Source organism: Salvelinus sp. IW2-2015, linkage group LG23 (genome assembly GCF_002910315.2).
Source record: "Salvelinus sp. IW2-2015 linkage group LG23, ASM291031v2, whole genome shotgun sequence".
NCBI classification, from domain to species: domain Eukaryota; kingdom Metazoa; phylum Chordata; class Actinopteri; order Salmoniformes; family Salmonidae; genus Salvelinus; species Salvelinus sp. IW2-2015.
The window spans coordinates 5,884,288-6,003,778 of record NC_036863.1 but is presented as its reverse complement, the minus strand read 5'-3'; the positions used below and the strand labels follow the sequence as shown (position 1 = coordinate 6,003,778).

At 42.8% G+C, this 119,491-nt stretch overlaps 3 protein-coding genes and 1 long non-coding RNA gene across 5 annotated transcripts in view; 1 reads left to right on the top strand and 3 right to left on the bottom strand.

The window, feature by feature from the left end:
* Nucleotides 1-5,641, top strand: part of slc22a21 (solute carrier family 22 member 21) — a 23,725-nt gene extending 18,084 nt beyond the window's left edge. The window contains exons 9-10 of the mRNA XM_023967838.2: nt 4,417-4,552; nt 5,048-5,641. Coding sequence (XP_023823606.1) covers nt 4,417-4,552; nt 5,048-5,117 — 206 coding nt within the window. The 3' untranslated portion in view covers nt 5,118-5,641. The remainder of the gene's footprint in view (nt 1-4,416; nt 4,553-5,047) is intronic.
* A 2,998-nt stretch (nt 5,642-8,639) lies between these two features.
* LOC111950339 (organic cation/carnitine transporter 2) lies at nt 8,640-19,520 on the bottom strand. Its single transcript, XM_023967839.2, has 10 exons — nt 19,021-19,520; nt 12,323-12,426; nt 11,886-12,040; nt 11,595-11,766; nt 11,235-11,361; nt 10,981-11,078; nt 10,041-10,255; nt 9,613-9,795; nt 9,325-9,460; nt 8,640-9,161 (listed from the first exon to the last, which is right to left on the bottom strand). Exons 1-10 carry the CDS (start codon nt 19,411-19,413, stop codon nt 9,101-9,103), a joined length of 1,644 nt encoding a protein of 547 aa, XP_023823607.1. The 5' UTR covers nt 19,414-19,520; the 3' UTR covers nt 8,640-9,100.
* A 5,722-nt stretch (nt 19,521-25,242) lies between these two features.
* LOC111950190 (uncharacterized) lies at nt 25,243-32,153 on the bottom strand. 2 transcript variants are annotated; one of them, XR_011473939.1, is made up of 4 exons: nt 32,078-32,153; nt 31,083-31,154; nt 25,999-26,096; nt 25,243-25,886 (listed from the first exon to the last, which is right to left on the bottom strand). It is a non-coding gene; the product is annotated as an uncharacterized lncRNA (long non-coding RNA). The 2 variants fall into 2 exon arrangements; XR_002875467.3 differs by having other exon boundaries at nt 31,083-31,139.
* Nucleotides 32,154-58,829: 26,676 nt separating this feature from the next.
* On the bottom strand, nt 58,830-94,729 carry LOC111950626 (PDZ and LIM domain protein 4). The gene is made up of 7 exons (XM_023968367.2): nt 94,535-94,729; nt 82,462-82,613; nt 69,826-69,913; nt 64,792-65,051; nt 64,309-64,484; nt 59,752-59,905; nt 58,830-59,038 (listed from the first exon to the last, which is right to left on the bottom strand). The coding sequence occupies exons 1-7, from the start codon at nt 94,625-94,627 to the stop codon at nt 58,834-58,836; spliced, it is 1,128 nt and encodes a 375-aa protein (XP_023824135.1). The 5' UTR covers nt 94,628-94,729; the 3' UTR covers nt 58,830-58,833.
* Between the last annotated feature and the right edge of the window lie 24,762 nt (nt 94,730-119,491).

Below are 119,491 nucleotides of genomic sequence, written 5' to 3'. Positions count from 1 at the left end.
GAGGAAGAGGAGAGAGCCTGAGGGAGGATGTGTGTCTACCAACAGACAGACGAGGAAGAGGACGAGAGGAAGGGCGAGAAAGAGGTTGTTTCTTTACCCAACAGACAGAAGAGGCCGAGGAGAGAGGAGGAGGAGGGGGTGTGTACTACCCAACAGAGCAGAGAGTGACCAAAGGAGAGAGGAGAGAGGGGGATGTGTGTCTACCCAACAGACAGAGAGGACAGAGGAGAGAGGAGGGAGGGATGTGTGTCTACCCAACAGAACAGAGAGACAGGGAGGAGGAGAGAAGGGGGATGTGTGTCTACCCAACAGACAGAGAGGACAGCAGAGAGAGAGAGAGGAGAGGGGGATGTGTGGTCTACCAACAGACAGAGAGGACAGAGGAGAGAGGAGAGAGGAAGGGGAGAGGATGGATGTTTCATCCCAACAGACAGAGAAGTAAAAAAGAGCAGAATGGTACTGAGAGGAAGAAGAAAGGAGATGGTGCTAACGCGTTTGTATCCAACCAGGACAGAGAGGATGTTGTGAAGATAGCAAACAGACGAAGACGAAGTGAGACAGAGCGGAGGAGAGGGAGATGTGTGTCTAACCCAACAGACGAGGAGGACAGAGGAGAGAGGGAGAGAGAGGGGATGTGTGTCTACCCAAACAGACAGAGGAGACAGAGTGAGAGACAGAACGGAGGGAGAGCGGGATGTGTGTCTACCCAACAGACAGAGAGGACGAGGAGAGAGAGGGCGAGGGGATGGGTTCTACACCAACAGACAGAGAAGGACCAGGAGAGAGGAAGGGGAGGGATGTGTGTCTACCAACAGACAGAGAGACAGAGGAGAGGGAGGAGGGGATGTGTGTCTACCCAACAGGACAGAGAGACAGATGAGAGCAGAAGAGGAATGTGGATGAGACGCAGGAGAGAGAGGAGGGGAGGGGATGTGTCTACCCAACAGACAGAAGAGAAGAGGAAGAGGAGAGGAAGAGGATGGAGTGATCACCGAGGAGAGGGAGAGAGAGGAGGGGGAGGATGTGTGTCTACCAACAGACAGAGAGACAGAGGAGGAGAAGAGGAGGGATATGTGTTACCCAACAGACAGAGAAGACAGAGAGAGAGGAAGGGCGAGGGGGATGTGTGTCTACCCAAACAGACAGAGAGGAAGAGGAGAGAGGGGAGGGGGATGTGTGTTACTACCCAAACAGAGAGAGACAAGAGGAGAAGAGAGCGGCAGACGCGAGGGAGATGCTGTCTACTCCAAAACAGACAATGAAAGAGAGGACAGAGGAGAGAGGAGGAAGGAGGGGAGATGTGTGTCTACCCCAACAGACAGAGAGACAGAGGAAGGAGAGAGAGGAGGGATGTTGTCAGAAGGAGAAGAGGAAGGGTAGGGGGATGTGTGTCTTACCCAACAGGACAGAAGAGGACGAGGGAGAGAAAGAGAGAGGAGGGATGTGTAGTCAGAGGAGGAAGAGGGAGAGGGGAGGGATGTGTGTCTACCAACAGACAGACGAGGACAGAGGAGAAGAGGAGTGGGAGGGGATGTGTATCAGAGAATGACAGAAAGAGAGAGGGGGAGGGGATGTGTGTCTACCCAACAGAACAAGAAAGAGACAGAAGAGAAGTGAGGGGGAGGAGGGATGTGGTTCTACCCAACAGACAGAAAGAGGACGAGGAGAGAGGAGGATGTGTGCTACGCGCAACGAAGAGAGAGACGGAGGAGGAGGGGGAGTGGTTGTGCTACCACAGACAGAGAGAGACGAGGAGGGGAAGAGGGATGTGTGAATAAGGTCTACCCAACAGACAGAGAGGACGGAGGAGAGAGGAGAGGGAATGTTGTAGTCTAAACGCCAAACAGACAAAAAAGAGCAGAAGACGGCAGCGGAGGAGGGGAGGTGTGTCAGGTGACGCAAACGAGCAAGGAGAGGAGAGAGGAGGGAGGGGGATGTCTAACCCAACGAGACAGAGAGGACGAGAGGAGAGAGTGAAGGGAGCGTGTGTCTAGCCCAAAGACAGAGAAGGAGGAGAGGATGGAATGGCGGAGGGAGGTGTGTCTACCAACAGACAGAGAGGAGACAGAGGGAGGGGATTGTCACAAAGGAGAGAGGAGAGGGAAGCGGCTGGTGTGTGCTCGAAACCCGAACACAGCAGAGAGAGGAAGAGGAGGGGAGGGGGAGTGTGTGTTCTAACCAAACATGATCAGAGAGGACAGAGAGAGAGAGGAGCAAGGGAGAGGGAGGTTGGTCTAGCCCAACAGACAGGATAAGGGGATGGAGAGGAGGCGGGAGTGGGGAGGGTTGTTACCCAAACAGAGAGCAAGAGGACGAGAGGAGGGCGGAGTGGAGTATGTGTTGTGTCTTACTCAACAGACGGAGCAGAAAAGAGAGAGGAGGAGAGGAGGGGCAACAGGATGTTGACTCTACTCTCAACAGACAGAGAGCGCTGTAGGAGGGAGGAGAGGGGAGTGTGGCTACCAACAACAGACGGGAAGGAGCGAGGAGTAGGAGGATGGTGTGTCTTACAACAGCGGAGTGAGTACGAACGAGAGGAGGGGAGGTGATCACCACACAGACAGATAAGGGAAGGGAGGGGGAGGGGATTGTGTGCTCTCATTTTCCCAACAGAGACAGAGAGGCAGATGCTGTAGAGTGAGGAGGGATGTGTGTCGCACCAACAGACAGGAGAAGAGAGAAGAGAGAGGTGAGTGGGAGATAGTTGTTGTCTACCCTCCAAACAGAGACAGAGGAGCAGAGAGGAGAGAGGGATAGGGGGATGTGTGAGCTATACGCCAACGAGCACAGAGAGGAACAGGAGAAGAGGAGGCCGAGGGGGATGTTTGTGTCTTACCGAACAGCAAGAGGACAGAGGAAGAGAGGAGGGGGAGGGAGGGGTATCGTGCTAGTCACCACAGACAGCAGAAGGAGAGAGGAGATGAAGGGAGGGGGATGGGTGTCTACCCAACAGACAGAGAGAGCAGAGGGAGAGAGAGGGAGGGGAGTGTGTCGACCCAACACAGAGAGACAGAGAGAGGAGGACGGGGATGTGATTGTCTACCCAACAGACAGAGAGACAGAGTGAGAGAGGAAGGGAGGGGGATGGGTGTCTACCCAACAGACAGAGAGGACGGAAACAGAGCACAGCGAAGGGAGACAGGGATGTGTGTCTACCCAACAGACAAGAGAGGACAGAGGAGAGAGAGAGGGAGGGGGAGTGTGCTACCCGAACAGACAGAGAGGACAGAGGAAGAGAGGAGAGAGGGGGGATGTTGTCTACCCAACAGACAGAGAGGACAGAGGAGAGAGAGGAGGGAGGGATGTGGTCTACCCAACAGACAGAGAGGACAGAGGAGAGAGGAGAGGAGGAGGGGATGTGTGTCTACCCAACAGACAAGGAGACAGAGGAGAGAGAGGGGGAGGGGATGTGTGTCTACCCAACAGACAGAGAGAGGACAGAAGGAAGAGGAGAGGAGGGATGGTGTCTACCCAACAGACAGAGAGGACAGAGAGAGAGGAGGGGATGTGGTCTACCCAACAGACAGAGGGACAGAGGAGAACAGAGAGGGAGGGGGATGTGTGTCTACCCAACAGACAGAGAGACAGGAGGAGAAGGAAGGGGAGGGGATGTGGTCTACCCAACAGACAAGAGGACAGAGGAGAAGGAGAGGAGGGGATGTGTGTGTCTACCCAACAGACAGAGAGGAACAAGAGGAGAGAGAGAGGTAGAGGTGTGTTCTACCCAACAGACAGAGAGGACAGAGGAGAGAGGGAGGGAGGGAGTGTGTCTACCCAACAACAGAGAGGACAGAGAGAGAGGAGGGGAGGGGATGTGGTCTACCCAACAGACAGAGAGGACAAGGAGAGAGGAGAGGGAGGGGATGTGTTGTCTAGCTTACCCAACAGACAAGAGAGAGGACAGATCCCTCGTTAGTCAGATGTGTGTGATGGCTCTGTCCACTCTGCCATCTCCTGTCCTGTCCAATCTGTATGAGTTTGGAACCCCTCCATCCCCCTCTCTCTCTGGCAACTGGGGCTTCCTTTTACCTTCTTACACTTACTCTTTACTGTATCCAGTCCTGGTCAAACTTGTTAAATGCAGTCAAACCTGGTGATTTATGCATCCAGACATCAGAGGAGGCTGGTGGGAGGAGCTATAGGAGGACGAGCTCATTGTAATGGCTGGAATGCAGTTAATGTAACGGAGTCAAACATGTTGTTTCCATATGTTTGATCTGTTTGATACCGTTATATTTATTACATTTCATTACAATGAGCACGTCCTCCTATAGCTCCTCCCACCAGCCTCCTCTGCCAGACATACAGGCAGAAGCAGAGCATAAAACACTCTTAAGTCTCTTCACCTTTTGTTCATAGCATTGTTCTGAGCTGATCTAATTGAAAAAAAATGTATTGCTGCTGTCTTTGACACAGGGGGCTGTTCCAAGTCGCTGCCATACATTCTAATGGGGAGTCTTACAGCTCTGTCTGGGTTGCTTAGCCTCCTGCTGCCTGAGAGCCATCGTATGCCTCTTCCAGACACCATCACTCACATGCAGACCTTCCCAGGGTAAGGCCATATAATACCAAGGCTGCTGTATGTGTGATGCTCTCTGCTGGCAGGGTATTGTAACAGTGCCACAGGGACAACAGGGTCATATTCCTTAGTGCACACCGTAGCAAAACCTTTTGCAATGGAAAACAAGAGTCTTAATTGACAAGTTCAGGTAGTCCCTCCATGTTTTGGTCCGTTTTCTTTTGTTGGTTTCTAGGGACACAACCCAGCTGGTCAAAAAGGCACGGGGCTTACAATACATGAGCTCTACAATTGTACAGGTKGAAATATTTCATGTTTCATATTTAACAGTTTATATTCAAGAAGTTTGAACCCAAAACTTTGTGAATGTGAAAAGCATTTTTATCAACTTAGTTTATCATTAACCAACCATTCTTTGAAGCTTACTTGAAAGCAGAATCACACACTTACAGAGAGGATGTTTCTGAGATGATGATGCATGTCTGATATGTCAATGGTCTATTTTTTGCCTTTTTGCCTTTCCCTTAGATGGAAAAAGAGACCAGTGTATAAACTGAGCCAAACTACAGGAGAGGAAGATGTGTCCGATACTTTGTGACAGCTACTGGACACTGCAGTTGTTCTTTCAACATGTATTTGTATTACCAAGTTGTGTAACTAACCAAGAAGCTTATAAAGCTTTTTCTATGCATTTTATATGTGCGAAGTATCAGTATTATTTAGCATATTTTGTACTTACAGTTGAAGTCGAAAGTTTACATACACCTTAGCCAAATACATTTAAACTCAGTTTTAATCCTTGTAAAAATGACCTGTCTTAGGTCAGTTAGGATCACAATTTTATTGTAAGAATGTGACATGTCAGAATAATAGTAGAGAGAATGATTTATTTCAGCTTTTATTTATTTCATCACATTCCCAGTGGGTCAGAAGTTTACATACACTCAATTAGTATTTGGTAGCATTGCCTTTTAAATTGTTTAACTTGGCTCAAACGTTTCRGGTAGCCTTCCACAAGCTTCCCACAATAAGTTGGGTGAATTTTGGCCCATTCCTCCTGACAGAGCTGGTGTAACTGAGTCAGGTTTGTAGGCCATCTTGCTCGCACACGCTTTTTCCAGTTATGCCCACCAATTTCTATAGATTGAAGTCTTTTGATTTTCCATGATGTCAAGCAAGAGGCACTGAGTTTAAGAGTAGGCTTGAAATACTCCACAAGTACACCCCAATTGACTCAAATGATGTCAATGAAGACTATCAGAAGCTTCTAGCCATGACATCTTTTCTGGAATTTTCCAAGCTGTTTAAAGGCACAATCAACTTAGTGTATGTATACTTCTGACCCACTGGAATTGTGATACAGTGAATTATAAAGTGAAATAATCTGTCTGTAACAATCGTTGGAAAAATGACTTGTGTCATGCAAAAGGTATAACCTAACCGACTTGCCAAACTATAGTTTTAACAAGAAATATGTGAGTGGTTGTAAAACAAGTTTTAATGACTCCAATCTAAGTGTATGTAAACTTCCGACTTCAACGGTACTTTATTTGTACTCACTGATTTTATTTCCTTCACCTCCCTTATCTCACCTCACTTGCTCACATTGTATATAGACTTATTTTTTCACTGTATTATTGACTATATGTTTGTTTTACTCCATGTGTAACTATGTTGTTGTATGTGCCGAACTGCTTGCTTTATCTTGGCCAGGTCGCAATTGTAAATGAGAACGTGTTCTCAAATTGCCTACCTGGTTAAATAAAGGTTAAATAAAAAATATATAAAAAAAAATAACTGCCACATGTTTTATTTTTATATAGACTCTTGCTAGGATTTTACCTCACAGAGCTAGAGGACAACAACGAATGTCCTACAAAATAATGAATTCATAGTCAAATGCAGATTAGCCCTTTCACAGCTTCTCATGAAAAATATCAACATAAAACATTGTAATATTAAGGTTGAACCAAAAGATTACATGTAACAAAATTGATATACAAAATTATTATGTGAAAATTGAATGAAACAATAATGTATGTTGATGCTAATATGATGTACAATATTCCATTAGTTTCTATATGATAACAATAGCATAATATATTAAATATGCCATTTACTATTTTTTAACAGTTTCATTAATTTTTATTAACTTAACCATTATGACACACCCCTCACTATTGTCATTGGTTACACTAATTGCCACTGTTTGTCTACATAACCTGGTTCAAGTATTCATGACATTACCCTGAGGAAGGCACAGTGATGCTGAAACGTTGGTAAATACCCATTAAATTGCTGGGAGATTACACCTGGAGTGTGGGACTTTCTTTATTTTGATAGTTTATAGTTTATTCGCCGTTASTCAGCACCTCCACACAAACTATTATTCTGGGTGTGTGCCAGCTCATGTTTTTTTGTTTTTTGATCAACATAAAGACAGCAAATATATATTTGTAATATATATATACAAGTACCAGTCAAAAGGTTGGACACACCTACTCATTCAAGGGTTTTTATTTATTTTCACTATTTTCTACATTGTAGAATAGTGAAAACATCAAAACTATGAAAGAACACACATGGAATCATGTAGTAACCAAAACAATAGTAAAAATAAAGAAAAACCCTTGAATGAGTAGGTTTGTCCAAACCTTTGACTGGTACTGTATATATTAGAGTTTGAACAGAGTTTTTGTTCTTACATTGAGAATTGGTATAAGTGTCTTAAAAAAAATTGTGGTATCCAATTGGTAGTTACAGTCTTGTCCCATCGCTGCAACTCCTGTACGTACTCGGGAGAGGCGAAGGTCGAGAGCCGTGCGTCCTCTGAAACACAACCCAGCCAAGCCGCACTGCTTCTTGATACAATGCCCGCTTAACCCGGAAGCCAGCCGCACCAATGTGTTGGAGGAAACACTGTACACCTGGCGACCGTGTCAGCGTGCATTGCGCCCGGCCCGCCACAGGAGTCGCTAGTGCGCGATGGGACAAGAACATCCCTGCCGGCCAAACCCTCATGAAGATGGGCCAATTATGCACCGCCCCATGGGTCTCCCAGTTGTGGCCAGCTGCGACAGAGCCTGGACTTAAACCAGTATCTCTAGTGGCACAGCTAGCACTGCGATGCAGTGTCTTAGACCACCACTCGGGAGGCCAGGAGTGTTTTCTTGGCTTCTTGATAACCAAATAACAAATTCAAAATTGCATTGGCAGGCTCTTGGTATCAAAGCCTCTCCTCGAAAGACGTCCTACATTTAATTTAAAATGACTCTTTTTCCTTCATCTAGGTTAAGCAAAGTGTCAACTTTTTCAATTAACACGCTATGAAGAAATTCATATGAAAGCCAACAATAAACACTTGTCTTATACAATCTATGGCATGATCAACGCAATACAAAATGTAAGAAAAATAATGTATATTTTCACTGGACAAAACACCAAATAAAATACACTGTATGGCCAAAAGTATGTGGACACCTGCTCATTGAACATCTCATTCCAAAATCATGGGCATTAATAGGGAGTTGGTCCCCCTTTGCAGGTATAACAGCCTCCACTCTTCTGKGRAGGCTTTCCACTAGATGTTGAAACATTGCTGCAGGGACTTGCTTCCATTCAGCCACAAGAGCATTAATGAGGTCGGGCACTGATGTTGGGCGATTAGGCCATGGTCGCAGTCGGCAGTCCAATTAATCTCAAAGGTGTTYGATGGGGTTGATGTCAGGGCTCTGTGCAGGCCAGTCAACACCGATCTCAACAAACCATTTCTGTATGGACCTTGCTTTGTGCACAGGGACATTGTCATGCTGAAACAGGAAAAGGCCTTCCCCAAACTGTTGACACAAAGTTGGAAGCACAGAATTGTCTAGAATGTCATTTTATGCTGTAGCGTTAAGATTTCCCTTCACTGGAACTAAGGGGCCTAGCCCAAACCATGAAAAACAGCCCCAGACCATTATTCCTCCTCCACCAAACTTTACAGTTGGCACTATGCATTGGGGTAGGTAGYGTTCTCCTGGCATCCGCCAAACCCAGATTCTTCTGTCGGACTGCCAGATGGTGAAGCGTGATTAATCACTCCAGAGAACGGGTTTACACTGCGCCAGTGTCCACTGGCGGCGAGCTTTACACCACTCCAGCCGACGTTTGGCATTAAACATGGTGATCTCAGGCTTGTGTAGAGCTGCTTGGCCATGGAAACCCATTTCATTAAGCTCCCGACGAACAGTTCTTGTGTGGCTTACCACTTCGCGGCTGAGCCGTTGTTGCTCCTAGACATTTCCACTTCACAATAACAGCACTTACAGTTGAACAGGGCAGCTCTAGCAGGGCAGAAATTTGACTAACTGACTTGTGGTATCCTGGGCGAAAGGTGGTACGTTGAAAGTAATTGAGCACTTCAGTAAGGGCCATTCTACTGCCAATGTAGGTTTATGGAGATTGCATGGATGTGTGCTCAGTTGTATACACGTGTCAGAAACCGGTGTGGCTGAAAAAGCCATATCCAGTCATTTGAAACGGTGTCCACATACTTTTAGTGTATTTTCAAAGCAGTTATAAAGTAATCACAATCTAGTGTCATTTGGCTTCATCATTGGGCTGTTCAGGTCTCATCCTCTTCAGAGATGGGCACTTTAGCCTGTAGGAAAGATTAACACACTATTAAAGGATTGTTTTCACTCATAATCAACATCAGCTGAGTCATTCAGTGTTTTTAATAACAACTGTTTCATAAATAACGTGTAATAATGCTGAAAGACCAATAAACTAAACTACAGTATGAGGTGATGCGTATTGCTCACCACTCTCGTTTGTGCATCTGCTTAATGGTCTCTGGTAGAGGATGGCCAAAGCTCTCTGGTAAAAGGGGAATGGCCATAGCTGACAGCACAAGAAGACTCCCCAGTACAATGTATGGCAAATACTTATAATAGGTACCTTCAGAGAGAGAGAAAGAGAACACAATTATTCATGTATTTCAAACATTGCAAGGGACTTGACATAATATATAGCCAGAAAAGCAGAATATGAATGTGGCTCTTTTAAGCACCACCGTGTGGTCAATTGTTGCATTTAAAATAAACACTCACTCAAGGTCATGATGTAGGGAGCGATGATACTGCCTACCCGAGAGATCATGGCACAGGAGCCTAACGCAGTGTTCCTGATCACTGTGGGATACAGCTCTCCAGTGTAGGCATACATCAGTGCAGTACCAATGGCCATGCCAAATTTACCCAACATCTCCAGGGCTATGGATAGGCTAGGTAGACCTGGGCCAGAGAGATACATATGGTATTGTTAATCAAAGCCTAAATCTTTTTTTGTGTGCCTTTTTGTTATTTGTGCACTATTGGTGATCTTTTTCAAGGTTATGATACTGTATTGTGGGACCAAGAACTGCGAGTCAGGCTAGTTTCTGGGTGCATCCCAAATGACACCCTATTCCCTTTATAGAGCACTCCTTTTGACCAGAGCCCTATGGGGAAATAGGGTGCCATTTGGTACACAGTCTTACTTGGCGGTACCAGCTGGATGAAGTAGAGCGCTCCCCCTCCTAGCAGCATGCTAGCAGAGGCAGATATCCTCCTGGGTAGGTAGCGCAAGAAGAGCCAGCTGATGGCGTAAGCAGGCACCTCGATGGCAGCAGAGATGAAACAGTTCACGTAGGGGTCTCCATGGAGACGGGATGTGTTCAGGGATATGGCGAAGTAGCCCATACTCAGGGTGAACCTGGATAGCACATTGAAAGTATGAAACATGAAAACAATGCAAATATCAGCCGTCTGAAGTGAGACTTTTCCCAATAGGTGAGGACAGCCAGGTAAAGCCACTGTAGGCCTACAGTACATAGTATTGTGGAGAGGCAGAGTGAAGTGGTATGGTCAAGGTTGCTTCGTTAACCAGGTTTTGCATAACGTTTTGGATAACATTCTTTTGTTTCTTAGTTGCCCCTTCAACCTGATCTTTCGAACTGTTGACACATTAACATTGTTACTATCTGTTAACCTCGTCAAACATTGACTTGTGTAGTTAAGTATCTCTCAACATATGCACTTCCACATGCAACCCCCCTGTTGTCAAACATCTGTCCTGGGATGAGCTGGTTGTGTAAAGTAAATACATAATGTTACAATCATGTTACTATCATGTATTATTGTAAGTTGGTGTACAATTCAGTCTATGACTGCGAGAAACCAAGAACAGCTTCTACTGTTACATCATGCTACCGTAACCATGGCTACTATGGCTGTGGTCAAAGATATTCACAGACTGAAGATCATGGCAATAGGCCAGTCAGTTAGAAGCGGATCCTAACTGTCGCTGCAGGTATAACTTCCCTGTAAATAATGCTTTACATATGTCTGAATGGCATGCCATGATCACAAGATAGGGTTCAAAAGAGTAGACTTCGGGAGTGTCCCCGTGTGATCGTGTGAACTTTCATGGATGCTCACCACACTAGAGCCAATATGAGGGTGATTTGACGAATGTTGCTAGTCTTCAGGAGGTCCAGAGGACTGTGATGTTCCTCAGGTTTAGGTTTCTCTTCACCCTGTAAATCATAGTGTTAGTAGCACACATTCATCTGCGTTGCCTTTCCAAATGTGAAGGATAAAATTAAATGCCACAAAATGAATCATTGATTCCATCTCATAGAGATTATGATGTCAGTCAGATGCACCTGCTTAGTACTTTAATAAGGGGGTACCTCTGACTCCTCAAAGATGACCTCTGGTGCTGTGACTCTGTTCCTCCTGGCAGCATCTCTCAGTATGGCCTCTGCCTCCTCCACTCTTCCCTGAGAGAGCAGCCACCTGGGGGACTCTGGGATGAACCTGTTGCACAATTACTTTTTGAAGTAAATGTTCAAAACAATACACTAGGTTTCATAAACATGATTAAAATAAGCCAAGAATGAGGAAGGATCTATAGCCTATTTCAGAACTATTTTCTCATGTACAGTTTATTTCTCATGTAAAAATGTCTATGCATTTTGTGACCGTTTATGAATGAAGACTGTTGCCTGTGACCTTTGGTTGATGTCTAAGGTGTGTTACCCATGACCTACCACCAGAGGGGGATGTATACCAGGCCAGGCACGGACATAACCAGAAGGAGCGACCTCCAGTCCCGGATGAAGAATGCCAGGAGAGGCAGCATCATGTAGCCGAAGGCAAAGAACAGACACACCCCCAGTGTAACGTATAGGACACGCACTTTGGCCGTCAAGATTTCTGTGCCTGAATAAAGCAATAAATAAACAAAGAAATCCAGACATGAGGCTTTATTACAGTTTTACTATATTTCACCCAAGATTGTAAGAATGGCATCACTTAAACCTGTGATTTGCATGACTCACCCAATACGAACGCTGCCACATAGTTGGATATTTGCCCCAGTCCCACAATGAAGAAGAGGACTGAGAACATTTCCCAGGACTGAGAAAAGACTTGAACAAAGGTAAAGAGTGTCTGGACTGCCATGGTCACAAAAAGGACAGGCTTTCGCCCAAACCTATTAAACACACAAGGGACTTAGAGATCAGAAGAGAGGGGACTTTCTTCAGTCAAACAGTTAGTATTCCAAAGATGTTATTGTGGATTTTATGAAGCTGCCAATAAGTCTAGTCAGTCCATCCATACAGATCAACAAAGATTAGGCTGCACCCCATCCCACTTTATTCCTTTATAGTGCACTATGAACTAGTGCACTATGAACTATAGTGCACTATAAAGGTAAAAGTGTTCCATTTGGGATGCGTCCTTACTGTTTAGTGATCATCATGAGGTGGAGTACCGGTCAGAGAGCTGTCCAGAGAAGAAGGAGCCACACAGCACCCCAAGGAAGTACACAGAGGAAGTGAATGGCTGCTTCCATTTGTCATTGCACACTAAGTCAAACTGAAACACAACAGCATTCAGGGAATAGTGAGAAAAAAAATATTGATTGTTATACATATTGGGTGAACAGTCAATGGTGCAAACTTCAGTGCATCAACATACAACAGAAAATTCCCATCAGACAAATCAAGTTCAGACATGCTGGTTCTATTAAAGGCTTCTATGGAGTGAGGGGGGGAGCATTCCATGTTGTCTGTCTAGGTGTTGTTACTCAGGCTTGCATTTCTCTTTGTCATGTGATGACCTAACTGACTTTGGTCTGTTGAGGAACCTCTTCACACCTCATGCTGATGTTATGGTCACATGGTTTTGAACATAGACAATCATTCTGTGAGTAGAATGAGATACTAGAGTAGTAAAGTCACTCATTTACCTGAGGTCATCCTGATCTTTTAAAGCATAATATATTGTATTTCCACATCCTCAAAGAATCGTAGGGGACAATTCCCACTTAGGAATTCACCCCTTTCGGTAACACTTCATTTTCATGGGTCCTTATTACAGTCAAAATCTCTACTCAATGTTGTTGCTAGCACTTGCCCCCAAAAAGTGAACTATCTGGTTTAACTTGGTTGAGTTTACAAAAACAGATCAGATATACAGTAGGTCAATCTCACTGACTGGGGTCTACCATACGGCTGTCATCCCAGATTATAATTTAAATAATAATTTATAATTAATGTGTACATTACCCATTATGACAACCTGAACCTCGTTACCATCCAAGTGAGAGGATAACCCCTCAAGTACAACACAGAGTACATGTAATATCTGCATAAGTACAATGTAATTACTATATGTTACACAGTATTTAGCTAGTTAAAATGAAGTGTATCTTGAGGGATACTTACTTGTAATTAATGTGTACTTACATAGTACATTACCCACCCTGATAACCTGGCCCTTATTTGAAGGATTCAGGAAGCACCATCCAAATGGGAGGAAAAACACACTAGTACACCACAGAGTACATGTAATACCTGCAAAATTACTAGGTGTTACACAGGATTTTTCTAGTTAAAATGAAGTGTATCTGGAAGTGTACTTACTTGTAATTATTGTGTACCAAAAAGTATGTTACCCATTCTGACAATCTAATCGTCAACTTCTGAAAGCACCATCCAAGTGAGAAAATAAACACACTAATACAGCACAGAGTACATATCTGTAATATCTGCATAAGTACAAGGTTGTCGCTAGTTGTTACAAAAAACCTATAGCAATTTCTATATATTTACTTATTACTCGTTATCAAGTGAAAATACCTGCAAACAAATTGATCAAATCAAACTTTATTTGTCACATGCGCCGAATACAACAAGAGTAGACCTTACCATGAAATTCTTACTTACAAACCCTTAACCAACAGTGCAGTTCAAGAAGAGTTAAGAAAATATTTACCAAATAAACTAAAGTGACTAAAGGGTGAAGTGACTATGCATAGATAATAAACAGCGAGTAGCAACAGTGTGCAAAACAAATGTATGGGTGGGGGGGTGGTCAATGTAATAGTCCGGTGGCCATTTGATAAATTGTTCAGCAGTCTTATGGCTTTGGGGTAGAATGGGAGCCTTTTGGTCCTAGATTTGGCGCTTTGATACCGCTTGCCGTGCAGTAGCAGAGAAAAAAGTCTATGACTTGGGTGACTGGAGTCTGACAATTTTATGGGCTTTCCTCTGACACCGCCTATTATATAGGTCCTGGATGTCAGGAAGCTTGGCCCCAGTGATGTACTGGGCAGTATGCACTACCCTCTGTAGCGTCTTGCGGTCAGATGCCGAGCAGTTGCCATACCAGGGGGTGATGCAACCGGTCAGGATGCTCTCGATGGTGCAGCTGTAGAACTTTTTGAGGATCTCGGGACCCATGCCAAATCTTTTCAGTCTCCTGAGGGGTAAAAGGTGTTGTCGTGCCCTCTTCATGACTGCCATGGTGTGTTTGGATCATGAAAGATCATTGGAGATGTGGACACCAAGGAACTTGAACTCTCAACCTGCTCCACTACAGCCCTGTTGATGTTAATGGGGCCTGTTTGGCCCGCTTTTTCCTGTAGTCCACGATCAGCTCCTTTGTCTTGCTCACATTGAGGGAGAGGTTGTTGTCCTGGCACCACACTGCCAGGTCTCTGACCTCCTCCCTATACGCTGTCTCATCGTTGCCGGTGATCAGGCCTACCACTGTTGTGTCGTCAGCAAACTTAATGATGGTGTTGGAGTCATGTTTGGCCAAGCAGTCGTGGGTGAACAGGGAGTACAGGAGTGGACTAAGTACACACCCCTGAGGATCCCCAGTGTTGAGGATCAGCGTGGCAGATGTGTTGTTGCCTACCCTTACCACCTGGGGGCGGCCCGTCAGGATGTCCAGGATCCAGTTGCAGAGGGAGGTGTTTAGTCCCAGGGTCCTTAGCCTAATGATGAGCTTTGTGGGCAATATGGTGTTGAATGCTGAGCTGTAGTCAATGAATAGCATTCTCACATAGGTGTTCCTTTTGTCCAGGTGGGAAAGGGCAGTGTGGAGTGCGATTGAGATTGCACAGGGACTATGGTGGTCTGCTTGAAACATGTAGGTATTACAGACTCAGTCAGGGAGAGGTTGAAAATGTCAGTGAAGACACTTGCCAGTTGGTCCGAGCATGCTTTGAGTACACGTCCTGGTAATCCATCTGGCCCCGCGACTTTGTGAATGTTGACCTGTTTAAAGGTCTTGCTCACATCGACTACCACACAGTCATCCAGAACAGCTGGTGCTCTCGTGCATGCTTCAGTTTTGCTTGCCTTGAAGCGAGCATTAAAGGTATTGAGCTCATCTGGTAAGCACTCGTCACTGGGCAGCTCGCGGGTTTCCCTTTGTAGTACGTAATCGTTTTCAAGCCGTGCCACATCCGAGTGTCAGAGCCGGAGCAGTAGGATTAAATCTTAATCCTGTATTGATGCTTTGCTTGTTTGATGGTTCGTCTGAGGGCATAGTGAGATTTCTTATAGGCGTCCGGATTAGTGTCCCTCTCCTTGAAAGCGGCAGCTCTAGCCTTTAGCTCGATGCGGATGTTGGCTTGTAAGCAGGAATCAGGAGGAAAGAATTATGGTCGGATTTGCCAAATGGAGGGCGGGGGAGAGCTTTGCATGCATCTCTGTGTGTGGAGTGAAGGTGGTCTAGAGTTTTTTTCCCTCCGGTTGCACATGTGACATGCTGGTAAAAATGTGGTAAAACTGATTTAAGTTTGCCTGCATTAACGTCCACGACCACTAGGAGCGCCGCTTCTGGATGAGCATTTTCTTGTTTGCTTATGTCCTTATAGAGTTGGTTGAGTGCGCTCTTAGTGCCAGCATCGGTCTGTGTTGGTAAATAGACGGCTATGAATATTATAGATGAGAACTCTCTTGGTAGACAGTGTGGTCTACAGTTTATCATAAGGTACTCTACCTCAGGCGAGCAATATCTCAAGACTTCTTTAATATTAGACATCGCGCACCAGCTGCTATTGACAAAAAGACACACACCCCCACCCCTCGTCTTACCAGACATAGCTTCTCTGTTCTGCAGGTGCATTGAAAATCCCTACAGCTCTATATTGTCCGTGTCGTCGTTCAGCCACGACTCGGTGAATCATAGGATATTACAGTTGTTAATGTCCCGTTGGTAGGATAATCGTAATCGAAGGTCATCCACTTTATTTTCCAATGATTGCATGTTAGCAAGTAGAATTCATGACAATGGGAGTTTACTCGCTCGCCTTACGGATTCTCAAAACGCAGCCTGATCTGTGTCCTCTTTTCCTCTGTCTTTTCTTCACACAAGTGACGGGGATCTGGGCCTGTTCCCGGGAGAGCAGTATATCTTTCTCGTTGGACTCGTTAAAGGAAAAGCTTCTTCCAGTTTGTGGTGAGTAATCGCTGTTCTGATGTCCAGAAGTTATTTTCAGTCATAAGAGACGGTAGCAGCAACAAAATAAGTGTACAAAATAAGTTGAAAAATAAGTTACAAACAACGCAAAAATACGAACAAAATAGCACAATTGATTACAGGCATGAAAACGTCAGCCATCCTCTTCGGCGCCATTTTCATTGAGCTTCTACTTTTGTCAACTTTATTGCAACATGTAAAAATACCTTACATTTCTTACAAAATAATAAGGATTTGTATTGTTAGATTAAACAAATCTTTCAGGCTACTCAAAAACATAAAAATAACTATTCTAAGGGATTACTCAAATCTGTAGCCTATAGTATGGTGAATAGCCTAGATTGCTAATTTAGAAAAATGGGATTGTCTTTATCGTCCATTTTTAACATTACAAGTAACAATGGAAATCGCCAACTTTCTTTGTCCGTTTCTTTCTTGTAAGCATTTTCCCATCCTGGAGTCTGAAACTTTGTGTGAATATGAGGTAGAGAAGAATAATAATATGACTCTTTAACATAAACACTCTACAAAGTTATCATCATCATCATGATTACTATAGTTCAGGCATATAGCTAGCTAGGCCTAGCTAGCTAACGTTACCTAGCTAGTTGTTGGGTTATCCAGATAGAAATAATATAGTTTGCTAACACTAATTAGTTAGCTACATTGAAAAAGACCTAACGTTACTCAAAGTGTGTTGACTGGCTAACGTTAACATGCTGGGTGTGTCTCAAGTAATGTTGACTCCATATTGACATTAAGGTTTTACGTTTTGGCTGACTTTTCTTAGTACCAAAACCTTTCTGCAGCATTGAAGGTCCCAAAGAACACAGTGGCCTCCATCATTCTTAAATCAAAGAAGTTTGGAACCACCAAAACTCTTCCATGAGCTAGCTGGCTGCCCAGCCAAATTGAGCACATTACAAAGGGCTCTATGTAAGGCCAGTAAAGTACTTCCACACTGATCCTCGACACCCTTTCTGTATGGACCTCGCTTTGTGCAAGGGGCCATTGTCATGCTGAAACAGGAAAGGGCCTTCCCCAAACTGTTGTCACACAGTTTGTCTAGAATGTCATTGTATGTTGTGGCGGTAAGATTTCCCTTCACTGGAACTAAGGGGCCTATCCCAATCCATGAAAAACAGCCCCAGTCTATCTTGAATCATTTTGTGTTATTTGTTTCCCAGATAAGTTGTCCTGATACAACCCATACCAGCTCACTGTCTGTCAACTGATTTAACTTGTAATATATGCTGGCTCCTGTCCTGTTTCAAATTTGTTATGGGGAACGTATATATTTCCCAAATTTACCTTCTCCTGTAACATACAGTATATATATGTAACACATGTAAGCCCTCGCACTTTTCATTGGGGCAGGTAGCGTTCTTCTGGCATCCGCCAAACCCAGATGCGTCCATTCGCCTGATGGTGAAGCGTGATTCATCACTTCGGTGATGAACTTTACACCACTCCGGCGACGCTTGGCATTGTGCATGGTGATCTGCGGCTATTCGGCTACGAAAACCAATTTCATGAAGTTCCCGACGAACCGTTCTTGTGCTGACTTTGCTTCCAGAGGCAGTTTGGAACTTGGTAGTGAGGACAGACGATTTTTACGTATTACGCGCTTCAGCACTCGGCGGTCCCGTTCTTTGAGCTTGTGTGGCCTACCACTTTGCGGATGAGCCGTTGTTGTTCCTAGCTGTTTCCACTTCACAATAACAGCACTTACAGTTGACCGGGGCAGCTGTAACAGGGCAGAAATTTGATGAACTGAGTTGTTGGAAAGGTGGCATCCTATGACGGTACCACGTTGAAAGTCACTGAGCTCTTCAGTAAGGCCATTCTMCTGCCAATGTTTGTCTATGGAGATTGCATGGCTGTGTGCTCGATTTTCTACACTTGTCAGCAACGGGTGTGGCTGAAATATCCGAATCCACTAATTTGAAGTGGTGTCCACATACTTTTGTATATATAATGTAGCAAATATGGGATAGGTCTACATTTTGTTATTTTGTTTCTGTAAGCCATTTAACAAACTATAATGGACTAACGTTGGAACTGTACTTGATTCCAATGCAATACATAAGACTGTAAATACACAACCTGAAGCAACTACATATTTCTCCATAGAGCACGTTCTGATTGGCCAAGTGAGGGGCCAAGCCTCGACACACCCACAAGTTGTTTATTCATCAAATCTCATCCATTTTGCACGAATGCCAGCAAGTGTGCCGATAATTGTGATAATGAAAATAGCAAAAATATTCCTGACCCACTCCTGAACCTATAGCGCTACCGCCTGCGCTTAGACTTACCATTGTGTTAGGTTTGTTAAAATATAACCTTTTTTTAAGCAAGAGTAGTGGCAACCAGGGACAGGGTTGCGAGAAAAAACTGTGGTTTCTGTGGGAAGTACAGGTAGGGGGCTTGTTACTTCCTTCAAACTGCACACAGAGACATAAAAATGGAATCCACAAGTTAATCTGACTCTGAGAAAGTAGATAAAGGGCTTGATTGCCAAAATCCCAAAGTATCCCTTTATGTTCATGGTCAGAATAGCATGGAGAGAAAAGTGCATAAAATGGGAATTACCTTCCATCTAAGCACTCTTCACTCGGGTCAGAATCAGCCACCAACTGCCCTGGGCATTTTCAGGAGCAGCTTATAGAGAGATAATGTGTGTATACTCACCTCAGTGACTATGGTGGACTGGTATATATCTTTGCTGTAGCTCCATCCATCCACACAGCCCTCCTGCTCCACCCCAGTGAGGTTGACGTCCAGGCCAGGGATGTAGCCCAGAGCAGACAGGTTTCTGACCACATCCAGCCTGTATCTGCTGCACTTKCTCTCCTCCTCCTGTCCGTTCACCACCTCTATGGGAATGATGGCCTTCCTCCATGCCTCGCTCAGGTTGCCCGAGTCTGGGACAAAACAGTGGTGCGGGGGGCTGTCCCCTAGAAAGATGACGGAGAAGGCACTGAATCCGTTGGGAATGGTGCTGGCACAGAGCAGAAAGAAGACAGTCTGTTGAAAGGGTCCCCACTCCCCCAGGAAGGCTGTGTTATCCTCATAGCCTCTCATGCTGAGCCACGGCCTCCTCTCATGGCTGGGTGTTGTAGCGTAGTAAAGCTGCAGCTGTAACCTGTAAACTTTAACCGCTGCCTGGCTTCCTCCCCTCAACACTGTTGATCTCTAGGATAATAATGAGTCAATGGCAGCCAGGAATCTAAGTCAGCTAGGGAACACTCTTTTCATTCTCTGCTCTGACCTTTGTCTACATAACCCCATCACACTAATGATTTACAGCCTCTAGCATCGACTTACTGTCCACATCTGTGTGACTGACTGGCACTCCCTCAGACACTATCAGACTGGGACCAAAACAGCCAACCTTAAACCAACCTGGCCTGTATCTAAAAACTTCCTCAACTAGAATGACCCATTTTTAGAAGTGTAAGCTGCGCCCAGATGTAAGATAGGTTGTTTAATATAGCCGAATCAGAGTCTTATTACTGTACCTAGCTGGCCTAGACCTTCCCACAGTGAGACTACAGTCAAGTGAGCCGACACTGTTCTTCAGTTTGCAGTGAATGTTTGTGCGTGAATACACAACACTTTACGGTACAGAGTGTTTTCTGTTTTGGAAACTGAGTCAGATGCACTCTCATGCACGATGGCTGTTAATCATTCCAAGCAAACAGTTTGAAGCACACTTATTCAATGTTCCTTAATCAAAATTATACCAAATACATTTTCACGCTTAATTAAAAATTCCTGTGATATCACGGGTAGAGTGAGGCAGTAGCCTAACGGGGTAATATTTTGCAAACACACACGCTCACAACACAGCAAGATCTAAGAGAGCTTGATATGATACTTTTTTTGGGGGGGGGGTATTTCATTAAAGAGAGATTACACATTTTAAAAAGTGTTAAATAACTATATTTTCTTGGTCCATCCCAATATTCGTTATTTTAAGTATTTATATTAGTGAACTTTGATGACCCCTGTGTGAGAAAATATCACTGTAAAAATGACTGGTATAGTTATTTTTATATGTGTGCCATTAGCAGATCAATAATCCATTGTCATTAACATTGAAAAACATAACATTTCCGTATTATGCCAGCTCCAACGTTGGAAAATAAATGTGTACTGTATATTAAAATGAAATGTTAGGAAACCTTATTCAATTTTAACACAGTAAAAATGTATGGTAAACATTGTCATGTTTGCTACTGGTGGATCACTAATCCATTTCATTAACATTGCAAAGCACAATATTGGAACAACTCTAGTTTATTGTATATTACACAGAAATGTTAGGGAACCTAATTCAATTTTAACACAGTAAAAATGAATGGTAAACATTTTGTCACTTGTGACACTAGTAGATCAATAATACAGTGTAATTAACATGGTACACAATTGCTTCCTTGTGAACGTGGGGGAGAAGTTGAAAAAGAGGAAAGGAGAGGGGGATGTACACCACTGAAGCCAACGAATAGAAAAGAAGAGACTCCAACCAGACTGCTGGAAGAGAAAACCAACTCGTGGGGACAGGACACACACACATTCTTTGTAGCCTCTTGCATGGTGTTCATTTCAATAATTGCCCCTTAGAATTGTCCCTAAGATTTTAACCTCTCATGTCTCTCTATTTCCCTCTCTCTTAAAAGTTTTCAAGCAGATGACAGGAGAAAAGAGAGGGAGGGGATAGAGGGGAGGACAAACAGAGATAAGGTGTTTCCCATATCCTTCTATCCTTCTGATTCCTGCTTACAAGCAAAAACTAAAGCAGGTAGTACCAGTGACCCGCTCAATACGGAAGTGGTCAGATGATGCGGATGCTACGCTACAGGACTGTTTTGCTAGCACAGACTGGAATATGTTCCGGGATTCATCCAATGGCATTGAGGAGAATACCACCTCAGTCACCGGTTTCATCAATAAGTGGACCGACGACGTTGTCCCCACAGTGACCGTACTTACATATTCCAACCAGAAGCCATGGATTACAGGCAACATCCGCAACGAGCTAAATGTTGGAACTGCTGCTTTCAAGGAGCGGGACTCTAAACCGGACGCTTAAAAGAAATCCCGCTATGCCCTCAGACGAACCATCAAACAGGCAAAGCGTCAATACAGGACTAAGATTGAATCCTACTACACCGGCTCTGATGCTCTTTGGATGTGACAGGGCTTGCAAACTATTACGGACTACAAAGGGAGACCCAGCCGCGAGCTGCCCAGTGACGCGAGCCTACCAGACGAGCTAAATGCATTTTATGCTCGCTTTGAGTCAAGTAACACTGAAACATGCTTGAGAGCCCAAGCTGTTCCGGATGACTGTGTGATCACGCTCTCCGTAGAAGATGTGAGCAAGACCATTAAACACGTCAACATTCACACCTGGATAGTAGAACAGAACTCTGCAGGCTATCTCTGCAGTAAATTGCAACACCGTTTTTTTGGTGGTCTTCCTAAGCCAGGATTCAGACACGGCTAGGACATCCGGGTTGGCAGAGTGTGCTAAAGCAGTGAATAAAACAAACTTAGGGATTTGGCTTCTAATGTTAACATACATGAAACCAAGACTTTTACGGTTACAGAAGTCAACAATTGAGAGCACCTGGGGAGTAGGAGTGGAGCTAGGCACTGCAGGGCCTGGATTAACCTCTACATCACCAGAGGAACAGAGGAGGAGTAGGATAAGGGTACGGCTAAAGGCTATCAGAGCTGGTCGTCAAGTACGTTCGGAACAGAGAGTAAAAGGAGCAGGTTTCTGGCCGCGGTAGAATAGATTCAAGGCATAATGTACAGACAAAGATATGGTAGGATGTGAGTACATTGGAGGTAAACCTAGGCATTGAGTAATGATGAGAGAAATATTGTCTCTAGAGACGTTTAAACCAGGTGATGTCACCACATATGTGGGAGGTGGAACTAAATGGTTGGTTAAGGCATATTGAGCARGGCTAGAGGCTCTACAGTGAAATAAGACAATAATCACTAACCAGGACAGTAATGGACGAGGCATATTGATATTAGRGAGAGGCATGCGTAGCCAAGTGAACATATGGGTCCAGTGAGTGGTTGGGCTGACTGGRGACACRGCGATTCAGACAGCTAGCAGGCCGGAGCTAGCAAGCTGGCAGAAGGGCCTTAAAAGGACGTCGCAATGGAGGAAAGTCTGTTTTAGCTTCCGCGTGCGGTGACGTCGATAGACCAGTCGTGATGGATTAGTAGGGTTCCGAGTAGCAGAGGGGTCCAAGTTCAATTGGCAAAATAGGTATAGTGGCCCAAGAAATGTGCATATGGATCTATTCAGCTAACAGTCCAATATGCTCTAGACAGCTAGCGGGCCGYAGCTAGCAGCTAGCTGGCCACGGCTAGCAGCTAGCTGGCCACGGCTAGCAGGCTAGCAGATGGACATTCAGGGGACGTCACGACATAGGGGCCAGTTGAGTACCCCCTCGAGCAGGTTACTTCGGTAGTCCAGTCGTGAAGGATCGGCGGGGTTCCGTGCCCCGTACCGGCAGTAGAAGGGGTCCGGGTATTGTAGCCCAGGAGTGGCTGATGGGCTTCTTCAGCTAGCCGGGAGAATGGGCCTAGCATGGGATAGCTCCAGGCTAATTGGTGCTTGCTTCGGGACAGATGTTAGCCAGGAGTAGTCACTCGGATTGCAGCTAGCTAGCTGCGATGATCCAGGTGAAAAGGTTCAGAGCTTGCGATAGTAATCCGGGGATATGGAGAGAAAATAGTTCCGGTGTGCTCTGGTTTGAGTCGCGTTGTACAAACTGGCGAGAGCTTTCTGAGCTAAAGGTTCACTGATGACCGCTAGCAGTGGTTAGCTGACTACTAGCTAGTAGCTAGTGAGCTGGCTAGCTTTTGTTGGGGGATTCCGGTTCCGAGGTAAATAAAAACACTTTAGAAAAAACAGATCCACACCACATTGGGTGAGGCGGTTTGTAGGAGAGTATTTTGAAGTTGAGGTTTAGAAAAATATAAAAAAGATATGCGAAGAAAAATATATAAAAAGATTTATACATGACAAGACGAAGGACAAAGACGTCTGACTGCTACGCCATCTTGGATGATGTATGCCATGTTGCTTCAATATATCCACATAATTTTCCTCTCTCATGGTGCCATCTATTTTGTGATGTGCACCAGTCCCTCCTGCAGCAAAGTACCCCCACAACATGATGCTGCCACCCCCGTGCTTCACGATTGGGATGGTGTTCTTTGGCTTGCAAGCAWCCCCCTTTTTCCTCCAAACATAATGATGGTCATTATGGCCAAACAGTTCTATAGTTCAAACAGTTCTTTGTCCCCATGTGCAGTTGCAAACCGTAGTCTGGCTTTTTTTATGGGGKTTTTGGAGCAATGACTTCTTCCTTGCTGCGCGGCCTTTCAGGTTATGTTGATATAGGACTCGTTTTACTGTGGATATAGATACGTTTGTACCTTTTTCCTCCAGCATTTTCACAAGGTCCTTTGCTGTTCTGGGATTGATTAGCACTTTTTGCACCAAAGTACRTTCAYCTCTAGGAGACAGAACGCATCTCCTTCCTGAGCGGTATGACGGCTGCGTGGTTCCATGGTGTTTATACTTACTATTATACTTACTATTGTTTGTACAGATGAACGTGGTACCTTCAGGCGTTTGGAAATTGCTCCCAAGGATGAACCAGACTTGTGGAGGTCTACAATTTTTTTCTGAGGTCTTGGCTGATTTATTTTGATTTTCCCACGATGTCAAGCAAAGAGGCACTGAGGTTGAAGGTAGGCCTTGAAATACATCCACAGGTACACCGCCAATTGAGTCAAATGATGTCAATTAGCCTATCAGAAGCTTCTAAAGCCATGACATTTTCTGGAATTTTCTGACCCACTGGAATTGTGATACAGTGAATTACAAGTGAAATAATCTGTCTGTAAACAATTGTTGGAATAATGACTTGTGTCATGCTCAAAGTAGATGTCCTAACCGACTTGCCAAAACCATAGTTTGTTAACAAGAAATTTGCGGAGTGGTTGAAAATAGAGTTTTAATGACTCCAACTTAAGTGTATGTAAACTTCCGACTTCAACTGTACGTACACATCCCAAAGGTATGTTAACATCACTATAATATAAAACATCATTATTATATGGCCTATTACATAGTCACAAACCCAGTGCACTTGACTTGGGTAATAAAAGATATGCCCAGTTCCAAACCAAACCTTAGTGTACTGTAGATWCTGTCACCTGAGAAATTATTGGCACCCTTGATAAAGAAGAGACTATTAAATAAATCATAAAAATACTGAGCTATGTTGTATTATATTATTTTATACTAATACATGTATTATTATTTTATCTATAAAAAGATATGGAGCAAAAGTATTGCCACCTGTTTTCAATACTCCGGCACCCTCCACTTGCAAGGATAACAGCACAGCTTTTTATAAAACGCTTTATCAGGTTGGAGAACATATTGGAAAGGATCTTAGACTATTTCCTCATACCGGATCTTTCCAGATCCTTAACATCCGTCATCCATTTGGAAAGGAGCAAGAATCATGGTTATAAGCACATATCCCACCCCTCCCTGCCCTTATCCAAGTACAAAGTWAAAATATATTTTTCAATGCAATATACTTACTTATACAAATATAGGCATAAAAACCTCAAGTCTTTTGAAATCACCTATACTCATTTCTGGTGGGAAAAACAGACATTTAGTTTTCACCTCCAATATTCCTACTGAACAGGGCTCCATTTTTTTCTAGCTATAACAAATGTATTACAATTCTTTAAAAAGACTGAAATTAAGTCAGTCAAAAAACACATCATATGATATAATATTCACACACTGTCACGATCGTCTTGATAAGAGAGAGAGGACCAAGGCGCAGCGCGTGAAAAATACATCTTCTTTTAATGAAGGAAAAAAACAAATACTTACAAAATGAACAAAACAACCGACAGACRAAYGTGAAGCTATAAGGACTAAGTGCACACATGCAACATAGAACATAGACAATTACCCACAAACRCATGATGCCTATGGCTGCCTTAAATATGGCTCCCAATCAGAGACAAATGAAAGACATCTGTCTCTGATTGAGAACCACTCAGGCAACCATAGACATACCTAGAAACATTCACTCAACACAAACCCATACACTAAACCCAACACCCCCTTTACCATATAACCACCCAAAACGAGACAAAACACAAACATTCCCCATGTCACACCCTGACCTAACTAAAATAATAAAGAAAACAAAGAATACTAAGGCCAGCGCGTGACACACACAGCAAACATGTATATCTTCTTTCTTACATGATTATGTATTTGGATAGAAAGCAAGCCTCTAATGTCACAGGAAGGGTATAGCTGGCTCTAGCATGTGTCCTCAGATCAGGAGTGCAGCTGGTTCCGGCGTGTGTCTTCAGCCCCTGGGCAACACTTCTTCTGTTTGTCCTCTCCCTCTATTTTCTCCTGYCATGTGCCTGATGCCTCACTCTTCTGTCTGTACCTCATAGTTCCCCAAGGAGACCTGTAAAAGGGAGATGGAAATAGAGAGACAGGAAAGGTTATAATCTTATGGACAATTCCAAAGGGGCAAGTAATTGAAACGAACACCATGCAAGAGGCTACAGTTTCCTCACCGAGTTGGTTCTCTCTTCCAGTAGTCAGGTTGGAGTCTCTTCTCCTCTTCTGTCTGTTGGCTTCAATGGTGTATATTCTCCACTCCTCTCATCTTCAACTTCTCCCCCGAGATCACAAAGGAGGAGTGTATTATTGATCTACTAGTGTCACACATGACAAAATGTTTACCATCCATTTTTACTGTGTTAAAATTGAATTATGTTACCTTAAAGTTCACAGTGATATACAGTAAACAAGTGTTTTTTTATTGTTGAAGCTCACATTATATGAGCATGTTATGCTTTGCAATGTTAATGAAATGGATAAGTGATCTACTAGTGGCACATGTGACAAAATGTTTACCATCCATTTTTACTGTGTTCAAACCTCTTAAAATTGAATTAGGTTCCCTAACATTTCTCTGTAATATACAGTAAACTAGTGTTTTTCCAATGTTGGAGCTGGCATAATACGGGAATGTTGTGTTTTGCAATGTTAATGACAATGGATTATTGATCTGCTAGTGGCACACATTAAAAAAAGTATACCAGCCATTTTAACAGTGATTATATACAGTCGTGGCCAAAAGTTTTGAGAATGACACAAATATACATTTTCACAAATTCTGCTGCCTTAGTTTGTATGATAGCAATTTGCATATACTCCAGAATGTTATGAAGAGTGATCAGATGAATTGCAATTAATTGCAAAGTCCCTCTTTGCCATGCAAATGAACTGAATCCCCAAAAAACATTTACACTGCATTTAAGCCCTGCCACAAAAGGACCAGCTGACATGTCAGTGATTCTCTCGTTAACACAGGTGTGAGTGTTGACGAGGACAAGGCTGGAGATCACTCTGTCATGCTGATTGAGTTCGAATAACAGACTGGAAGCTTCAAAAGGAGGCTGGTGCTTGGAATCATTGTTCTTCCTCTGTCAACCATGGTTACCTGCATTGCTTTGCACTAAAAGGGCTTCACAGGCAAGGATATTGCTGCCAGTAAGATTGCACCTAAATCAACCATTTATCGGATCATCAAGAACTTCAAGGAGAGCGGTTMAATTGTTGTGAAGAAGGCGCCCAAGAAAGTCCAGCAAGATCCAGGACCGTCTCCTAAAGTTGATTCAGCTGYGGGATCGGGGAACCACCAATACAGAGCTTGCTCAGGAATGGCAGCAAGCAGGTGTGAGTGCATCTGCACGCACAGTGAGGCAAAGACTTTTGAAGACTTTTGGCCTGGTGTCAAGAAGGGCAGCAAAGAAGCCACTTCTCTCCAGGAAAAACATCAGGGACAGACTGATATTCTGAAAAGGTACAGGGATTGGACTGCTGAGGACTGGGGTAAAGTCATTTTCTCTGATGAATCCCCTTTCTGATTGTTTGGGGCATCTGGAAAAAAGCTTGTCCGGAGAAGACAAGGTGAGTGCTACCATCAGTCCTGTGTCATGCCAACAGTAAAGCATCCTGAGACCATTCATGTGTGGGGTTGCTTCTCAGCCAAGGGAGTGGGCTCACTCACAATTTTTCCTAAGAACACAGCCATGAATAAAGAATGGTACCAACCCATCCTCCGAGAGCAATTTCTCCCAACCATCCAGGAACAGTTTGGTGACGAACAATGCCTTTTCCAGCATGATGGAGCAAAAGTGATAACTAAGTGGCTCGGGGAACAAAACATTGATATTTTGGGTCCATGGCCAGGAAACTCCCCAGACCTTAATCCCATTGAGAACTTGTGGTCAATCCTCAAGAGGCGGGTGGACAAACAAAAACCCACAAATTCTGACAAACTCCAAGCATTGATTATGCTAGAATGGGCTGCCATCAGTCAGGATGTGGCCCAGAAGTTAATTGACAGCATGCCAGGGCGGATTGCAGHGGTCTTGAAAAAGAAGGGTCAACACTGCAAATATTGACTCTTTGCATCAACTTCATGTAATTGTCAATAAAAGCCTTTGACACKTATGAAATGCTTGTAATTATACTTTAGTATTCCATAGTAACATCTGACAAAAATATCTAAAGACACTGAGGCAGCAGACTTTGTGGAAATTAATATGTGTGTCATTCTCAAAACTTTTGGCCACGACTGTATATATATTTGTTTTAACATAGGGGTCTGTAATATAACTACTTAAAAAATATATAAAGAATGTTGAGATAGACCAAGAGTATTTATTTAACACGTTTTAACATTTTAAATCTGTCTTTAATGAAATACAAACAAAAAAACACTTAGATGTTGTTGTGTGTGTTTGTGTACTGTTTGTATGTCATGACTGTACACACATCTTGATTTAATAATTTAACATTTGCTAAACAGCACCCCGGTTAGGCTACTGCAGCCTATGCAGCCTCACCCTAACCGTGATATCAAAGTATTTTTTTGATAAGGCGCGAAAATGAAATAAACGATTTGGTATAATTTGGTTATGAAAGATGAAATAAGTGTGCTTCAAACTGTTTGCTTGCAATGATTTGTAGCTATCGTTCGTCTATCTGTGCATGACAGTACATCCGACTGTTTCACAAACATAAAACACGCGATACCGTAAAGTGTTGAGCATTCACGCACACGAATTCAGGAGGAAATTGAAGAGTGTATGGCTTAACCGCGTTTTGGGTGTCGGCATAGGAGAGGGAACCAATTCTGCTGAAAATCTGTATCCCCCAGCAAGTGGTGTTTTTTTTCGTTGTTTCGCCCACCAAGCAATTCGTTTTTGTATGGAGGTCAATGAAAGAGTGTAGGGTTTGGTCAACAACAACAAAAAATGAATGGCTTAGTTGTTACGTGAGGTTTATTTGATCAAATAGAAGTTTCGTAACGCGTAAATTGTTACGAGTGTACTGATATAAGTAGAACWSGTGACATCCCGACAACTTTGAGAAAAAACAATATCACGTTGTTGTCTCGAGTGCCTATGCATATTCATGGYATGCGGCCAGTGAACGTAGCRTTTCTCTCCATTGAATACACGAGGTTGACGTCATCAAACCTCACAGAATATTTTAAAAAGATTACAATAATGAGAKGTATCCACCAACCCAAATGGTACACGGGAGCTAGACAGCCCTCCGTGCCGATTTGTGGACGACTGTTAGGGCGGAGAGACATGGATCCTGTCAGTATATCCATAATATTTGGTGTTGGCTCACTTGACTCTCCAAAAGCAGTTTTTGTTTTGTAAGAAAATAGGTAAAGTGAAGGTGATCGAACTACGTCGAGGGAGGAGCAGATTTTTTTTGTATATGACAATGAAATATTCTTATGATCAATGTAAATGTTTTTTACAGCTTCAATTATTACATATTCTCTCTGAAAAAGTACATTTTCAAAACTGTCTGCTCAGGCAAACTTGCGAACTGCTAAACTTGTAACCAATCGGAAATCTCGTACGTGTTCTGATTGGTTCCAGGTATATACCATGGCTGCTTCTATCTACCATGTAAACACAGCCTCTGATCTCCTGGCAGTGTGTTAATAGGAACTAACGTTAGCTCCCAACGACAGAAATAAGATATATATATATTTTTTTTAATTCAGTGTACTTGAAATATGCAGGATGCAATAGGAATGGTCTTGATCACGTAGCCTACTTGGTTAAATAAAGGTGGGGGGAAAAAACACGAAGAGGTAACTCCGTTGACCATTTAGCCAATTTATTGAAAGCTAGCCAAAGTTACAGTTGACAAGCTTAACGAGCTAGTTAATACTGTAAGTTAAACGTAATGTGCCTGCTCAGGAAACTAGTGTTTCATTAGTTATCTCTGTCAGTGAATTCAATGTTGAATCATGTTTTGGCATGATCGTCGTATTTCAAGTAACTAGCTGCAGGCTTAAAGTAACATTCAATCATATAATTTGCATAAAAACCCGAATAAAAGCATGTAGATGTAAAGGTGTGTGTGTCGTATGCTAGAATGGAGCTGCATATGCATATTAGCCAATATATATTGAATATCTTGCAATACGATCTTCTCTAAAAAATAATATGCTCTGCAATGAGAACCAGATGAGTTCTCAGAAAGCAGCTGCCCAATACCATGGTGGGCACGCATAATGTTGGAGTCATTGGAATATAAGGTATGGATAATGATAAAGAGCCTGTGGCATTATAGAAATAGCAGTTGGGAAATTATTGTTTGATTTTCAAATACTAAATGTTCAGTGAATGAGTATATTTAGGTGGTTTAAATGATTAACTTTCCTACTAACCTAAAAGTGGACGGTGCCAAAATCTTGCCAATTTATTTTGCTCTTATCCAGAGCAACTTACAGTAGCGAGTGCATACATTACATTATTTTTTAAATCTGAACTGGCCCCCCATGGGAATTGAACCCACAACCCTGGCGTTGCAAGCTCTATGCTCTACCAACTGAGCGACACATAACCTACTAACTACGGGATTTCTACTAAGTATGACTGAGTGTGAGACATGTTTTCCATAATGTACAGTCCATGCACATACATTCAAAAAAAGAACACCATCACAAATAGTGTTTCACCATTTGAGTACAGAGACAAATAGCAAAGGTGTCTCTCAGGCAGTATTTTTAGTATCTAAATATAGTTTAACCTAACAATCAATGTATATCAAGTGCAGTGGAGGGCACAATCTTACAATGCTGCAGTCCAGAAATGAGAGCTTTACCATCTATGTCAAAAGCCTGGGCCTCTGATGGAGACTGTAAAACTGTCAACACATGCTTCAGTATTCCTCCTCTTCTAGGAGTGTGTGTACCCTGGCCCCATAGTCGTACTGAAAGGATCCCACCCTGGTCACCAATGTAGCTGACCAATGTTGTGAGAGACAAGTGCCTTAGCAGAATGCTTGTGTGGTCCAGAGACAATAACTCTACCATCTATGGGAAAAGCCTGTGCTCCTGATGGGGACAATGTGTTTGTTTGTAGGTTTGTTACCTATTAAACTGATTCTACATTGAATAGTCTTTGAGATGCTCAAACAAGGATGTGTATCTGTAGTTGGTGTTCTTCAACTCTAAAATCCACTAGACTAAGACAATCCACACAAAAAAAGACAACAGGAAAATGCATATGTGGTCTCAATGTCTAAATAGGGACAGCAGGTCTAGTTCAACCTGCTGTAGGATGGTTCTCCTCACAGGTGAATGAATCAGCTCATGCTTGGTGGGGAGCTGGACACAGGAGAGCTGAAAAGAAAATGCAAGACAAAAGTGAGAGACAATKAATCAAATAAATCACAGCAAAACATGTAACTTAGTTTGAGCTAGAAAATGAACATCCTGACAGTCTGAGGCAGGGTGCTCTGCAATCATCCTACCCCAACTATTGACAGGAAATATGTAATTTCTTATTTGTTAGTATGAAGGAAATTACTGGTTCCTGCCTTGATGACTGTATTAGCTTTACACTACTTGTCCTATATATTTTTGTAGTCTTAAATTATTACTTGGAATAAACTGATAGCTAAAACGCTCCTTGTCCCGGGAATGACGACTTGTTTGCTAGTGATTAAATCCAGAGAGGAAGAGAGGCTCAACTCGGCGGGAAATCAGTCTCCCTCCAGCAGGTGCCATTGTTTTGGTTGTTTCGCCCAATGAGCAAGGAGTTTTGTACAGAGGTCAATAAAAACGATTGGCTTACTTTCTACTTGAGGTTCGGATATATGTTTTGTCGTGCTTAATTCGTTACATGTGTAATTATATAAGTAGAACACGTGACATCCCGGCAACTTTGAGAAAAAAACACTTTATATCGGAGATGGCTATGTGTATTCATGGTATGAGGCTAGTAGATGGGTTGGCTGACAACGTCACGAAAACGATGTATGTACTTCCATGGGAAAGCCTGTTGTGATTCTGGATGGTCCGATTTCTGGCAAGAAGGACAAGAAACTACAATGTGGCTCGTTTCATCTTGTTATTGATACCATGTCTTGTTTTGACCAATTTCATGTCAATGCTAATTGTAACTAACTACTCCTCGCTAGCTACATTACTATTGGTATTTTAATACTAAGGTTGCTGCGTTGGGATTCATGTTACAGCTTGCATTGATGGTATCACGTTTCTATAACTAAATAGTTAGATTACAAGTACAATAAATACTTTACCTGATAACGTTTGTCGGATGGAGAACCCTCTCCAGCTTTCAAAAACGGTGTGTGTTTAATACCTTGGATAAGGAGAACGTGAAAATGGCAGACTTGATCAGCAGAGATGGGTCGTCACCACAGCCACAAAGTCAAAGACAGGCTAAAAGCTTCCAATAGAAATCCCCAATCACGCTTGTAGGCGATGTCATGGCGACCTTGGCTATCTAAGCGCATACGTGGCAATACTGCCTCCCGCTGGATGCAATAATACATTCATAAGATAATTTATGAATAAGATAACCAACAACAAGATCTCTCTAGAGGGAAATTCTTCTGGAATGCATATATTATGAGGGGAAAAAACGACATTCTTACAACTCTATCATAGGTTTGTACAACTGTCACCTCTGGCCTATATTTTAGGTACTTTAACTTTTGAAAATCAATTCTTGTGTGTTTTTATTATTTTTACTTTTAATGTTATGTTATGTTTCTTCAGAGAATATATAACGTTACGTGTCGTAACGTCCTATATATTTTTGTTATTGTATTATAATTATACATTTTATATTAATAAAAATAAGAAAAAATATTGTGGTAATGGGTTGTCTTTTCGAACTTAGCTTGCAATCTTCTCATGATGTTTGCCCTTACTCATAGTTACTTGTCTTAACCCAAAATAGGTTTTACCAATAGCTGCATTGTTTTTAAAATGTAATGTAGACAAACACATTGAAACATCTTGAGATACATTTTTATTTCAAAATCCACAAGTAAAACATCACAGTTTCACAAAATGTTCACAGATATTTCACATTTTGAAATTGGCTGGACATTTCAGCCACACTCGTTGCTGACAGGTGTATAAAATCGAGCACACAGCCATGCAAACTCCATAGACAAACATTGGTAGTAGACTAGCCTTACTGAGGAGCTCAGTGACTTTCAACGTGGCATCGTCATAGAATGCCACCTTTCCAACAAGTCAGTCCGTCAAATTTCTGACCTGCTAGAGCTGCCCGTCAACTGTAAGTGCTGTTATTGTGAAGTGGAAACGTCTATTAGCACAATAACTGTTCGTCGGGAGCTTCATGAAATGGGTTTCCATGGCCGCAAGCCTAGTATCACCATGTGCAATGCCATGCGTCGGCTGGAGTGGTGTAAAGCTCGTCGCCGTTGGACTCTGGAGCAGTGGAAACGCATTTCCTGGAGTGAACTGGCAGTCTGACGGACGAATCTGGGTTTGGCGGATGCCAGGCGAACGCTACCTGCCCCAATGCATAGTGCCAACTGTAAAGCTTGGTGGAGGGGGAATAATTGTCTGGGGCTGTTTTTCATGGTTCAGACCCCTTAGTTCCAGTCAAGGGAAATCTTAACGCTATGGCATACAATGACATTCTAGAAGATTCTGTGCTTTCAACTTTGTGGCAACAGTTTGGGGAAGGCCCTTTCCTGTTTCAGCATGACAATGCCCCCGTGCAAAGCAAGGTCCATACAGAAATGGTTTGTCGAGATCGGTGTGGAAGAACTTGACTAGCCTGCACAGAGCCCTGACCTCAACCCCATCGAACACCTTTGGGATGAATTGGAATCACCAAACATCAGTGCCCGACCTCACTAATGCTCTTCTGGCTGAATGGAAGCAAGTCCCCGCAGCAATGTTCCAACATCTAGTGGAAAGTCTTACCAGAATAGTGGAGGCAGTTATAGCAGCAAACTCCATATTAGTGCCCATCATTTTGGAATGAGATGTTCRACGAGCATGTGTCCACATTCTTTTGATCATCTAGTGTAACTTCAACCCTGTTTCTTTATTTGGAACTTACTATAGCAATTTATTTATTTAACATCTTGAGGAAGAGACATGTTTTTATTAAGTTGAACTCTTTATGACAGAATGTTAAAATTAAGTTAAATAAATGTTACACGACTCAGTTGGTGGAATGACCTGCACTCATTCCTCTTCCCTTCTGCCCTAGGCTCCTTGCCATCTCAAGCCACACTCAGTTTGGCAAACATACAGTGCCTTCAGAAAGTATTCATACCCCTTATACTTATTCCACATTTTGTTGTGTTACAGCCGGAATTCAACATTTATTGAAAAAAAAATGTCTCACCCATCTATTCACAATAGCCCATAATTACAAAGTGAAAACATGTTTTTAGAAATGTTTGCACATTTATTAAACATGAAATACAGAAATATCTAATTTCTTATTTTTTATTTATTTCACCTTTATTTAACCAGGTAGGCTAGTTGAGAACAAGTTCTCATTTACAACTGCGACCTGGCCGAGATAAAGCACAGCAGTGCGACACAAACAACAACGCAGTTACACATGGAATAAACAAACATACAATCAAATCAAATTTTATTTGTCACATACACATGGTTAGCAGATGTTAATGCGAGTATAGCGAAATGCTTGTGCTTCTAGTTCCGACCATGCAGTAATATCTAACAAGTATTCTAACAATTTCACAACAACAAAGGAATGAATAAGAATATGTACATATAAATATATGGATGAGCGATGGCCGAACGGCATAGGCAAGATACAGTAGATGGTATACAGTATATACAGTGGGGCAAAAAAGTATTTAGTCAGCCACCAATTGTGCAAGTTCTCCCACTTAAAAAGATGAGAGAGGCCTGTCATTTTCATCATAGGTACACTTCAACTATGACAGACAAAATGAGAAAAAAAATCCAGAAAATCACATTGTAGGATTTTTAATGAATTTATTTGCAAATTATGGTGGAAAATAAATATTTGGTCAATAACAAAAGTTTCTCAATACTTTGTTATATACCCTTTGTTGGCAATGACAGAGGTCAAACGTTTTCTGTAAGTCTTCACAAGGTTTTCACACACTGTTGCTGGTATTTTGGACCATTCCTCCATGCAGATCTCCTCGAGAGCAGTGATTGTTTGGGGCTGTTGCTGGGCAACACGGACTTTCAACTCCCTCCAAAGATTTTCTATGGGTGAGATCTGGAGACTGGCTAGGCCACTCCAGGACCTTGAAATGCTTCTTACGAAGCCACTCCTTCGTTGCCCGGACGGTGTGTTTGGGATCATTGTCATGCTGAAAGACCCAGCCACGTTTCATCTTCAATGCCTTGCTGATGGAAGGGTTTTCACTCAAAATCTCACGATACATGGCCCCATTCATTCATTCCTTTACACGGATCAGTCGTCCTGGTCCCTTTGCAGAAAAACAGCCCCAAAGCATTGATCTTTCCACCCCCATGCTTCACAGTAGGTATGGTGTTCTTTGGATGCAACTCAGCATTCTTTGTCCTCCAAACACGCCGAGTTGGCTGGCCCTCGCTTCATATTCATTGCCAAACCCACTGGCTCCAGTCATCTACAAGTTTTTGCTAGGTAAAGCCCCGCCTTATATCAGCTTACTGGTCACCATAGCGCACCCACCCGTAGCACGCGCTCCAGCAGGTATGTTTCACTGGTCACCCCCAAAGCCAATTCCTACTTCGGCCGCCTTTCCTTACAGTTCTCTGCTGCCAATGACTGGAACGAACTGCAAAAATCACTGAAGCTGGAGACTCATATCTCCTGACTAGCTTTAAGCACCAGCTGTCAGAGCAGCTCACAGATCACTGCACCTGTACATAGCTCATCTGTAATAAACCACCCAACTACCTCATCCCCATACTGTTATTTATTTTGCTCCTTTGCACCCAGTATCTCTACTTGCACACTCATCTTCTGCACATTTATCATTCCAGTGTTTAATTGCTATATTGTAATTATTTCGCCACTATGGCCTATTTATTGCCTTACCTCCCTTATCCTACCTCATTTGCACACATTGTATATAGACTTTTTCTATTGCATTATTGACTGTATGTTTGTTTATTCCATATGTAACTCTGTTGTTGTTGTTTGTGTTCACACTGCTTTGCTTTATATTGGCCAGGTCGCAGTTGTAAATGAGAACTTGTTCTCAACTAGCCTACCTGGTTAATACATTTTAAAAATCTGTGAAAGAGAACAGTTAAAAATATACACTTGTTTTCCCCAACATATCATAAACACACCTATGGCCAGGGTGAATCCATGGACAAGACAACACTTACTGCCATGGTGACCTACTTTCCTTGTTTGGATATTTGCTGTTGAACCATGTCCATAGATAACAAGACAATTGGCTTCTTAGCGGGACTGATGAGTTAGATGACATGTGTAACAGCACACATTATCCACTAGAGGGTGCTCCTGATCCAGAAGTGATTAGGGAGGTGACTAGTAGCCTATGGCACCAGAACATGAGACAATGATCACAATCACAACATACTGTAAGAATGGATTCAAATCCGTTCCAACACCCGCACATCTCCTACACCATCTCCTGGTTACTGTTTATTTTCTTTTGAGATCACATTTGGAACAACTTGCCAAAATTACAGATAAAGATATCATGACACCCTTATTGTGAAACGAAGAGTATCTCAACAATACATCACTATTTCTCAACAGCGTCCCCCTGAGCAAGTACTAGTTAAACAGTTAGAATGAACCAGGATGGACTATATACTGACTTATCCAATGCCATCTATGCTCAGACATTTGACAGAGTGTTTCTGGCATGGTTAAATGGGAAGAGACTATGTTGTAGTGGTGGCAGGACTCCTAGGGAAGAAGGAAGGAGGGAGGTGGGATGAAGAAGGAGTGAAAAGGAAAAGGGGAGTATAGAGAGAGATATGATGACCTGTGTGTGTAGTTCTCTGTAATGTCTACTCAGCTTCACATCATTAATTGCCTCATCCCTGTACACTAACCACATCCCCCTGCTCCCTCCCCTGACCAACATCTCTCTATCTCCCTTCCTTTGTCTCTCTCCCTTTGTCTCTCTCCCTCTTTCTTTCTTTCTCTCCCTCTCTCTCTCTCCCTTTCTTTCTCTCTCTCTCTCTCCCTTTCACTCTCCCCCCGCTCTCTCTTTGTCTCATGAGAGGGACCTTGCAGAGTTTCTTGATGAAAGCCAGTCAGACGATTTTTATTCCACCTGGAGAAGCCAATGCTCAGCTCGTTGCTCAGTTCTTAAGAGAATTCCCGTTGCGTCTATTCTCAAACTTTAGTAATAACCCCCGTTTATGGGCTCCCTCATTCATGGTCCCTACATTTGGAGGCAACACTAGACATGAGTCATATGGAATAACACTTACAGGACCTTTTTTCTTMTTCTTTTATTAAAGACGACCGCTGCGGAGACCAGAAGGGCTTTCCCCCGGCGACGCCTCTGTTCTGAAAACATGTGGCCTGGGAATAATTGGGTTACAGCTCTAAATAATCAAATCAGTTGGGCTCCGTAAAGGCAATGACTCCATTTAGCTGCTCTCTCTTGTTCTCCTGCTGCTGCTGCTGCTTTTGCCCCGTCCATCTAGGGCTCAGCATCACAATAAGGCTCTGAAGGACATCCAGATGAGAAAGTGGAACGTGATAGGAGTGTTAACGTACTAACCCACATTCAGCAGCTACAAATAGAGTATGGCCCTCTCTTCGCCTGGCTGGGACTGTACTCCTGGAACCTTCTTAACAATGTCTGGCTAGCTAGAGTAATACTCATTTTATATACATTTGATGGAAAATGATATTCATTCTTTCCATTTTAGGATCATGGTTGAGAGAAATGACTAGGTCTGTGTTCTAAATGGCACCCTATTCCCTTTATAGTGCACCTCATTTTGACCAAGGCACGTAGAGTTCTTGTCAGAAGTAGTGCACTATATAGTGTATAATTAGCAATAAGGCCCAAGGATGTGTGGTACATGGCCAATATACCACGGCTAAGGGTTGTTCTTAGGAACGACACAACGCGGAGTATATTGGCCATATACCACAAACCCAGAGGTGCCTTATTGCTATTATAAACTTGTTACCAACATAATTAGAGCAGTAAAAATAACTGTTTTGTTATACCCGTGGTATACTGTCTGATATACTACAGCTGTCAGCCAATCAGCATTCAGCGCTCAAACCACCCAGAGTATAATAGAGAATAAAGTGCCATTTGGGTTCCATACTGGATGTCTGGCTACTTCTGGGTCGTCGCCACAGTTAAACCTGTCATTCATCTGGGTCGTCTCCACAGTTAAACCTGTCATTCTTCTGGGTCGTCTCCACAGTTAAACCTGTCATTCATCGGGTCGTCGCACAGTTAAACCTGTCATTCATCTGGGTCGTCTCCACAGTTAAACCTGTCATTCTTCTGGGTCGTCTCCACAGTTAAACCTGTCATTTTTCTGCGTCGTCTCCACAGTTAAACCTGTCATTCTTCTGGGTCGTCTCCACAGTTAAACCTGTTATTCTTCTGGGTCGTCTCCACAGTTAAACCTGTCATTCTTCTGGGTCGTCTCTGTTTTGTCTTCTTTATGGGAGCAGTCTGTCTCCTGATGGAGTTCATATTGACTTCAGTGTCAGAGGGCGGTGGTTGGTCAGCATATACCAGCCAATCCAATGCTTGTGTTCCATTCCAAGAACACGCCAAGAGGGCCTTCCTGTCATACGTCACAATCTCTCCATCAATTTAAACAGGCCTGCTGCCGGTCCCAGCCCTCCCTCCCTCGCCCTTCCCACTGGACATATTATTTGTTTGGAGTCTGTCTTGTTAGCTGTAAGTAGATAGTGGGTTCAAGGTCCAGAGGCATTGTAATGGACGTGGCCGTGCACATACTGAAGTAAGTAGCCAGTGGCCAGACTAACTCACCACTTCTCAGGGCCATTGAGACAACGAGGCCTCTTATCACCAACAAAGGGTAGTTGATCACTGAAGTCTTTACAGTTTCCCCACCACCCATCCATGGAGAGCAGGAGAGGCTTGGGGAAAATCATGTGGGGGAAAAAGGTTGACTTCACCAGACTGCCACATACAGTACGAGCAGCAGAACAACCTTACTTCACCTTTAAGTTAGTCTGCCTCCCAAATGGTATCATATTCCCTTTATAGTTCACTAACTTTGACCAGTACTATAAAGGGAATAGGGTGCCATTTGGGATGCAGTATTATGCTCCTGACATTTATATTTGTATTTATTATGGATCCTCATTAGCTGCTGCCTACTCTTCCTGGGGTCCGGCAAAATTAAGGCAGTTATACAATTTTAAAAACATTACAATTTCATTACAGATTTCACAACACACTAAGTGTGTGCACTCAGGCCCATACACAACTACCACATATCTACAACGCAAAACCCATGTGTACGTGTGTGTAAAGTGCGTATCTTATCATGTGTGTGTATGCATGTGTCTGTGCATATGTTTGTGTTACTTCACAGTCCCCGCTGTTCCATAAGGTGTATTTTTAACTGCTTTTAAAATCTGATTCTACTGCTGCATCAGTTACCTGATGTGGAATAGGGTTACATGTAGTCATGGCTCTATGTAGTACTGTACGCCTCCCACAGTCTATTCTGGACTTGGGGACTGTGAAGGGACTTCTGGTGGCATGTCTTGTGGGGTATGCATGGGTGCCTGAGCTTTGTGCTTCTTATTTAAAACATACAGTTCAGTACTTTCAGCTTGTCAACACCTTACAAAAACAAGTAATGAGGAAGTCACTCTCTCTTCCACTTTGAGCCATGAGAGATTGACATGTAAGTCATTAATGTTAGCTCTCCATGTACTTTTATGGGCCAGCCATGCTGCCCTGCTGAACTGTTATAATGGCGCCGAAGGAGATGGCTGCCGTTTTACGATCCCGTAACAATTGTGCTATTGTGTATGTTTTTCCGCGTTATTTGTAACTTATTTTGTACATAATGTTTCTTCTACCGTGTCTTATGACCTGAAAAGAGCTTCTTGATATCAGTGCAGTGATTACTCACCCCATACTGGAGGAATTCTTCTTCTTCAACGAGTCGGACGGGAAGGATTTACTTCGGACACCTGACAGGGTCCTCATCCCCGTCATTCGCAGGAGGAAATATTGTGGACGACGGTCCGGGTGCCTTGTAAGGATCCGTCGCCTAGAGGGTAATCTACATTTACCAACTCTCCTACTAGCCAATGCACAATCAATCGATAATAAAAATAGATTAACTACAAGCACATATGGGACATTAAAAACTGTAATGTCTTATGTTTCACCGAGTCATGGCTGAACGACGACATGATTAACATACCGTTGGAGGGTTTTAAGCTTTTTTGGCAGGATAGAACAGCAGCCTCTGGTAAGACAAGGGGCGGCGGCCTATGTATATTTGTAAACAACATCTGATGCACGAAATCTAAGGAAGTCTCAAGGTTTTGCTTGCCTGAGGTAGAGTATCTCATGATAAGCTGTAGACCACACTATTTACCAAGAGAGTTTACATCTATATTTTTCATAGCTGTCTATATACCACCGCAGACCGATGCTAGCACTAAGACCGCACTCGATGAGCTGTATACCGCCATAAGCAAACAGGAAAACACTCATCCAGAAGAGGAGCTCCTAGTGGCCGAGAACTTCAATGCTGGGAAACTCAAATCCGTTGTACCTAATCTCTACCAGCATGTTAAATGTGTAACCAGAGGGGGAAAAAACTCAAGACCACCTTTACTCCACACACAGAGACACGTACAAAGCTCTCCCTCGCCCTCCATTTGGCAAATCTGACCATAATTCTATCCTCCTGATTCCTGCTTACAAGCAAAATCTAAAGCAGGAAGCACCAGTGACTCATCAATAAGATCACTATCAATAAGATCAAGATCACAGATGAAGCAGATGCTAAGCTACAGGACTGTTTTGCTAGCACAGACTGGAATATTTTCCGGGATTCTTCCGATGTCATTGAGGAGTACACTGTCTTCATCAATAAGTGCATCGATGACAGCATCCCCGCAGTGAAGTATGTACATACCCCAACCAGAAGCCATGGATTACAGGCAGCATCCACTGAGCTAAAGGGTAGAGCTGACGCTTTCAAGGAGCAGGACTCTAACCCGGAAGCTTATAAGAAATCCCGCTATACCCTCCGACGAACCATCAAACAGGCAAAGCTACACCGGCTCCGACACTCGTCGGATGTGGCGGAGCTTGCAAACTATTACAGACTACAAAGGGAAACACAGCCGTGAGCTGGCCAGTGACACAAACCTACCAAACGAGCTAAATTACTTCTATGCTCGCTTCGAGGCAAGAATCACTGATACATGCATGAGAGCACCAGCTGTTCCGGACGACTGTGTGATCATGCTCTCCGAGCCAATGTGAGTAAGACCTTTAAACAGGTCAACATTCACAAGGCCGCAGAGCCAGACGGATTACCAGGACGTGTACTGTGAGCATGCACTGACCAACTGGCAAGTGTCTTCACTGACATTTTAAACCAGTCCCTGACTGAGGTTGTAATACCAACATGTTTCAAGCAGACCACCATAGTCCCTCTGCCCAAAAACACAAAGATAACCTGCCTAAATGAAGACCGACCCGTAGCACTCATGTCTGTAGCCATGAAGTGCTTTGAAAGGCTGGTCATGGCTCACATCAACACCATTATCCCAGAAACCCTAGACCCACTTAAATTTGCATACCGCCCCAACAGATCCACAGATGATGCAATCTATATTGCACCTAACACTGCCCTTTCCCACCTGGACAAAAGGAATACCTATGTGAGAATGCTATTCATTGACTACAGCTTAGCGTTCAACAACATAGTGCCCTCAAAGCTCATCACTAAGCTAAGGACCCTGGGACTAAACACCTCTCTCCGCAGCTGGATCCTGGACTTCCTGACGGGCCGCCCCCAGGTGGTAAGGGTAGGTAACAACACATCTGCCACGCTGATCCTCAACACAGGGGCCCCTCAGGGGTGCGTGCTCAGTCCCATCCTGTACTCCCTGTTCACTCATGACTGCATGGCCAGGCATGACTCCAACACCATCATCAAGTTTGCCGATGACACAACAGAGGTAGGCCTGATCACCGACAACGATGAGACAGCCTATAGGGAGGAGGTCAGAGACCTCGCAGTGTGCTGCCAGGACAACAACCTCTCCCTCAATGTGAGCAAGACAAAAGAGATGATTGTGGACTACAGGAAAAGGAGGACTGAGCATGCCCCCATTCGCATTGACAGGGCTGTAGTGGAACAGGTTGAGAGCTTCAAGTTCCTTGGTGTCCACATCACCAACAAACTATCTTGGTCCAAACACATTAAGACAGTCGTGAAGAGGGTATGACAAAGCATATTCCCCCTCAGGAGACTGAAAAGATTTGTCATGGGTCCTCAGATCCTCAAAAGGTTCTACAGCTGCACCATCGAGAGCATCCTGACTGGTTGCATCACTGCCTGGTATGGCAACTACTTGGCCTCTGACCTCAAGTCACTATAGAGGGTAGTGCGTACGGCCCAGTACATCACTGGGGCCAAGCTTCCTGCCATCCAGGACCTCTATACCAGGCGGTGTCAGAGGAAAGCCCTAAAAATTGAGACTCCAGCCACCCTAGTCATAGACTGTTCTCTCTGCTACAACACGGCAAGCGGTACCGGAGCACCAAGTCTAGCTCCAAAAGGCTTCTTAACAGCTTCTACCCCCAAGACATAAGACTCCTGAACAGCTAATCAAAAGGCTACCCAGACCCTTCTTTTACGCCGCTGCTACTCTCTGTTTATAATCTATGCATAGTCACTTTAACTCTACCTACATGTACATATAACCTCAATTACCTCGACTAACCGGTTCCCCCGCACATTGACTCTGTACCGGTACCCCGTGTACGTAGCCTCGCTTGTTATTTTACTGCTGCTGTTTAAATATTTGTTACTTTTATTTTCAATTTTTTTTTACTTATCTATTTTTTGCTTAACACTTTTTTATTTTATTTTCTTAATAAAATAAAATATTTTCTTTAGGGCTTGTAAGTAAGCATTCCCCTGTAAGGTCTACACCTGTTTTATTCGGCGCATGTGACAAATACAATTTGATTTGATTTGTTCTTAGCCAACTGCAATTTTCCCAAGTCCCTGTTTGTGGCACCTGACCACACAACTGAACAGTAGTCTAGGTGCGACAAAACCAGGGCCTGTAGGACCTGCCTTGTTGATTGTGTTGTTAAGAATGCAGAGCAGTGCTTTATTATGGACAGACTTCTACCCATCTTAGCTAATGATGTATCAATATGTTTTGACCATGACAGTTTACAATCCAGGGTTACTCCAAGCAGTTAAGTCACCTCAACTTGCTCAATTTCCACATTATTCATTACGAGATGTAGTTGAGGTTTAGGGTTTTAGTTTTGGAAATATTTAGGACTATTTAGGACTAACTTATTCCTTGCTACCAATTCCGAAACTAACTGCAGTTCTTTGTTAAGTGTTGTCATGCTCACTCATTTCACCACGGCCAGCAATGTGTTTCAAGTCACGTCTCCAAACGTGTCCCAGTCAATAACTTATTCACACAGCAGTGTCTGGGAAAACAGAGGAGCCAGTGTATAGTGGCCACCCAAATTGACCCCTTGAATGCATAATTAGACCTTAGAAGCAGTAGCATTACGTCACTAAGTCCCAAATGACACCCTATGTTCAAAAGTAGTGAACTAGGTAGAGAATAGGGAGCCATTTGTGACACAGCCTTTGTAGGAAAGGCCTTTGACTGAATCAACATCCAAATGGTCTTGTGTCACCATGGATACAGAGCTAATAGCCAACTGGCAGAGAGCAGTGGAGCTGCCTCTCTCCTCTGAAACCATGGAGTTGACTAGAAAACAAGTAGTGCCCACATTGGCAGGTTTCTTCTCTCTGGCATTGGCTTCTATGGTCTGCTGCTGTGTCAGTGTTCATGGTGAAAACACCAAAGTAACTTCAAACCGTTCATTAGAGCACAACGTTCAGATGACCAAAGACAAGTCGGGTATTAGACATTGGTGGATTCCTTTTTGGCTCACGGATGGTTATATTTTGAGGCAGGGAACTTCAATCAACATGGTTAAAGTGGGTGTGGGAGGGAGGTAGATAGGGTGTGGATGTTGGTTATCCACACATGCTTTATGAGAAACACACACACAAAGCTGAAATGCTTAGCACAGCCCTATGCCTTGTACTGCCATACAGTATTTAAGTGTGTCATGGTGTAATAAATCCAGTGGCAATTTTTTTGAAGGTGATGCATGCAAGCAAAGCCACTACACAACACTAAACAATACATTAATTGTACTATAACAGTGACAAACGGTGCCCACAAACTGTTAGGGCATAAATAAAGCTGTCCCAACAGCAGAGTCCCAACAGCAGTCCCAACACCTTACCACTGCTACACCTGCCTATCAGCGGAACCTTGTCTGGCAGAGAAACAGTTCCTTCAGCCTCATTTACTGCCTTCAAAAAAAACTAAGCTGATATGGCTGACTTGCTTAAACAAATGTCGTTTCTACTGACAATTGAGATGCACAAACTATGGCATAAGGGGACAACGAGCGGATAAAAAAAATGGCGCCGGAAGAAATGGCAGCAGTTTTACGGGCGCCCAACCAATGGTGCTATTATTTCGTTTTTTTGGTGTTATTTGTAACTTATTTTTTACATAATGTTTCTACCACCATATCTTACAGCAAAAAAGAGTTTCTGGATATCAGGACAGCGATCACTCACCTCGGATTAGACTGAGAGCTTCTGGATATCAGGACAGCGATCACTCACGAGATAGCTTATCTCGATTAGACTGAGAGCTTCTGGATATCAGGACAGCGATCACTCACCTCGGATTAGACTGAGAGCTTCTGGATATCAGGACAGCGATCACTCACCTGTGTGTTCAATAAAGACATGAAAATGTATAATTGTTTGTGTTATTAGTTTAAGCAGATTGCGTTTGTCTATTGTTGTGACCTAGATGAAGATCAGATCAAATTTGATGACCAATTTATGCAGAAATCCAGGTAATTCCAAAGGGTTCACATACTTTTTCTTGCCACTGTACATATCTCCCTGGCATATTACATAATTTATGCACCTTGTTGTGCTGTGCTCACTTGAACAGGAAGCTGGTCCTTCAAGGGCAATTTTTTAAATCAAACTTTATCATCAAARTCTGGCATTCTCTGGATTTATGGTGCTTTCAAGGCAGCTGGGAACTCACAAAAAAACTAGTTTGGGCCTCCCGSGTGGCGCAGTGGTCTAAGGCACTGCATCGCAGTRCTAGCTGTGCCACCAGAGACTTTGGGTTCGAGCCCAGGCTCTGTYRCRGCCGGCCGCGACCGGGAGGTCCATGGGGCGACGCACAATTGGCCTAGCGTCGTCCGGGTTAGGGAGGGTTTGGCCGGTAGGGATATCCTTGTCTCATCGTGCACTAGCGACTCCTGTGGCGGGCCGGGTGCAGTGCACGCTGACCAGGTTGCTAGGTGTACGGTGTTTCCTCCGACACATTGGTGCGGCTGGCTTCCGGGTTGGATGTGCGCTGTGTTAAGAAGCAGTGCGGCTTGGTTGGGTTGTGTTTCGGAGGACACATGGCTCTTGACCTTCGTCTCTCCCGAGCCCGTACGGGAGTTGTAGCATTGAGACAAGACAGTAACTACTAACAATTGGATACCACGAAATTGGGGAGAAAAAGGGGGTAAAAAAAAAACAAAAAAAACAAAACAAGTTTGAATCATGATGACGTCAGTGATCTTCAAGTCATAGCTCTAAAAAGAGGCCTGACTTACAATTCCGAGTTGGATGACCGTTCAAAACGTATTTTCCCAGTCTGAGCTAGTTCTCAGCTGTCTTGAACTCACTGAAGTCAGATTTCTCAGTTCTGAGTTAACAGTTGTTTTGAGCGTGACAGAAATCATACTGGATTGACAGCATGGCCAATGTTGAATGTTTAAAATTTTAAGCTTGGAAAAGAGAACCTTAAACCAAGAATTGGGACCACACACCCACTCCACTGAATAGCAGGCTCGTGATTGCTTTGCAATGCTTGCAGTTAAGTCACTGATTCCTTCCAAACCACTCATTGTTGAATTTCCAACTTGTTTATGTCCAATGGATGATGAGCACCGATAGGTTTAATCTATAATTACTCTTCATATGACAAGGATTAAAAAAGATTTACCAGTAGATTGTCGACTTGATTCATGATGATGACTGCTAGCTAAGATTTTGAAAGTATGATGTTGACATGATCAGTCCAATCAAAGCTACCGTAGATACAGTATAACGTGATTTTACATCATACTATCGGTGGCCAATGACCTTGAGCCTTCTTGGATGGGCACTTCTAATGTAACTCTATAGCAGTCCCCATGAGTGACAGAACACTGAGCCAATCACAGCGCAACTAGAGAACATTACCGACCCCTACGCTCCATATTTTCCGTTGGCTGCCCCACCACCACAGAAAGCACTGAGCTAGACTGAAAACCCTGCATGTTGGAGCTGCCTTACTCAAGAAAGCAAAAAAACAGACCATGAGACTTTATTAACTCAATGATAATTATTATTATTTCTACATTGTTTGCAAACTGATATGTGACACGTACTAATGCCAAAATAACATGCAAAAGAGACAACCCAAAAAAATCTATAAATATATACATGTACAGTACCAGTCAAAAGTTTGGACACATCTACTCATTCAATGGTTTTTCTTTATTTTTACTATTTTCTACATTGTAGAAAAATAGTGAAGACATCAAAACTAAGAAACAACACATATGGAATCATGTAGTAACTAAAAAAGTGTTAAATCGAAATATATTCTGGATTCTTCAAAGTAGCCACCCTTTGCCTTGATGACATCTTTGCACACTCTTGGCATTCTCTCAACCAGCTTCATGAGGAATCCTGGAGGTGTGTTTTGGGTCATTGTCCTGTTGAAAAACAAATTATAGTCCCACTAAGCGCTAACCAGATGGGATGGCGTATCGCTGCAGAATGCTGTGGTGGCCATGCTGGTTAAGTGTACCTTGAATTCTAAATAAATCACAGACAGTGTCACCAGCAAAGCACACCCACACCATCACACCTCCTCCTCCGTGCTTCACGGTGGGAACCACACATGCAGATATCATCCATTCACCTACTCTGCGTCTCACAAAGACACGGCGGTTGGAACCAAAAATCATTAATTTGGACTCATCAGACGAAACGACAGATTTCCACTGGTCTAATGTCCATTGCTTGTGTTTCTTGGCCCAAGTAAGTCTCTTCTCATTATTGGTGTCTTTTAGTAGTGGTTTCTTTGCAGCAATTCGACCATGAATGCCTGATTCACGCAGTCTCCTCTGAACAGTTGATGTTGAGATGTGTCTGTTACTTGAACTCTGTGAAGCATTTATTTGGGCTGCAATTTATGTGGCTGGTAACTGTAATTAACTTATCCTCTGCAGCAGAGGTAACTCTGGTTCTTCCTTTCCTGTGGCGGTCCTCATGAGAGCCAATTTCATCATAGCGCTTGATGGTTTTTGCGAATGCACCTGAAGAAACTTTCAAAGTTATTGACATTTTCTGCATTGACTGACCTTCATGTCTTAAAGGAATGATGGTCTGTCGTTTCTCTTTACTTGTGAGCTGTTCTTGCCATAATATGGACTTGGTCTTTTACCAAATAGGACTATCTTCTGTATACCACCCCCACCTTGTCACAACATAACTGATTGGCTCAAACGCATTAAGAAGGAAAGAAATTCCACTATTTAACTTTTAACAAGGCACACCTGTTAATTGAAATGCATTCCAGGTGACTACCTCATGAAGCTGGTTGAGAGAATGCCAAGAGTGTGCAAAGCTGTCATCAAGGCAAAGGGTGGCTAATTTGAAGAATCTAAAATCTAAAATAGATTTTGATTTGTTTAACACTTTTTTGGTTACGGCATGATTCATATGTGTTAATTCATAGTTGATGTCTTCACTATTTTTCTCCAATGTAGAAAATAGTCCCCACAAAAATGAACTTGAGTAGGTGTGTCCAAACGTTTGACTGGTACTTTTGCTCTGCCCCACCTGCCCTGAACGACGGGTCGCCAATGAATGAATCCCCCAGAAACTCTTGATCTATAATCCCTGTTCTGCTGTTCATTTACTATGCATTGTATGATTGCAACATGGACACAAAATATTTCCATGTCTTCCAACCATGATACAGTATGTCAATATGTGAAAGCATTCCGTTCACTGCTTAGAGCCTTAGGCCAGGCATCCCCTTAWTTAAAGCAGTTGTGTGGTATATGGGTTTGGCTGCAGTAGCAGCTGCTCGGGACTGTGAGTTCTACCACTGTTTACAGAACTACAGCTCTCCTCTCATGACTGCAGGAGCAGACCCCAGAGTCAGACCATATTGCTGGGTTGTCTGCCAGACAGGCCCAGACGAGGCAGGCTCACTGTGGGGAGATTGATGGGAGAGACCGGCTTTTTTATATACAACACACAAAATTTATTTTTAGATGTCCCCCCCACATCAAGACCCAAGGAAAACGTCCCCCCCCCCCTCTTGAAAATAGGATGTGTCCTGTGATCCTGCTGCCAGAGATGTCTGACTCAGCACAGTTGAAGTGGGGGGCTTTTCATAACGTGATCCATGAAAGAGAAGAGAAATGTATTCTGAATTCCGCTAAATACTTGTGTATAGAGCTGAGCAGCAGCTGTCTTTAGTGCAGATAGCACTATGTGATGACTAGATATTACTTTTTTCCATACTTGAAGATTCATCTCCACAAGCAAATTGTAGCCTAGCTAACACACTGCTTGACCATCCAAAGGGGAAACATCGGCAGGCCCTGATGTTGTTTTCATTTCATTGCACAGGACAACATGACAGAGATGAATGAAGTTTATTGATTTATGAACCATTTCTTWAAASGGGCAATCTGCCGTTGCTACATCCATTTTAGGACTTATAAATGAATGATACACCATTGATTCTTGAAGAATGTAACTTAGAAATGCTGCGTGATCTTAGTTCAACTATAACACTCCATCAGAACCCAAAGTTTGTGTTACTTCAATGTTTGTAAACATTGTAAATGTAAACAAACACAGTATAGCCCCAAAACATGGTTCCGATGATAATGTTGATATCATGGATGGTCAGTCCTTGCATCCACAACGCTGTCTATGAATTTGAGAGTGGTTACATTTCTGCAGGCCCATCCCTCAGCTTTTTACCAAAACAGAGGCAGGGTTCCTACTTTGTTATTGTTTCAATAGAAGCATATGTCTTTACCACTGTAAGCAGCAAGGCTACACAAACATCATTGGGAGGAGATGGGGCTGGAGGGGGGTGATGGTATAAGTAGCATATCATCATGTCTCTCAGCAATGCCCTTCCTGGGCAGGAAGTTGATTCGTAGCAGATATGAACATATGGCACCAGCATCATTGGCGTACCACACACCCCTACAGCCCCCACAAGGAGGAGGGGACCACGGGCTCTGGGGGCCCCAACCCACAAAATAAATAATGTCTATTAGCTGTAAAACTGTAACAATCTCTCAGCACCATGGCAATATATCTAGAATTGCAGGAAATTAGTTAAAAAATTCAAAATTCTCTCAGCATCATTTAAAAATGCGTAGAAAAAAGATCAAGAGCTATTAGAAGCTCCAGTGTATGGAACACCTGCAGTAACAGGTGGAGCTGGGCTGGGTGCTCCTCAAGGGTCTGTATTGGGTTCCATGCCAGGAGTGTGGAGCGGTAAGCACCTCAAGGACATCAATCAATAGAGACTGTCTGTGTTTGGATCCCAGCAGCATGTCTGGATCCCTGCCTCTATTCTCTGGTTCTGGTTCTATTCATCCAGCCACCTCATAATTACCCCTCAGAGGATCATGGCATCCTCTCAACTGGAGTGCCATGATTTGTGCATCTTCACAGTAACAACTCATTGTTTCAACACACTTTCCCTCTTGCTCAATGTTCAAACTTTCAGCCTCCTAGGGCTGCAAGTCTCATTTTGCCATTGGCTGGTAATGAGTTAATGCTTTCTAACGACATAATATACAGACTTGGTTTAACTCATGCTGTCTTTAGGAAACCTCGGCACATCTGCGGATGGCTTGGCCATTATGTCATATTAACTCAGCTATAATTACACCACCCATGTAATTTCAGAGAGTAGCACACTGGATGAGATGTATCGAGGGTTTTTGGTGTTCTGGATGTACGTCCAGGAAGTTATTTTCTTTTCATGATCTTCATATTGTGGTCAGTGTTTTAGTAGCTGCCAAAAGGGGAAGAGAAAGAAAAACGCAAGTCATACAAGAACGAATAATGATGTGTGCAAAATCATATGGAAGCTGTATACATTCCACATAAAAAGACTATGATCATTCTTACCAGTAGTGTGCAGAAGAAAATATGTTTGGAAATCTCATGAATATACATTTTTGGCAAGGCTAAATTAGATTTACTCTTCATGTATGCCTGATAAGTTGGAATTTGTCCAATTATTTGATGCTTGGAGGAACAACTTCACCTGGGTCTAAATGACAAAGGCAGACATTCTCTTTGTCTTCCCTCTCTCTTCAAGATCAAAAGGCACTCCCCTGTTGTATTTAGTCCAGACTTGACCCCTCAGATGATTGTATCACGGCTATCTAATATATGCCATTTAGGAGACGCTTTTATCCAAAGCAACTTACAGTCATGCGTGCATACRTTTTACGTATGGKTGGCCCCAGCTGGAATCGAACCCACAACCCTTGGAGTTGCAAGTGCTATGCTCTACCGACTGAGCCACACGGGACCATTTTATGAAGTTGAGACCAAGTTGTTGAGGAAAAGGAAGCCTYGTCTCTTTTCTCACAGTGGCAGAGGGGCACTCCCACGACTGACCTGTTTGTCTCACTGCCCGCTGGTGTGGCACTTTTCATGCGGTTGCTATGGACACTACTAAAACATGTTGCCAGCTGCTCTGAGAGAGAAAGGGAGAGGGAAAGAGAGAGAGGAGGAGTAGGGGCAGAGAGTATCAATGTGAAAGAAACAGAAARAGGGAGGAGAAGTAGAGCGAGCGAGAGAGCAGCTCCTGCGAGCAGCTCCTATTGTTCCTGAGAGGGGATCTCCGGCCATACAGCCTGCTCTGGCCTGATGTTTGGGACAGCTGAGCTGGTCTTTCCTGTTTCCTGTCTGCATCAGTCACTTATCCTCAGACACTCGGCAGGAATTTAGGGAAAACATCCTCTAACAATAATGACCAAAAAATACCAAAGAAAGTCTGCCCTGATAGCTGTGTTTTTGTTTTTCAGAGGTTAGTAGAAGTATGTATGCTATACTTTAATGTGCATGTTCAACCAGGGAATCAGGTTGCACAGTCACCGATAATGTACAACTTTGATATCAAATTATTACATTGCTCTAATTACAGTGAAATATATATATATATACACAGAGAGAGAGAGAGAGAGAGAGAGAGCGAGAGAGAGAGAAGCAGTCAAAAGTTGACACATCTACTCTTATTCAAGGGATTTTCTTTATTTTTACTATTTTCTACATTGTAGAATAATAGTGAAGACATCAAAACTATGAAATAACACATGGAACCATGTAGTAACCAAAAAGTTGTTAAACCAAAATATGTTTTATATTTTAGATTCTTCAAAAAAAGTGTTAACCAAATCAAAATAGATTTGAGATTCTTCAAAGTAGCCACCCTTTGCCCTGTCTCTTATACACATCTAGATGTGTATAAGAGACAGTAAAAGATCTCACCTCGTGGGGCATCAATGATCATGAGGAATGTGAGGGATCAGCCCAGAACTACACGGCAGGACCTGGTCAATGACCAGGACTGTCTCTTATACACATCTAGATGTGTATAAGAGACAGCATTAAAACTATGAAATAACACATGGAACCATGTAGTAACCAAAAAGTTGTTAAACCAAAATATGTTTTATATTTTAGATTCTTCAAAAAAAGTGTTAACCAAATCAAAATAGATTTGAGATTCTTCAAAGTAGCCACCCTTTGCCTTAATGACAGCTATGTGTGCCTTGAATTCTAAATAAGTCACAGACAGTGTCACCAGCAAAGCACCCCCTCCTCCTGCTTCACTGTGGCAACCAGACATGCAGAGATCATCCGTTCACCTACTCTACGACTCACAAAGACACAGCGTTTGGAACCAAATATCTCATCAGACCAAAGGACAGATGTCCACCTGTCTAATGTCCATTGCTCGTGTTTCTTGGCCCAAGCAAATCTCTTCTTTTTGGTGTCCTTTAGTAGTGGTTTCTTTGCAGCAATTCGACTATGAAGGCYTGATTCACACAGTCTCTTCTGAACAGTTGATGTTGAGATGTGTCTGTTACTTGAACTCTGTGAAGCATTTATTTGGGCTGCAATTTCTGAGGCTGGTAACTGTAATTACCTCTGCTGCAGAGTATAMGTTAACTCTGGGTCTTCCTTTCCTGTGGCTGTCCTCATGAGAGCCAGTTTCATCATAGCGCTTGATGGTTTTTGCGACTGCACTTGAAGAAACTTTCAATGTTCTTGAAATGTTCCAGATTGACTGACCTTCATATCTTAAAGTAATGATGGACTGTCGTTTCTCTTTGCTTATTTGAGCTGTTCTTGCCTTAATATGGACTTGGTATTTTACCAATGCCAAAAGTGTGCAAAGCTATCATCAAGGCAAAGGGTGGCTACTTTGAAGAATCTCAAATCTATTTTGATTTGGTTAACACTTTTTTTGGTTACTACATGATTCCATGTGTTATTTCATAGTTTTGATGTCTTCACTATTATTCTACAATGTAGAAAATAGTCAAAATAAAGAAAAACCCTTGAATGAGTAGGTGTGTCCAAACGTTTGATTGGAACTGTATATGTGAATATTTTGGATATACTGTATGTTTGAGGGCTCTTGGATGATGTTGTACTTTATCTAAGCAGTCAAATCACAGATTGGAAATGGAGTGGAATTAACTATTAGAATGGGATTTYTTTGGTGAAAGGTACTCCAAGGGAGAGGTTGTGTCCGGTGTCATCCCATTTGACTAATTTCCTCGTCTTTTAGCCATGTTTGGTGGGGCTGACATGTTTCTCAAACCTAAAGCCATCTGTTTGATTTTCATATCCAGTTTTATGTACACAACTCTAAGAAGGTAGAGATTTAGTGTATTGCATGGGTCTATAACCACATATCTCAAAGATGGATCTCAGCCACTATCAGACCTTGGCTGCTCATACTGGATGTAAACAAACTCCTAAGGATAGATTCCCTCTGTCATATTAACTACAGGGCAATGGACGCTCAATGTGTCCTCAACAATACCAAAATACCATATGCATTCGTGCTTTTTCCACTGATGGACAGCCTTTCTTTATATTCTTATTCAATAGTAATGTAGTTTCCTTTCCCAAGAGTTGGGGGGAGGTCAAGGTCACTCTTTATTCTCAATCTCATGAGTCTAAGAGCACAGCTCCTCCCAACAAGAACTAGCTAAACATTTGGATGATCATTATGGCTTTCTTTCCCAGAATCCTCCCAAACAAAACTGCTTCCAACTTTCAGGGTACAAATCTCTGTATAAACGGGGTTGAATAAACAAAACCAAACAAAACACACAAGATGGGGCATGATGCTCCTCTAGCCTTGCTATTCTTGCATTCTCACATTGCACAATAAAGGAATCTAAACTTAAGTCTTATTTGCAAATGGTGCAAGGATCAAAYAAGCCCAAAATCAAGTGTTGTCGTAGTGACAGGCATATCGGAATGGAATTTGGTTGCATCTCAGAAATGTCCTCTGATACTGAACATAGAAAGAGTTTCTCTATAACCTCTATCATTCAAACAATGTTTACACACAATTACATTATGTATTTCACCAGACATTTTGGAAATGGAACCATTTCAAAGATCATACATTGAGATACATATATATAGATTTTTTATTTTCTTCCATCTTTCAAGTTCAGCTGCATCTTTCAAGCTGCAATGTTCCAAAGGTGGATAGGGAATAACTGACATGCCAATTTTTAGTACCCTAGTATGTAGAGTGCTTAACCCCAGGTTTTACAGGCACCCATCCAATAAGACACTACAAATCACAGCTGTCAGAAACAACAGGTTGGTACCGTATGGAAGGGGAGGACAGGAATGCACTGAAGAAAGGAGAGATGGAATGAGTGAGTGAACAATTGAGTGAGGCCTGGTTTTAGAAACGAATTGGAACCAAGCCCAAATGACAGTGGGCTCCATAAGCACAATGGGGTGACAGGCATCCTCCACATCCAGTGAATGAGCTGCATTCCTATCTGATCCTGTTGATGAATTACACCATGGGAACGTGCATGTGGAGGGAGAGGAACCACACAGCCAATGCTTTCCAGATACAGCACTTTTATCTTCCTCTGAGCTTTACAAGTAAATATGGATTTGTTTAGACCTTAGAAGTTATAACTCTCAAGCTGAATGGATCTAAGGCCAATACGACCTGATTCAGTGACAATTAGATTTTATATATATATGCCTCACAGAAGCCCGGCATTTGTCATGTTTTGTGGGGTTTGAAGCTCTCCCAAAAGACTCCTCACATCGTGTTTATTCTGATGGACAGATAGCTAGCTGATGCCAAAGTAGGGACATTGGCCACATTACATAAGACAGACATGAAGTGTTTATCTTCAGCATAGCTCAGTGTTTACAGTAGAACTGAAATTAGTTGAAATACTGGAGCTCACAAGTCTTTCCATGGAGTTTCCAAGTACTCTCTTTGCGTCTCTCTCTCGCTCGCTCTCCCTCTGTTACGTCGAGTAACTTCAGTACTACATATGGTATTTGTGCCTCGTATCTACTGTATTATTAAACTACACTCCATTTTAATGTACAGTGACCTGAATTATTGGCAACCTAGGTAAATATGAAGAAAAAAAGGATGTTACACTCAACATAACCTCTAACGTCAATAAATTATTTTATTCAAAAACACGCATGTCAATTATTGGCACACCTAGACATTCCTATGAATAAAATCTTATTGATGTATATTCTGATTAAGATWAAAAAATACAAAGTTCATCTGAGTCTTTGGGAACTCTTAAGTGGTCATCCATGGCTTCCTGTTTCACTGGAGTATAAATATGAGGTGACACCAGGCTAAACTCAGTCATCCATCAACATGTGAAAGGCCAGAGAACACACAAAAGAAATGAGACAAATGGTTGTTGACCTTCACAAATCAGGTAATGGCTATAAAAAGTTAGCTAGCTACATCCCTGAAAATACCCATCACTATTAGGGTAATAATTAAGAAATGTAAAACCGGAGCTCTGATGAACCTGCCTGGAAGAGGACGCAACGGTATTTTGCACCCACGCAGTCAGGAGGGTTCAAGTGGCAAAAAAAAATCTCCAATGATCACAGTTGGAGAATTGCATAAGTCGGTCACATCTTGGGGTCAGAAAGTCTCCAAAACTACAATTAGACGCCACCTCCATGACAAGTTATTTGGAAGGGTTGCCAGATGAAAGCCTCTGCTGTCACTAAAACAAACTTTAGCACCTGGAATTTGCTAATGTCATTGGAACTTTGATTGGAACCAGGCTATGGTATGTTTTTTGCAACAAACACCAGAGGTGGGTTTGGCGTAAAAAGAGCCATGGTCATGCAGAAAATAACCTAGTCCCCACTGAAGTATGGTGGTGGATGTGATGTGGGGCTGTTTTACTTCCAATGGCCATGGGAACCTTGTCAGGATACATATCATGGACTCCCAAGTACCAGGAGATTTTAGGCCAAAATCTGTCTGCCTCTGCCAGGCGGCTAAAACTGGGTCGTCGTTAGATCTTCCAGCAGGACAATGATCCAAAGCATACCTTCAAATCCACACGAAGATGCTTCACTGACCATAGAATCAAGCTTTTGCAATGGACGTCCCAGTCCCCTGACCTAAACCCCATTAAAAACCTGTGGGATGAGCTGAAGAGGAGTCCACAAGCGAGGACCAAGGACTCTGAAGGATCTGGACAGATTCTGTATGGAGGAATGGTCTCAAATCCCTTCCTGTGTTCTCCCACTTCAAACATTCTAAGAGATGACTCAGAGCTGTTATCTTGGAAAAGGGAAGGTGTGTTCTCCCACCTCATCAAACATTCTAGGAGACGACACAGAGCGGTTATCTTGGCAAAGGGGTGTTCTCCCACCTCATCAAACATTCTAGGAGACGACTCAGAGCTGTTATCTTGGCAAAGGGAGGGTGCAAAGTACCACATGCAGGGGTGCCAATAAAAGACAAATTATTTTATTCAAAAACATGGATTACGATTTTTCTGTGAACAATCTTAACTTAAAAGGTTTGATTCACACAGTATGATATTGAGTAAGATCAAGCTGATAAACTGAACATTTTCAGACTTATTTACCTAGGATGCCAATAATTCATGAGGGCACTGTACATGCAAATATATTAATGAAGAGTAACGCATTCTAACCTAATGGTAAGAGATTTCAGCTGCTGTGAAAGCTCCCCACTTATACTGAGTCTAAAGTCTATCATGTTCTCCATGCATGATGAAAGTATGAGAGACAAGCTTCCTAGATGCCATGTTCCTTGCTGCTGCTGTTTGGTGATTGACTTGTGATTAACAGCATAACATGCCACCAATGTGGAAAATATTACACACTGCCTTTTAAGAGGAGTGTTCAAAGCCTTGGAATCAAGTCACTAACTGTTGGCCATGTTGCTAAACCACATCACTGTGCTATTAACAGACTTAATTAAAACCGACCAATTTCCCTCTTCCCTTCTCTGCCTCCTCGTGCATCTCTCTCCCTCTGTCTTACTCCCTCCCGCTCTCTGCAACCAGTGGTTGTTGAACGCGTTAATACGGCATGAAGACATATTTAATGGGGTATGAAGGGCTCCCCCGCCTTATGTTACAGATTATAGTAAACCACTGAATCTCAGCCATACATCTGTATGGTAAACTTGACATTTGTTTTTAAACAACCCTCAAGCTTCTCATGTTTTATCAAGTGACCCAAAATGTCCTCAAACATTTTGTGGGAGGAAAATCAAACATTCACCATACAATAAATGATTACTTTAATGTTGTGTAGGTTTTTGATCCCACCGTTTAGAACATTATTCAAAAAGGCAGCTGTGTTAAAAGTCTAGCACTAAAGTGTGCTTGTGACAAATTAAAAACCATTGAGTACTTGTTCTCACAACCCATAAACACATTGTAAGAGACAATGTTATGAAACCATGAAACCCGTTTTTGTGGCACCGGAATTTCAAACAAATACAAGGTCTCTAGGAAGTGGATGTCTCTGGATCAGTCAACTTCTGTGCATCCCAAATGGCACCAAAGCAGTGCACTATGTAGGGCATAGTGTGAAATTTGGTGGACAAGCCTAGACTCCAAGCTGGAGGTCAGAGTACATGCTGTTGGGTAAAGTGCCTTGTCAGGGACAGGATTATACCGCTCCACAAATTTGAACCCCTTGCTATTTTTATGCTGTGTGTCCACAGGCAAGTTAAACTACTATTCTCAACGTCACAATACATCATGCCTGTAAAAAAAATAATAGCTGAATCATGAGTATGATTTGACTTATTTCTTACTTTATTATATCTTAAAAAACAAATAGAAGAAACCAGAGTGAAATGTGTCTGCAAAACAATAAGTTAAACACGAAGGGATTCTGTGACTACACACGGTAAGCATTTAAAAAGGACACAGACGTGTGAAGGCAGAGTGACTAGTTATGTTTGTTAAACAGACATGAAACAAATATGTACAATTAGAACTTAAAACACCAAAATCATTTCACATAATTTACAAACTACTGTCCTAGTTGGCATTCCAGTAGCTAAACGTTAGGGTCATGGTGGATATTGAATAWCAAGCACTATGAGATCGAGTTAAAATACAATTAAAACTTGTTTTTTTAAAGAATCAAATATTTTACAAATAGCACTTTCATCCAACTACTGTTTGCCGTCCTTCAGGCTGCATGATTCTGTACAGGTCCACAAATGGAAGTGGTCATCCTAATTCATCCTACAATTTCAGGGGAAGAGACTTTGTTGCAAGCATGAATATTTCTGTCATTTCCAAAAGCACATAAATGCCCTCCCTGGACATGTAGAAATCTGATTAATTCATTGGACTTGGCTGTGATATATATATATATATATCAAACAAGAAAACAATATACACTTTCAAATTCCGTCTCTCAGCCAACAAGCACGGTCTGTCTCTACAAAATGTGACAAAGAACCTAAAATGATTGATTATTCCTGCATGTTCCTAGATTCGCAGGCTAGATCCTAGAGTCATTGTTTTCATGTCCTTGGGTCTCTACTCCCCACAGCTTTTTAAAAGCTGCAACAGTGGAGATACAAAATGCTTTTTCTTGTGGCACTGGAATGTACTAAAGCTGGGGTTCTTTAACTGTAGCAACCGTGTGAGAAGCAGTAAAAGCTAAATTCCATTCTCAGTCAGGTGCTTGACCCGAATTCCATTAACTGCATTTTAGTCAGCAGGGTTACAAATAGAAAACCACCCCCAGATGTGAGATGTCATTCTGTTGAATATTGCTTAAGTTTCAACAAGATCTAAAAGTCCTATTGACAAAGAAAAGCCCTCCGTTTTGTTGTACTCAGCAGGAGTAAAAATGTAAGGTCTGTCAGAAAAATGAATAGCATGCTGTACATTATGTGTGAAAGAGCTAGAGAGACTAGACACCTCTGGACACCACTCTCCCACTCTAAACTGACATGATCTTTTCCGGCGACAGCTTGGACATGTAGTGCACTGGATTGGAAAAACTTGCTACCTGCTGGGAGCTGTGGATAAGACTGAGGGGGGGTTGTGTTTAAAGTCTGACCAGCTCAGACCAGTTCAACCTTGGAGTTGGGGTAGACTGCAACCACGTCATATCCCTCAGGAGGCTGGACACGGGCCATGGCGTGGGTCTCACAGTACAGGTTCTCCTCAATGAAGAAGTAGCCCCTCTGCTTGAGGTTCAGGCCGCAGTCGTCACACATGAAGCACTCTATGTGGTACAGTTTGTCTCTGGCCTTCACGATGGTGCCCCTATACAGACCATGTTATTAGTCAAGCAATCAAATGCATTTCATAAAGCCCTTTTTACATCAGCAGTTGTCAAAGTGCATATGTTAGTAAAATGTTAAAGATAATTGCTTCTCAATAATTTTATAAATTAAGAGCTATTTGAATATCATACATTTTCTTAAGTACATCCCTGTTTATTCAAGTTACAAGTATGCCATTCATGGACGTGAGTATTTGCATAACCAATAAGGACTAAATCAGCTTCAAAAACAGCCATAACTCTGGTTGAATCTGAATGTCCCCTGTATCCAGCCCTTTATCCTACCCACTACTGCTATAAAAGTAGGTTCATTCTTTAGTGCCCTGCCTAAAACCCAGTGTAAACGCTCTATACAACAGATCCATTGTGCTAAGCCTCCACAACAGTCTTGTTCAAATGACATCACTGTTTATCCATGGTGCTTGAGCAGTGTGGGGATTACTAGCATATCTGGGTTCCTGAGGAGAGGGTGTGGTGCAGAGGTTGAATTATTTAAAAAAGTGATATATGAACATCTTATAAGCTTGGACCTGTTGGAGCATGACTAAACTGTGTCACAAATGGCACCCTATCCCCTATGCAGTCTCTGGTCAAACGTAGCACACCGTAGGCCTAGAGGGAAAAAGGTGCAATTTGTGGACGCACACCTAGTCTACAGTATAGTTGTCATCTTTTCGGTTTTATAATGACTCACACTATGCCGTTGCCACAGCGCGTGCACTGGGGGAGTTTCTGTAGACCAGGCATGGGGCCCATGGGGCCAGGAATGGGGCTGCCCAATTTAGGGACTGGGGATTGAACTGGGGACCTTAGGCTTCTCACTCCAGACCTGTCAGTGGGGGACACACCTGTGGACAAAGAAAAGACCTCGGTTAAGACCAGCAGAGTTCCAGGTACTGTACGAGGCTACGGGGTGAAGGTAACGAAGCTAATATTCCAGGTACTGTACGAGGCTACGGGGTGAAGGTAACGAAGCTAATATTCCAGGTAATGTATGAGGTTACGGGGTGAAGGTAATTAAGGTAATGTTCTAGTTAATGTATGAGGTTACAGGGTGAAGGTAATGCATGAGGCTATAGGGTGAAGGTAATGTTCCAGGTCATGTATAAGGCTACATGGTGAAGTTTCACCTAGGACCAGATCTAGGATCAGCTTCCCCTCCCTGATCCTAACCTTGACTATTAGTTGGGGAAAATTACAAATTTACCCAGGATCAGTCTAGGGGCAACTTCACCCTACACCAGTATGAGCTCAGAAAGCAGTGATCAGCTCTGAGTGAAAAGATGGCGAAGAATTAAGGGTGTTCACACTTGGCTCAGGGAGACACCAAGGTCAGCTCCCATCGACCACAGAGACATCACTCCTCAGCTACCACTTCCCTCCGTTTGTGTGTTACCCTCAGGGGGCATGGCAGGGGTGCAGGCAGAGGGCCAGAGCAGCACTCACACTGCTAGCCTCTACTTCTTTCTTCCCCCATCTCTTTGCTCTCTATACCTCTCTCCACCCATCTCTCTCTATACCTCTCTCCACCCATCTCTCTATACATCTCTCCCCACCCATACTCTCTTACCTCTTCTCACCCATCTCTCTATACCTCTCTCCACCCATCTCTCTCCACCCATCTCTCTATACCTCTCTCCACCCATCTCTACCTCCACATTAAGGAGCAGACCATCACACCAGAGTGCTACAATCACACTCTCCCTGAACCACGGAGTGATGAGGTGCCAACATGCCCCATTAACACAGCATGGCCCTGGCATGGCCTACCCACCATACTGGTGAAGTACCTGGTACTTGACAAAGAAGTTTCGTCACTCCACTAATGCTCTGTGACTATTTGAGGTTTGAGTAATAACAGGATCTATTTTTGCCGTAATAATTGGTCTATTACGCATCTAGTCATCATTGCACTCAAATTCTAGTCAGAAGTTCTCATGGGATGCTCACAAGTGAGAGGGAGGTTTAATCAGAGGACTTGTACAGAACCACTAAGCAGCGCTAGCGTCATTTGACAGATACACTTCATATCTCAGACAACCGTCTTATCAAGCAGACGGAGAGCTGCCTCCGTGACACTCCCATTCATAAACTCCATAGGAGATGATGTAACATACATACACATACAGGAAATTCAGATGAGCGTTGTGATTTACATAAATTCACTGAAAACCCACACTAACAGTGTTATATTAACAGTATGGCACTTTACATAGGTTATTAGCTGGCCAAAAGTAGGCTAGCCACTGATCAAGCAACATTATGGACTAAACGTTTAAATCCTGTTGCAGCAGGATTATTTTGCTGTGACAATATAGGTCAAATTAAGATACTATATCTGTAGGAATGACATCTACTAAGAAATCTTTATGAATAAAGTTCATAGCCTGTGATCCCCCAACTTGTAGATCTGGTGCCTGGAGTTCCCACCTAGTTATTAGAGCAGCTTTTCATAAACCAGATGGTGGCTAATGGGAGTACCATTCCTAGATAAACAAACTATTTTAAACATTATGTAACCCAGTCTATATTTCTTATTTTTAACAACCTCAAAAGGGTTACACTCCTACACAGGGGGTTGGCAGAGACTTCAGAGTTGACTTGCTTATTTTTCAGCTACAGGCGGTACATTGTGTCACATCTGCATCCTCAAAAGTAAAGTAAATATATGATCGCTTCCCTTCTATGTCTGTCTGCCTATTATATGTCACTATAAAGTGGTGGATTTTTCAGTGATTGGTATAGCCAGGGAGTTCACTCTAATAATAAACAGAATCTCCCATGCCATCGTCTCCACCCACCACCCTGTCTGACACCACAGATGTAAGATCAGAGCCTGTTGGGCTCAAGCATAACAGACCAACTCGTTTGCTCTCCCTTGAAAACCCAGGGATGCCGACATTTTCAAAACCGGAACGTTTTATTTTAAAAAGGATGAGGATGACAATATCACACACAGTCAAACGCTCCTCTCTCTCTTAACATCAGCGCTGAGCTGGAAAAGAGTATAAAATCCTTCAGAACAAAGCAAGGATTTCCAGACTGAGAGCAACAAACAGAGCTTTAAGGTGTGTCAGCATCTTACCAGAAGCTTAACCCAGTGTCAATGACGCCTTTGTGGTTGTGAAAAATGTTTTTTTTTTTTTTTGTGTTTTTTTTAAACCCTGCTGCAGGTGAATTGTCCTGGTGCCATTTAATCGAATTCTGTTGAAACCATTGACTTCTCTCTTCCCTAATCTCCTGTAACACCTGCAAGTGATTAGCGACAAATTCAAAGAATAACAAGGCCTGCAGTTCATCCAAAACCTTCCCAGGGAGCTCCGATAGACCGCATGCCAGGTTCCTAGGGATTATCTAGTCTGTTTGGGTTCTCCTTGAGGAGCTAGGGCCTGGCCATGATAGAAGAGTCTGATCCTAAAACATCACATCACYCCTAAGGACTTCAGAGAGCCTAGGCCTACTTCTTGGAATGTGAACAGTTCAAAAGACACACCAGGAAGTCATATTTCTCAGGTTGTTTTGCAATAAACTTCACACAGTCCTGTGTCTGGAAATAAATCACGCTACACTTCCAACAGAAACTATTTAGCTCAAATATACAAACATATCTAAATRTACATAAACAATCATGAGTATACAGAATATGCACACATACAGTACCAGTCAAAAGTCTGGATACACCTACTCAAAGGTTTTTCTTTATTTTTACTATTTTCTACATTGTAGAATAGTGAAGACATCAAAACTATGAAATAACACATATGGAATCATGTAGTAACCACAAAAGTGTTAAACAAAATCATAATTGTATATTTGAGTAGCCACCCTTTGCCTTGATGATAGCTTTGCACAATTGGTATTCCATCAACCAGCTTCATGAGGTGGTCACCTGGAATGCATTTCAATTAACAGGTGTGCCTTGTTAAAAGTTAAATAGTGGAATTTCTTTCCTTCTTAATGCATTTGAGCCAATCAGTTGTGACAAGGTTGGGGTGGTATACAGAAGATAGTCCTATTTGGCAAAATACCAAGTCCATATTATGGCAAGAACAACTCAAATAAGCAATGAGAAATGACAGCCCACTTTAAGACATGAATGTCAGCCAATGCAGAAAATGTCAGGAACTTTGAAAGTTTCTTCAAGTGCAGTCTCAAAAAAACACCAAGCGCTATGATGAAACTGTCTCTCATGAGGACCGCCACAGGAAAGGAAGACCCAGAGACACCTCTGCTTCAGAGGATAAGTTCATTAGAGTTAACTGCACCTCAGATTGTAGCCCAAATAAATGCTTCAGAGTTCAAGTAACAGACACATCCAACAGTTCAGAGGAGACTGTGTGAATCAGGCCTTCATGGTCAAATTGCTGCAAAGAAACCACTACTAAAAGACACCAAAAATAATTAGACATTTGCTTGGGCCAAGAAACACGAGCAACAGTAGACCGGTGGAAATCTGTCCTTTGGTCTGATCAGATATTTGATCAGTAGACCAGTGGAAATCTGTCCTTTGGTCTGATCAGATATTTGGTTCCAAACGCTCTGTCTTTGAGACGCAGAGTAGGTGAACGGATGATCTCCGCATGTGTGGTTCCCATAGTGAAGCATGGAGGAGGAGGTGTGATGGTGTGTGGGTGCTTTGCTGGTGACACTGATTTATTTAGAATTCAAGGCACACTTAACCAGCATGGCTACCACAGCATTCTGCAGCGATACGCCATCCCATCGGGTGTGCGCTTAGTCCCACTATCATTTGTTTTTCAACACACCACCAGGCTGTGTAAAGGCTATTTGACCAAGAAGGAGAGTTATGGAGTGCTGCATCAGATGACCTGGCCTCCACAATCAGCCAACCTCAACCCAATTGAGATGGTTTGGGATGAGTTGGACCGCAGAGTGAAGGAAAAGCAGCCAACAAATGCTCAGCATTTGTGGGAACTCCTTCAAGACTGTTGGAAAAGCATTCCAGGTAAAGCTRGTTGAGAGAATGTCAAGAGGGTGCAAAGCTGTCATCAAGGCAAAGGGTGACTACTTTGAAAAATCTCACATTTATTTTGATTTGTTTGACACTTTGGTTACTACATGATTCCGTCACTATTATTCTACAATGTAGAAAATAGTACAAATAAAGAAGGCATTCGAGGGAGAGAGACCCATATACACACACATTTATAAATAAATAAACTGTAGGGTGAATGACATATACAATCCGCTAAATAAATTGACAGTCATATAGAGCCACAAATGAGGGTACCTCCATCCTCTGCCTCCAGTATGCCCTGTAGGTATTTGAAGGAGCCGGACTGTTTGGGTGCAGAGACTGGCTCCTCTGGGTCCTGCAGCATCTTGTACACGTCTGACTCTGTGGTGACTTCAAAACAAGGACCGTTCCCATTACGTCCCAGAGGAGAATGCGTCGGAGGCTCAGGGCTGAAAGAGATAACAAATTAAGTAGTTTTTAGTCTGAATTCAGTGTGATCAACAATTTCTATGACTGAAATGTCTCCACCAAATGTTGCATTGTCTTTAGATTTAATTCATAAATGCTGTGACATGACTTATTTTTAGGGTAAAAAGAAAATGCAGTTTTACAAAGTAAAAATCCCAGAAGATACTGTAACATTAACAAGTTATACAACACTTCATACGTGGTCCTCACATTGACATGGTGAATATACCAGGATATCTTGAAACTACCGCAGAGGTTTTCCACTCCTCCATGGCCACCATGCCTCACCTGTGTGGGGAGCTCAGGCTCAGGCTGCCCATTTGTTTTGGCAAGACCCTGTCTCTGTCTCCATTGCTGCCATTGTTGTGTGCGTACAGGCCGGCTGGGTTGTTGTACTGCATGTTGTTGAGCTGCTTGGAGGTGCCGTTGTTGAGGTGCGGCGGCTCGGAGATGTAGGAGGGTTTTCTGTATCCACTGCCGTTGTGACCGCTGCTGTAGCCACTGATGTATCCACCTGTGATTGGTCCAGTGCTGATTGGTCGGAAATTCTGGAGAAGGAAAGAGCAGAGGAGCCATTAAGAAAAGTATGATTGTTTCCAATGCACTTCTATATCCGTCATAGTCTGCTTGTTCGTTACCTAACATTATTTACGGGAACATGAATTACATCATCTCCAAGGAATGAAGGTGACTGTTGGCACAGAGGACCTGCACAAACTACACAATGACGTAACCAAATACTTCAACGTTTACTTCTGCAGACAGACTTCTACAAACTGCACTGATAATCTACAGTGTAGTGGGTGCTACATGTGTGTTCATCTCTCCGAGCTACAGATTGCAATCTTTTGTTGATGTTATCACTTTTCAAACGGTTGATTTTAGTGGCATGACTGTCTGTCAAACAAAAGACAGTGACTTAATGGCTGTTGTAGGGGGCACACAATCACAAATCCTCTGTAAATATGTCAAATGCAGTGATTTGTTTAAATGGTTGTGCAAGACATAGTTGTCATCCCACACAGCCAGCCAGACCGTTGATTAACGCATGTGCGTGTGTTGAGTGGTGGGTGAATTCACTGGTTGGCCCCAGGAAACAGAGGTTCAAACTCTCCAGGCAGGCAGCAGGATCCCCGTCTCATCTCAGCAGATGTGGCCTGGTCCTTGTTCCCTGGCTGGCCCGGACCACCCACGCATGGGCCATTTCTAAATCGCCTCTCTGCTGAGCACTGGACACCATACCCAACCACAAGCTGTGTTTCAAACCCTGGGCTTGGGCCATATAGCCAGCCCTCCCCCCAGCCCAGACAAGTAGCTCCTAGAGGGGGTGACAAGGAGAGGACTACCAGAGCAGCTCCTAGAGGGGGTGACAAGGAGAGGACCATCAGAGCAGAGGGTGAGTATAGCTGTATCTGAGCCAGCAGTCCAACCCCTCCCCCGTCCTCCAACCACTCCGCCACCACCCCCGTCCGCCAACCCCTCCCTCCAACCCCTCCCATTCCAATGATAACCGTCAGTAATTGTACCAGGAAGCCTTTCATTTTCTTGTCTTGGCAACAAAGTACACGAGAGGGGGAGGAAAAATAAGAGTGCATTGTATTACGAAGTGTTCCTGCAGTGACATGACAGTAAACTTGGCCTTTTACAACTTCTTTAATCTGTGTAAACATGAAGTGTGGATGGATTCCAGCGCCTCCCTCAGACAGTTACAATAGAAGCCACAGGGCCCTGAGCGAGCTCACCAAGAGGGAAAAGCGACAGGGCTGCTGAAATGCTTGGCAAACACTTTGGCTACACCAAACCCTCATGAGAGTGAGTGCAGATAACTTCAGTGATTTACTGTATTCAAGCATGGTAAATGAACAAACATGTTTGGATGTTGCCCGTTTAGTGGCAATTTTCACATTAACTGATGGAGCTAGGGAGACCGAGAGAGTAAAGTCTGCTTCAAATCGCTGGCACACGCGTTTATGTCTGCTGAATGCCGAGACCACTCTAGTTGGAAGACTTCACTTTTTTCTGCATAATATGCAGTTCTATGGCCTTGTGTCTGCAGCAAAAAGATATGAGTGGATGGCAGATTTATAAAAAGGCAGCACATCTGGTGCATAGCTTTTAAAAGTGCCAGGTTGGTAACATTTAGGACCTGTAAGTGCTTTTAAGTTGCTCTTAGGTATGGAAGTTACCATTACTTTCATTAAATAAATCACAGTACGCAGACTGTCCCATTAAACTGATTTATCGTACCTATGCCGGTCTGTAATGGGGATTTTAAAACGGCACATCAAATAGTTAATGAGATCGCGCCAACTGGTGACACTCCTTCCACAGAGTGTGTGCTTTGTTAAATCATATCTAAAATCACCAGATAAAATCACCTAGTAACCTTATCTTGTTATTTAAACCAACGCAATCAAAACTAATGTTGCTATAGTACTACCAGGCACTCTTTCAGTCTCTCACATAAAGTTCAGTTCCTACATGGGAAAAACTGAAATCCCCCTTTCTTCAATCCTTGACTCCAGCCCAGAAACACTGGAGAGAGAAAGCAGCAAGTATTTATGAGAAGCAGTTCTGTCTGCTCAGAAATTCTGACAGTCATCAGATTTCACTGACCTGTTTTACAAAAGTGACTAAGCATGGCCCTTGGTTCTGGGTGACTGGCTACTGAGCCTGTGTGACTAGGGGGGGGGGGGGGGGGGGGGGGGTTGGGGACCGTTTAGACAGAACCACAGGACTCCTGGGAGAGAAAAAAAAACTGCCTAATTTAACGCTACATGTATTATAGTAATAAGGGCTCAGAAAGAAGGGGGACGAGATATTTACTGCTGTTATCCAAGTCGACACACTGCAGAGTTTGGTCAGGGAGAGGAGGCAGGCAGCCTGTTAGACAAGCGGGGGGGGTGGGGGGGGGGGGGGGGGCGTTTGGGGACCGTTTAGACAGAACCACAGGACTCCTGGGAGAGAAAAAAAAACTGCCTAATTTAACGCTACATGTATTATAGTAATAAGGGCTCAGAAAGAAGGGGGACGAGATATTTACTGCTGTTATCCAAGTCGACACACTGCAGAGTTTGGTCAGGGAGAGGAGGCAGGCAGCCTGTTAGACAAGCAACGGGCTAGCTAGCGCTCCRTTCTCTGCTCTCCATGACCCCATCCGCTCCCCAGCGCGCTGACAGGGGGAGAGGGGCCTCTTGGTCAACCCAAATACAGATTGACATTTCTGGGGATTACCAGCTGATTAGTTATTACTTCACCCATTACTGGAAACAAACAACTAAATATGTGGGGTCACAAGTTTACGATCTGAAGGCCTGGATGAATGTGAACTCTCAATGGCACTGTGTTGATTGGATATTTTGGCAGAGGAAAACTGTCATAATTGAACATGTTTGAAAGAGAGAGTATGTGTGGAACAGCGCAATAAAGCCCTATAGAAAGATCCTATAAGTACATCACAATTAGAAAGTATTGTCAGATCCCAAATGCTAGGAGGGAGAATTCTGTCCCTCTTGCCAATGCGGCTTGAGAATGGACCCATCGTGATGCGAGTTCCATCGTTTCTGCATTCTAAAAGGTCCATACTTTCCAAGCCCACTGCAAAAGCCACAATTGTGATTCCAATGAGTCTGAGGGAATAATGCAGAGCAATACAGAGGCATGTGGTGGCCACCTGTAGACCTACTTCATCACRCTGTAGACCACAGGCCTAAGTCTCCATTTATTCTAGCAATACTGTCAAAATGAGTCATACTTTCTGGTAATCTTACAAAACTCTTGTCTGTTGATGAGTAAGACGAGTTCATGGAAATACTCAATTTTCCTCCTGTTTCCCCACAAATAGCTTTCGTTTCAAAGCTGTTCAGGCTCAGATCCAAAAATGCAGTCATTCAATTTTGAGAATCTCCCATGTTCTCCTTGTTCAAGGAAACACCACCGTGTCACTTCCTGCTAGCTAGAATTCCCAGATGCTAGTTTGGAATTTCCAATGACATCAGCTGCTGGTAGGGAGTTCACGTGTGGTGTCTAATATGTCTGGAAAACAATCAGCATTGTTCGATGCCGGTAACCTCTTTCAAGGTATATTACACTAGCCTGGAGCAGGAAATAACCAGGGTCATTCATTTAGCCTAACTCAAGGGACCAACCAACCAACCATTTCCCTACCCCTGAAGCAAATGAGCCAAAATGGTACTCACTTTGCTGTTTCTAGTTCAACTTTAACTCCATTAAAAGGAGACCAGAGTCCTTCAGTAGAGAGTGGATACAAGGTTTCCAAACCTCCCTTTCCAGGAGATAGAGAGAGCAGCCTTCTCTGATTACAAACACAGAGGTACTGCTAGCATGCATGTCTGTTTATATACAGAGTTTGAGTTGATCGCTCCCCCTCGTTCAGGTCTGGTATTTCCTCACATTAATCAGGACAAGACTTTTGCTCGTGTTGAGAAGGTGAAATCAAAAAGAGGTCCTAAACCCCAGGACCCCTTCTCAGGAAAACTGCCAGTCTCCTTGGATTGCCTCGAGGCTGGAATGGGGTGGTCCTTCACCGTGTTTATCACTAGGCAGATTCATATCTTATTGCTACCATGCTTGCAAAAATAGTATATCAACCATGTACCCCAAGACCATTTGAAATATTTAGAGTTAGGATCAGTGGCTTTGACTTAGTAATGGATGTCACACATATTAAATCAATACATTTCAGTATTTCTGAAGACAAATCCCCAAGAAAAAAAGACTAATGTAAAGTCCGGCTCAGTTACAGACAAAAACGTTGCTGTCCCATTCACCTCCAGTGATATCAATGAACGAATTTACTTGCTATGTATTGAAGCTCTCTTTCATAATTTTTTTCCCACCAGCCTGCCTAATGATGTGGAAGTCAATACATATAGTCTGCTGTATATAGTTTCACCCTTCAATTGATGACCGATGCATTTCATTTCAGGCCTTTGTGTGACCATTCAGCCCAGTTGACAGGGACTGCCCCACTGAAGCGACATGGGAAAACGACCAACATGACAACCAACGCCCACAATAAAAGAGGAATGGTCATTTCTCAGATGTCCCAGCCACAATACGCACATTGTCTGCTCGTTCTGCTTCACACTCTCTGGTCAGAGTCAGAAAACTCTGCAAAGTTCAACGGCAAGGGCGTGGCTTGCTTGAGTACGCATTTGGCAGATAATTGTTTTGAAACAAATTGAGGCCCCATTTCAATACTTTCCAAATGACAGAGGAACTCTAAATCATGTGAAAAACAGTAGTTTATCAGTAGATAATCTGTATAATCTTATCCATGTAAACAAGTGCAGCTCATACCTGTGGGGACTCAGACTCCAACGTAGCCATGAATGGACTGGTCTTGCCATCTTCAATAACAGTTGGAGACCAGACTTTGTCTTCAGACCTGAAAAACAATACCCAGGAAAGAGAGCTACGTTAGTCATTGTTTATCTATAAAAACGCCCAGAGGCTTTTAAAGAGGTCATATCTGGTCCAATCAATTTGTGTTCACAGGTTATTTGCTCACAGCAGTCACTAAGMAGATGCTCTTAAAATGACATTTCTGGATATGATTGTTAGCGTGGAATAAAAGGGATGAAACTCAAGACACGTACACCATAACACAGTTAAGTTAGCAAAAAAAGATGACTTGAACTTTCATATTAAATACCACTAACCACCGCTGAATATAAGTGGCTTACGCCATGGGATGAGATTGTTCACTGAGCTCCAAAAAATAACTTCACACAGTAGCAAGTGGCATGGGTTTTTGTTTGGCAGGCATAACACTGGCAGCTAACTGGCAGCTAAAGATGACCACATTCCAGTACACTAATGATAGTCATCTCTACAGCAGATCAGCAAAACTATGGCATGAACTCAGTACATCTTCTTATTAGATTAGCTCAACATGTTAAGACAGTCATCCAGGTGGACAGACACAATAGGATGGCAAGGGGTCAAATAAGGATAGTCTGCTCTCTGTGTCCGGTGACATTGAATGAAGGACAATGGGGTTTATTGTACAAAGTGATTTTTTCCTATCATGGCTAGGCCCATTTATGTACTAAATACAGAATCTGTTCGTATACTGTATTGTACTTTTGTCCTGTGTTTAAAATGCAATAGGCTAATCTACATGCCCTGTGCTACAGGTCCCAGACAATTGCATCAGCAAGATTTAAAACTTCCCATAAAACCATATGGTAATAAAAAGGTGTAATCCAAATTGGCATGGCATTATACAGCATTTAACGGCACACTGTTGAGGGGGTAGTAAAAGTCTTGAGGGAGTAGTGAGTAATGCTTTTTAGAATTCCTGAACAGTTTTCCAAACATGTCAGGGGTGCCGTTGCTTGACTATTTGCTGTTATGTGGGCAGCTTCCAAAAGGCCAATGCCATGTCATCACACCAGCCCCAGCGAGGGAGCAGAGGGAAGTGTGCGTATGTAGAGGAACAAAGACGATTTTCCCTCCACTCAGTAAGTCAGACAGCTATTCATACACACCTACGTACATAGACGCAGCCAGGCCTCTGGGGCAGGAGAAAACAATGATGCCTCTGAGTTCTCCACTGGTGTAAACTTCACAACTGGAGGATGAGGTCACTCTGGATTCAGCTGGCATGGCTGCGGCCACATGAGGCAATGCCTCAAAAATGAGCACAGAGGTGTTCGTATCAAGGCTGCTTTATGGGCGAGTGTTTGATGGATGAGCTGCAGACTGCGTGGGATGATCCCACCTTCCCACTACTTACATCAAGACTTTACATCCCAGGATGTTTCCTTGGATACATATGAACGCTCTATTGAGCAAGTCAATTGGCGGGAAATTAATTGACATTTGCTTAAATACAAAAGAACCATAGAACATGGTAAGAGAGCCGTGAGGACCAAAGACGTACGAGTGGAAACTGTGAGAGGCAGAGGCCGATGGAGAGGCAGACATTGTGATACACACCAATAGGACAGGCACAATGGAGCATATTGTTTCCCGTGATCTAGTTTAGCGTGTGCTCCAATATTGAGTCAGCGTTTGAGGGATTAGTGGAGAAACTGTCTGCAAGGGATCAGAGCTGTGCAGAGGTCCAACAGACAGCCTTCTACGCTCTCTTCACTGGCTTCCAGGGCCAATAAACCAACAGGGAGACAATTAGAGACATGTACTGTATAGGGAAGATCTTCAGAGCCTGATTCCATAGCTGAACTAACTATATGGGGTCTGAGCCTTCCCCATCTCCCTTGCTCATAAATGAGTGTACAGTTGAAGTCGGAAGTTTACATACACTTAGGTTGGAGTCATGAAAACTCGTTTTTCAACCACTCCACACATTTCTTGTTAACCAACTATAGTTTTGGGAAGTCGGTTAAGACATCTACTTTGTGCATGACACAAGTMATTTTTCCAACAATTGTTTACAGACAGATTATTTCACTCTATCAATATTCCAGTGGGTCAGAAGTTTACATACGCTAAGTTGACTGCGCCTTTAAACAGCTTGGAAAATTCCAGAAAATGTCATGGCTTTAGAAGCTTCTGATAGGCTAATTGACATAATTTGAGTCAATTGGAGGTGTACCTGAGGATGTATTTCAAGGCTTACCTTCAAACTCAGTGCCTCTTTGCTTGACATCATGGGAAAATCAAAAGAAATCAGCCAAGACTTCAGAAAAAAAATTGTAGACCTCCACAAGTCTGGTTCATCCTTGGGCGCAATTTCCAAACACCTGAAGGTACCACGCTCCTCTGTACAAAAAATAGTATGCAAGTATAAACACCATGGGACCACGCAGCAGTCATACCGCTCAGGAAGGAGATGCGTTCTGTCTCCTAGAGATTAATGTACTTTGGTGCAAAAAGTGAAAATCAATCCCAGAACAACAGCAAAGGACCTTGTGAAGATGGAGGAAACAGGTAAAAAAGTATCTATATCCACAGTAAAACRAGTCCTATATCAACATAACCTGAAAGGCCACTCAGCAAGGAAGAAGCCACTGCTCCAAAATCGCCATAAAAAAAGACTACGGTTTGCAACTGCACATGGGGACAAAGATCGTACTTTTTGGAGAAATGTCCTCTGGTCTGATGAAATAAAAATAGAACTGTTTGGCCATAATGACCATTGTTATGTTTGGAGGAAAAAGGGGAACGCTTGCAAGCCGAAGAACACCATCCCAACCGTGAAGGACGGGGGTGGCAGCATCATGTTGTGGGGGTGCTTTGCTGCAGGAGGGACTGGTRCACTTCACAAAATAGATGGCATGATGGGGTAGAACAATTATGTGGATATATTGAAGCAACATCTCAAGACATCAGTCAGGAAGTTAAAGCTTGGTCACAAATGGGTCTTCCAAATGGACAATGACCCCAAGCATACTCCCAAAGTTGTGGCAAAATGGCTTAAGGACAACCCAGTCAAGGTATTGGAGTGGCCATCACAAAGCCCTGACCTCAATCCTATAGACAATTTGTGGGCAGAACTGAAAAAGCATGTGCGAGCAAAGAGGCCTACAAACCTGACTCCGTTACACCAGCTCGGTCATGAGGAATGGGCCAACATTCCCTCAACTTATTGTGGACACCCGAAACATTTGACCCAAGTTAAACAATTTAAAGGCAATGCTACCAAATACACYCAATTTGTATGTAAACTTCTGACCCTCTGGAGAAAATACTCTACAATTACTATTATATCACATTCTTATTATTTCACATTCTTAAAATAAAGTGGTGATCCTAACTGAATGTATTTGACCATTTCGAATCCCACCGTACCTTCTCTGCTATGCAATCTGGTTTCAGAGCTGGTCATGGGTGCACCACAGCCACGCAAGGTCCTAAACGATATCATAACCGCCATCGATAAGAGACAATACTGTGCAGCCATATTCATCGACCTGACCAAGGCATTCGACTCTGTCAATCACCACATTCTTATTGGCAGACTCGACAGCCTTGGTTTCTTAAATGATTGCCTCGCCTGGTTTACCAACTACTTCTCTGATAGAGTTCAGTGTGTCAAATCGGAGGGCCTGTTGTCCGGACCTCTAGCAGTCTCTATGGGGGTGCCACAGGGTTAAATTCTCGGGCCGACTCTCTTCTCTGTATACATCAATGATGTCGCTCTTGCTGCTGGTGATTCTCTGATCCACCTCTACGCAGACGACACCCTTCTGTATACATCTGGCCCTTCTTTGGACACTGTTAACCTCTTGACGCTAGGGTTCAGATTTTTGTTTTGTTTAAAAAAAAAATAACGTTCAAGGTAAATGGACTATTTCTCAGGTCCAGATCGTAGAATATGCATATAATTTACAGATTAGGATAGAAAACAGTCCAAAGTTTCCAAAACTGTCCAAATATTGTCTGAGTATAACAAAACTGATTCTGCAGGCGAAAACCTGAGAAATCTAACCCGGAAGTGATTATTATTATTATTTTTTATATCTGTGTTTCCTGGCCCGTCTTTCTTCCATTTAAAGGGGTATCAACCAGATTCATTTTCCAATGGCTTCCTCAGGCTGTGACCAGGCTTTAGACAGTTTCAGGCTTTTATCTCACTCATTTAAAAAATGATTTTTCAAAACTAGTCAGGTGTCCTCTGATTAGTTCCTGTGCGCTAGAGGGTAGCTCTCCATTTTCTTTTTGAATAGGTTACGGTCCGGTTGAAATATTATCGATTATGTTTGTTAAAAACAACCTGAGGATTGATTATAAAAAAACATTTGACATGTTTCTACAAACATTACGGATACTTTGGAATTTTCGTCGAACGAGGCTTTGGTTTTCTGAACATAAGGCGCAATCCAAATGGCGTTTTTTTGTTATAAAAGTAATATTTATCGAACAAAAACAACATTTGTTGTGTAACTGGGAGTCTCGTGAGTGCAAACATCTGAAGATTATCAAAGGTAAGCGATTCATTTTTATTGCTTTCTGACTTGTGACCATGCTAATTTGGGGCTAACTGTTCTAGCATTGATTGATACACTCACAAAAGCTTAGATATGCTTTCACTGCAAAGCATATTTTCAAAATCTGACACGATAGGTGGATTAACAACAAGCTAAGCTGTGTTTTGGTATATTTCACTTGTGATTGCATGATTATAAATATTTCAATTCAGCGGTTGTTTAGGAAAATGATCCCGTAAAAGGGATCCGTAGCGCAGAGAAGTTAACTCCCTTATCTTACCTCATTTGCACTCACTGTATATAGACTTTTTGTTTTCCATGTGTAACTCTGTGTTGTTGTAGGTGTCAAATTGCTATGCTTTACCTTGGCCAGGTCTCAGTTGCAAATGATAACTTGTTCTCAACTAGCCTACCTGGTTAAATAAAGGTGAAATAAAAAAATGAATAAAGAGATTGTTTTTTTCCTTCCTGTGACTCCAGGTGCTGTAGGTGTCCTGGAGGGCAGGTAGTTTGCCCCCGGTGATGCATTGTGCAGACCACACCACCCTCTGGAGAGCCCTGCGATTCTGGGAGGTGCAGTTGCCATACCAGGCGGTGATACAGCTCGACATGATGCTCTCGATTGTGCGCCTGTAAAAACGTTAGTGAGGGTTTGGTGGCAAGCCACATTTTTCAGCCTCCTGAGGTTGAAGAGGCGATGTTGCGCCTTCTTCACCACACTGTCTGTGTGCGTGGACTATCAGTTTGTCAGTGATATGTACACCGCCTGGTATGACTGCTRCCCAGTCGATGTGGATAGGGGGGTGCTCCCTTTGCTGTTTCCTAAAGTCCACGATCACTTTTGTTTTGCTGACATTGAGGTTATTTTTCATGACAACACTCTGGGAGCCCTCACCTTCTCCCTGCATGCTGTCTCGTCGTTGTTGGTTATCAAGCCTACCACTGTTGTGTCATCTGCAAACTTGATGATCGAGTTGGAGGCGTGCATGGCCACGCAGTCGTGGGTGAACAGGGAGTACAGGAGGGCTGAGAACGCACCCTTGTGGGGCCCTGTGTTGAGGATCAGCGGAGTGGAGATGTTTTCTACCTTCACCACCTGGGGGCGGCCCACCAAGAAGTCCAGGACCCAGTTGCACAGGGTGGGGTCAAGACCCAGGGACTCAAGCTTAAATTATGAGTTGAGGGTAATAGGGTGTTGAATGCTGAGCTGTAGTCAATGAACAGCGTCCTACATAGGTATTCCTCTTGTCCAGATGGGATAGAGCAGTGTGATGGCGATTGCATCGTCTGTGGACCTATTGGGGCAGTAAGCAAATTTAAGTGGGTTTGCCGGTAAGGTGGAGGTGATATGATCCTTGACCAGTCTCTCAAAAACACTTCACGATGACAGAAGTGAGTGCTACGGGGCAATAGTCATTTAGTTCAGTTACCTTGGCTTTCCTGGGAACAGGAACAATGGTGACCATCTTGAAGCATGCAGGGACAGTAGACTGGGATAGGGATTGATTGAATATGTCCGTAAACACACCAGCCGGCTTGTCTGCGCATGCTCTGAGGACGCGGCTAGGGATGTTGTCTGGGCCGGCAGCCTTGCGAGGGTTAACACGTTTACTCACATAGGCCACGGAGGAGGAGAGCCCACAGTCTTTGGTAGCGGTTCACGTCAGTGGTACTAGTGTCCTCAGAGCACGCAAAGAAGTTGTTTAATTTGTCTGAAAGTAAGACGATGTCCATGACAGTGCTGGTTTTCTTTTTGTAATCCATGATTGTCTGTAGACCCTGCCACATAAGTCTTGTGTCTGAGCCGTTGAATTGCGACTCCACTTTGTCTCTACACTGATATTTTGCTTGTTTGATTGCCTTGCGAAGGGAATAACTACACTGTTTGTATTYGGCAATATTCCCAGTCACCTTTACATGGTTAAATGCGGTGGTACGTGCTTTCAGTTTTGCGCGAATGCTACCATCAATCCACGGTTTCTGGTTAGGGAAGGTTTTAATAGTCACAGTGGGTACAACATCTCCTATAAACTTGCTCACCGAGTCAGCGTATAAGTCAATGTTGTTGTCCGAGGCTACCTGGAACATATCCCAGTCCACGTGATCCAAGCAATCTTGAAGCGTGGAATCCAATAGGTCAGACCAGCATTGGATAGACCTAAGCACGGGCGCTTCCCATTTTAGTTTCTGCCTATAGGAGGGGTGCAACAAGATKGAGTCATGGTCAGATTTGCCAAAAGGAGGGCGCGGAGGGCCTTGTATGCATCGCGGAATTTAGAGTAGCAGTGGTCGAGCGTGTTACTCTCGTGTACTGCAATCGATATGCTGACAATTTAGGTAGCCTTGTTCTCAAATTAGCTTTGTTAAAATCCCCAGCTACAATAAATGCAGCCTCAGGATATATGGTTTCCAGTTTGCATAAAGTCCAGTGAAGCTCGTCTTGGTATCCGCTTGTGGGGGGATATACACGGCTGTGAAAATAACGGAGGACAGTTCTCTTGGGAGATAGTCGACATTTGATTGTAAGGAATTCTAGGTCAGGTGAACAAAAGGACTTGARTTCCTGTATGTTGTTCAAATTACACCATGAGTTGTTAATCATGAAACATACACCCCCGCCMTTCTTACCGGAGAGAAGTTTATTCCTGTTGGCGCGACGCACTGAAAATCCCGCTGGCTGTACGGACTCCGACAGCATGTCCCAAGCTAGCCATTTKTCCGTGAAACAGAGTATGTTACAATCCCAGAATGTGGATGGTTTAATTCGGCTGTGAGGAAATTCCATGCCGCATTGACTAGAGGGGAGAAGCTACCCTCAGAACAAGATGACGATCAACAGCATTACATCAACGTCTTCCTGTTATCAAATGCATCTGGACTCCTCCTGATCCCACTGAAAACCAGTCTTTTGATATTACACCATCATAAATCAAAACCATCATGCTGCTACTTCCTTATCAGTAACATGACAAGATCAAATGTAGCCTCTGATCTTGGAGACTGGTTAAAACCACACTTATGGAGTCTCCTCACCAGACTTGGGGGATACTTACTAGATTCATGGTTTTGAAGAAGACAAATCAAATGGCAGCAGCAGGGCTGTTGTCTCCCCTCCTGACCACCGGCTCACTTGACGTGGCATTTTCAACCGCAACATCAGTGCCCTGGGATGACTTTTCCCCTCTTTGGCTGTTCCCTCCCTCCCTAGCAGGAGTACTGCGCGTCAAATCCCTGTACCATTCATAATTCCACAGCTTTGACTCACTGTCCAGGCAGTCAGACCAGGACAACGGTGGCAAAACATCCTCTCCCTCTGTTTTGCTCTCACCCTCAGTCTCTGTACCCCCCCTCGGTCCCCCCCCCCCCACTGGTCTCATGACTTCATTAGTTGAGAGGTGAGATGCACCACAGCTGGTCCGTGTCTTCATTGAGGCCCAAGATATACAGTCCAGCTAAGGGAGACATGACATGTTTCAATACGGCCCTGACCTGCCAGGTTTCTGTCCGCCCGAAGCTGACGCCACAGTGAACTTGGAGCGGGGCCTGTTTAGTAACGGCCAGTCTCCCTGCGAGACACACCTTTAGATCAGGCTGCCAGAAATGCCAAACTAGCAGAGCCATTTTACCTCACAGCGCAGTGCTGAGGGAGCATATCAGGGGCTGGAAATGAAGCAAGGGGGTTGGATGGGTTGAAGTGGTGACTGTGTCAAGCTCTACTGAAGCTGGGCCCGGGTTCACGATAGAAATTAGGCCCCCCCCGAAGGTTTTAACGCATCTTTCCTACAAAACGGCCAAAGACGTAACATGCGTTTCCCAAAACACTACGCAGAAAGAACGGTCGCTAAGTGCGTCGGAGAATGTGTCGATACTGATATTTTATTTAACTAGGCAAGTCAGTTAAGAACAAATTCTTATTTACAATGACAGCCTACCAAAGTGCCTCTTGCGGGGACGGGGGCCTGGGATTTAAATAAATATATATAATAAAGACAATATAAACATAGGACAAAACACATAAGAGAGAGACAACACTACATTAAGCGAGACCCAAGACAACAATACATGACACACACAGCATGGTAGTAACACAACAATATGCGCTCTCTTTCAATAGCTTTCTCCATTCAAATCTGTCCTTCACAATAGTGATGGATCAGCTCCTAGAGAGATATTACCACCTACAGCTGCAAATATTGAGGTGGCTTATTCTAATGCTTACCCCATAAAGAATGCACAAAATCACAGATTTGGCACATCATTGCACACGTTAGGCTACACATCATGAAATATGTTGAGACGAATTAGACAGCCTACAATTAGCAAAATAACTCCATTTATTGAACAATAAATACATTTCAATATGATTGAAATACACCTAACGGTTACCCTTTATATTTTAATGCAGTCATCTCGGTTTTTATTTGTATCTTTTTCTATGTTGCTTGTTTGTATCAATTGCAAAGACATTAGCAACTTCGTGGTCAACTTTGTTCTGGAGTCAGACAGACGGCTACACCAATTCTATGTTTAATTGAGATGTGTCACTTTAAACACAGGAGGGCAACAAAACAAATACAACAAATCCTGTCCTACGAGTGGTGAGGCAGGTGTTAGATTACGAGCGTTTTCAATTGAAACGTTAACGGTGGTTTTGGGAAACAGCTCAGAGATTTAACGATGCGCCTATGAAGGTTCCAACAATGAACTTAGCCTTAAGATGCTGTTGGGAAACCGGGCCCTGGCGTGTCTTCCTCCGCCTTTCTCTTTCCTTCCAACTGCTGTGTGACAAATGTATTAATACAACCATTTTTCAGTTCAGAGGCAGTGTCTTTTCCAAAAACAGCTGCTCTTCCAAGCCCAGTTATGAACAGCATAGATTTCTTTGACTTGCTTTCACGAGGCTCTGGTTAGCTACTAAGGGCTTCTTCTATGAAGGCTCTTTAAAAACAGGTTATGAAAATTTTTTGTCATGAAAGTAATGAATTCAGAGGCATAACTAAGACTTTCTTGTACTTAAGTGCCTCAAGCTTCACTGCAACCAATGTCATTTTGGTTCACAAGCAGACATGTATGCTCATATATTTATCCAACGGCAGCACCAGAAAATTACAGGCCTCTCCAGCCTCACAGTGAGTCCTTTATAGCAAAGTCTTTTAATGAGGGCTTGGTCTGTTGTTCTCAAAAATATTATTTTCTGGGTAAGTCAACTTGGCCTTGGCCTCTTCTGGCCATTCCAAACAAAAATACATCTACAAGTTCAATACTTCCGTCTCCCCAGGAAACATAACCCAAGTCATAGACGTTCTCTCTGCTGCCACATGGAAAGCAGTACCAGAGCACCAAGTATGGGACCAAATAGGCTCCTTAACTTCTAACCCCAAGCTATAAGACTGCTGAGCAATGAATCAAATGGCTACCCAAATGATTTGCATTGAGCCCTTTATTTTGACTGACTATGCACACTCCCTGGACTATAACCACGCAAGCAATCGTCACATACACTGCTGCTACTCTGTTCATTGTCCATCTTGATTGCCTAGTCAAGTTTACCCCTACCTACATGTACAGTGCCTTCAAAAAGTACACACATAATGTCAAAGTGAAATTGTGATTCTATATTTTTACTAATTAAAAGCTGAAATGTCTGGAGTCAATAAGTATTCAACCCCTTCATTATGGCAAGCATAAATAAGTTCAGGAGTAAAAATATGTTTAAGTCCTAAGTTAAATGGACTGTGCAGAAATAGTATTTAAAATGCTTTTTGAATGAATACCTCATCTCTGTACCCCACATTACTAACCTAATTGACAGAATGAAAAGGAAGCCTGTACAGAATAAGCGGTATAAATCATTTCTGAAAGCATTGTACATATTACCTCAACTACCTCGTCCCCCTACACATTGACTCAGTACCGGTACTCCTTGTGTATATAGTGTCATTGTTGCTATTTTACAGTGTTAATATTTCCTTTTTATTTATCAAATATTTATTTTTTATTTATCAAATTTTTCTTTTTACCTCTGCATTGTTGGGAAAGGGCCCATACAGTAAAAAGCATTTCACGGTAAAGTCTACAGCGGTTGTAGTCAGCGCATATGACAAATACATTTGATTTTGTCATGCAACAACATTCCTGTTGTCAAGAAATCAATAAAGTGAGCATTATCCATATTAAGCCCTCAAATCTCCCCTCCCTTGTGCTTACTGTAAGTGTGAAGGGAATGTACCTTCTGAGGTTTTAAATGCAGGTAAAATATTTAACACACATTGCATAAAGTGAGGGACTTGAAGTGCCCTATATCCTCTGGGTATAAGAGAGGAATCCAATGCTAAACTACACTATAAATGCAGTCAATGTAATTGAATTTCCAGTCATACACACAGCACAAATCTGCACCGTAAAGTAACATTCTTTGCCCACGTGGATTTTCCCCGCCTCCCCATTCCACCAGCTCCATACCTCGCACTGAATGCTAGCAGCTCATTTCAGCTGGGGCTGGAGAAAAGGGTGCATAGTTATCGGTGCAACACACCATCCAGAGTCAGCAGCTCAGGCCAACAGAAATTACTCAATGGTGTAGTGAAAAAGGTCACATGCCAGTAGATACCGGGGCGTCGTGCTGCTGTGACCTGCCTTTCGGATGTTCTCATTAAGCCATGGAGAATAGAAAAGATGGATGAATGTGAAACAGCATTCACTTATTTGGTTCTGCAGGAGTGGTTGGATGGCATTTCATCTCTAACCTCCAGTTATGGTTTCCCTAATCATTTGCTCATGCTCCTGACTGAAAAAAAGCATGCATTTGATGGAGTAGAGGCTAACAAAAAAAAGTTAATATTTTTGATTGATATTGCTTTTGATGAAATATGTCAGAGCCAAGATCCATTTAAAAGCATTAAAGTACATTTGTGAACTCGACATAGGAAAGCTCACCTTGTGGCTTTCTACAGCAATGGGCTGTTCAGTTCCCACTGGAGATCGCACTGAACTCAACCTTGAGTATCCTTAAATAAATTTACAACTCCTATGTGGATATAGCACTTAACGCTCAGTCTGATAAATGGACCGCTTCTCAGAGGCCGGAGCGTTTCGGGGAAAGAACATTCTAGATACACACAAACGGAAAGTGGAAAGTTTCTTCTGACAGGATAAAACATTGAGCTCAAACAACTCCATGACTCCTGCTCATCTGATGGATCAGGTTACCCATGGATTTGGAATTTAGGCTGATTCTCCTTTCCATTTCCATTGCATGTGCAAAGTCTGCTATAGGCTGAAGTGTAGTACAATTCTGTGCCTACTCTTCACTTTACTACTCAGGACATTTTCAACCTGGATCTGTTGTTATCCCAAACCGCAGTAGCCAGCTACTCTTCTCATCTGGGAATTTCAAACCCTCCATTGGAAAGCTGGGGGAAAAAATAAATTTTCCACTGCTTTGTCCCCATTTCTGAGTTCTCTGTTCCAAATGACTGTTTAGCCTGACCATTCTCTTTGGATTAGAGAATTAGAGAACTATATTGCATTACAACATGTAGCTCCTGTTCTCCCCAACACCAAATAACTCGTCGCAAATGATGCTGAACTAAGAATTATGCATCGGTGTAAGCATTGGAAAGAGCCATTTCACCCATCATGATGGGCTGAATAAACCATATCAATCCAACGGTCCATTTCAGAGGCCATGCTGTGCCACAATGTGTATGCCTAATGAATGTGATGCAAGAGTGCTCTGTGGGGGTAGAGAATTGATCACTGGCTGGCTTCCATGTGACTGAAAAGAACACTACATGGCTGTGTCGGACAATTCAATCTAATGCATTGTGTCATTCATTCCAATCAGACCTCTTGTCAATGCTGTCTGGTTTCCTCTCTAAACACAACTTTAGGAGACAATCATTTTGAGGTCAGTATAGCATCTGAAGGGTGCACCCCCAAATAGCACCCTATTCCCTATATAGTGCACCACTTTTGACCAGAGCTATGTAGGTGGTAGGGTGCCATGTGGGACTCAAACAGTACCATGTAGACTTACCTGCTGACGGCCAGTGTGAGCTCCCCCATGCAGGCCTTGATCCTGTTCTGGGCCTCCATGTGTGTCATGGTCTCTGTGCTGTCGCCATTGATGGCCAGGATGGTGTCCCCAGGACACAGGTCCCCCTGTGCCGCCTTACTGTCCGGTGTTACCTAACCACCAAACAAAGATACACAAAATAATATATTAGGGTGGAAGTGCCACACCCAGCCAAAATGCAATAATACTGACAGTCTATTCAGGCTGTAATGCTACCTACCCTAGGACTATAGGTTTACATATCCTAACGCGAAAAGCAGCGAGTGACACAGCAAAATGAGTAGGCAGCCACTAAAATGGTCATTAAGGCTTGGTAATTTGAACTCTGCAATCAATTTAACRTTGTCAAATTGTGAAATGAGTGTCAAGGCATTGATAACCACCATTATTATATGACAAGCAGGTTCTAAAACAATGAAATTCAACAGAAGACAAAATGTGCCTCACTACCTAAATAAAATCATATCACCCAAATCTACAGGATATCAACAATACCCAATTCCCTGTATGATGTACTACTAGGACTCATAAGGCTCTGGTCAAAAGTGGTGCACTATATAGGATATCGTTTATTTTTTTTAAAGATGCACCCAGCCAATGAGTGCTGTCCATCCGAACAACGGCCCTCTAACGAGACCTGTCTAACACTGAAATCCAGTGCAGGTTCCTCTCTATGGTCCTCACTCAAGATATATTAAGCCCCTGTGGACATTTGTCTGGGCCCCAGAGGAGGGAGAAGGAGGTTTCACCTACTTCCTCCGAGTACGTTTCCCCTTCAGACACTTGTTTACATAACAGCAATTTTCCATAATTACCCCCCCTCCATCGCCCATGCCTCCATTACCGGACATCTTGATTTGGCAGACAGAGGTCAAATGAAACCAAGCATCACAACAGTCCATCCCCCCATATAACTAGACCAGCCATAGGAAGGGGCTGTTTTTTTGTTTGCACCAAAAGAAAAGTAGTGAAAGAAAACAGATTAAAGACAGTGTGTAGGTGAGGTTGGAAGAACAAAAAAGGGCTGATTTGAAAACCACACCACAAATAGAAGTACAAAAAAATATATGTTCAATTACAATTGTACATGATCTACTCAGTATACAAGAGGGGTGGCCATCAACATCCTTTCTCTATGACACACATGGATGAACAGAATATTTTACCTCCTGTGACATTAAAACTTTGTTGGACCGAACCCTAACCAATCCATACTTCAAGCAGAGTGAAGATGTTTGTTAAATGTCAGAAGTGTCACTATTCTGTAATCAATTTCTTTAAGCGCTTGCACAGCTCTCACTCCATAAAAGAGCAATCGCAACTTGATCTCAATATGGCACATTACTCTGAATGCTGTCTGCAAGTTACAATAGAATAGATTATCATTGGGACCAATGGTTGGAACACAATTGTGTTAAAATAATATTTTGACACAGCCCATTATAAATAAAATGGCAGCCGACAGTTTAATAATTTAAGAACAATGTTAATGTTCTTGGGAAACTCTGATCTATAGCACTTCACAATATCTATGGAGAAAAAGTGAGCAGGAGGAGTTCCGCAGCAGGAGAGCAGGCCAGCACACTGAGCAGTGCTTTGAGAGGAAAAGCATATAAATTCATGGCCCATGAAAAACTAATAGCCGAGACAAGAGTTTCAGTGTGGAATGCCTAATTTACAGCCTCTGACTCCCCTCTCGGTCACAGGCAGTCCCAGTTCCAGTAAACTTAGGGGTCACTGCCATGGKGTCTGACTGCGCCTGAGAAAACAGAGGTGTATTGTGAACGATGTGGCTGTGTCACGGTGCAGGAGGTTGTGTTGTTATTGTAGAGGGACAAAGACCAGGGTCAGTTCATGAATGGCCATCCATAGGAGACTCACTCATGCTCTCACACCAAGCCTTTATCCAGAACACACGCTCGGATGCATTTACACAAACTCCCAACGATACACACTATACCGATGCTATTAGTAAAACAAGCAGTCCCTGTTTAAATGTATGGAGGGTGTTTGGTGAAAGGTTCAGACTCCAGATCCCTTCTTAGGCATATTTTATGAAAATCGATTGCATGCATATTCAGTGCATTCCTTGAGCAATCTAAAAACATTGAGTCACTCTAGAATGTGGTCCCTTCACACAATGAGACACAGTTAATCAGTAACACATTCAGTCAGATAACGGTTAGCATATTACATTTTAATGTCACAAGGGCCATGCCAAAGAYTGAGCTAGTCCCCCAACGTACAGTAAGTGTTTGCTTGGAAACAGCAGGATCAATAGTGCTTGGTGAGGTGTGAAATAAGGCAGGGTCAAAGTATTGTTTAGTGTCATCATTGTGTGCCACAGTACAGCAGCTTTTATCTCAACAGTTTTGCCCTGTGGGCCTGACTGACCGCTAGGCAAGGCAACAGAAAGGCTCACATGGTGAAACACAGGAATGATGCTGGCAACCAGACAAACAACTATGTTTGCTTGCTTGTTGATGGAGACGCTTACGGAAAAGCATTACTTGCTACTTTACAAAATTCCTAATGCCGTTTGATTGTCGCACTCTTACAAAGGAGTTGAAATGAGCCAATGCCATAAACAATGGAACAGCTTATGAGTAAATACATTAGCTCTCTAATGAGATGGCAAAGCCAGGGAGAGAGCTCCTGAACTTCAATACAGCCAAGGGGGGGGTGTTGTAGCTTACCATGCTGCGTACATGACCATGGCGTCAGTCATTGAGTAACGCTCTGATTCCAATCGGTGTAGCTAAATGTCTGTTCATTGCAAATGAGTCCACTCCTTGCAGTGCAGTCCATTGACCAATATCCATTATTTTATTTGTGACTCTTTACTGAGTATGTGCTAGAATTGTATAAATGAATTTGTCATTTGTATGACGGTAATTGAAACCATGTTGAATGCCTCAAGTGCTGGAAATGGCTGCAGGAAAATATTGTCAGACAAAAAGTAAGTAAATCTAATTTGGCTGTAAGCCACATGGCTCTTCTTAGGTATGCAGCACAGAGACAGAACGCTTAGGGGCACAGAGACAATAGCGGGGTTCGAATACTCATACTAACCATACTATTTGTGACGTGAATGGAGTAAATAGTACACTTACTGGTCATAGTATGGATATAGTTAGTATGCCAAAAGTTTCCGGATGTCGTACTAAAGTCGCCAAAATATGAAGTATACACGCAGAGGCCACTATTTCCGTACTTTAGAGCCCATAAGGCAATTCTTCAGGAAATAGGCGTGCTTTACATCGTTTTCAGATTTGCAGAAAATGGCAGAAAATATGCAGCTGAAGTACAATGAGAGCAGATACAAATTCATTGCTTTAATTATGACAAATGTTAAGAAAATGTTGAGCAATGTAATAAAGTAATGTCTTCTCAAATAAGTTACCTTACACATTATGTTGGCTGACAATTTGTTAGCTACGCTGTCCTTGTTAGCTACGAACTGCATAYCATTACAGCAGTATGTACCGGTATGTTGTTAGCTAGCTACCTAACATTAGTTGCCTAACGTTACTTATACATCAAACTTGCCAGTATATTAACTATAGGCTAACTAACTACTAGAGGTCGACCGATTATGATTTTTCCACGCCGATACAGATTATTGGAGGACCAAAAAAAGCCGATACTGATTAAATCGTCCGATATTTGAAATAATTACAACAATACTGAATGAACAATGAACACTTATTTTATTTTTAATATAATATATAAATAAAATCTATTTACTCTCAAATAAATAATGAAACATGCTCAATTTGGTTTAATAATGCAAAAAAACAGTGCTGAAGAAGAAAGTAAAAGTGCAATATGCACCATGTAAAAAAGCTACCGTTTAAGTTCTTTGCCCGGTAACTTAAAACGTGGTAGGCAGCCTTTTTTTTTTATAAGATAAGTTTAATGCTAGCTAGCAACTTACCTTGGCTCCTTGCTGCACTCGCGTAACAGGTGGTCAGCTTGCCACGCAGTTTCCTCGTGGAACGCAATGTAATCGGCCATAATCGGCATCCAGAAATGACTATTACCGATTGTTATGACAACTTGAAAATCAGCCATGCTGATTAAAATCGGTCGACCTCTACTAACTACCCAACATTTATTGACTTGATTATTCCCGTCATTCTTAGCGTAGCTAAATGGTAAAGTCGTTGTGCTTCTCAATGGACATTCGGGTGCTTTTGTAAATTCACTCCAGCTATCTACTCCGATTTCAGAGCACTCTCAGAGCGCAGAATAATGAAATCATGAGCGCGCAACACCCATTGAATATGGCCGGTGTCAGTAAACGTAGGCAAAAAAGCATAATTAAATTGTTGCCTGCAGCACAGTCACCAACGTTCTGGATAACCAGCTCTGCTAGGGTGAGTAAAATGGTCAGAGTGGTCTCATTTGTATCTGGAAGAAGCTAGCAAGCCAGCCAACATTAGCGTGGATGCTTGGCTGATGTTAAAAGGTCAGAACGCTCAAAATCAACCCTACTCCTCGGCCCAAGGTGCGCTCCAAAAGCAAAAAGCTTAATTTACAAACGGACAATCTGACAAMACTCTGAATTTGAGCACACTCTGGCACTCCAGACTGAATTTAACACACCCAAACTAATTTGTTATGCTACCTAGCTAGCAAGAGGTTGCATAGCAACAAATTCAACTTCCAGTAGACAGGCAAAGARCTAGTACACTCAACTGAAAGGATACTGTTAGTTTACAGTATACTAAAATGTCATAGTATATACTCATTAAGTATGTAGTATACAGTATGTTAGTATGGGTATTCAAACACAGCTAATGTGTTCAGCACTATGGTGTTAGGGTAAACAATCATAAAACAGCAAGTGAACCAGAAAGGCCTGTAAATCAAATTTAGGAAGAACCAGGAGAAGAAAAAAAATATTTACTGCCTGGTAGATACATCCTTCTCTTAAAAATAACTTATAAATTCAGAGGAAAGGAAAATATAACAGAGTTCAAATGTCGGTGAAGTAAACCTCGCTTTACACTTGAAAGAAGGAAACTTCGACATTACGAGTCAAGTACAGAAGACTCTAGCTTGATCCACTGAGACAATACATCTCTGATAAAGAGTAAAAGTCAGCGACCTCAGTCACAGTCAGTAGAGAAAATACACAAGGTTTGTAAAGGCTTGATATGTATAGACCTTATGAACTGGATCTGACCTTGGCATCAGTGTGTAGGTCCACAACAACTGTATAGCCTACCTAGCGAACTAATGTTTCCAAGAAAGTTGTGGGGAAGTTATGTAAAATAACCAAAATATAACCTTTAGGGAACGTTACGGGAAAGTTCTATATTAGCTGGGAATCTTCCATTCTCAGAAAAGGAAACTTGTGAATAATCCTTAATAAACACACATTTTTGTATTAAATTTACATTACATGGAGCAGTGAACTACTGTCTCAGAGGAAAAATGCTTGTCAATTGGCACCATTAGCTGGCCACTTGCGTCATATCGTGCATGAGAGTTGAATTGACATTGATTTAACAAGGTTTTATCCCACACATCCCTTCAAAGTGCTTTGGGAATTACATCAGTGACCTGGCTGGGTACCCTGACTGGCAATTTAGATGCACGAGTCCTATGGACATCACATTCATCAACTCCAGCCCAATTCCCCAACCTCAGAAAATTAGCACCTTTAGCTACAAACCAGCTGCTGCTATCAGGACTGTGTACTGGGACCCAGAACTTTCACTGTCTCAGAATGCAGGTGTTCTAGATCATGAACTCAGATATGCGCAGGGGAATCTTCCCTCTGTGTAAAATAGAGTGCCGCTGAGCACTTGGATGGAAAAACACTGAAGTATCTCGCCGGTTAGGCATGTCTACTCTGCTTTTTCCTAAATGGTTACGCTGAGCTTGAACCATGTGGGGGTTGGGTTGTCCAAATGTCCCCATGTGGATTCCTCATTGTAACCTTGCTACATCAGTACTGCATATGGTGTAGTACGTACACTCATGGGGCAGTATAGCAGGTATGCAGTGAATGTGATTAATAGCAAGCCGGGAATACTATATCAGCAGAATTGAACAACAATAGATCTACCGTAGCATATAACTAGCCCCCTGGTTCAGTGATTCTCAAGCCTGGACCTGGGGACCCAAAGGGGTGCAAATGTTTTCCCCTAGCACTAAAACACCGGATTCAAATCAAAGCCTGATGAGTTGGTGTGAATCCAATGCGTAGTGCTAGGGCAAAAACTAAAATATGCACCCCTTTGGGTCTCCGGGACCAGGCTTCAGAACCGTCGCCCTGGATGAGCCCAGCTGGATTCCTTTCCCACCATTATAAGTTTTTTTTAAAAGTTGGAGTTGACTACATATGACACTGACTTGTTGTTATGGACTGGGTCTGATGCTCTTTTAAGCCCCATTGGATCTCACTCTAACCTGTGATTAACATCACATACGGCACCCCATTTCCCATATAGTGCACTAGTTTCTACCATTTGGGACGCACACAACCAGTGACATCGKCCAAAATCTGACAAAGCTTGAATCATAGCCTTGTTATAGTGCCAACAATGCAGTTTGGGTATGGTATTGATCTAACCGGCCTAATGAAGATTTGAGAAAGTCTAATGTCGTCTTGGTACAATGAAAACCACAGTCATGATATCAGATGATCAGTCCTTACACTGAACAAAGTAAAGGTACTGTAAACGCAAAGCTCTTCAGGCCTTTAAAAAAACAACTAGGCCAAGTGATTATGTCAATGGCCTGGAACATGAAAGAGGGTACCTTCAGCTGACCTGGAGTCAGTCTTCTCTCATGAATCAAAATCAAAAAATGACATCCTTGGTTGGAGTGGTAGTTAAAGGGTCTGGATCTTCAGCTGAGACAACAGCTGGAATCCCTCAGCAGTGCCACAATCTCTGAAGAAAAACAAATGTCAACACCCGGCCCACTCCAGGAGCCCACCACAGTTTACCCTTGACTGAGACCAACCATTGGCTACTGCYGAATCCACTGCTGGGCCCCCGACTCATTCAGAACCTTAGAAATCGACCCTTTACCCATATTTTGCGGTAAAGCAAGATTGTTTGAGCTTTTATATATTATATTGATATTATACATGATTATAGCCTATTATATGGATAATATGTGACAGCCATAGTAAGCTACTGTGTGGTTAATAGTATATCATGTGGGCCAATAGACACTCTGCCCCGCATCATATGGCAACATTGTAGCAAGTTTGTTTGGGTCTTCTTGGCAGACAGAATGATAGAGGCCTCGTCATTGTATCAATCTCATTATGGCGTCTGAGCGCACAGGCGGCGTCATTGAAGCCATCTCAATTTTGAAGTAGTCAATTTTCTTCTACTTCTATGAGTTACAAAGGGTGCATACTGCCACCTGGAGTGCGTTGTTTGAACAGGTATAAAGCCAAGCTTGGCGTTTTACTGCCACCTGCAGTTGAGAAATGTTTACTCACAAATACAATTCATTTGCTGATCCCTCCTGACAACCTAGATAGTAATAATAATAAGAATTCTTCAACCCATAGGAATTCCCACCAAGTTGACTACTTCAAAATGGTTAAAGTCCTCAACAGGGGAGAACGACTGCCACGGAAGTTCAAGGCCGACCACGGTACTGCAGGCATTGTTTTCAGAAAACAGGTCAAATGCTCAATCTTCGTGTAAATAAATATTTAAAATAAAAAAAAGCAGAAGTTGAGAATAATTTAGTTGCTAATTAATTTATATATATATATATTGATTAACTTCACTAGGGTAGGGGGCAGCATTCGGAATTTTGGATGAAATGCATGCCCAAATTAAACCGCCTGCTTCTCTGGCCCAGAAGATATATGCATATAATTGGTAGATTTGGATAGAAAACACTCTACAGTTTCCAAAACTGTTAAAATAGTGTCTGTGAGTATAACAKAACTGATTTGGCAGGCGAAAACCTGAGAAAAATCCAACCAGGAAGTTTTTTGTTGTTGTTGGTTTTGTAGTTTTCTATTCAATGCCATTACAGTATCCATTGACTTAGGACTCAAATTGCAGTTCCTATGCCTTCCACTAGATGTCAACAGTCTTTAGAAATTGTTTCAGGCTTGTATTCTGAAAAATGAAGTAGTAAGATTAGTCGGAATGAGTGGAGCCTAAAGTGTCCGAGAGAGTGCCTTTCTTGTTTACCTTTTAAATTGACGACGTTATTGTCCGGTTGAAATATTATCGATTATTTAGGCTAAAAACAACCTGAGGATTGAATTTAAACATCGTTTGACATGTTTCTATGAACTTTACGGATACAATTTAGATTTTTTTGTCTTCCTGTTTTGACTGCGTTTGAGCCTGTGGATTACTGAAGAAAAATGCTAACAAAAACAGAGGTTTTTGGATATAAAGAGACTATCGAACAAAAGGAACATTTATTGAGTAAAAGAATGTCTACTGAGTGCAACCATATGAAGATCAAAGGTAAGGGTTTAATTTTATCTCAATTTCTGACATGTGTAACTGTTCACCTTGGCTGGCTACTGTTTGTAATGATTTGTCTAGTGGGCTACGTTCTCAAATAATCGTAAGGTATGCTTTCGCCGTAAAGCATTTTTAAAATCTGACACCGTGGTTGGATTCACAAGAAGTTCGTCTTTAAACCTATGTAAAATATGTTTTGTTTCCTGAATTTTTATAATGAGTATTTCTGTATTTCTGTATTTGAATTTGGTGCCCAGCGTTTCACTGGCTGTTGAAGAGGTGGGACGTTACCGTCTCACGTGTCCAAGAGAGGTTAATTAACTTCTTATGGCTGCAATCCCGTTACCGGGATGATATGACAACAGCCAGTGAAAGTGCAGGAAGCCAAATTCCAAAAACAGAAATCTCATAATTCAAATTACTCAGACATACATGTGTCTTATACCATTTTAAAGGTAATCTTGTTAATCCCACCAAAGTGTCCGATTTCAAATATGCTTTTCAGCGAAAGCACTAGAAACGATTGTTAGGTCACACCAAACCACAATAAGCACAGCCATTTTTCCAGCTTAAGATAGTAGTCACAAAAAGCAGAAAGATAAAATTAATCACTAACCTTTGATGATCTTCATCAGATGACACTCATATGACATCATGTTACACAATACATTTATGTTTTGTTCGATAATGTGCATATTTATATCCACAAATCTCGGTTTACATTGGCGCCATGTTCAGAAATGCCTCCAAAATATCCAGAGAAATTGCAGAGAGCCATGTCAAATAACAGAAATACTCATCATAAACTTTGATGAAAGATACATGTTCTACATAGAATTAAAGATACACTTGTTCTTAATGCAACCGCTGTGTCAGATTTCAAAAAAACTTCACGTAAAAAGCACACCGTGCAATAATCTGAGACGGCGCTCAGATTTAACAACATTTCTTCGCCATGTTGGAGTCAACAGAAATACGAAATTACATCATAAATATTCCCTTACCTTTGATGATCTTCATCAGAATGCACTCCCAGGAATCCTAGTTCAACAATAAATCGATGTTTTGTTCGATAATGTCCATTATTTCCAAGTAGCTACTTTTGCTAGCATGTGTAGTACACGTGTCCAAACGMTCRCGCAGATGCAGGCAAACGTCGGACGAAAACTTCAAAAAGTTATATTACAAGTCGAATAAACTGGTCAAACTAAGTAGAAAATCAATCTTCAGGATGTTGTTATCATATATATCCAATAACGTTCCAACCGGAGCATTCCTTCGTGTCTGTAGAAGTTATGGAATGCAAGGCGATATCATGAGGAATGCMGCCTCAGAATTCTCACTTCCTGTTTGGATTTTTTCTCAGGTTTTTGCCTGCCATATGAGTTCTGTTATACACAGACATAATTCAAACAGTTTTTAGAAACTTCAGAGTGTTTTCTATCCAATACTAATAATAATATGMATATATTAGTAACTGGGACTGAGGAGCAGGCCGTTTATTCTGGGCACCTTTCATCCAAGCTACTCAATACTGCYCCTGCAGCCATAAGAAGTTAACTAGGCAAGTCAGTTAAGAACAAATTCTTATTTACAATGACGGCCTAGGAACAGTGGGTTAACTGCCTTGTTCAGAGGCAGAATGACAGATTTTTACCTTGTCAACTCAGGGATTYGATCTAGCAATCTTTCGGTTACTGGTCCAATGCTCTAACCACTAGGCTACCTGCCGCCCCAAACTGCTAATGGCAGTCTGCAGTACCCCGGTCGGCCTTCAACTTGAGTTAATGAGGGGGCAGCACTGAGCTAGCCTGCAACGTCACATCCAGGTGTAGCTCAAAATTAGCATTTTATGGGTCCATGAGATGCGATCTTAACCCACTTCATATGGCTTCAATTCACAATAGTCTTCACATAGGAATGAATGRTGTCACGTGATCGATGGCTTTGTCCATTCATATACAGTCATTGGGCACTGCCCATTCTAAAATAAGCTTTTGGGCCTTATAGTCTTCTATCGTTGGGTGTATTCAAGCAGTAAGCCTAACGATGCCGACTGTAGACCAAAGTATGCAAGTGAAATCGGGGGAACTATCTGTGACAGCCGAAAGTTGGACACTGTAGGGGTTTTCTAATATCAAGGCTCAGATCAACATGGAATCAACATAGCCAGCCTGCTCTCAGACGTAACATCGTAAATGTATCTTGAACACTCAAATTAGTATATGTTAGGCATAAGACAGGTTACTTAAGGCAAAAATTTGAAATGTCTAGCAACCCAAAAATTGCGTGTTTAGATTCAATCACTGACTTTTTAGCATTTTAACAAATACTTACTACTTTTTCGCTACTTTGCATGTTAGATAACCCTTCCCCGAACATTAGCCATCTAGGTAACTTTAAATTGGAATTCTTTCAATTTGCAACATATCATACAAATTATAATTTGTAACATATACGTAGTGGATGAACATCCATAATTAATACATACAAAATCTAATTGGACTGTTTTCAGTTTACATTTGCTATGTTACGTCTACTCCTGAGTTCAGGTTGACATAGCGGCTTTTGTTTCTAAAAGTTTTTGTATCAATGTCGAAATAAACTTTCCTATACGCCCATATCAAACACTCAAACTGGAAACATAACGTGTGTACAATTAATTGGTTAGAGAAGTCTATCGCTTTTCATTTGTATCCCCTGTAGTTTTAGAACAAAGTTGGTTCCTGTTTCAGCACGTATTTGGCCACGGTTCGCGTGGGTCATACAAAAAACCATAATGACTGGTTGACAAACAGTGCCTCCCACAATGCAGGTGATRGCTGCATGATGCAGTTGGTGAGAAGCAACTGCAGYGACTTGATCAAAATTGCATGACCTTTGATCACATAATTTTTGTGAAGTTCATGCAGTAGACGTAGTCGCACACAACTATAATGCAACACTTAGAACGGCGATGACAATAAAAGTGATCCACTCGAACGCGCCCATTCTCTATGTTGGCAGAGCAGATTAACAACAACCGTCGCATTTCACAATGACCGCATGGTAACACGCTACACTTCATTCAACAGTTGGCTACTTTACCATGCGAGAAGACCTTAACAGTTAAATTGTATACTACATGGAAAGTGAACACCTAATAGATACAGAATGTGTGGGTGTTTGGGGTAATAAACAGCAGCCCTACAACCGCACAATGTGGTGAGTGCCACACTTGAATAAACTTCCACGCACGAGCGGGAGGATAGTTTTCACCGTCTGACTTGAACTATAGSAAGCGGGACACTGCGAGCCTCTGAGAATATGTTGACAACACAATCACGTAAACACTTGGATGTGAATATGGTCAAATGAAAATCTGTGGTTTTAGAAGGATTGAGACGGGACAGTCGATCGGTGAAATGTGTCAGCCTCGTTTGTGTATCATTTTGGCATTCGTTGTCGAAATACAACCTCAATTCACAATAAGAGGTGGCGACAAATTACATAAATCATTAGACCCAACGCAGCAATCGTATTTTGACATGAAATTAAATAAATGGGAACACATTTAGGCTACATACCCTCGAAATAGTTAACGGTGTACTAAAGTCCCTTCCACCGACCAGTCGAAAACCCCAAGGTGAGGGTCCCTTCAGTGTCACGGTCTGGGGCATAGTTGATTTAGAAAAATTATATCCGTAGGAACTGTGCGATAAACTGTGCAAAACAACTAGGTTCACCACCTATGAGCTGCTAGGCAACACTGTCTCTGTCGCAAAAACKTTCTTCTCCACTTGATTCAACTTTAAATAATAAAACCGCCTCTGACGTGTGATGGGGAGTTGTTGTGTGAAGCCGCCTGACTGCCCGCCTCGCACAGTTTAATATGAATGGGAGGGTGCAACGAAACGCGGTTCCATGGAAACGGTCCACTCTTTATTGGTTTAGATTGTCAGACTATCTAGATTAGAAGTACATATTGTAGTTTTTTAACTAAAGAAAAAAGTACAAAATTGGRATAGATGGGACATTAGACTTCAGTTCCCAGGGTCCAGTTAGTAGGCGCATGTGTATAGTAGGACAGCGTTTTTTTAAACACCTGCATATACACAGGCAGCCAATTCTGATCTTGTTCCACTAWTTGGACTTTTGACCAATCACATCAGCTCTTTTTCAGATATGATCTGATTGGTTAAAAGACCAATTACTGAAGAAAAATAAATCAGAATAGGGCTGCCTGTGTAAATGCAGTTTGAGCCTGCTTTGTGTCACACTTTTGCTCAAACTAACACACTTGACTCCAACAATCAACTAATCAGGATCTTCAGTTTAGAATGCAATTAGTTTAGTCAGTCGTGTTTGCTATGGATGTGTAAAAAGTGTGACTCCTCTGGCCAGGGAGGCCCTAAGTGAGATTAGGTTAGGGCTCCCCACCTCGAGGGAAAACATTTTATTGGCCCCACTCTTGACAGCGAAGAAAACATTTACGTTTTAAAGTTAATTTCCTGCAATTCTGCACATTTTACAATGGGGCAGAGAGAGAAAAATAGCAGTTTTAAAGCAAAATTCCTACAATTCTACATATTTTTCCATGACTTATGCCATGTTAATATGATATCTGAGTGAGAATGACTAACAAAATCAATGGGGGGACCATGCCTGGAGGTCAGGGCCCCTGGGCACATGCCCTGCGTGCCTATTTTCGATAGCTGGCTAGACTAACTACCAATCTAAAAATGTACRTGGCTAATTGCCGGCTAATTGAGTGACTGACATAGCAAGAGAAAAACTGCTGATGCACAATGAAATTTCGAAATTGCACCTGGTGTGGTTTACTGCTCTTACTCTCAATAGCAATTTGAGAGCCCTACTGAGTTCCTACAAAAAGCGTCCGAGAGCCCTAAGCGACGGCTTATGCCTGAAGCCGAACCCTGACTCCAGCCCCAAGGACTGGAGTTGCCCATCYCTGACTTAGACCAGGGCCTCCCAAATTCGGTCCTGGGGCCCCCGCTCGGTGCAGGGGGGAGACCGAGTTTGGGAAACCCTGACTTAGACTATGAAGACCAAATCCATTGTGAACTTTAACCTRTGCCAGAGAAAGCAACTGAACAATAGATACAACTGAAAAGTTATCATGTTGATATTGATTGAAAACATTACAATCTGGATGCATTCAAAAACAGGAAATGTAAATTAATTGTCTCTTCACCGATTTACCCAGTCAATTATACAGTGACTCACTGAGTATGATTTCTGTCTGGGAGTCTATGACCTCATAGACATTCCAGCATGGCTAGGCTAGCCCTGTGTCTGTACAAAACAGACATGGGAATTGAAGAAGTGTCTGAGGGTATGCTGGTGAACACTATTGTGTCAGAGTGAGTCAGGGGTACATACCTACCTGTGTCAGAGTAGCCTGACAGATGTAACTGATTTCTAATGATAACATATATAATGGTATTGAACAACAGTGTGTGTGTGTGTGTCAATGAGAGCATATCAAACCAGTGATGTTCTATGTGCCCTACATACTAAGGAGCCATAGTACACCTATAGGAGACACTGAGGTTAATCAGCTGCCTTTCAAGCATGAGCTGTACAGCTCTGTCACAATGCCAGTGTCTGGAGAATGACTTCATCTGTGTCAGTGCAAGTGTTGCATAAACTGTTGATCATCAACCCTTCTGTTTGAAAACAATATATGTTTTTGATGCCTATTCTCCCTTTAAAACACAGTGGAAATGTCTCTGATCAACACCACCAGTTTAAGGCCTTGTGTATGGCCTGCAGATGTACAATTGGTAACATTTTCAGTAAAAAAAAATGTAAAAAGTATATTTGTGGCTCACAGCTTGTTTCAGAGATTTATGTCGCCAGTGTTGCAGATGCCTCGTCATACAGTAAGAGACAGTGTGACACAGTGGAAACAATGGTGGCACTGCAACTCCACTGTCTAAAGAGAGAAATTAAGTTTAATTCATGTGGTTTGAAAAATGCTGAGTGGAACAACACCTTTCCCCCTCAGGAGACAGAAAAAATTTGGCATGGGTCCCCAGATCCTCAAAATGTWATATAGCTGCACCATCGAGAGCATCCTGACTGGTTGCATCACCACCTGGTATGGCAACTGCTCGGCATCCGACCGTAAGAYGCTACAGAGGGTAGTGCATCCGGCCCAGTACATCACTGGGGCCAAGCTTCCTGCCATCCACGACCTATATACTAGGCGTTGTCAGAGGAAGGCCCAAACAATTGTCAAAGACTCCAGTCACCCAAGTCATAGACTGTTCTCTCTGCTACCGCACGGCAAGCGGTACCGGAGCGCCAAGTCTAGGTCCAAAAGGCTTCTACCCCCAAGCCATAAGACTGCTGAACAATTAATCGATCAAAGGGCCACCCAGACATTTCATCCCCCCCCCCCCCCCCCGCACATTGACTCGGTACCGGTACTCCCCTTGTTATTGTTATTTTATTGTGTTGCTTTTTATTTAATTTTTTACTTTAGTTTATTTGGTAAATATTTTCTTAACTCTATTTCTTGAACTGCATTGTTGGTTAAGGGCTTGTAAGTACACATTTCACAGTAAGGTCTTGATTAGAAACAGATGTAATCGTTAGATAACCACAGCGCCAAAGTATCTCTAGTTAGCCTAAGTTTATAGTCTATACAACATGCTCATCAGCCAGGACTCACCWGTACAGTAAGTTGTGGTGATGGTCATAATGAATAGGAACTATTTGTAGCTCTTCCCTGCTCACGGAGGGTAGAGTCGATTTACCTTGCTATCCATCACTATATATRTAATCAAACATCTCTGTTTTTCAGTCACCCATACAGACACCAGGTGTTCCAGTTGAATGTTTAATGTAGTGCTTGGTTAAGGTTGCTGGAACAATAAACAGATGTGAATGGATTTGAACATGGCTCATTCATTTGTCATTTAATCAAATGAGAATAAGAGCAAGTTCATGTGTCAATGTGTTTGTAAGTACCCTTCACAGGAGGATCAGGCAACAGTGAATACAAAACACAGGCACAAACACAAACAGACACTCTTTCTGTCTCTCTCCCTAGCTCTCACTCACACACACAAACATGTACACCCACGCACATACAAGCACACAAACAACTTATACCCATTTCAGACAGAAGATGTGGTATATTGCCTGTAAAACATAGAAGGCTGTGTTTATATGATCCTCTTTCAAACAGCCCCTTAAATAACACCTGGCAGGTCCCTTTTATGCATATCAGTGGGTAACTGACAAATCGGAATTGGTGTTGCTAAACCATTGGGGCAGTTTGCATTTCAAATTAGGGAGGTGTTAAACAATGGAAGTCTTAATGAATTTGCCTGCAAAAAAAGCAGATAATCATTTATACAGACCCGAWACCTGTATTTTGGTTMCAGGGTCTGTGAAAATGCTGGAATCAGGCCTCCTGAGTGGTGCAGTGGTTTAGGGTGGCAGGTAGCCTAGTGGTTAGAGTGTTGGACTAGTAACCGAAAGGTTGCGAAATCAAATCCCTGAGCTGACAAGGTAAAAATCTGTTGTTCTGCTCCTGAACAAGGCAGTTAACCCACTGTTCCTAGGCTGTCATTGAAAATAAGAATTTGTTCTTAACTGTCTTGCCTAGTTAAATAAAATAAAATAAATTGCAGTGCTGGGTTTGAGTCCAGGCTCTGTTGCAGCTGGCTGTGATGGGGTGGCTCAMAATTGGCTCAGTGTTGTCTGGGTTAGGGGACGGTTTGGCTGGCAGGGAGGTCCTTGTCCCATTGTGCACTAGTGAGTCCTGGGTGCAGTGCACGCTGACATGGTAGCACAGTGTTTTCTTCTGGCTGTCTTCCGGGCTAAGTGGGCATTGTGTCAAGAAGCAGTGTGGCTTGGTTGGGTTGTGTTTCAGAGGACGCACGGCTCTCGACCTTTGCCTCTCCCGAGTCCATACGGGAGTTGCAGCGATGAGACAAGACCGATACCACGAAATTGGGGAGAAACATGTTTAAAAAAAAATTATAAATACAAATCAAAAAACAATATAAACATCAGGAATCATGACTTCCAGTTGCTTTTTATTATCCATGTTTTTTTTTAACCTCCTATCCCTTTCAGATATATAAAAAAAAACTGTTAAAAAGAAGCAGGCATGATACATTAGTGGGATCTTTGTCTGTGTATGAAAAGGGTATTACTGTATCCGTGCATGTATGCTTCTAGAATGGCCTAATAAAAAGTTCATTAGAACCCTGTGCTCTGATGACCTCTGTCTTGGCATCAGCTGCATCTCTCCAGGGGTCACGCACACTTTAATGACACCAACCCTCTCATTAACTCCCAACGAGCGCCAAAATGCTTGCGGATGCTTCCAATAAACCATGACCTAAACCCCTGTAAGTGATGGGAGGGAGGACCGGATAGACACTCTGCTATACTAGACTTGGCTAACAGGGTCTGGTTAACACACACCACCGCAATGCTGGATGCTGAGCTCAGCCTTCTCACTGCTTTGTTCTTCCCACAAACCATACAGCTGAGTGCCACTGATGCCAGCTCTCTCTCTCTCTGTCTCTCTCTCGCTCTCTCTCTCTCTCCCTCTCTGTCTCACTCGCTCTCTCTCTGTCTCACTCTCTCTGTCTCACTCTCTCTCGCCCTCACTCCCCCTCTCTCTCTCTCTCTCCCTCACTCTCTCTCTCCCTCACTCTCTCTCTCCCTCACTCTCTCACTCTCTCATCAACAGCGGCCATCTTGGATGCGTGGTCCAAACAGATTGTGTAGCAGCTGGTGGACAAAAAGCAAATTACTTAACAAACGCCACAGTAGGTCACCCGCTGGATTGGGCCTTTTATAATGTCCACTGACATCTCAGATAGAGAGGAGAGGAAAAGGAGGGGGCATGATATGTTCCACTGGATATCATAAGGTGAATGCACCAATTTGTAAGTCGCTCTGGATAAGAGCGTCTGCTAAATGACTTAAATGTAAATGTAAATGATATCAACTTGATCAGATTTGGTATCCTATTATTACTGTATGATAACAGAGTAAGTCGCTCTGGATAAGAGCGTCTGCTAAATGACTTAAATGTAAATGTAAATGTAAAGGAGCAATGATCAGGTAAATTTTACAGCACAGGAGGTTGGTGGCACCTTAAAATGGGAGAGCGGGCTCTTGTTAATGACTGGAGCGGAATAGGTGGAACGGTATCAAATCCATCAAACACATTGTTTGCAGGTGTTTGATGCCATTACATTTGCTCTGTTGTGTGTTTTACAGGTAGGTCAAACAGTAGTTTTCATAAGCAAACATATACAGTATGTATGCTAATTTAGCTTCCATTACGTGTACACAAATCTTGTTAGATGAGGCGTGTTCAATTCAGTGAATTTGACATTACAGAAACATCAAATACCTGATTCACTGAACCAAACTGAAAATGAAGAGTAAGTATATTTTGCTGTAAATTCCAGCAGTTAGCAGACAACGGGGTTAAGTACAATATATTGCTGTAAATGACAGAAATTAGCAGACAGCGGGATTATTGTATATTGCTGTAAATTACAGCAATTAGCAGACAGTGGGATTAAATACACTAAACTTTCTAAATCTCATAAGAAGCATTAACAATCTGTGGTTAAAAATGAATAAGCCTAAAATATATCTGGTGAGACGTAAAGCAGCAAACAAATGACATGAATACTCTTCAGTTCAGATTGATGTTTTTGTACTCTCCAGTGTGACAGTGCAGTGGATATTAATTATCTGAAAGCTCTAAGGAAGGACAGTAAGTAAGCAGACAATTAATCTCAAACAAGTCCTTTCAAACTGCCAGACACAAGCCGCGGTACAGGAACGGGTGTACTGGAACACTACATATTAAAAATGACACAGGCTAAAAACCAACGGGAAACACTTGATGTGAATGTATCCGATACCATCTGTGTTTGGGTTTTAAATTAGGTTGAAGTATTACAGAGAGGTTGTAAATAAATGTAATGAAAGCAGCCGATAACAGAAAAACAAAGTGCTAAAGTTAAAGGTGAGGTTGTAGACCCTATGGTTACACAGAGTTATGACTAAGAAGATAGCCATGAGCAGTGAAGTGTGGTGGGGGGGCATCTGTTGCTCTTCAGCATCTTCCACTCCCCTTTAAGTCCCCCCAACAATCCACACAGTGGTAGCTGACAAACCAGAGTTAGAGAGGAAATGGGCTAACAGTTGTCATAGGCGAGTCAGCCAGCCTCGCGCTACATCTTAGCCAGCCTCACACTACATCTTACCCAGTCTGAAGTGAAGTGCCCACCCACACACAGCAGGACAGAACAGCAGGGTGTGTTAGACAAGTCAGGTCCTGAATTTGAGACAGGCAATTACACGGTAAACTTAACAGGAAGGCGAGGCAGGATCACAGTCTTTCATTCAGAGTGACAGCTCTTCCCCTACTGTATGTGAGGAGAGCAGGACAGTGTCCACACACAGGAGTCATGTTACCTCCCAGGCCAAGATATAACAGAGATAGCTAGTATGGAACGAAGTTTGGGTCTTTGCGTGTCAAAAAAAGTCACACGTCAAATAACACCATCTGACACGTTATTTGCACGTGCAAGCCAAGCGCTACCACTACTATCATTAGCACTATCATAGCTGTACAAATAAAGTCTGCAAACAAGCACACACCGGCCACGAATGATGCGTTTACAATAATGCATTGGTAATAAGGCAATCAGACACACAGTGTCAACCAATGAACCAAAGATGCGTGAGGGAGGGCTGAGCCAACTCACTCCCAGTCACACACTTAGCAGCCGAGGAGATTTAAAGCCGGTTCTAGGCACAACCTACACCGGCATATGCRAACTGTGTACCCAACTGTGAAGCTAGCTGTAGCGGAGCTTCGAGAAACTAGCGGGCCTGCTAGTGAGAGTGGTGGAGCCAGCACCTCCACACGTGGAGATGTATTCACTCAGTCAAGTAGGCCTACTTCGCGACCCGTGGCAAYGCAGTCTTCTATGGACCAGTTTATGCCAAAGTCTATGTCTGTAGCAAAACAAGGTCAAATTGATATTGCATTGGCTAAAATGATTGCCACCGATTTCCAGCCAAATTATAGCAATAGTCTAAATCCAACATACACAATTCCAAGCAGGAAAACCCTTTCAAAATTACTTATTCCACAACTGTACAAGAGCACACAGGCTTCAGTGCGGGAAAGAGTCCAAAAAGCTACTGCAGTTTGCCTTACCACTGACTGCTGGACATCAAGGGTAACCACTTCTTACATGTCGGTTACATGTCACTTCATTGAAGATTTTTCGATGTCTAGCTGTCTTCTGGACTGCTTTGAGTTCAKCGAGAGACACACCTCAGAGAACTTGGCAGAGGAACTGTTGAGAGTGGCCAGAGAATGGCAAGTAGATGGAAAAGTGGTCTGTTGTGTTAGCGACAATGCAGCTAACATAACCAAAGCGATGAAAATACTTCCACAGGAGCACAGTAGGTGCTGAAAAACTAAAGTCTACACAATGCCAGATGGGGATGCCTGAGCTGAGGCCTAAACAAGACTGTACTACAAGGTGGAATTCAACATTTTATATGTTTAAGCGGTTTCTTGAGTCAAAGGATGCCATCATCTCTACCCTGGCCATTGTCAATGCACCTGTTGATGCTCTGACCCAAGAGGAATGGGAGGTGGTGGAGGTGGTGTGCAGAGTCCAGGAACCCTTTGAGCAGGTCACTGTGGAGATCAGTGGAGAAAGGTACAGTAAGCAGTTATTACTACATAATTATTTAATCCAGTATTATATATGTATGTGAGCAGTAGATGAGAATGTAGTATCAGTAGACAAAACATGAACCTGAACTAATAAGTTACTGTTCTCTCTTTTCAGCAATGTGACAGCCTCAAAAATGATACTCCTGTGTAAGGGTCTGCCAGAGAGAAGAACATTTAACCACAGGACATGTGACAGAGTTGATGGACACCCTGTTCATCAATGGACAGAAAGTTCCACAGAATGGAAAATAATCACGAGCTATCAGAAACCGCTGCACTTGACCCAAGGTTTAAGAAGTTAGCCTTCAGTGATGCCAGAGCGATTGATGAGGCTCTTCAGAGAATAACCTCAGCAGCAGGGAGGGACAGCCCCAGCAGTCAGCTGGCTCAGGCACCAGGGCAACAGGAAGAAGAGGGATCAGATGGAGCAGAAGCACCAGCAGTAGTGCCACAAACGTCTGCTGTTTGGATGCTGTTTGATGAGAGAGCAACTGGGGATGCAGCACGAAGGAATCCTTCAGCAGATGCCATAATGGAGGTCCGATCCTATTTGGAGGATCCCCTCTACCCACGGCTTACTAAAGTCATGACAGGGAGACTCTGCATAGTGGCCACATATGTTCCCTCTGAGAGGGTCTTCTCCAAAACGCAAATGCAAATGTCTCATAAAAGCAAAATATGGTCAGCATTGCTGTGTGCTGCTGGTTATAACATGGCAATAAAGAAGAGAGGGAAAAGAGAGACCAGTTTAATATTATATTATTATGTTGTTCAGATTGTATTCGTTTTGAATTGTTACATTTATATAAATATGCACTTTGTTTATATACATTGAAAAGTTATACTTTAAATGCAAATGTTTAAATGCAAATATTTTCATAACAAACCAATGCATTTTTAAATATATTGTGGTTAAGGTAGAGTATGATTTCATTTAATAATTTAATTAGAATTGTTTTAACACCAATCATAGTCAAACTATCGCAAACGGTTTGACTTGGAAAAATACAAAACATGTTTKTTTTTTTAAAGAGTCGTTTGGGAGCCGAAAGAGCCGGCTCTTTTTGGTGAGCTGAGCCGAACGAGCCGGTTCACTGAAAAGAGCCGGAATGCCCATCACTAATAAGGATTAGGCAAAATAGTGGAATTTGGGGTTTGCCTTCAAAATAAAAGTACCTATTTGAAAGTGATGCAGAAGGTTACAATTGGTGGAATCATGCCATATTTAGACTAGATAATGTTMAACAAGGTTGGAATGTGAAGYAATGAAAWGGGGTATCAGTCTACTCRGTGACACCCACAGAACACAACTGTGAAGAGTTTATGCAAATATTAGCGTTGTAGCTCTTATCGGGGGACTTTGACTGTGTGAAATCACCTCCCCAGTCAGCCTATTGTGTGTATTGACATTCATTTTGCACTGTACAGCTTTACCTAAGGATTGGGGATCTATGAAATGGGGTATCAGTCTACTTGTTACGTCCGTCGTCGGAATGAGACCAAAGCGCAGCGTGGAAAGTGTTCATCGTACTTTATTAGAATGAACACCAAAAACAACAAAGGGAAAACAACRAACGTAAAGTTCTGCGGGGCTATACAGCTACTGTGCAAAAACAACATCCACAAACTTGKGTGGAAAACAGGCTGCCTAAGTATGATTCCCAATCAGAGATAACGATAGACAGCTGCCTCTGATTGGGAACCATACCCGGCCAACAAAGAAATAGAAAACTAGAATGCCCACCCAAATCACACCCTGACCTAACCAAATAGAGAAATAAAAAGGCTCTCTAAGGTCAGGGCGTGACACTACTCAATACCCAAGATATTCTTTCCCAACGTTTTTCCTCTGGAATACTGTTCAATACACATAGGTTGACAATAAATGTGGCTCAATTCACAGTTGTTTCAGAGTCCCGCAAATAAGAGCTACAACGCTAATGCTCTTGATCCAAAATCCATAGGTAAGGCTGTACAGTGAAATAAGTACGCCCACAATGCAATTCTAAAGTATACATCCCAGTGTGATTTCAACAGATTTTTGTCAAATGAACAAATGATTGTCTTTTATTGATTTCATAGAACAACATTCCAACCTCGTTTAGCATGATCTATTCAATTATGGCATAATTCTACTATTTGTATTAATTTGCATCGCTGTCAATGACATACYTTTATTTCGAAGGCTAACCGCAAAGTCCACTATTGTGGCTAATCGTTATTGTCGCTAGCTTCACATAGATGGGTCTGACCACCATTAATCAAAAAAGAACTGTTTTATAAATGAGGTTTATTTTAAATGATGACACCTAGCTATATAGTTAGCTAGCTAACTATAGCTACTGGGACAGATTATGTCGTTTTGCTATGTTTTTGGGGAAGAACATTGTCTGCATCCATGAGCTAGCTAGCTTTTTTTAATGACCAGCACTGTAGGTTGCGTGAGACAACTTTACCAGCATCATAGCAACGTATCGATGAATCGTTGTGACATGAAATACGAGTGATAGTGTAATCAATGTGTAAAAACTACGTAAAAAAATTATTAACACGTTCAATTATTATGTGATGTGCAGTCATATTCAGGTCCTGAATGGTCAACAAGCTTATTTGACATTGTCACGACTTCCGCCAAAGTCGGGTCCTCTCCTTGTTCGGGTCTTCTAGCCATCATCGATCCACTTTTCATTTCCCATGTGTTTTGTCTTGTTTTTCCTCACACCTGGTTTCAATTCCCTCAATCATTTGTTGTGTATTTAACCCTCTGTTTCCCCATGTCTTTGTGTGGGATTGTTTATTGTAAGTGCTTGTGCACGTGTTGATTGTTGCGYGACAGGTTTTTGTACCCAAATATCTTGTTATTTTCATGCGGTTGGTTTTGCTATTAAACTGTTCCGGCTATTACCAAGTTCTGCTCTCCTGCGTCTGACTACCCTGCCACCRGTTACGCACCCCTTACAAACATAATAGTGTTATTTGACGTGTATCTTTTTTGACACACAAAGACGAAAGGCGTGGAGAGAAAGTAGTGACTTTCCACCTGGAGGCCTGTATAGCAGTGCATGAACATATGGCTTTATGGTACAGTAGCTGTAGTTTTGCCCATTGTGTGAGATCATACCTCTGAGGGGAAGTCAGCAAAAGCCTGATCTACACCACTGGATGAAATACTGCCAGACTTCAACAGCTGCCCCCTTTTAAATCATTAAGAGTCTAAAAACGCACCCGTGCGGCAATCAAAGTAACATAATAAAGAAATCCCTATCAAAATCCATCAGTTTAAATGACAGATATTTGGGTTTTTGCATGTGTAACGGATGTGAAATGGCTAGCTAGTTAGSGGTGGTGCGCGCTAATAGCGTTTCAATYGGGTACGTCACTCGCTTTGAGACCTTGAAGTAGTGGTTCCCTTTGCTCTGCAAGGGCCGCGGCCTTTGTGGAGCGATGGGTAACGATGCTTCGTGGGCGACCGTTGATGATGTGTGCAGAGGGTCCCTGGTTCGTGCTCCTGTCGGGGCGAGGGGACGGTCTAAAGTTATACTGTTTCACATGGGCTGTCTCCATCCACCGCATCCACCTATGTTTTGGCCTACAAACTAATATGACCATTCTATGTTTTCCTCTACGACCATCAAAAGTGTCACAGGACTCGTCTGAAGGTAACTGGTACTGGTTTAAAAACGAATGAAAGCATGGAGGTAGTTTTGTACCAACAAAAAAAAGGGGTTAAATATGTATCCAAAAAACTAAAATATTTCCAGAGCTTTCTTATCTCCCAGATATAGGACAGACACTTCAAAACCTTATTCCTTTTGATTTATTTTTTGTCCACTATGAGCAACTATAGCCTTTCACTGATGCTCTCCAGACCCTAAGGGTTTGTTTGTTTGCTGGCGCTCAGCTTGTATACTGTTTGTTGGTTCCTTTCTGCCCTGTATTTGGTTATGGGTGGTAGAACTATTCAACAATTACATCCCAAATGGCACTCTATTCCCTATGTAGTGCACTACTTTTGAACAGGACCCATAGGGGTCTGGTTAAAAGTAGCACACTATATACAGAATAGGGTGCCATTTAAGACACCTAAAGGTATCTTTGACTGATGGAGGGGAATGCAGCTGTGATCCACAGGGAACCACAGTTAACAAGGTTTGTTTTTCTCCCAGATATATTTTTAAAACCCACTGTGAAATCCCTGGCCTACTGTCAGACTCAAAGCATTTGCAAGGGTTTGAAAGAAGAAGAGTTTGAAAAAAGAGCCATCTGTCTGTTTATCCTAGTGTCCCTCTCTATCCTCAGAGGGCAGGCTCCAGCCGAGGAGCAACGGTCAACACTAGCTCTCCCCAGGAAGAGGCATTCCTCCTACCCATACCCAAGCCTTTGGTCTAGGCGTCCTCAAGAATGCCAAACAGCACTTGTGAGAAATGCATACAGGGTCTGCCAAATGGTACACACCTACAGGAAATGACTGGTGTCGGGCTTTTATTTCCCCATCCATTGTTTGGGAGGCCGTATGGCCTCTACCTGCCTTACCAACCAACTGTGTGTCAGAGGAATTAACTGTACTGACATGTTGTTACAGTAGTTACCTAATTCCTACTAGGCACACCGTGTCATTTTAACGTGGAAATTTGGGTAATATTTGGTTGAAATGTTGATCAATGAGATTTCAACCTTTATTCACCCACTCAAAAAGACAGCCAGAAGTTTGTTGAATTCCCAATGTGTTATCACTATGCGTTCAACCATTTAAAAGAACAACAAAGTTMAAATAGGAATAAAATGTCAAATATTTTGTAATGCGTTATCACTGTGCTTAATATAATAGCACAATCAAATGACCTGGATTGCAGTTGAGATTACATTAAAAGTTAATAGTTCAAGTGATCAATGCTGTTCAACATTCTGCGCAGATTATTATAGCAATTGTGAAGATCTCCACAAACCTGTGACCTTTGCATGCTATCTTGAAAATGCAGGCGTTCTATGAGTACATAAGACATTTATAGTTACACTAGGCTAACCTCAAAATGTGGCCATGGATGTGTTACTCATTTTAAGGTTGAATAAATACTGTTACATTAGTTTGTAAAATAGCCTTAACTTTAGGCTACTTACTGTATTAAAAAAGTATTATTGAATTGAGTCTAGTTGACAACACAGTTAAATATCAACATTTGAGAGATATGTATATTTTGTGCCACTGACTTAGTCTGGCTTTAATTCCAGTTGGTTTACAAATTAATAATTTATATGTTGGATTCACGTCTCCTCAGCCAAAAATCCAAGTTCAAAATAGGACTAAATCTAATTTAAACAAACTTTAAATGCACTTTAAATAAAGTTTGATTTGATTTAGTCCTATTCTTTAACTTAGATTTTGGTTTGGATTGAGATGTGAATACAACATATTAATGATTACTGTAAATTGAAGATTACATTTGAAATCAACCAAAGCTTCAAACTCCAGGCCTGTATGTATTGTCTATTTTTAGGTCAACACTGGGTATAATTGAAACAATAGCTGTTGATGACTTTGCAAACCAAAGTTTGGCTACCAGTAGCCTAGTGGTTAGAGTGTTGGGCCAGTAACCAAAAGGTTGCTAGGTAAAATCCCAGAGCTGACAAGGGAAAAGTCTGTCGTTTTGCCCCTGAACAAGGCAGTTAACCCACTGTTCCTAGGCTGTCGTTGTAAATAAGAATTTGTTCTTAACTGACTTGCCTAGTTAAACTTGTTTTTTAAAATGCTATGTAGTCCTAAATAATCTCATTGATGTGATATGGTATGGTCACATTTCATTTGTTCTGCTAAACCTGCCCTTTGCAATGACTTCACTATCAACAGTAAATATTATTAAGAGATTGCTCAAGAATCAATCTCACGATAGCACATTAGTGTAGTAGTCAGTGACAGATATCAAAGCTAAGTAGGTCTGGGCATTGTTAGAACCCTGCATGGGAAACCAAATTCATAGCTGTAGATAGAACTCTCCAGTAGGAGGTGCTGCCCAGCCTATAGTTKTTTTCTTCTGGTAGTGGCTATAATGTTAGAGATCTGATGTTGTTTCAAAGGTACAAATTCAACATATTTTATACAAGATTTGTCTATGTTGAAAATTCGTTACAATGATGACATAATCCTGTGGTTGAAATTTCACCCTGAAAACTAACGTTTTGACTTTTTTCAAAGCCACTGTATTTTCCACGTAGATTCCACGTCACAATACTTTGACAAATTACATTGATTCAACCAGTTTGTGCACAGTGGGTTGTGTTCTGCAGGCTACCACAAGAAGGTACATATCTAAATAGAGAAAAGTGGATGACAGAGAAACAAACAGAGACACTGATTGGTGTTTATTGTGGTTTTGGCAATCGATCCCCATCATTCAGACATCTATCCCCCACACGTTGTACACTATGAGCAACTAGCCTTTCACTGATGCTCTCCAGACCCTAAGGGTTTGTTTGCTTGCTGGCGCTCAGCTTGTCTAATGTTTGTTGGTTCCTTTCTGCCCTGTTTTGGGGTATGGGTGGAAGAACTACTCAGAGACTTTGTCCCAAATGGCACTCTATTCCTTATGTAGTGCACTACTTTTGAACAGGACCCATAGGGGTCTGGTTAAAAGTAGCACACTATATACAGAATAGGGTGGCATTTAGGCCACCTAAAGSTATCTTTGACTGATAGAGGGGAATTTAGCTGTGATCCACAGGGAAGCACAGTTTGTTTTCTCCCAGATAAATTTTGAAAACCATCTGTGAAATCCCTGGCCTACAGTCAGACAGTTTGAAAAAAAGTTTGAAAGAAGAGGCTGAAAAAATTGCCATCTGTCTGTTTATCCTAGTGCCCATCTCTATCCTCAAATAACAGAGGTCAGGCTCCAGCCGAGGAGCAACGGTCAACACTAGCTCTCCCCAGGAAGAGGTATTCCTCCTACCTATGCCCAAGCCTTTGTTCTAGCTCTCCCAGGAAGGACCTTATAGGGTCTGGTCGAAAGTCCATTTGGGACAGACTAAAGATACACTACACGGMCAAAATTATTTGGATACCCCTTCAAATTAGTGGATTAGACTATTTCAGCCACACCCGTTGCTGACAGGTGTATAGAATCGAGCACACAGCCATGCAATCTCCATAGACAAACATTGGTAGTAGAATGGCCCGTAGCGAAGAGCTCAGTGACTTTCAATGTGTTACCGTCATAGGATGCCACCTTTCCGGTGGCATTCAGTTTTACCAAATTTTTACCAGCATGTCACATGTGCAACCAGGGGAAAAATAATCCTAGATCACCTTTACTCCACACACAGAGGTGCATTCAAAGCTCTCCCCCGCCCTCCATTTGGCAAATCTGACCACAATTCTATCCTCCTGATTCCTGCTTACCAGCAAAAACTAAAGCAGGAAGTAGCAGTGACTCGCTCAATACGGAAGTGGTCAGATGACGTGGATGCTACACTACAGGACTATTTTGCTAGCACAGACTGGAATATGTTCCGGGAATCATCCAATAGCATTGAGGAATACACCACCTCAGTCATCGGCTTCATCAATAAGTGCATCGATGACGTCATCCCCACAGTGACCGTACGTACATATCCCAACCAGAAGCCATGGATTACAGGCAACATCCGCATCGAGCTAAAGGCTCGAGCTAACGCTTTCGAGGAGCGGGAGATTAATCCGGWCGCTTATAAGAAATCCCACTATGCCCTCAGACGAACCATCAAACAAGCAAAGCATCAATACASGATTAAGATTTAATCCTACTACACCGGCTCTGACGCTTGTCGGATGTGGCAGGGCTTGAAAACTATTATGGACTACAAAGGGAAACCCAGACGCGAGCTGCCCAGTGACGCAAGCCTACCAGACGAGCTAAATGCCTTTTATGCTCGCTTCGAGGCAAGCAACACCGAAGCATGCATGAGAGCACCAGCTATTCTGGATGACTGTGTGATAACGCTCTCGGTAGCCGATGTGAACAAAACCTTTAAACAGGTCAACATTCACAAAGCCGCAGGGCCAGACGGATTACCAGGACGTGTACTCAAAGCATGCGCGGACCAACTGTCAAGTGTCTTCACTGACATTTTCAACCTCTCCCTGATTGAGTCTGTAATACCTACATGTTTTAAGCAGACCACCATAGTCCCTGTGCCCAAGGAAGCAAAGGTAACCTGCCTAAATGATTACCGCTCCGTGGCACTCACATCRGTAGCCATGAAGTGTTTTGAAAGGCTGGTCATGGCTCACATCAACAGCATACTCCCGGACACCCTAGACCCACTCCAATTCACAAAAGGAACACCTATGTGAGAATGCTGTTCATCGACTACAGCTCAGCCTTCAACACCATAGTGCTCATGAAGCTCATCACTAAGATAAGGACTCTGGGACTAAACACCTCCCTCTGCAWTGGGATCCTGGACTTCCTGACGGGCCGCCCCCAGGTGGTAAGAGTAGGTAACAACACGTCTGCCACATTGATCCTTAACACTGTGGCCCCTCAGCGGTGTGTACTTAGTCCCCTCCTGTATTCCCTGTTCACCCACGACTGCGTGGCCAAACACGACTCCAACACCATCATTAAGTTTGCTGACGACACAACAGGGTGTCAACGATGAGACGGCCTATAGGGAGGTCAGAAAACTGGCGGTGTGGTGCCAGGACAACAACCTCTCCCTCAATGTAAGCAAGACAAAGGAGTTGATCGTGGACTACAGGAAAAAGCAGGCCGAACAGGCCCCCATTAACATCGACGGGCTGTAGTGGAGCGGGTTGAGAGTTTCAAGTTCCTTGGTGTCCACATCACCAATGAACTATCATGGTCTAAACATACCAAGACAGTCGTGAAGAGGGCACGACAAAAACCTTTTCCCCCTCAGGAGACTGAAAAGATTTGGCATGGGCCCCCAGATCCTCAAAAGCTTCTACAGCTGCACCATCAAGAGCATCCTGACTGGTTGCATCACCACCTGGTATGGCAACTGCTCGGCATCTGACCGTAAGGCGCTACAGAGGGTAGTGCGAACAGCCCAGTACATCACTGGGGCCAAGCTTCCTGCCATCCAGGACCTATATAATAGGCGGTGTCAGAGGAAAGCCCATAAAATTGTCAGACTCCAGTCACCCAAGCTATAGACTGTTTTCTCTGCTACCGCACGGCAAGCGGTACCGGAGCGCCAAGTCTCGGAACAAAAGGCTCCTCAACAGCTTCAACCCCCAAGCCATTAGACTGCTGAACCGTTCATCAAAATTGCCACTGGACAATTTACAGTTACCCCCCCCCCCTCACTGTACACTGCTGCTACTCGCTGTTTGTTTGTTACCTWTGCATAGTCACTTCTGTTAATGCTGTGTAAGGGAGGCAAAGTCAGTTGCAGGAGAGCAGAGTAGAGTAAACAGGCACACTTTTATGCCGTTCAACATTAGGCACAAAAAATGACATAAGTGCCCAAAAACACGGAACATAAACTATAAAAGTATCGCGTGTGAACATACACCATTAACAATGAACAATTACACAAAGACATGATGGGGAACAGAGGACTAAATACATGTAGATTGATTGGGGAATGAAAACCAGGTGTRTATGGAACAAGACAAAACAAATGGACATATGAAAAATGGAGCGGCAATGGCTAGAAAGCCGGTGACGTCGATCGCCRAACGCCACCCGAACAAGGAGAGGTGCCGACTTCGGCGGAAGTCGTGACAACTTCGCCCCCACCTACATGTACAGATTACCTCAACTAGCCTGAACCACTGCACACTGACTCGGTACCGGTGCCCCTGTATATATATATTCTTATTGTGTTACTTTTTATTATTACTTTTTATTTCAGCCTACTTGGTAAATATTTTCTTCTTCTTGAACTGCACTGTTGGTTAAGGGCTTGTAAGTAAGCATTTCACGGTTAAGTCTACACTTGTTGTATTCGGCTTGTGTGGCAAATAAAGTTTGATTTGATTTGATTCCAACAAGTCAGTTCATCAAATTTCAGCCCTGCTAGAGCTGTCCCGGGCTACTGTAAGTGCTGTTATTGTGAAATGGAAACGTCTAGGAGCAACAACGGCTCAGCTGTGAAGTGGTCGGCAAAACAAGCTAACAGAACGGGACCACAAGTGCTGAAGCGCGTAGCGTATGAAAATTGTCTGTCCTCGCTTGCAACACTCACTACCGAGTTCCAAACTGCCTTTGGAAGCAATGTCAGCACAGGAACTGTTCATAGGACTCTTCATGAAATAGGTTTTTATGGCCAAGCATCTGCTCACGAGCCTAAGATCACCATGCGCAATGCCAAGCATCTGTTGGAGTGGTGTAAACCTCGCCGGCATTGTATTCTGGTGCAATGGAAACACGTTCTCTGGAGTGATGAAACATGCTTCACCATCTGGCAGTCCGATGGATGAATCTTGGTTTGGCAGATGCCAGGAGAACGCTACCTGCCCCAATGTATAGTGCCACCTGTGAAGTTTGGTKGRGGAGGAATAATGGTCTGGGGCGTTCGGGCTAGGACCCTTAGTTCCAGTGATGAGAAATCCTAATGCTACAGCATCCAAAGACATTCTAGACGATTCTGTGYTTCCAACTTTGTGGAAACAGTTTGGGGAAGGCCCTTTCCTGTTTCAGCATGACAATATCCCTGTGGACAAAGCGAGGTCCACACAGAAATGGTTTGTCGAGGAAGGTGTGGAAGAACTTGACTGGTCTGCACAGAGCACTGACCTCATCCCCATCGAACACTTTTGGGATGAATTGGAACGCCGACTGCGAGCCAAGCCTAATCGCTCAACATCAGTGCCCGACCTCACTAATGCTCTTGTGGCTGAATGGAAGCAAGTCCACGCWGTAATGTTCCAGCATCTAGTGGAAAGCCTTCCCAGAAGAGTGGAGGCTGTTATAGCAGCAAAGGGGGACCAACTCCATATTAATGCCCATGATTTTGGAATGAGATGATCAACGAGCATGTGTCCACATACCTTTGAGTGATGGAAGGGAATCTAGCTCTGACCCTTATTTACGTCCCCAGACTTAAGGAATGGAAAGTATTTTGTGGCTTTAGGGGGAGTTTGCAGGATAATGCCTTACCTTCTTTGCATAATTACTTCCAGACTATCTGCTGTTTCCTTCTCGTTAAGCTGCATACCTCTGTCAAGGAACATCAGTGAGTTGATCCTCGGTGAGAGACGTCCTTAACAACCTTTTATGGCCAACTTCAGAGTTTCAAACAGATGAGCTTCAACAATCAGTCCACTGTCCCGTCCTCATCTAACCCTTTGGTGAAATGCAATACTTCAATATCTGTGCAATACTCCACTACTGCCATGCAAAGGAAATGTAATTATGGATGCACACATGTTTTCCATTATATTCTGCTTATTTCTTCAGGTACTTTACACACTTTACCAACATAACATGACATAACAAGTCTTGGTGTGTTTCATATTAGATAGCCAATGAAACAAAAGTCATAAACAATAACTCTGAAATGTTTATTTTCCTTTGATGTGTGGTGTGCAGGCTTGGGTATCGCACAATTGGCCTGTCAATTAACGTATTACAATTGCATATTTGTTTTGAGTTGCAGGCCTCAAGGATTTTGTGCTGAGTGGTGGAATCTTTCACTCAGGAAGGAACTACGTTGGCTTTTTATAACAGGCCGTGGTTAGAGATTCATGGTTTCTGGTCTTATGTGGTCAAATAGGATTTAGAGTGAAATGCACAGAAGACCTGGGGGTCTGGATTCCCTCTTTAAGCTGCTCTTTGAAACACTGCCCATGCCTCCTCTCCTCTATATATGTATATTACACCCTGAGTGTTGCTAGTCAAGCACCCTTTCCAAATGAGAATAGCCATATACACTATATATACAAAAGTATGTGGACCCCTTCAAATTAGTGGATTCAGCTATTTCAGCCACACCCATTGCTGACAGGTGTATAAAATCGAGCACAGAGCCATGCAATCTACATAGAAAAACATTGGCAGTAGAATGGCCTTACTGAAGAGCTCAGTAACTTTCAACGTGGCACTGTAATAGGATGCCATCTTTTCAACAAGTTAGTCAAATTTCTGCCTTRCTAGAGCTGTCAAGTGTAAGTGTTGTTATTGTGAAGTGGAAACGTCTAGGAGCAATAACAGCTCAGCTGCGAAGTGTTAGACCACACAAACTCACAGAACTGGACCGCCGAATTCTGAAGCGTGTAGTGCATAAAAATCGCTTGTGCTCGGTTGCAACATTCACTACCGAGTTCCAAACTGCCTCTGGAAGAAGCATCAGCACAATAACTGTTCGTCAGGAGCTTCATGAAATTGGTTTCCATGGCCGAGCAGCCGCAAACAAGCCCAAGATCACCATGCACAATGCCAAGCGTCGGCTGGAGTGGTGTAAAGTTTGACGCCAATGAACTCTGGAGCAGCGGAAACGAGTTCTCTGGAGTGATGAATCATGCTTCACCATCTGGCAGTCCGATGGACGAATCTGGGTTTGGCGGAACTCTACCTGCCCGAATGCATAGTGCCAACTGTGAAGTTTGGTGGAGGAGGAATAATGGTCTGAGGCTGGTTTTCACGGTTCGTGCTCGGCCCCTTAGTTCCAGTGATGGAAAATCTTAACGCTACAGCATATTATGACATTCTAGACGATTCTGTGTGCTTCCAACTTTATGACAACAGTTTGGGGAAGGCCCTTTCCTGTTTCAGCATGACAATGCTCCTGTACAAAAAGTGAGGTCCATACAGAAATGGTTTGTTGAGATCAGTGTGGAAGAACTTGACTGGCCTGCACAGTGCCCTGACCTCAACCCCATCGAACACCTTTGGGATGAATTGGAACGATCTCACTAATGCTCTTGTCCCAGTAGCAATGTTCCAACATCTAGTGGAAAGCCTTCCCATTAGAGTGGAGGCTGTTACAGAAGCAAAAGGGGGACCAACTCCATATTAATGCCCATGATTTTGGACTGAGATGTTCGAGAAGCAGGTGTCCACATACCTTTGGTCATATAGTGTACCATAGATGTAATTTGATGATAAAAGAGCATGTCCCAAAACTAAAGACGCTTAAAACTGTATTTTGTGGGCTCTGGGCTTAACATTGTATAGGCAATTGCTTGACCTGATTTCAGATCTCAAAGAGGAGAGCTCCTCCAGCTGAGTTGTGGCATTTGCCATACGCTAGCCGGATTGAAAAGCAGTTCTGCAGCAGTGTCTGTCAATCTGTCTTTCTCATTCACTGTTTTTATTGCTGTGGGAATTTCTGGGAATGCCAGAAGGGTGATTTCCAGTCCTTGTGTGGTAGATATGTAGGATCATAATTTGAGTCAGTTTGCTACAGCAGGAAAATAATCCTGCAGTAACAGGAAATGTAAATTATTATGTGGATTATAATTAATGGACATTTTTGTAGAGGTTGATACATTTTTTGTTGGGGCAAATCAAGTCTGAATTTTCCAATGGAAATGACAAACTTTAGAAGCCTTTTTAAAACTCAAATACACTACAATTTTGCATTTCCTGCTGGGCAGGAAAATTCTCAGCAACATAATCAATCGAAGATGCTACATCTGTACTGACGTATAGTGGTCGTTTATCCCCCCAGAGATGGAGTCTCTTTAGGTTAAGTTATATTTCATCCTCATATTCTTCTTATTCTTGGGTTCCTTGCCTATGTTCTGTGCCACTATAAACCAGATAGGACCTACAGAACACTTTCATTAGAGGCCTTTGAATCAGGGGCTTGGTGCTGAGAGCTACTCCCTACTGAGAGGTCCCTCTCTGACCTGGGTCAGTACTCAGTGGTTATTTTGGTGTAAGTGTAACAGTTTAGCTTCCGTCCCTCGCTCCTAATTGGGCTCGAACCAGAGACCCTCTGAACACATCAACAACAGCCACCCTCGAAGCATCGTTACCCATCGCGCCACAAAAGCCACGGCCCTTGCAAAGGGGAACAACTACTTCAGGTCTCAGAGCGAGTGACGTCACTCGATTGAAACRCTATTAGCGCGCACCACCGCTAACTAGCTAGCCATTTCACATCGGTTACATAAGGGAAAGCCTCTCCCTTGTTTTCACCTGTATTTTACCACTGTAATGGGTGGCAACCTGCTTGTCCATCTGGCTTGGCTACTTATCCTTTCAGGAAAGAACTGAGTCAATATTAGTGAAGCCATAACTTAGTGATATGTTAAACAGTAAGGGATGCTTGAGTGACAGGGTCGTGAAGCCATAACTTTTAATTTTAATTTTAATTTAATTCAACATTTATTTAACCAGGTTAAACCCATTGAGGTTAAAAAAATTATTTTGCGAGGGCGACCTTGCAAGAAGGCAAAACAGGGAAATAGCAGCGTGTCCATAAAATATTACAGAAGAATACAAAATACACAAAAGACAAAGTGATATGTTAAACAGTAAGGGATGCTTGAGTGACAGGGCCATTACTGACACACACACTAATAGATTTTCATGGGTGCGTACTCAAGACCACACACACACACACACCACACACACACACACACACACCACACACACACACACACACACACACACACACACACACACACACACACACACACACACACACACACACACACACACACACACACACACACACACACATGCACAAATAGTGCGTAAGTACTCCAGATATAGCATCAGGATCAGAAAAGCCTGCTCACTAAATAAACACAATCATACTTAATTTCTCTGCCAGAGTGATGTCACCAACTGATTGAAATGATCTACCAGCTTAACCTCAACAAAAATACTATTTGCTCTATTGTTGGAGAAAGAGCTGTAATGACAGACACAGCTTGTAACCTGATCCCTCTCGTTGAGAGATCGCCCTTGAGTCATTCCTTGGCTGGGCGGCTGGACACACTAATTCCCCCAGCCTAAATCTCCTGTTCCCTGCCTTTTGTTTCTCTGTCATGTTCTGTGTTCTGGAAGCCAGGCAGAACGATCAGCTCTGGAGAAATGGTTCTGGAGTAGTAGAGGTATACCTTCAAGTACAGTACCTTCAGATGACTGATAAAAGTTGATTAGAGTTAACTTAAGTAAATGGGTGGAAGGAATGCCGGTTTTTCGAGCAATTCTGCCACTATATGCACAATACTCAGCTACCTGATGCCCGAGTAGACAAAGCCACCAACATATTTAGTACATAGTCATCAGAGTGTCAGATGATGGAACATACTATATACATTCTACAATCTATAAATATTATACATCTTCCTATAGTAACATACATTTTTAAATGTAAACTTTATTTAGCTAGGCAAGTCAGTTAAGTWAAATTTTTATTTACAATAACTGGCCAAACGTGCACCACCCTAAAGCCTGATAAAGCCTAGAATTAAACCAGGGACTGTAGTGACACCTCTTTCACTGAGATGCAGTGCCATAGGACCACTGCACCATTTAATATATGCTTTCATCCAAAGCAACTTAGTCATGCATGCATGGCATTTTTAGTCACGTTCCTGACCTGTTTTCTGTTGTTTTGTATGTGTGTGATGGTCAGGGCGTGAGTTTTGGGTGGGCAGTCTATGTTTGCTGTTTCTATGTTGGTTTTGGGTTTGCCTGGTATGGCTCTTAATTAGAGGCAGGTGTTTTGCGTTTTCCTCTAATTGAGAGTCATATTAAGGTAGGTTGTTCTCATGTTTGTTTGTGGGTGATTGTTCGCTGTGTCTGTGTTTGTTGCACCACACGGTACTGTCTCGTCTCGGTCGTTCCTGTTCATGTGTTCTTCGTTTCATGTAAGTTCGTAGTTTAGGTCTGTCTAGTTCGTTTTGTTATTTTGTATATTTAGTCAAGTTATTTCGTGTCTGTCTTCGTCTTACAATAAAGTCATTATGTATTCATCACCCGCTGCGCCTTGGTCTACTCACTCACGAAAGAGAGCCGTTACATTTTACATATGGGTGGTCCCAGGAAATGAACCCACGAGTCTAGTGTTGCAAACACTATGCTCTACCAACGGAGCTACAGAGGACCATAACGGACTATTGTCTTTGGTCTCATACCATGCATTCGCCGCTTTACACGTAATTACTAAATCACTGTCTCAGTCAGAGCTTTCAGAGCCTCTACTAAGGTGTAAAATACACCCAATGGCATGTTATTCTTTAAAACCAACTGAGGTGACTGAATACCTTTGTTTAGTAGCTAAGAATAAATGACACACCTGTTTGAGTCAACAAGATGTGATTCCTCGTGTAGCGTCACAATGAAAGGTGAAAGAGAGGTGAGGCCTTACGTAAATAAACAATAGCAAAATATCGGAATATTCATACAATCAAACTGACCCAGACTACAAAACATACATATTATAGCCTACGTCGCACATGATAAACAACTACAAGTGATAAACCAATTCTATGATGGAAAGCTTTACTCTGCCATTTGATGGAGTTCAGAGTTCAGAAAGTTCTGTAGAGGGTGACATCTGCTGACCTTAGTATCTTCAATGGTATTACAATGATACGATATGTAATAATACGATAAACCTGATAATCAATGWTTAGTTGCCTATTATGATACCTGTATAGAGGCCCTGTAGGGCCAAGGTACAATAAGGAAAGAACATGGTCCTTTGAGACCTGACCATTTCAGAACAGTATTCTTTTCTCACACAAAGACCATTGCTGACACCCAATGGATGTAACTGAATAATGCAGCCTTGTATCTAACCAGGGGTGTATTCATTATGGAAACTGTTTACCGTTTAAGAACCAAACGGAAGCAAACAGAGCAAAATA

Excerpts from the sequence above, each read along its gene's own strand:
- LOC111950626 (XM_023968367.2), bottom strand. The coding sequence starts at position 94,627 with ATGCCCCAGACCGTGACACTGAAGGGACCCTCACCTTGGGGTTTTCGA. Across the intron at positions 82,614-94,534 it reads CACCGTTAACTATTTCGAGG|GTAACACCGGACAGTAAGGC; the intron begins GTATGTAGCCTA and ends TTTGGTGGTTAG. Across the intron at positions 59,039-59,751 it reads CGCTGTGGCAACGGCATAGT|GGGCACCATCGTGAAGGCCA; the intron begins GTGAGTCATTAT and ends TGGTCTGTATAG.